General features: G+C 44.5%; 5 protein-coding genes and 1 non-coding gene across 16 annotated transcripts in view; 1 reads left to right on the top strand and 5 right to left on the bottom strand.

Annotated features, from left to right (window-relative positions):
- Coq2 (coenzyme Q2, polyprenyltransferase) overlaps positions 1-12,618 on the bottom strand; it is an 18,854-nt gene extending 6,236 nt beyond the window's left edge. The window contains 7 exon segments of the mRNA XM_038349036.1: positions 802-868; positions 870-888; positions 2,458-2,486; positions 2,489-2,545; positions 2,547-2,582; positions 7,105-7,277; positions 12,369-12,618. Of these exon segments, the coding sequence (XP_038204964.1) occupies positions 802-868; positions 870-888; positions 2,458-2,486; positions 2,489-2,545; positions 2,547-2,582; positions 7,105-7,277; positions 12,369-12,615 (628 nt within the window). The 5' untranslated portion in view covers positions 12,616-12,618.
- A 3,197-nt stretch (positions 12,619-15,815) lies between these two features.
- On the bottom strand, positions 15,816-50,316 carry Hpse (heparanase). Its single transcript, XM_038345378.1, is given in 13 exon segments — positions 15,816-15,860; positions 15,862-15,976; positions 20,741-20,884; positions 23,645-23,763; positions 25,188-25,302; positions 27,234-27,343; positions 27,799-27,892; positions 29,268-29,315; positions 30,423-30,591; positions 33,115-33,288; positions 38,789-38,914; positions 40,880-41,025; positions 50,049-50,316. Coding segments are annotated over 13 exon segments (1,620 nt in total). The 5' UTR covers positions 50,264-50,316.
- A 27,824-nt stretch (positions 50,317-78,140) lies between these two features.
- On the bottom strand, positions 78,141-117,716 carry Helq (helicase, POLQ like). 10 transcript variants are annotated; one of them, XM_038342992.2, is made up of 18 exons: positions 117,447-117,716; positions 115,212-115,920; positions 112,664-112,842; positions 111,567-111,767; positions 111,120-111,192; positions 108,801-108,898; positions 105,587-105,685; positions 104,241-104,386; positions 101,620-101,859; positions 100,482-100,623; positions 100,027-100,131; positions 97,810-98,029; positions 92,089-92,246; positions 89,407-89,505; positions 85,286-85,459; positions 83,350-83,463; positions 82,621-82,755; positions 78,141-78,630 (listed from the first exon to the last, which is right to left on the bottom strand). In XM_038342992.2, exons 1-18 carry the CDS (start codon positions 117,624-117,626, stop codon positions 78,523-78,525), a joined length of 3,180 nt encoding a protein of 1,059 aa, XP_038198920.1. In that variant the 5' UTR covers positions 117,627-117,716; the 3' UTR covers positions 78,141-78,522. The 10 variants fall into 10 exon arrangements, 8 of the variants coding, with proteins under 8 accessions (XP_038198920.1, XP_038198936.1, XP_038198947.1 ...); XM_038343000.1 differs by lacking the exon at positions 78,141-78,630 and adding an exon at positions 80,468-80,524; XM_038343008.2 differs by lacking the exons at positions 115,212-115,920; positions 117,447-117,716 and adding an exon at positions 115,008-115,185.
- On the bottom strand, positions 107,847-107,951 carry LOC119806059. Its single transcript, XR_005284100.1, has one exon. It is a non-coding gene; the product is annotated as a U6 spliceosomal RNA (small nuclear RNA).
- A 120-nt stretch (positions 117,717-117,836) lies between the features above and the next one.
- Mrps18c (mitochondrial ribosomal protein S18C) lies at positions 117,837-124,519 on the top strand. Its single transcript, XM_038343072.1, has 6 exons — positions 117,837-117,993; positions 118,704-118,759; positions 121,932-122,015; positions 122,829-122,886; positions 124,109-124,168; positions 124,251-124,519. The coding sequence occupies exons 1-6, from the start codon at positions 117,903-117,905 to the stop codon at positions 124,325-124,327; spliced, it is 426 nt and encodes a 141-aa protein (XP_038199000.1). The 5' UTR covers positions 117,837-117,902; the 3' UTR covers positions 124,328-124,519.
- A 1,693-nt stretch (positions 124,520-126,212) lies between these two features.
- Positions 126,213-142,644, bottom strand: Abraxas1 (abraxas 1, BRCA1 A complex subunit). 2 transcript variants are annotated; one of them, XM_038346513.1, is made up of 9 exons: positions 142,507-142,644; positions 141,249-141,339; positions 140,459-140,495; positions 137,224-137,290; positions 133,760-133,953; positions 131,925-132,044; positions 131,728-131,812; positions 127,913-128,024; positions 126,213-127,594 (listed from the first exon to the last, which is right to left on the bottom strand). In XM_038346513.1, exons 1-9 carry the CDS (start codon positions 142,591-142,593, stop codon positions 127,170-127,172), a joined length of 1,218 nt encoding a protein of 405 aa, XP_038202441.1. In that variant the 5' UTR covers positions 142,594-142,644; the 3' UTR covers positions 126,213-127,169. The 2 variants fall into 2 exon arrangements, with proteins under 2 accessions (XP_038202441.1, XP_038202450.1); XM_038346522.1 differs by lacking the exons at positions 137,224-137,290; positions 142,507-142,644.
- Positions 142,645-143,563: the final 919 nt, after the last annotated feature.

The following is a 143,563-nucleotide window of genomic DNA, read 5'->3' as shown; positions in this document are numbered from 1 at the left end:
GAACATTACTGTCTATCCATGAGGGGTAAACACTCCATCACAACTTTTCTACAAGTCAAGTCCTCATCCCTTCATGAAATCTCCCTGATTCTTTTCCCTTACTGGAAAATGGTTCATAGAAGTAGAATCAGCCTAGGAGTAGTTTAGAATATCCTAGAAAAGGACAGAAAAGTCTGGAAGTAGTTTCTGACCCTGCCCATCTATCTACCTACCTACCCTCTGCGTCTCCCGTTCATGCACTTTCTAGAGTGCTTGTGCTCTGTGACGCCCACGCTGAGCGGCAGGGAAAGATGCTCCTTAGTTGCTCACAGTTTACTAATGCAGAGCCAGAGAGCTGCAAACACATTCTCGCCAAAGTTTCATAGACTGGGAGCTGTCGAAGCCATCAATTTCCACCTTGGTTCGCCCACAGAAATGCATGCTACCTCACTCCCAAACTCCTTAGGACACCTTGATTAACCACCGTTTTATGGCCTAGCTAGGATTTTAAAGGCACTTAAGGAAAACAGTAATCTTGATAATTTTAACAAATAGCTAAGATTTCCCAGCCAATTAAAATAACTAACTAAATTCCTTTGAAGCATAAAGAGCTAGATCCAGGACAGGCTCTAGAAACTACAGGGAAACCCTGTCTCGAAAAACAACAAAAAACAAAAAAACAAAAAAAACAAAAAAAATTTATTCTTCAGAAAACTTGACGACAGGCCTGATAATCATAGACACGCACACACACACCCATGCACAATATAAAAACATGGCAGGGCAGTGTGAAGGGAAATCTTTCGCATGTCTCAGTCTTACCCAAGGCTAACTGAGGCCAAAACGTGATTCTCTTCATCAGTGGGTAGGTGACCACAAGAAGTAAGGAACGCCGCGCCCAAGGCTATGCTGGAAACAGAAGCACACGATTAAGGGCACATCGCTAGAAACCAGTAACCATTTTCAGGTCATTAGTACCCTGATTGCAAGGTATTTTGTCTTAAGTAATATTTTTATGAAATTCGGTCCTAGAGGTTTGCCTTTGCCTACTAGAGACAATGATTCAAAAAGCATTTTAAATGTCACAAAAGAACCAAACAAAACGACAGCTAACAACCACGGTACTTTCATGCATTAGGCACTATGGTAAGTGCTTCAGCTCTGTTCCTTCTGAGCTTCACTAGCAACAGAGGTTCCTTTTGCAGAGGAAGCTGAGCACAAAGAACTGAAGGAACAGACTTTTGGTCCATGCCTCATCTTGTGGGAGACCAGGGTTTCAAACCTTTGAGAGCATATCGGGCTTCAGCATCCTGCCAATTCAAACAATCATGTATTACAGCTTGTTCAAAAACCGTAAGATGTGCAGGAAACTGTGCGTGCATGTGTGCGCACATGTGTATGTGTGCGCACACATGAGGGATGAGGAAAGAGGGCAACTTAAGATGTGATCCTGAAGAGACATACCTTGTTTTTTGTCACAAGGCGTCTTAATGGAACCCCGGAGCTCATCATTCAGGACAGCCTAGCTGGCCACCAAGCCCCAGAGATCTGCCTGTTTCTGCCTCCCCAGTGCTGGGAACTGCACTTATATGGCAAGTACCCCACCATGTGAGCCATCTCCCTAGCTCTCCATGTGTCCAACAGAGAGTTCATCAGACCAAGGAGAGTCCCTTTCATGCATAGCATACATTACTTCTTAAGAAAGAAAATAGGCCAGGTGGTGGTGGGGCAAGCCTTTAATCCCAGCACCTGGGAGGCAGAGGCAGGATCTCTGTGAGTTCCAGCAGCCAGGATCATTTGGTGAAACCCTGTCTCAAAACAAACAACAAAAAAAGAAAGGATGGAAAGGAGAGAGATAGAGAGACAGAGAGAGAGAGAAAGAGATGAGAGAGCGATCGAGAGAGATGAGAGAGAGGAGCGCGCGCGAGAGAGCCGAGCGAGAGAGAGAGCGAGAGAGAGCACAATACTGTAGTGGGCACGCTCTCTGTCACCCTCTCTCCTTACTCAGGAGCACTCTGAGACAACATCTGATGCTGGGCCTATTTAGACTGACCCAAGAAAGGGCCCTCACCACTTTTCTTTCTGCTACTTAGTTACAGACTCTGGGAAAGACACAGTTCACTCTTTATGTTAACTGAGCCTAACCACTTCTGCTTCCGGTACTCAGCGGTTACAGGCGGCAAAGTAAAACTATACACATACCTATTGCTATCTACACACACACACTCGGGGATGGGCCTTGCGTCCCATCAGGAGCATCTAGAGCAAACACTAAAGGTGCTTCAGAACCAGCTGGTCTCCCGCACTCCTTCGCTGAAGCGTCCTGGATCTCACAGCACAGTGAGTTCTTACTCTTAACCCATGGATGGATGCTTCACAAGAATAACAGATTTGTAAGAGAGAGAATTCTACATTCCACATTCTCTGATCCAGAGGACAGGGTGTTACACATAACTCTGCAACCACATGTATCTGTACCTGTAGTAGTTCAAGCACAGGAGAACCCCCCAGTGCCAAGGTTCAGTTGTCCCCCAAGGAAGACGAAGGACTGGAAGATTGAAATGTCCTCCAGCTGCAATTGGGCGATTTGCTGTTCTCATAACCTCAACAAAGGAAAACAGACACCTTAACCTCATACACCTATTCAATTGTTCGTTAAAACACTGATTAATAGACAGGTCCCTGAGCTGGTGGGATGATTCAGGGGGCTGGGCACCCGCCTCCACGCCTCCTGACTGGAGACAGCGCCTCAGGACCCACATGACGGAAGGGGAGAGATGCCTCCTCCACTTTTACTCTGACTGCTCTAATGCAGTGCTTACTTAACCCATACAGAAAAGCACATGCTATTTTAAAACTAAAGTGAGGGCTGGAGAGATGGCTCAGCAGTAATAACACCGGTTGCCCTTCCAGAAATCCTGAGTTCAATTTCCAACAAATCACATGGGTAGCTCACAACCACCTATAATAGGATCCAATGCCCTCTTCTGGTGTACAGGAGTACACACAGACAAAGCACTCATATATAAAATACATAAGCAAATAAACCGTTGAAACACACACACACAATTACTTATTTATACTTACATACATACATACATACATTTATACATACATACTGAAAGACCCGAGGCAGGCACTAGAGCACAAATATGAACAGAGCGAAGTCAAAATTTGAAGTACTACTGAGAACTAAAATCACGTGTTTAATGTTTAATGTGGCTTTAAAGGGCAAGTGTTTGTCCACCATTCCCACCCTTCCCATCCTTAAACACAAAGTGTCTTCCTGATCTCGATGCTTAGCCACTGAGCTCAGCAAATACACAGGTCCTGCTTCCATAGGAAGGTGGGTAAAATTGACTGGAGCTCTCAGGAGAGAGGGAACCTCAGCAGGAAGCGGATAAGGCCAGCACCCTGTTCTAGGATGGTAAGCACTACATGAGACGTGAAGAAAGATGAGCTGAGTTTGCACATGGGTAGTGGTTGGTTTTTTGCCACACTCCTGAATGGGTCTGTGCTATCGGACTGACTACGCTGAAATGATAAATGGTAAAGTCGGCTGGAGGAATGTGGATAGCGCTGTTAAACACAGGGATCATGACTGCTGCTGATTCTTCTCCCCCCTGAAATGTGATTATGTCAAATTCAAACACACATAAAGATTATAAGCAAATTTTCAATGTGTTAGAAATTAAGAACTTTAGATATGGGATTAGAAAGCCTCACATTTGAGACTATGTTTTTAACCTATTGTTTGCCATACAATCACTTGGATGGTAAATTATCACCTCAGTATCAACGAGCACACAGAAGTTGTATTCCCCAACAGCAATCCACTCATCATTTAGTTCTGCAGCAAGTCACTAACTACCTCAGTGCATTAAGCAAACCCCGAGCCATAACAATGTCCTTAGTGATGGATAACACTTTAGTAAAATGGGGTAAGACTGCAATTATCCAGGACTTTACTTCACCTTTTAAAGAAAAGATGACATATTAAATCCCCAGGCAGCACTAATCTCAATCGATGGGAAACACTGCTCAACACCTGAGCTTTGTGAACGCCATTTACACAACCAGACCCCTAAAGGGAAACGGAAAAGGTGGCTGCCTTGATTATCTCTTAATGAAGCTTTTCTCTGAGATGACAGCATTAGAAATGGTTAAGAAATGGAGCTGGAGAGATGGCTCAGCGGTTAAGAGCACTGGCTGCTCTGTCCAGGTTCAGTTCCCAGCAACCCACCCACACCACAGCTCATAACTGCCTGGAACTCCAGTTCCAGGGATCTGACACCTTCACACAGACATATATGCAGACAAATACATGAATGCACATGAAATAAAAAATAGTTAAAAAAAGAATATGGAACTCCTATATATCTGTATCATTCCGTTCCATTAATGACATCCTGGGAAACAGATGGAACCAGGATTTTGATGTCAAGACACACAAAACCTACTAAGACTCCTGCTCCAAGGCCCTCCATTTTCCCCGGATGTCACTCTCTCTTTCCCTCTGTCACTCCTTGATTCCTACAACCGCACAGAGTGTGATCTGTTCATGCTTTTCCTTTCTCTTGACATAAGCACCGGAGAATCAACCCACACTGTTGACTGGATCATTTGGCTGTTGCTGCAGTTTTCCAGAGCATAAATGCATCATTGCATGGTCTACTCACACAGGAAAGAACTGGCTTGTTTCAGTTTGGAGCTATAGGTAAAGCCACTACATTCATATGCAAAATGTCATGTGAACATAAGCTTTGTTTCTGTGGAGGAATGCACAGGCCACCCCTGAATGACAGGCTGTGTGCCTACAGGAAAAACAAGCCAGATTCTCTACCCACACCGGCACAGGCCGATACGTGAGCTGCTCTAGGCCAGCCATTTAGCGCTGCCCTGGTTTTCCATTTCAGCCACTCCTGGTAGGTATCTGTAGTGATACTTTACTGCCCAGGTTGAAATTGTTATTTAAACACAAAGCTAATGATGTTAAAACAAAAATGTGTACATGATACTTGCAATCTTGGCATCTTTCTACTGGGATGGCTCTATTCAATGGATTGATCAGATTTTTATTTAGTGCTTGGCTCTGAGAATGTTTTGTATACTGGTAGCCAGGTTGGTATGTGGTTTCAAAATATTCACTAGTGCATACTTTAATCCTCTTAAAGGGCCTCCAACATATCTAAATTGACTCTGGTGAAATCCAATACAGCAATATTCCTTTTTATGAGCTATATTTTCATCATTTCTCCTTCCACACTGTGCTCAAGAGCTGGCAGACTGTGATCCATCTTAACTGTGGGATTTGTTTACCATGTTGACACAGCACCCACCCTTCCCGTAAAAAAAACGTAACTTACACAACCTACACTTACACCCTTTGGCCAAATTTCAGACATTCGGCTGCTATTTCTTCAGGTATTTTTCAGTATTTCCTTATTTGAAACCCAAGCATTTTTATGTGTCACCAATCTCCTTTATTTTTATTTCATTATTTTATGTGTATGATGTTTGCTTGTATGTATGTCTATGGATCACGTGAGATGCCTGGTGCTTACCAAGAGCCTGGAAAGGGCTTCAGATCCTCTGAAACTGGAAGTCACAGAGTTGGTGTGAGTTGTCACGTGGCACTGGGAGTTGACCCAGGTCCTCTGGAAGAACAGCCAATGCTCTTAACCACTGAGCCATCTCTCCAGCCCCTCTAATCTCATTTTAAGCTTGTTTTAGTTGGGTTATTGACATCACTTTGGTCAGGGGAAGGGACTGCAGATGCTGCCTAATTATTTCCAGGTGGAATTAGAGGCGCACACTTGCTCCTGAGAAATAGGCTTTTGTGGGTGCTTGGTTTGGTCTGTGCCCATTTGTGTCCCCAGCTTGCTGGCCTCTTCAGTTCCAAGATTGAGATATGTGAGACAAAAATAATACAGAAAACTAATTACCATGCTCTTCTGGGGTTCCTGGGCCTCTGCCACCTTTTCCTCTCCAGTTGGTTTTGTTGTTTTCTATGTGGCAGCCGGAGTTTCGGGTGTACTTAGTGGGAAGGATAAAGGACAGCACATGCGGTCCCCTTCCTGAAGCACAAATCAGACTACGTGAGTGGTTACAGGGTGGGGCTGTCGCATGCTCTCTAAGGCTGCTCAGTCACACACTGTGCCTTTTCATGTATTCTTCAATATGTACTTTCCAAGCTCAACAGTCCTTAGACTACTGGAGGGTAACTAAGAACAAAATTCTTTCGAATATTTAATCTCAAATGTTCACTTTTACAACAACACATGGTTCCTCACACACGTGCTAATTTCTAGCACTGGTTCTCATCTTCTATAAGCCTTACACTGAGCTTTAAAAAAGGAACGCTGAACTACTTAAGCACAATCTGAACTCTCATTTATAACAACATGCAGAATGAATGATCCAGGAATATCAACATTCAAATCAGGTTTTGCATTTGCTGGCCAATCAGATAGCCACAGCTGTCTGTATGGCACGAGGTGCCCATCACATGGTTTCTGGCCCACTTCCATCCCATCATGTTCTTGGGAAACACATGCACCACACAGAGGGGAGATAGAGACCAATGTCCACTACAGTGCACTTCTGTCTCACAGTAAGAAACTAACTATAGTAACTAAGAGTAAAACAGGCCACTTGTGAGAAGTGTATTTTAGTAAGTGAGCTCTTGTAATAACACTTGTTGGCGTATAATTTAAAACTCACACACTCAGGGTCTGGTATTTTCCACTTCTTAGTCTTGGTCCATGGCCGACTGTGGGTAACTGGAACTTAAGAGCAAACTGAGTACAGGGACTTTGATGGAGCCAATGCTAATGCCTGCCTTAGTCATTTAAACTAAGACCTCGGAGGAAGGGATGACTTATCTTTAGACGTGGAAAGGTTCAGGGTCAATTTCTAGCTATCTCTCCTACCTTTAGCTCCTCCATTCTAAATTGCCTGCAAAACTCCAGTACACATCTGCCCCGCTCCACTCCTCTGCTGGAGGGAAGTGAACTACCCTTTGCAACAGTGGTCAGTCATGGCAGACGTCAGTGGTATCGTGTGATGTCATCATTGTACTCTGCAGAAATGAGAAGCCTCCGTTCCTTCCCAGGGTGAAGCTACCTTTTTATCGAAGTCACGGTCCCACATGTCATTAATAGTACAGCCCGCTCCACGCATCAGAATAGCTCCAGTGCCAAAAAGTGACAGCATGTACCAGTCAGGAAAACAGCCTGGTTCAGCGGCCAAACCAATGCTCCAGGTGCACGGCAAGTACAGCAGCCAGGTTCCTAAACAAAACCAGAACCACACATAAAACAGAAACGGACACATTTAAATCAGATAATTGCTTCATTTTCTTAATCACTGTTTTGGCTTCTGCTGCTGTGACAAATACCATGACCAGTGGCAACCAGGGAAAGGGTTTATTTGGTACGGCTATCCCCCATCACAGACCATCATTAAGGGAGGCAGACTGATGCTTACTGGCTTACTCAACCCATTTCTTCTACCACCCAGGACCATCTGACCAGGGTGGCACTGTCTCTAGTGGGTTAGGCCTTCCCACTTATTAATCAAGAAAATGTCCCGGGCAACCAGAAGGACACATTTTCTCAGTTGAGGCTGTCTCTTCCCAGATGACTCTAGCTTGTGTCAAGCTGACAAAAATACCCCCCCCCCACCACACACACATACAAAACCAAATACACAGCACAATCACCACATCCCCCCAAAAAGTATAATCAAAGTAAAACATAAGACAGGCCAATGCCTGGAATTACAGCACTGGGGAGGCTGAGGCAGGAGGACCAAGAATTCAAAATAATGGTTCCTAAGCTATAGAATACCCAGAGCACAGTGTAGCAAGACCTTCCTTGGCCACAGGCCCATATTATGATTATGAGCTCACTTACTGAGAGCCTGTAGTGGTCTCCAAAGATGAGGCAGCTCTTGCAGACCAAAAAGTCAGGAGACCACCACGTGTAAGGGGGCAGATAGAGACACTAAGTATCTGAAGGCTTAAGTCTTAACTCATTCATCATCATCCGAAACAAGGAAAAAGAGCATCCACCTCACTGAGTTTTTAAAAGAGTAACAATACTAAGCCGACGGTTATGAAATCTGAACTTGGGGCTAACGTAAGCTACAAGATTCTACCTACCCGTCTACAGGCAGAATGAATCAACCAACTTATATTAAGATACATACAAACCTGGGCAGTGGTGGTGCACACATTTAATCCCACACTTGGGAAGCAGAGGCAGGCGGATCTCAGTGAGTTCAAGGCCAGATTGATCTACAAACCAAGTTCCAGACAATTAGGAATGTTAACACAGGAAACCCCTGTCTCAAAAACAAAATAAAACTAAAAGAGATGTAACATACATAGTACAGTCAGTTTTTCTCTTGTTTTTAACTCCTGAAGTAATAATATTAATATCCTCGACCCCCTGTCACATGACAGCACTGATGAAGCACAGAGGACGTTTAGGAGTGAACTCCAAGGCACAGGCAGCAGCGCTGTCGGGTCTTGCAGAACACCTACAGACACTGGCATTTAACAAGTGGCTTTAGTGGTCGGTGCTGTGTGGGAGGAGTAGGAGCTGTACACCGTAGAGGACAAAGCCTGTCACTTTGTTTAAAGATGCGGCCCTTCGCCGGGCGTGGTGGCGCACGCCTTTAATCCCGCACCTCGTGAGCAGAGGTGGGCGGATCTCTGAGTTCGAGGCCAGCCTGGTCTACAAGAGCTAGTTCAGGACAGGCTCTAGAAACTACAGGGAAACCCTGTCTCAAAAAAAAAAAAAAAAAACAAAAACCCAAAAAAAAAAAAAAAAAAAACCCCAAAAAAAAGATGCGGCCCTTCTCAGTGTGCTCCCTGCTCTCCTGTGTGTGGTTCAAGAGGTGAGCGCTCAGCTTCTGTCTAGCCACGGCTTGGTGCCATGGTTCCTTGCCATGATGGATCTATCCCTCTGGAAACCACAGCCCAAATAAACTTTTCTTCCATAAGTCGCCGGATTATGGTTGTTTATCACAGCATAGAAGGTAACTAATCCAGGGACTGAGGGCAGGATTTATCCGAATCACGCTGGTTAAGATGGAGCTCTAACCCAGCATCTGGCTGCAGCTTAGGGTCAAAAACCTCTCAGGTCCCATACTAAATCTCAGCAACACGGACGTTCTACATGCTTCAGCTCTACTGACTCCAGGAACACTTCTGTCTGACTCCTCTGTGACACCCTAACACCTTCGTTCCTATGCTATTCTGTGAAGACAGGCACCGGGTAGGTACCAAAATAGGCTACAGACAGAAATGTTTATTATGAAAGGGAAAAACATCTCTTGGAGATGAATAAAATGGTCAAATTCTGAAAGGGATGGGCAGAACAAAATGCCCGTGTATACTGGGCCTACTATGATCTCTAATTATATATATTCCTTAAGACAACAAAATCACCCATGGAGAAGGGAAAATGACACTAGCCAGCTTGGGTGGAAAGAGTGCCACCTGGTGAAACTTCTGCAATAATGCAGGCTTTGTGGGGCTCAGCAGTATTGTGCGGCCTACCTTATGGGAGGCCTGAGTTCCAATCCTGGTACTGGAAAACAACAAGGAACTTTGTTACTTGCCTTCTCAAAAAACACTGAAGCCTGATAGTGGCCTATGAAAGTAATAAAATATAATCCCACAGGGCTGGAGAGATGGCTCAGAGGTTAAGAGCACTGACTGCTCTTCTAGCGGTCCTGAGGTTCAATTCCCAGCAACCACATGGTTGCTCTTAGCCACCTATAATGAGATCTGGTGCCCTCTTCTGGCATGCAAGCATACATGGAAGGAATGCTGTATACATAATGAATAAATAAATCTTTACAAAAAAAAGAAGCCGGGCGGTGGTGGCACACACCTTTAATCCCTGCACTCGGGAGGCAGATGCAGGCGGATCTCTGAGTTCGAGGACAGCGGGTCTACAAGAGCTAGTTTCAGGACAGGCTCTAGAAACTACAGAGAAACCCTGTCTCGAAAACCCCCCCCCCAAAAAAAAAGCAGCTGGTACTGAGAGTCCGGATAGTGGGTGCTCTGTTTAAAGAAACAAAACAAAAACAACTATATATATATATATATATATATATATATATATATATATATATATATAATTCCACTACAGTAAAATAATAACTTTCTCAAAAGAAGAGAATTATAAATATTAAGCCATAAATTCTACTGCCAATTACTGCTCCTGACACATGGTAGGGGCCCCAAACCATTTGTTGAGTGAATTCTATCCTGTCTTCATCTTATTTAGCATCAAAACATGCAAGCCAGCATTTTAAGATACTTAACACATAAAACTATAAAAACAATTTTCTCTAATCCCCACTACTATTCTGAAGAAACAGTGGCTAATACTAATAAAGGCACTAATAGTGCCCTTATACGCAGGCACGAGTCAAAGTATCTATCACGGTGTAGACAGATGTTAAGAATAATTTTAAAAAGTCAACATTAACACTTCCCTTTTATACATAAATGAAAGTGTAGTGATATGAAGTAATTTAACCACACTCCCTTTGCTGAATGGAGAAGGGCCAAAGAGGTCTGGGTCTAAACTTGGCTCATGACCATTTTATAGAGTCCTGTTACATATACAGCCGCTAGAATAATGTTTAATCGTGGAAGCAGGAACAATGGCAGCTGTTGATCTGTCCTGCATGCCTGTAAGTCTATCCTGTAGCTTTGTCATAAAGAATCTAAGAACAGAATTATAAAGTGCTTGTGTAAACCTTGAGTTACATAACATGCTAACAATTGCAGGCCTACCTTCCATTTAGAGGCTTTTGTACTTTAATCTCTGATTGTTAAAATTCGGTGCCTGAATCCCAAACAGGAACAAACACATGTAAAGACTATCAAAAGCAAGGCCTTGCTGGGTGCGGTGCCACTTCAAAGACTGAGCCAAGCTCTGGGTACAAAGCTAACAAGCCCTTGTCTCAAGCAAAATAAAATAAACCCAGCATGGTGGTGCACACCCATAACCCAAGTAATTGGGAAATGGAGGCAGGACAGAATTCAAGGCTGGCCTCAGACTAAATATGGGACCCTGTCTGAAAACAAAACACCAAAAACCCACACAAGGCCACTTTGGGTGGGTCTGGATAGGAAAAGGTGCAATAAAGCAATTTACACCATTTGGATGTACTTCTAGACCGAAACACTGTATGACACCAACCATCAACCACTGCCAGAATTCAGCCTCCACCTCTTCCTGTTACCACTTTCTTCCTTTCAGCCTGTCTCCCATTGTGTGGTTTTGCAGGCAGGCTATTTTTTTTTTTCCAAGACAGGGTTTCTCGGTAGCTACAGAGTCAGTCTGGCACTTGCTCTTTAGACCAGGCTGGCCTCAACCTCAGAGATCCGCCTGCCTCTGCCTCCCGAGTGTTGTGATTAAAGGTGCACGCCATCACTGTCCAGCAGGTTAATATTCTTAATACATGGCACGTTTTTGTTTTCTCAGAGCATATAGCTCAGACTGGCCTGCGACTTGAATCAGTCGTCCTGCTTTAGCCTCTAGAAGGCTGCATTACAGGTGTGAGCCACTACATCTGGATTTCGAACATATTTCTCCAAGATCTCTTTACTCCTCTGCAGCACGGTGCTTCCTTTGGAGTGCTATTTCTTCAGTTTTTCAAGGACTGGAGACCCTTAGTACGTTTTTTCTTGTACATGACCTACACCAGAGATTTGTTTCTATACTTTCCTAGGTCATCAACTCTTTTCCGACCAAAAACAAATTCTTTGAAAGCTGATAGTTTCCCTAGCTTTCTATCACTAGGGCCGAGTAAATTCCTTTAGTACTGCTGGGCTGCGCTTTAGGAACTCCGTGCATATGGAGCTTATATTGTATCACAGCTGTCAACGGTGCTTACATTAGTAACCGATAGGCACTATGAAGAGCAGGAGAAAAAAAAGAAGGGGGTCGTAGTAGAAAGAGATGACGTTTACAGGCAATCCGGAAGCGCAACACTGTCTACGTCAAAGCCTGGCACCAACACTAGGTCCGCCTATAACGAGGAGCCTTGGTTTCTTCATTAATCTTACTAATGTGCCTTTGGGCCTTATAGGATTGGCGGCAGAACCGAAACTAATGAATGCAAGAAATGCTCCAAGTCTGCAAATCGCCAAGCGTGGGCTTCGAGAAAGCAAAGGTGCGCTAGAGTCATCTCCGAAGGGGCTTCGTGGAATTCATGTTTATTGCAATCACTGTCCGCCCCGGGGCTGAGGACAATCGGGGGTCCCTGGCTGAAGTCCTGACCACGTCCCGAAGTTGACCGGCCCACGGGTCCACCACTGGCAGCCGGGGCCCCGCCCCACCCGCCTCCTCACCGATGGGTTTTGTCCAGGCGCATGAGGCGCAGGTAGGGCTGCAGGGGGCGCGGCGCCCAGTTCACCACGGCCGCGGCCGACAGGCTGAGTGCGCGCCCGCGCGGCGCCCCCGGGACCGGTGCCCGCCAGTCCGCGCGCCCCAAGCCCCTGCCGTGCGGGCCAGGGGCCAGCGAGAGCCCGCACGGACATCGCCGCCACGCCGGCGTCACCGCCCTCAGGCCCCACGCCAGCCCCGCGCCCCGCAGGCCCAGCATAGCGCCCAGCTCGACGCCGCTTGCTGACGTCATCCAGGGCGACCCGCCGTGCGGCGAGCATGCGCAGTGGTGTCGAACAGCCGATAGCTGGCTGGGTGGGAACTCAACTGGCTTTACGGTGTGGTTGGTTGTCTGTGTCTGTGTGTGTGTGTGTGTGTGTGCGCGCGCGCGCGCCTGAGTGCGTGTCTGTTAGGTTGCCTATGTGTATGTAGAAGTGTCAGGTTGTCTGCATGTATGTAGCAGTGTGTGTGTTTGTGTTTTAGCTGCCTCCATATATGTGCATTGCGTGTATATGTGTGTATGTACGTGTCAGGATGTCTTCATGTGTGTAGCAGTGTGTGTATTAGGTTTGTATGTATGTGGAAGTGTGTCAGGTTGTCTGGCGTGTATGTGCATCACGTGTGTGTTGCATGTATGTGTCATGATTAGCACCAATGATGTATATGTGTGCTTTATCAATTCTTGTTTAATTTGCTTAATCTGGTTTCCATACACCCTTGTCTACTCCGCTTGGAGCTGCGCTAATTTCTGTTCTGTTTCTTTTTCCATTTTTTGCAATTATAACAGGTTTCTGAAAAGTTTTCTTCATTTTTTCTTTTGGAGTTCTTGATTGTCTCCATGAACTGTTTAATTTCTATGCAACATTGCTTCACTTTTTGCTTAGAACCATCTAGTTCAAGGTTTAAGCTTTTGGTTTCTTGGTCTTTTTTGTTTTTTTGTTTTGTTTTGTTTTTCGAGACAGGGTTCCTCTGTAGCTTTGGAACCTGTCCTGGAACGAGCTCTTGTAGACCAGGTTGGCCTTGAACTCACAGAGATTCGCCCACCTCTGCCTCCCGAGTGCTGGGATTAAAGGTATGCGCCACCACCCCCGGCGTAGATAAATCCCCAACACACATGTCAGATGTGTTAAAGCTCACAACCGGTAACTCCAGCTCCAGGGGAATGTGACGCTCCTGTCCTCTGAGGGCACCTGCTCCCACATAAATACAAAAATAACAAAAAAACATCTAAAAGAGTTTGAGGCCAAGTCAGGGAGAATGAATGACTTAGATGTTATTGCTGTGCCCAGATTACAGCCCCCAGAGAGGCCAGACTGTAATGAGTAAGGTTTGTATGAACTAGTTCAGAACTAAACTCATCTTCAACCCCCGTTTGCAGTGAGGTAGGGAGGAGTTAGAGCTCCTCTGTGGGCTTAGCTTTTAAAGGCGAGAATTACAAGCAGGCCTTTGAAGCTGCTTTTGCGCGAGTGCAAGGTCTTTGCTCTGTCCCACCCTGTTACGTCAGCTAGTTCTTTGTTCTTAGAGCAAGGCCATACTGTTCCTGAGTCAGGCCATCTTTATCAGCCTATACCAGGTGGCCGGGCATAATTTCTCTGGTGGGAGGGGGGGAAGGCCCACTATCTTCCTGGGAACAGCTAGTCTGGGTTTTTATTTTTAAAGCATTTTGCTAGAAAATTCCTTCTCGTCCCTTGAGAATAAAGGGCGAGGGTCTCACAGCTATAATCATACAAGTGAAAATTAGGCATTGCGTTTATTCAGTGGAAGAGGACAAGGAAAATAAGTTCAGACTTATGACTGAAGTAGGAAATTATGTCTATGCCTGATGGTTCCTTTTCTTCAGAGTCAAAACCTCAATGTTGGGAGGATGGGCTAACTAGGTAGGAGGGTAAACAGAAGATAGTGGAGGAAAAGGCTCCATCCATCCACCCATCAGAGCAGTGACGAGGATCAAACTCAGGGCCCTTTGTCTGTTCTAGGCTAACATTTTCCCAGTGGGCCACAGCTTCAATCCATCTAAACAGACTTTCAAATGTAAGAACCTGTACCCTTTAGCTTTCTTAGAAGAATAAACATGCAAATTAAGGCTATAAAATTATTTTATTTCAAATGTGAAAATATAAAACTGCTTGCATAAAATTTGAGAGTATTGACACATCCAAACTCTAAGTGTCTAGCTTAATCATGTACTCAAACTCCAGTTTGAGATAATATTCATAGCAGACACAAACATACAGAATTGTAATCCTTAAGAGGTTATAATCCTGGGGGTAAATAATTACATCTGTTACTTGATCAAAGCAGGGGACTGTAATGTCCAGTGCCGTGAATCTCACAAACCTCTCTGGCCCAGAGGTGGATTGCTTGATGACAGGCTTCGAATGGTCAGGGGCGGTGACTGGGTGACTGGGTAAATGGCCAGAGAACCTATCCCTGGCCAGTAGGACTTGAGACTTGAAGAAGGCTTTGCTGGGAGAACCCCAGGAAGATGCCCTTCAGGCCTGTAAGAAATCGCTCATCTTCTTCTGATTGCTGCCAGATCTCTGAATCTGTAGACCAGTCCAGCCATCGTGTGAGCAGGCCAAGACCAGAGCAGTGCTACAGGCTGGTGAAAGAAGCCATTCCCTAGTGATGTGCCCATTGGCACAAGTTCTTAGTGGGATTATAAATGTCCTTACTTAGAGGATTCTGTTTTGGGCCAAAGCTTCCCAAGAGAAGCAAGAACTAATGGTGTAAGAAAAAGTAAACACTAGGATGATTTGTGACATGTCGGGCGTTTCCAGACACTCTCGCAATCACCAACCGTCTCCTTTACAGTCATTTCCAGAGTTATGCCAACCCTTCCCTCTCGGTTGGCACTGGTTTTCTGTGAATTTGTAATACTGCCCCACCCAGCCATCCTTTCCTCTCACAGATGGTTTCTGCAGAACAAAACGAAGAGGCACGGGGCCAGTCCTCTTCATCTTAGCTCCTCTCAGGTGTCAGCAGGTGCAGGTCTTTTACAGCCCAGTTGAAGTTGTGGCAATGAACCTTTCCCTGACGGAGCCACATCAAGGCTCCTGACAGACAGATTTGACAGTCTCCTGACCAAATGCTACTAAAAAAACCACCAAGCTTTAAAAAAGCCATGACATAACCTTCTCTTATTTACCTCTTGGTCGTATCAGAGGCATTCCTGTACATTTTAATAACCCCCAAAGAATAGTGCAATGCAAATGCTAAGCATCATTTGGCACATGGTGCCCGTTAACTGTCATCACCTTCCAGGGTTTCAACTTAGATGAAATCACCACACTCTTCCCAACACCGACTGTGCCCCAGTCGTCCCGAGGCTTCTCGAGGTAGCAACAAGTCGGCCTTCCTCCACCCTTGTGAATAACAACCCCTGCCTCTCATCTCAGGGCTACTTCATGCCTTTTATTTTCATAAACAGCAGCCAATTTTAGCATTTCTTATGACAAAAAAACCCATACGAAAAGGCAGGCATTCCTAGTGAGCTGCCTGGGCGGAGAGGTTTCTCTGTTAAAGCTGGTAGGGTCTGGTCGTCAACCATCTTCAGGGTCTCACCGTTCAGTTGGACAGATCTACAGGAAGGAGAGACACTCTTGAGTGAGGCAGGATGCGCATCGCACTGTGGCCCCGACAAAAGTTGCAAAATAGTTTTAAACCAGGAGGACTTCAGCGGCAGCTGGCGCTGTTATTTTGTATCTCAGCAGCGAGGTCAGACCAGGTGTTTGACAAAATTCAAACTACGGTGGGAAAGTAACTGAACCAGAGAGCATCCGGCCCTTTAGAGAAACATGCACAAACGGTTGCACCTACTTTCTCTGCTTTTCAAGACAGTGTCACAATCCTATAGCTCAGGCTGGAACTTACTCTACAACCCCGGCTGGCCCTCAGACTCCCAGTGACCGTCCTACCTCCACTACACCTAGGTTCTTCATCTTTTTCTAAATGTTTTTTGTTATATATAATAATTGACAGGATTGATAAGTTGTTTTTATGTCATTCATGAATACATGTGACGTATGTATAATAGTCATCAATCTGCTTGTGCTACAACTAATCCACTATTGAAGATTTTAGATCTACACCATTTTTCATACAAATACCGTAACAAGCCAGGCCTGTGGTCCTAGCACCCAGGAAGTGGAGGCATGAGTTCATAGCCAGCTTTGACTACACAGCTTATTCAATTCAACAGGAGACCCTATCTCAAAACTCCAAAAACAACAAAATCTAGCAAAAGTAATCATTATATCATCTTACTTTTAATATCTCGGACATTCCTTCCATCTTTCTATGCATATAAACCACATCTACTTTAACTCAATGGGTGTAGTGTACATATTTTCTTCTTTAGATTTATTTCATGTAGGAGTTTGTATCTACACACCAGAAAGAGGGCATCAGATCCCATTATATCCATTGGTGTGAGCCATCATGTGCTTGCTGGGAACTGAACCCAAGACCTATGGAAGAGCAGCCAGTGCTGTTAAGCACTGAGTCCTCTCTCCACCTTGTATATATTTTCTTAAAACTTTCTTTTCATTTAATACATCCTAATGTTCGTTCACATCGGATGGTCTCCATCAACCATATTAGCTTAATGAACACACAGGATTCTATGATATAAATTCATTAGTACATTTACTTAATCCTCTACTTTTAAATACCTGTTTCCATGTGGCATATCGTGTTTTTCTTTCCTTTCTGAGAGGTTCTTTCGTTGTAGTCTCTGGCTGGGCCTGAAACTCACTGTATAGCCTAGGCTGGCCCCTCACCTGTGGGCCATCCTCCCGTTTCTGCCTCCCAAGTGCTGGATATGCATCAACAGGCCTGGCTTGTACTTTTTGTATCCTGGTTCGTGTTTTAAAGCTCTTCACCTCTTCTTTTCTAAGACTGGATCTCACTATGTAGCTCTGACTGGCCTGACACTTGCTCTGTAGACCGGGCTGCCTTTGACCTAACAGGTCCACCTGCCTCTGCCTTCCCAGTGCTGGGATTAAAAGTGTGCTCCACCACTTCCTGCCCCACCTCCCATCCTCACTGGGGTCAGAGGGTAGAAACTGGTTCCATATAACCTTGTTAGACGCTCAGCACCCAGTCCCAGAACTCAAGACATCCTAACAACATGCCTCAGATGGTGCCAGGGGCTACCACCACATCTAGACATCCTACCGAATGCCTCAGTGTGTGCCACGGGCTACCACCACATCTAGACATCCTAACGACATGCCTCAGGTGTGCCACGGGCTACCACCACATCTAGACATCCTAACGACATGCCTCAGGTGTGGCCACGGGCTACACCACATCTATTCTAAGGTGGATTCAGTCCACCGGCTTTGGTTTTGTTTTTATGTTAATATATCGCATCAAGTTTATATGAGGTAGGGCAGGAACTATGACTATCTTCAGGAAATCCCACGCAAAATAGGTCTTTAATAATATCTCCGAATGGTGGTAGGAAGAGTGTTCAGATGAAATGAAGGGCCATTTGAAAAATGCCTAAACAAAGCCGAGCAGTTGTGGCGCAGGCTTTAATGCCAGCACTGGGGAGGCAGAGGCGGGTGGCTCTCTGTGAGTTTGAGGTCAGCCTGGTCTACAGAGCGAACGCCTACCAAAGTCCTCTGATCAATTCAGTGTTTTGCTACCTCAATTTGAAGGGAAAACTTGATTACTATTAATTAATAGTGCTGTGTAAGATGGGCACACAGAGAGACTCCACCTGCTCTGGCTGTGGTGTTACTAGCCGTTGCTTTAAGGAAGGGTGTTAAGTGGATTCAGTGGGTGAGGGTAGGGTTTTATACTGAGGGAAGTACCGGTTCCATGTTTTGAAGATCGAAACAGAAGGATAAGGAAATAGAAGCTAGTTCTGTTGAACTGTAGGTGAGATAAATGTTCCAAAAAATTAGTAAACAGCATGTTTGGCAGAATTGAGGAGCCTTGGGAAATTCACCTTAGTTAAATACAAAATACTGTTTTCACTTAAAATATTTTCATTCACTGGGCGTGGTGGTGCACGCCTTTATCCCAGCACTCGGGAGGCAGAGGCAGGCAGATCTCTGTGAGTTCAGATGCCAGCCTGGATCCACATAGAGCTATGTTCCAGAACAGGCTCCAAAGCTACAGAGAAACCCTGTCTCGAAAAACAAACAAATATTTTCATTCGAGGCTGGTGCGTTGGCTCAGCAGCTAAAGCACTTGCTGCAAAGCCTGCCACCCTGAATCTGATTCTCGGGACCCACATGATGGAAGACAGAACCTCTGCATGCTGTCCTTTGATCCCTGTGCTCAGGAACGCACACACACACAATGTATTTAGAAACAATAGAAACAATTCACCTAGAAGCTCATTTCCAGGCATGTTTCTTGCTCTATTCCACTCCCCCACCCCCCAAATGACTTCAATGCTGCAGGAGAACCCATCCAGCTCTGTGTGACATTTTATCCCTCCCCCTACACACACATGCCCTTCAGACGAGTGGTTCCGTGCCATTGGCTGTCCAAGTATCTTTTCAAAGCAAATACTCTAAATGCAGAAGTACTCTGCACTTGATAAACACTAGCCACAAACCCCTTATCTATAATGGTGTATTGGCCGCAAGATTGCTAGGGCAATGATGGCACCAAGCTTGTGGGAGGAACCAACCACTAACTGATCTGACCCACTCCACAACATGGAGCCCACATGGAGACCGCTTGGGTGACCAAGAACCCGAGACTAGGTTCCTAGGGGACCTAGGGCAAAACCAAATATTACTGATCTAAACAAAGAAAAAAGTGTAGAGATAAAATGACTTCTCATGATATCCTGATACACTCATTGATCAGCGCCTTCTTCAGCCATCATCAGAGAAGCTTCCTCCGGCCTGGAACACATAGAGACCAGTAGCCAGACAGTACACAGAGAGGGAGCGACCTTGGAACAGTCAGCCTTTTGTCTCCATCAAATCACTCCCTTCAGGGCTCAGGGAACCCCACAGAAGAGCAAAGGCAAAGAGGGTGAGAGCCAGAGTGGGTGGAGACACCAGGGACAAGGCCTTCTAAATCAACATGGCAAAACTCACGGAAGCCTCCCAGAGCCTGAAACGGCACACACAGGGCCTGCACAGGTCTGCGCCAGGCCCTCTGTGCCTATACAATGGCTTCCAGTTGGGTGCTTTTACCTCCTGAGTGTATGAACAAGTGGCTCTCTGACGCTTGGGCCTTCTCAGCTTTTTCTTCTGTTGGTTTGTCTGTCCAACTCTGATGTGATCGTTTTTGGTTTATCTTATAGTTTGTTTAGTTATGTATTTTTAAAAAATATTTATTTATTATGTATACAATATTCTGTCTGTGTGTATGCCTCCAGGCCAGAAGAGGGCGCCAGACCTCATTACAGATGGTTGTGAGCCACCATGTGGTTGTTGGGAATTGAACTCAGGACCTTTGGAAGAGCAGGCAATGCTCTTAACCTCTGAGCCATCTCTCCAGCCCTAGTTATGTATTTTTAAAGATGAATGAACGAATGAACGAACGAATGAACGAACGAATGAACGAATGGAGGCCCAGCCACCAGGGTTCACCTGCTGGGAGGGAGGAAATGAGTTTTCTCCGCAAGTCCAGGAGGCGCTGACAGCACAATGGACTCCACAGCTGTTCTGTGTCCTTTTATTTGGTCACACTGTGCTGGGTTTTGTTTGTTTTCTTTTGGGGGGAATGGCTTTATTTTGTTTTCTTAGTCTTCGGGGTTTGTTGTTATATTGGGTTTTGTTTTTTTGAGAAAGAACCTAAAGTTGAGTGGGTATGGAGAGGCTCTGGGAGGGCTTGGGGGAGGGGAAGAAGAGGATCACAGATATTTAATTTAAAAAATTGTTTTAAATAATAAAAATATTTAAAAAATAATCTAAATACACCGAATGGATCTTGATATGTGAAGAATTTGGGACTACAGATTTTCAACTACTAGTTTGTGTCCTTATCTTTCTACGTTGGCCTCTTCCATGAGTTACACTTGTACAAATGAATATCCATATATAGAATATATGAAATAAAGAGTGTTAAAGTGTGAAAAGTTGCACCTTTTCCTCTCCATTAAAAAAAAAAAAACTCTCTCCCTGGGCGGTTGTGGTGCACACTTTTAATCCCTGCATTCAGGAGGCAGAGGCAGGAGGATATCTGTGAGTTCAAGGCCAGCCTGGTCTACGAGAGCTAGTTCCAGGACAGGCTCCAAAGCTACAGAGAAACCCTGTCTCGGGAAAACAAAACAAAACAAAACAAAACAAAACACCCCAAACCCTCCCTATTCTGATAAATGTAAGTAAACGTACACAAAGTTTGCAATCAACAAGAAAGTGACTCACTTGGAAAGTAACCCCTCGGGTCCAGGCTTTAGGAGGTACTTGTCCACTGGCTTGTTCAACAGTTGGTATGGCAGCTTAACGTGCTTGGTGACATTATGGAGGTTCAAGGCATACAGAGTTAAGTCTCCGTCCTGATATCTTGGGCTAAAAGCAAACAGGTTAATTTAGTTAATTATTTGCCTGACTTATACAATGGAGAACTTGAACACTGAGTGCCCATATTCACAATGGTGGTGGGATCTATTAGCATCCCTTTCTAGGAGGATGTTAGACCAATCTTGTGGCCCTGTTTTGAAAACAAGAAAAGGACTGTCATCATGTCCCCACCTCCCAAGCCGGAACACTAAGAACTTTGCTCCTTTGCCACCCTGAGCTCCAGAAGGCCATAGCCAGACCACGTACTTTTATATACAGAAAGGTTTAAATGATAACAAGATCTGTAGTGAATTCCAGTTGTAAACTGTTTAAACAGGAGCTATCCCTGGTCTTCTAGAGGACCTGGGTCCATCCCCGTAACCCGCAAGGCAGTTCACAACTGTTGTAACTCCAACGTCAGGAGATCCGATGCCCTCTGCTGCCCTCCAAGGCACCAGGTACAAACGTGGCACACAAACATATACAGGCAAACAGCCATACATATTAAATAAAAATAATTTTAAAAAAACACCGAAATGGGGCTGGGGAGATGGGTAAGCTGGTAACATGCTCTCTCCATCTCCAGAAACCCTGTAGGAAGCTGGGTAAAGTGGCTCGTGCTGGTCATTCTTGTGGCAGCGTCATGGCAAGGAGAGACATGTGACTCTCTAGAGTGTGCGGGCCGGCTAGCCTAGCAAGCCTGGCAAAGTTCCAGGCCAATGAGAGACCCTGTCTCTACCAAAAGGTAGATGGCACCTGAGGAAGGACCCTGAGGTTGTTGACTTCTTCAAGCATACACTTGTACGTACATGCACACGCGTGAATACTTAGTGCACCCCGTATGTGAACATGCGATATCACACAAAATGAAGACAATTAAACATAGGCCAAGTGTGGTGGTGTATCCCCTTACTCAGATCTGAATTCAAGGGCCAGCCTGGTTTACATAGCAAACTCCAGGCCGGTCAAGACTACCTAGTAAGATCTTATTTCAAACAAAACAAACAAACAAAAACTAAATCTGTGGACTTTTTCAGAATTTACCCACTTAAGCTGTTCCCTACTTTCATACCATGACCTTCACTGTTCAGAAAGTCTCCAGTCACCAGGAACGGAGGACGTCAGGTGGCCTTCTGGGCCAGTATTACCCGGCTGCCATGATAGATTGAAACTCAGGTAAGGAAAGCCCTGGGGTTAGGGGAACTCTTTCTACCTAAATCAGAGTACAGGACTAGGGACATCTGCATGGCCTCTGGCTCTAGAAACTGTGGTCACAACTCAAAAATATTTTTTTTAATTTGGTTTACTTTTGGGAAGGACAAATGCATGCCACTTGTGTGGAGGTCAGAGGACAACTCTTGGTTCTCATCTACCACCTCTGGTGTCCGGCTCAGTTCCTGCAGGTCCTCGACCTGCTGAGCTGTCTGCTGGCCCAGTTACAGCTTCAAAAGGAATCTCTACATTAAAGATGTTAGGTTTATTTACTTGTGTGCATGTGCACATAGGGAGGGCAGAGGACAATTTTCAGGGGTTGGTTCTTTCCTTCCACCATATGGTTCCCAGGGATGGAGATGGGGTTGTCAATCCTGACGGCGGGGCCTTTGCCGCTGAGTTGTCTCCCCAGCCCTTTCTCAACAGTTTGAGACTGTTGTTATTGTTGATTCTTTTCCCTACCTTGGTAAATAAGGAGATCAACACAGCCACAGAATTGTATATTCATACTTATTCCCGATCACAGGTACTCATACTCCCTTAAGGGATCCGCTGTTCATCTAAATGTGGTGATATTTGTGTGCCACCCCTAACGAAATTCAGGATATGTTTCCATTATAGACTCTCTAACAATTAAAATCCTTATGTAAATCTTTGCTGGCTTGCAAATGCCTTTACTCAAGCAATTGTTTTGGTTTTTTAATCTTTAATTTATTTGTGTTTTTCAAATTGGGGTTTCTCTTTGCCTTGGCTGCCTGGAACTTGCCCTGTAGACCAGGCTGGCCTCTGCCTCCCAAGTGCTGAGATTAAAGGTGTGTGTGCACCACTGCCTGGCTTGATTTTTTTATTTAAAAACCCTTTATTTATGTTTTTTTTATATATATATATATGTTTATATATACTGTGTGTTGAATGCCCTAAAACTAGAGTTACAGACAATTGTGAGTCACTGTGTGGGTTCTGGGACTTGAACCCTGGTCCTCAGCCAGTGCGCATAACTGCTGAGCCATCTTTCCAGCCCTTATTTAAGCTACTGTGTGTTCTTGTATATGTGTGCTCCTTACATGAGCACATATATACAAATGTGCTCATGTGTATGGTGGCTAGAGACGACATTAGATGTTTTCCTCAGTTGCTCTCCGGCTTTTCTTTCTATTTTTCTATTTTTTTTTTCTTGTTGGCTTGGAGCCCATGAATTCAGATAGACTGGCCAATCAGCACACCCCGGGGGCCCTTTTGTCTCTGCCCTGTGTCTCTGCCCTGTGTCATGACTACAGGCACAGATAGCCACAGCCAGCTTTTTCTATGTGGATGCTGGATACTGAACTCGGGTCCTCACGCTTCCACTTCCACACAAGCACGTCCCCGGCTGAGCCACATCTACCCAGCCCTGCTAGAAGTCTTTGCAAGTTAGATTCTGGTATCACGAAGACAAAACAGAAAGGATAAGGAGAGGTGAGGTCCATTACACGGCGAGAGGGCATCTGGGGTGTTGGGCAGGAAGTTTCCCGCTTACTAATCTAGACTTGCTTGGGGAAGGCTGTGTTTTGTACTTACTGGTAGGTGTTTGTGCAATGGAGATACACGCGAAGTTTGCTTCTGGCTGGGCCCTTCACTCGCGCCATTAGCACCTGGGGACCTACCAGTTTCTTGAACAGAAGAGATAGCCAGTAATCCTGTCATTCAGGGGAGGGATGGAAAACAGATCTCTGGTTATTTTAACAAGTCGAGGAAATAGCCATCCAACAAGAGCATGGCAACGGTCCCAGAGATATCTATGAACACAATGAATGGGATATGTTCTGATCCGAATAAATCAACTCTTATAATATTTTCAATAACAAAATTGAAATATTGGCTAAATATATTTAAATCATTCCCTTAAAAATTATTCTTAGAGTCAGGTGGTGGTGGTGCACGCCTTTAATCCCAGCACTCGGGAGGCAGAGGCAGGTGGATCTCTGTGGGTTTGAGGCCAGCCTGGTCTACAGAGTGAGTTCCAGGACAGGCTCCAAAGCTACACAAAGAAACTCTGTCTTGAAAAACCCAAACAAAGAAAACAAAACAAAAAGAATTATTCTTAGAAGGGCTGGAGAGATGGCTCAGCAGTTAAGTGCACTGGACGTTCTTCCACAGGAATTGAGTTCGGATCCCTGAACCCACATGGCGTCTCACAACTGCTTGTAACTCCAGTTTCCAGAGAAGCGATCTGAAACCACTAGGTATGAAGGTGGTGCCCACGCATAAATGCAGGCAAAACACCCATGCATATAAAATAAAAATATAAAAGCATAAATGTACCATTAAAATATCCTTAGAATAATTGATCTTCAAATGTCATTTTATATGTTTACATATTTTCCATTTATAAAAGACAGGTTCGTGTAACTCAAGCTGGCTTCAAACTCAATTTTAGGTTTAACTTGCTTTGCAAAACATCCATCCAAATGTTTAATAAAATGTATAGCATACTCTTAGTAGACGATGTTTTATTTTTATTTATTTTATTATCATTATCAATTTTTTTGCTTTTGTTTTTTCGAGGCAGGGTTTCTCTGTACAACAGCTTTGGCTGTCCTAGAACTAACTATGTAGACCAGGATGGCCTCGAACTCTCAGAGACCAGCCTGTCTCTGCCTCTCGAGTGCTGGGATTAAAGGTGTGCATCACCATCACCTGGCAAGTGGACAATATTTTAAAAGTGATTCCTGATTCTTAATTTCTTCTTTTGAGTCATGTGCATGCACACACACACTCACATGCACACATGCATGCACACACCCCCGGGATGATCTGTAAGGCCCTCTCAGCTAATTGTGCTGCCGCACATGGCTCTTTTGTTTGTTTTTTATTTCTGAGACAGGGTTTCTCTGTAGCTTTGGAGCCTGTCCTGGAGCTAACTCTTGTAGACCAGGCTGGCCTCGAACTCAGAGATCCACCTGCCTCTGCCTCCCGAGTGCTGGGATTAAAGGCGTGCGCCACCACCGCCCAACTCACACGTGGCTCTTTACTGTGGGGACTGACTATTCCCGGGAGGTTAGCACAGGGCCTAGAGCAGACCCCCATCTGTTCACAGGCACAGGAAGGTGGGGTCACTTACAGGCAAGGGCTCGAAGTTCTCGTCCACCAAGTGGTAGCTGCCTGCTCCGAAGAACACCTGCCTCATCACCACGTCTAGGCCCACCTGGGCCGACACGCCCAGTTTATCCAGCCACCTGGGACAGAGTGACACACAGTGTCTTTAGACTGGAAAGCAGCGTCATTCCACTCCAATTACACACAGATCTGCTCGTGTGTGTGGGCGGAACCAACAGGAAACTGCAAGGATAGCATTAATTACAAATAAGTCGTTCAAATGAGATGGTGAACAAGGGAGCACATGCACACCCTCCCATATGACAATATGCTCTATTGAGAATGACATTAACAAGCCAAGTGAGTTTCCTCCAGAGCGAGACGACTTCTACAGAGCAGAACGAAGCTCCCACCCCTGTAGACACTTCCTCTTCTAGTTCCCGTGTTCTTGCTTCTCTACCCCACAATGCGTGCAGACACACACACACACACACACACACAGTGGTCAAAATATGAGCCACACAGAACCACAACCAAACCGCTATGATCATCTCCCTGACACTTTCAATGAATGTCAACTCTTCATTCTTTTCTCAATCCCTTGCACCCTCATGAACATTGAAGGGTTTGTGTTTTATTCTTACTTGTGACAAGGAAGATGGTGGGAACAAAAGAATAAGAATGGAAGAGAAAAAGGCCCAGGAGGCTACAGGATGAAGAGCATGGGAACAGCGCGGCACTGAATAAGCAACCCCTGGTCTAAAGCAACCATGCCCGTGCGGCGGACAACAAGGAGTCTTGAGAGTCTGCAGTGCTGCTCTGTGCACATCGAGCATCCTCAGAGCCGAAACTCTGGGTGACATCTTCCCTCCCCTCCTCAACCTTTCTTTCCTCTTTCTTCTCCTTGCCTGCCCTGCTTCTCCCCACAGGGTTTCATTTGAACCCCTGATCCTCCTGCTGTGGGTTTCTACATGCCAGGATTATAGGCAAGCCTCCACCCTGGGAAAAGAGCGAGCTTTCCTAGAGAGGGACGCTATGTATGGTTTGGACCTTAAATGGCCTCCCAAGGCTGCTGTGTTGGAGCCGGACCTCAGTTCTGGTACTGTTGTTAGGTACCACCGCCTAGTCGGAAGAAGCAGACCCTTCCAAGGGTATCAGGCCCTCCTGGCTCCTCTTTTGTCATTTGCTTCTGATCACCCATGAGGTGAGCAGTTCCCTCCACCATGTGCTTCTGCCACAGACCCAAAGGCAACGGGACCCGGTGGCCAAAGGCTGAAACCTCTGAAACAAGTCACAGTAAACATTTTCTCCTCTTAAATCAGTAACTCGGGGGTTTTCACAGCCACAGAAAGCTAATTAACAAGGATTCTTTGACCTGTTTTTAGAGCATAACTTTCCTCCCTTCATCCTCCTGGTTGTCATTGTCCGACTGTGGGTTAAACCTTGAACTCCGAGCATTCTAGGCAAGTGCTCTATCCCTGAGCTATAGCCTTAGGCCTCATTTACTTTTTGTGTTTTGAGACCTCAGTTGTGCAGTCTGGCCTTGAACTCACTCTGTAGTCCACGCAGTCAGATCTTGAATTTGTAATCCCCCTGCCCCAGCTTCCTAGAATTACAAATGTGTGCTATCATGCCCACCCAAACTTCCTGAAACAATCCATGTGTGCAACAGTTGATTAGCAACACAATTAAAGATGTCCAACAAGGTTTAGCAAACCATTTCAGACAAAAGCATATGAGCGTTTTGCCTGCTTGTATGTCTGTACGCCGGGAGCATGCCTGGAGTTTGTGGAGGCTGGAAGAGGGCACTGGATCTCCCGGGACTGGAGTTAGAGATGGTTGTGAACCACCGTGTGGGTGCTGGGGCTCGCACTCCAGTTCCGTGGAGTGTAACCAGTGTTCTTAACCACTGAACCATCCCTCAAGCCTGGAAATTCTTTTTTGTAAGACCTGGCACAAAATTTTAAGGGGCTCTGTCCCAGAAGTTGTGTTTGGCACGGGTTTCAGTTAACATTAGAGAACGGGAGAAAGAGCCGGAATCTGAGCCCAAAGCTGGGCAGCATTCACTCACAGAAAGCCAGCAGCAAAGGTGTCGGACAGCGAGGGGTGCACCACCAGCCCAGAGGCAGAGCTCGTTTCTCCCAACCAGACCTTTTTGCCGGGTCGCATTTCCTTAGTCACCTGGGGAACAAGGAGAGTCCCACAGTCAGTGCAAACAAGTCAACCACCTCGGTGCTGAATGTGACCAGCACGCAAGCTTGTGCCTCTCCAGACTGTTAGTTACAGATGCAATTTTAGAATGCTCAGGGTCTTCGCCAGTATCTTTTATGAGCCTAGTAGGCTATAGACGGAATATAAATAAATATGGTCTGCAACAGTTCATTCAACTGAAAGGCCATTAGAAGCATTTTAATTTCTAATTACCTCAACTAAAAAGATCCAACGCTTTTTTAAAGGAGGAAACCAGGGAATAAGATGCAGTGCTTACCCTTTGAAATTAAAAAAATATATATGTATATATACATACATATATATGTGTGTGTGTGTATATATATATATATATATATATATCCACAGGCATCATTAGACTACAACCCAGAGACTGGTATTGGTGAAAAATTTAGTGAGACTATTACCTTTAGAATTTTTTGCACAGATAAAATAAACGTGTCCAGCACATCAGAGCTCAGAAAATCTTCTTTGGTGGCAATGCGTCCATTCAAGTAGTAGCTAAATAATTCAGAAAAAAATGTGCAGTTTACTTCCTGCTGTTAAGTCACCAGGTCTGACCCTTGTGCTTCTTCCTACCCTTTCTCACTTGCGCTTTACAAAGCAAGAAGTCCTCCCAGACAGGAGCTAACGTGGGGAGGGGCCGTTGTACAGCCAAGTGACTATAAGGCAGCCATCCCCCTTAAGCAGAGACAGACAAAGCTACAGGTGCCCAGTGTTTCTTATTCTGTGCCCAGCATGGTTTTACTGCTTTTGTGGCTCACGGCTTAGTTGGCCATGTGCCTCCATGTTTGTAGTAACTGCCACAGTATTTAAAAAGCATTATTCCTTTGTTCTGCTAACAACCCTTGTGCAATGATGTTCAAGTTGCTGCTCATTTATTACTTGAGCTTTTAAAAGTCAATCAGCAGCCAGGCAAAAATAACTTCTTGAAAACTGGCAGTAAGTGTGACTAGAATGGGCATGGTACTACTGCCTGCCTTCAACTCCAGCACTCGGGAGGCGGAGACTCAGGGGGCTCTGAGATTTCAAGGCCTGGATGGAAAGGTCCAGGACAGTCAGGGCTACATAGACTTTGTCTCAAAAAGAGCAAAACAAAAACAAACAAACATAAAATAAGACAGGGTTTCCCTGTGTAGCTCTGGTTATTCTGGAACTCACTGTGTAGATCAGGCTGGCCTCAAACTCAGAGATACACCTGTCACTGCCTCCTGAGGGCTGAGATTAAAGGTGAGTGTTACTCCCAAACCTCTAGAATTTTTTTTAATATTATTTGTTTATTTATTTAGAAAAAGAGTCTCACTCTGCAGCCCAGGCTATCCTGGAACTCATGATGTAGACAAGGCTGGCCACAAACTCACAGAGACCCATCAGCCTTTGTCTCCTGAAGGCCTAGATTAAAGATGTGCATCACCACACCAACTGATTTTTAGTTTTGTTTTTTTTTTGTTTTTTGGTTTTTTTTTTTTTTTTTGTTTTTCGAGACAGGGTTTCCCTGTAGTTTCTAGAGCCTGTCCTGGAACTAGCTTTTGTAGACCAGGCTGGCCTCGAACTCAGAGATCTTCCTGCCTCTGCCTCCCGAGTGCTGGGATTAAAGGCGTGCGCCACCACCGCCCGGCTGATTTTTAGTTTTTATGTGTAAACATATGCTTGCATGAGTTTATATGTACCATATGTGTGTAGTGCCCTTGGAAGCCAGAAAAGGGTATTAGATCCCGTGGAAATGGAGTTACAGGCTGTTGTGAGCTGGGAACTGAACCCATGTCCTCTGTAAGACCAGCAAGTCCAGCCCATTAGCTGCTGTCCGTCACCCCAGAGGCATGCAGAGTTTAACAGCAGTTAGTAATGGAGACATTGTATCAGTGTGGGTACTTACTGATGCCACGTCACTGAGTCGATCGCTTCCCCGCCAGCCTTCAGGAAACTGGAAAGGAAGATCCACAGTGGGGTCACTTACCCTCAAACAAGCAGATGCCAATTTCCAGAAGCGTTCCATCTCTGGGAATAACTGAGTGTGATGTGAGTCTCAGTCAGACACCCTAGTCATAGCTTTGGAATTTTCAGCCAATGTTTTCTCTTTCGGTAAACAACGTAAGTGCAAACTAATGTGGCTACAGTGGATTTTCCACCGGGAAAGGACAGGTTATCTATAAGAAAAAGTGTTCTGCTTTCTTGCCAAGAGGGCACCAAAAGCAAAGAAGCCCCTGTCCCTCTCAGAGCTGAAGTCAAGGTCACTTCCACTGAAAGCCAAGAAGCTAGTGCTGAAAGGCATCCACAGCCACAGAAGAAGAAGCTGCACACCACCCACCGTCCACGGCCCACGACCCTGCAGCTGCAGCGGCAACTCAACCTCTGCCAGAGCATCCCCGGGAGAAGGGAGCCTGACCCCTTAGGCTAGCATCCAGCTCTCCTGACCACTTCGTGGGAAAAACTGAAGTCATTGACAAACTCCAGGTCATTGTTTACCTCAAGACCAACAAGAGTGAAATCAAACCAGCTGAAAGGAATGAATCTCTAGAACCCCGATACCCCCGGCCAGGCCTGATAGAAGGCATGTTGCTTAACTGACCCCTCCAAAACGCTTTGGGTGCTGTGGACAAATTGGGATCATCTGAACTGAGCTCAGAGGGCTAATTTTTAAGGTCACATTTTTTTTCACCATTAGAAAAATAAGACGCCAAGCGGTGGTAGCTCACACTTCTAATCCCAGCACTCAGGAGGCAAAGGAAGGCCAATCTCTGTGGTTCAAGGTCAGCCTGGTATACATAGAGAGTTCCAGGACAGGCTCCAAAGCTACAGAAAGAAATCCTGTCTCAAAAAATAAAAACAGAAACAGTAGAAGGCACTTGGAGTGTGGTGGTGCACACCTTTAATCCCAGCACTCAGGAGGCAGAGGCAGGCGGATCTCTGAGTTCTAAACCTGATCTGCACAGTTCTGAGACAGCCAGGGCTACACAAAAAAAGCCCTGTCTCGAGAAAAAAAAAAAAACAGGGAGGAGGAGAAAGTAGTTGCACACCCCCCAATTCCTACCTGCTCAGCAGCTTAACCGTCTTCCCTCGAGGCTGACCAATGTCAGGACCATAGAGCTTTGCATTTTTGAAACCTGACTTTCGCAGAAGCTTACGCAACTCAATAAAATCTTCTCCCAGTTGCAGCCCATCGATGAAAACATGAGCTTTCTTCCAGAAACTGTTGGGCTCTGGAAAACAGCAATGCTCAAACTCACCTAGACATGCTTTACTAAATAGAGCGTACTCAAGCATACAGCCACAAACAGTTTTCAAACTACAAGCCCAGAATTGAAAGTCAGAAAAGGCCTGGAGAGATGGCTCAGCAGTTAAGAGCGCTGATTGCTCTCCCAGAGGACTGGGTTCAGTTCCTAGCATCCACAGGTAGCTCATCTGATACCCATAACATACATGCAGACAGAACACCATGTACATAAGAGTCAAGAAAGGTAGGACCTCCCCGCCACCCTGTTAATAAGAAAGAGAGTTTAGAAACACACATTTTAATTATGGCACAAGGAGGGAGCAAACAAATTGAAGTTACTAATAGGTGTTAAACCAATGGGCATTTGGAAACAGTTTATAGACATTTTTTAGTAGCCCAATTTATTATTTACCTACAAAGAACAAAAGAAAACGAAGAGCTAGAGACAGCTCAATTGATAAAATACCCACCTCACAAGCAGGAGGACAGAGAATGATTCCCTAGAATCCATGTAAAAAAGCCAGACATGGTGGCCCGCTTGCCAGACATGGTGGCCCCTTGTCAGACATGGTGACCCCTTGTCAGACATGTTGGCCCACTTGTAAGCCCAACACTGGAGAGGCAGAGAACGGGACAATCTCTGAGGCCTTGTCTACAAGGTGAGTTCCAGGCCAATGAGAGACCGTGTCTCTCTCACACACAAATAAGTAGAAGGCACCAAGGAAGGACATGCTAGGGTGTTCTCTGTCTTTGCAGTTCATGCATATGAGCACCTGCACACAAGCATGTACACACACACACACACACACACATATATACTTGAGGCAAAGAAGAAAACAAGAAAGGAAAAGAGTGGGTAGGTAGAAGAATTTCCCGTGCAGAGCAGGGCCTGTCTTACACAGCTGTGTTCATTAAATGCCTGCATCTTATTTCTGTACGTTATATTTAGCTTTATTGCTTGATGCACAGAAAATTCTTATATAATTTGAACAAACCTGACTGATCATTAGCATATTAGTCAGAACTTATAAATTCCTTGAGACTGGAGAGATGACTCAGCAGTTTAAGAACACTGACTACTCTTCCACATGACCTGGACCCTCCTGGTCGCTCACAACTGCCTATAATCTATCGTGGCAGCTTCTAGACAGCCTGAGCATACTCTGGGGTTTGGAGTATATTAGCTATTTTTGTTGCAATAACTGAAAAGCAACTCATGTAAGAAATAATTTCTTTGTTTTTATGGTTCCAGAGGTGAGGCACCGGCGTAGGTGGCCAGCACAGGCAGCCAAGAGGTCACATCTTAGTCATACACAGAGAGTAGGGGGAGAGAGAGAGAATGTGGGGTGATTCCTCTAGCAAGACTGCACTTCCTTTGCAAGCAGTTCTTCCAATAGGGGACCAAGTTGCACACACACCGCAGCCAATGGGGGCAGTTCTCATTCAAACCACCACACGGAGATTACCTGACAGACTAAGAAACAAAGGAAGAGAAGGAGAGAAGCAAGCCGTCACCCTCACAGTTGCACTGAGTTCCATTTGCCAAGCACAGTACATTTAAAGTCTGCAAAGCCCAGGGAGTCTGGGAGCTGGGGAGTCCGATGGCCCCAGTTGTTTTTCTTACCGCAGAACTGACATAAGGGTGTGCTCACAGAATGGCTCAGCTAGGCAAACATTTACCACACGGCCCTTGTAGAGGTGGAAGGAGAGAACCAACTCCACAGAATTGTCCTCTGAGCTATATAGGTGTGTGTGTGTGCTGTGGCCCATGACCTTCCCTGTCACACACTTAATAACAATCTAAAACTGTGAAGGGGCAGTGTTGAGGACAGGGTTTTTCTGCGTAGCCCTGGCTGGCCTTGATCTCACAGAGATCCACCTGCCTCTGCCTCCTCAGTGCTGGGATAAAAGGTGTGAGCCATCACTGCCTGGCTCAAGACACATTTTTTTTTAAAAAAAAAGAAAAAGAAAACTTAATGACCAACATAAAGGCAGGATGAGGGCTCTGGAGCACAGTGCTGACTGTGGGAAGCAAGAGGGCCTGAGTTCAAATCTTCGACATCCACACAAAATGGTTGGTGTGGGAGCCAGCCTATAATCCCACTGCTGTGGGGCAGAGCTCAGAATCCCAGGTCTCAGAGGCTGTCCAGTCTATTTAATAATCACCAAATTCTAAATTCAGTAAGAGACCCTGCCGCAGACAAGGTGAAGACCGACAGAGGACACACCTGACCCGACATCTACACAAGCGTGTGCACATGCGTGGTGCGCACATGGTACATGTGTATACACACACACACACACACACACACACACACACACAGACTGGAATTATCCATAGGTTCTGGGATTCAGAGGCTCTTTCTGCTGATGCGGTTCCTTCCATTGCTGAGCATGTGCATAAATGTGTCTAGGGAGAAGTCTGTTTACTAACATGGGAAAGAATAACAGAGAGGACAAATAACAGTGAGGGAATTCCTTTGTGAATGAAACGGTCCCAGGTACATACCGTTGCCCAGTTCCCAGGAGATGTTGTAGCCCTGGGAAGCGCAGTAGCCCAGGAGCAGCTGAGCGTTGGAGCTGTTCCACCGCAGGTCTGGAGTTCTTAGTAAAGCATTGAGACCAAAGATCAGGTCTAAGCCCGAGCACTTCGCAAAACTGTACAGCATGTCCACTGTGCTCCCTGGGAGACAAATGGTGGTGTTTAGTTGTGTTGGCACCGCGATAAAGATGACCTCCCGACTCGTTCTTCATGGGTTTTCATTCCTAATAAATGGCTGTCATTATGCATAAGCAATGACACAAGTGGATGCGCAAATCAAGAGAGAAAAGCCTTGTTGGGGTCTAGCCCAGCTGGCAGAGCAGCTGACTACCACAGAGGAGACCTGGATTCTTCTATTCAGGAATAAAACTTATTATATAGCCTAGGATGACCTTGAACTTCAATCCTTTGGCCTCCATCTCCTAAGTGTTGGGATTGTAGGTTTTTACTTGTGTTCTGAGAGTGTCAGCAATACAATTTTAAGATTTTAAACCTTTTATTTTATGTGTCTAAGCAACCACCCAACATGCCTGCATGCATGTCTGTGTACCACTACACACATGTGGAGTCTTCAGAGGCCAGAAAAGGATGTCGAGTTTTCTGAACTGGAGTTACAGGTGTTTGTGAGCTGCCATGTGGGTGCTGGGAATTGAACCTGGGTCCTTTGGAAGAGCAGCCAGTGCTCTTAACCACTGAGCCATCTATCTCTCCAGCCTCAGCAATACAGTTTAAGTGTGGTCTCTGAACTGGGTATTATAGGTGTTTTGCATATGAATTCTCCAATCGTTATTCAGCAGAAATTCCCTCAGGAACTCTTCTAGTTTTGGAAACAAACAAACACCTCTCTATCCGGTAAGTGTCAAAACTTCCTCCTTAAAAGCAGCTTTGCTCTGTCCGGCTGTGACGTCTTTGGCTCTTGCTCTGTCCGGCTGTGACGTCTTTGGCTCGAATGACCCTCATAATCACCATGGCGAAGCCTCGTGTCCAACGCCGCTGACGAAGGGTGCTGAGGGGCACAACTCTGGCGACTGTTAGGTATTAGGTGTGGCATTTGCGGTGTCACTTCTACGGAACTGTGGACAATCAGCAAGGAGTGACACACTGGGGTTTGAGACACTCTGGAGTGCGGCCACTAGCACTCCACGAGGTCTTACAGCCTCTAGCTTGGGATCACAGAGCACACACAAACCTCCACACTCGCTTTCCTATGACATCCAAATGGCACCAAACAGTTAGTGTTGCCTAACTGCACACTGGGTTTGTGGGGGCTGTTCCCCCACAGTTCTTAGTAATACACGTAGACCAAAGAGCCAGTGCAGCCCTAAGCACTTAGCAAAAGCGTAGAGCTGACTCTAGAGCCTGCTGCAAACCATAGCTCAGTTCCCGCAGTTATACCCATGGCCACCTGCCTGTTTTTTTTTTTTTTGGTTTTTTTTGTTTTTTGTTTTTCGAGACAGGGTTTCTCTGCAGCTTTAGAGCCTGTCCTGGAGCTAGCTCTTGTAGACCAGGCTGGCCTCGAACTCAGAGATCCGCCTGCCTCTGCCTCCCGAGTGCTGGGATTAAAGGCGCCTGCCACTGTTTTGTCAGCTGCTTGTGCAGTGGCCGAGTTTGGCCCTGTTGTTTCCCCCGTCCACTGCCTCTTCCCCAGGAGCTGATCCATCTCACAGAACCTCATCCTCGCTCACCCCAAGGCACAGTTCCTCAGCTGCCACAAGTTTTGTTGTCAGAGAAAATGAAACCAAGTCGCTTCTCTCACTAGTCTAACGCCATCTGCAGTTTCTTCCTCCCAAGCCTTCCCTGAGGGTCGGAAGCACCTCCTTCCGAACTGTGAGGTCCTTCCATCAATCATGAACGCCACTAACAGTACCCACAGCGGTGCTGTGATAGCAGGCATGAAGACTGCCTTAGCCTGCTTGCACATTGCCAGGAGAGCTCTGGGTGCCCTGGTGTGCAGTGAGATTTTGAAAGGAATCTCCCCACCCTCCTGATCAATAGTTCTCAATGGTGGTCCTGAATATCAGTCGAGCACATTAGAGACAGACAAGCTGTGACTGGGGTTTGTTATATCTACAGAGCCCTATAGAGCAGCACAAAGATTAAAGACAATCTTTTGAACTAGTCAATGAGCTATGGCTACCACTTAAGGTCACCAGCTGTATTGGTCCCTAATGTTAAGAAAGTCAGCCACCACTGAAGGCTTGAAGCCAGCGTTAATGTCTCTCTCCTCTTCAGCTATGGAAGTCCTAGACCGTATCTTCCAGAATAAGGCTGCTTCACCAATCACCTCATTAGAGCGTCTGGCTAATTTGCTGCTGTAACGGTACCCCTCAGCTCCCTTAAACCTCTTGTGTAGCATCCTTTCTTTATTCCCTTCACAGAACTGAGGAGCATTAGGGCTTGCTCTGCCTTAGATTTTGGATGAAGGGAGTGCTGTGGCTACTTTGATCTTCCATCCCAACCACTAACACCTCCTCGATAAAGCTGTCTGGCTTTTCTATCATCTGCATGCTCACTGGAGTAGAAGTTCAATTTTCTTAAAGAGCCTTCCTTTTGCATTCAGGGCATGGCTAATTATCTTATGCCGGAGGCTCAGGGTTCAGTCTGCCTCAGTGTTGGATAAGCCGTCCTCACGTTTAATCTGGATTTTGACTTAGAGTGAGCGATGTGTGACTCCCATCTTTTCCGTTTGAGTACTCAGAGGCCACTGTGAGCTGTGACTCAAACCCTGATATGCTTGTGTCTTAGGAAAGAGGAGGGCAAGAGAGAAGGGCCAGGAAACAGTGAGTGGGTGAACCAGCCAACATACACACATTTATCAATTAAGTTCATTGTCTTCTTTGGATGGACCTCAAAACAGTTTCAATAATAACATTAAAGATTGCTGGGTGTGGTGGCACACGCCTTTAATCTCAGCACTCGTGAGGCAGAGACAGATGATTTTCCTGAGTTTGAGGTCAGCCTAGTCAACTTAGTGAGCTTCAGGACAGACAGAGCTACATAGAGAGACACTGATTCAAAAAAACCAGACAAACAAGAAGCATCTGGTTATGACAGCTCACACTCGTCATCTCAGAATGCCCCAAGCAAGAGCATCAGACATCATTATTTAGATGAAAACATTCCATAGTCAGTGATGAATGCTTGCTTGCTTCATTTAAAGTCTCGTAGGACAATGTCACCCTACATTGAATGGCTAGAGAAAAAAAAAAAAGACAGCAAAGGCTGGTGTAGATGTGGGAGAAAGGGGACACTTAGTATTTATCCACTGCTGGTGACAGTGCACACAGGTGCAGAAACTATGGAAAGCAGTGTGCAGGCACTTAAAAAAAAAAACTAGAGATACCACATGATCCAACTCTACGGCTCTCGGGCTTATATTCAAAGAACTGTGTCCTCCTACAGATCCCCTCCTCATCCACATCCATGGAACTCTGTGTCCTCCTGTAGATCCCCTCCTCACCCACATCCATGGAACTCTGTGTCCTCCTACAGATATCCTCACCCACATCCGTGGAACTCTGTGTCCTCCTGTAGATCCCCTCCTCATCCACATCCATGGAACTCTCTGTCCTCCTACAGATCCCCTCCTCACCAACATCCATGGAACTCTGTGTCCTCCTACAGATCCCCTCCTCACCCACATCCGTGGAACTCTGTGTCCTCCTGTAGATCCCCTCCTCATCCACATCCGTGGAACTCTGTGTCCTCCTACAGATACCCATCCATGGAACTCTGTGTCCTCCTACAGATACCCATCCATGGAACTCTGTGTCCTCCTACAGATACCCTCCTCATCCACATTTATTGCTGTTCTACTACAATAGCCAGGAAATGGAAATAGCCTAGATGTCCGTCAATGATGAATATAATGAGAATGAGCTACGCTGACATAATGGAAAGTTATTCAGCGGTTAAGAATACAATTGGTAGCTAAACGGGTGGGTCTGGAAGCAATCATTACCAGCGAAGTGACCCAGACATAGGAAGACAAACGTCACATGTTTTCTCTTGTTTCTGGATTTTTGTTTTGACTTCTTCTATGAGAATACTCATAGAGAAAGAGGCCAAGGGACGGTCTTCCCAGGGCCAGGCAGGGGAGTTTGGACACAGTGGTATAAAGAGGTAAAGGGGAACAATGGAACAGAAAGGGTTAAACTGTGGTGAGAGATGGGGACAAGGTAGTGGAGGGTTACATGGGGGCGGGGTAACAAGCAATAAGGTATTTTTTAAAAGTCCTAAGACTCGGGGGGCGGTGGTGCACGACTTTAATCCTTGCACTCGGGAGGCAGAGGCAGGCAGATCTTTGTGAGTTCGAGGTCAGCCTGGTCTACAGAGTGAGTTCCAGGACAGCCAAGGAAAACTTTACAAGTTTTACCCAGAAAAACTCTGTCTCATAAAATAAAAAACAAACAAGTCATATGGGTAGGTCAAATATTTAGCTCCCACGCTTGGATCTGAACATTTACAATGCATATGTGCTTGGATTTGAAGTAGTTTAACCTTTACCAACTGCATGTCTCTTATTCAGCTGAGACTCAAAACAGTGGACTTTGGAGGATTTCAAAATTTGGACTTTCAGATTCAGGATTTTCCACCCATAGGGGTTTCCCATCCTTCTGAGAGGAGAAACAGAAGAATAAGGAAGTGTGGTGAGCTTTCGGTGTTACACTTCCACATTTTCCTTTTGCATGAAGACTATATTCATATCTTGACTCCCATGGCTGGCTTCTGAATCCCACTCTGTGGCCAGCAGACAAAGTGGAAGTCGAGGAAAAAGCCATACAAACTTTGGGTTCCAGATCTTCCACGTATTGCTTCTTCTTTTCTAGATGCTGGTTACTAAAGTCAGAGCCTTACGCACGCTCAGTGTGCTGCAGCACTGAGCTGTATGCCAGCCTCTCTCATTAACTTTCTCTGTGTGTACATGCATGTGTGTTCATGTGTGCAGTATATGTGTATGCACATGCTTATGGAGGTCAGAGGTCAAAACTGAATGTCTTTCTGTTTTTCCTGTTTTTTCAAATTACCACCACCCATCACAAATAACAAACAATAACTTTTAACAAATGACTTGCTTAATGTGTGTAGGTGTTTTGTCTGAATGCATGTCTGTGTACCATATGGGTGCCTGGTGCCCAGAGAAGATAGAAGAGGGTGTCAGAGCCCCTGGAACTGGAGTAACAGGCAGTTGTGAGTCACTCATTCATGTGGGTGCTGGCAACCAAACCCCAGTTCTCTGGAAGAGCAGTCCGTGCCGTGAAGCACTGAACCATACATTCCTGCTCTCAACCACACCAGCCCCCTCTTGAGTTTTCTAAGACAGGGTCTCCCGCTGAATATGAACGTCACTAACTGACTAGGGTAGCTGGTCAGTTAGCTCAGAGGATCCACCTGCCTCAGTACTGGGGTTGCTCACATAAAAAAAACCACCCAGTTTTTCTGTGAATGCCGGGGATCCTCATGCTTGTGCGGCAAGCATCTTACCATTGAGCCACTCCCCACCCCAAACTCCTCATTAGCTCTTGATGGTATTTAAGTACTGCACAACTTTCTATATATTGCTGTAGGGTATCACAGACCAAAGGCAGTCCCTCCAAACACGCATGCGGCTGGAACACCTGCAGGCACTTGCACTTCTTACTTGAATAGGTGCTGTTCTTGAACTGCTTGTGGTACTGTTCTTTCAGCAGAAACAGCTCGAAGAAGGGCCATTCCGTCTGGAGTCTCCTCACCACGTCGGCAGAGACAGGCTCAGACTGGCAAATATCTACAGGTGAAAGAGAGAAGAGCTCAGGACCACAATCTTCACAGTGATGAGTTGAAATCCAACCTGAATGTTTAGTCAACTATTACGTAGTTAAGAAAGGTAATTAAGTTAAGTTATTAAGTACAAAATCAGGAAAAGTTATATTATTACATGTGCCACATCTGTTGACTAACGACTTCCAAGAAAACAAGCAGCGGGCAGTTTCCCTAAGAAACATTGGGTGAGCACTAACGTGGAACACTAGACGTGATTTCAGATGGTTTACTAACTCAGAAATCCCCTTAGCATCTTGAACGTATCAGAGAGCTGGATGGAGGTCAGAATGCAGCTCCATTTTCAAATACAGCTGGCTGTGCTGACACACCTGTCATCTCGGCACGTGGGAGGTTGTGGTTGGAAGATCACGTGAATTTGAGGCCAGCTTTGATTGCACAGCAAGACTCTGCCTTAGAAACAAAACAAACTGTTGGAGAGCTGTCTTTGCAGCTAAGAGCACTTGGTGCTCTTGTGGAAGACCTGGGTTTAAATCCCAGGATCCACTTGGTGGCTCACAATTGCCTGTAACTTCGCTTCCAAGGTATCCAGCCCCATCTCTGACCTCCTCAGGCACCAGGCACGCATGTAGTGAACTATATACATGCAGGCAAAAAGCCCATACACATTAAAAAAAAAAAAAAACATCAAAACATGTAGAAAGTTGCTATACCTGGACGGTACTTGTTTTGCAGTGGTTTCTTCTCTAATGAATTGGAGCTAATGGGCCCAAACTGGTAAGTTACCAACTGTTCTCCCTGGAAGGCTGGTACCAGCTGAGCTTCCGGAACCCCGGGGTGCACACGGGAGCCCCACTCTCCTCCCAGGAAGCCTGCACTGTTTAATCACAAGACACCAGGGTGCCAGCGCTTGCTGGCAGAACCAGTTGAGACTGGCTGATGACTTCCTTTCTGGGAAGCCGCCCTGTGACCAGCTGACAGAGAGTCCCTTTTCTATCCCATTGCTCTCAAAGGGTGCCTCAGAGGAGCTTTGGGGCTCTTGGGGAGCCCTTCACCTGCCCCAGGATGAGGAAAAGTGAGGTGTGAAGATTGGGGTCCCATCTAAACTTAGACTGGAAATGCAGAAAAGTCAAATGGCCAAAAAAGAGGACCAGGGCATCTAGGACTGGTGGACAAGAGCCAGGCTGAGTAAACTCCTCGACCTTATCATTAAAGCAGGCCATGGAGGCTGCTTTCTGCTCCTTCCTAATCACTACTCTTCCAGTTTGGGATGACCGCTCTGAACACTTTCTCACTGGAGAGAGTGAGTCGAAAGGAATATGTAATATAGGAACTAACTAAACGCTACTCACTAACAAACGAAATACACACACTCTTAAGGTGGAAGACATACAATGTATCTCCCAATTGTTCAGATAATAGTTTGACAGACATCTGGGCTTCACAGCACTTCTGACGGTCACGGACAAATCTCAGGTCCCCAAGGGCAGGTGAGGTCCACACACTTACGTGTTAGAACTGTTTGAAAAACTTGTTAAAGACAGAGGCTAAGGTCGGGGCCCCAAGACCCCACTGCTCAGAATCAGCCAATGAAGTCGAGACCCATCACCCAGTAAATCAAATCGTGCTCAGGCAAAAGTTTTCTCCTGGGTTTCTTTGTTCGACCTCCCACTCTCTGTACATAATAATGTGCTTCTGTGTATCACTATGCTGTTACCTCTAAACACTCTCCAGTCTGACCCTATTTCTTCCCATGTGTTCCCTCCAACCAGCTATTTTCGGGTACAGCCACTGTTTGCCTGTTTTTAACCCCGGGTCATGCCCTGCATGCCCCAGGAAAGCGGCCCACGGCTTCCTCGCTCCCTGGGGTTCTCTGCTTGTCTAATAGCTAGGTCTGAGCACACCCTTTTCCCGAAGCAATCTCATGACCGGCACAGGCTAACTAAAATATATAATCTTTTCTAAGTTTCACCGTGATTGACTTGAGAGTGCCAGTAACTTCTTTCTTCAAAAGTTGGTTCCTTCTTGGGATCGAAAATCAGGAAGTCAGTCTTGGTACCACCAAATCTCAAGAACGCAGGAGATAAACCTCTGGCTAACGTGCGGAGCCTTGGTGAGCTGTTATGAAGACAAGCAGGAAAGTATAATAATAATTATTATGATTTCAGTTTTTTTAGACATCTTACTATGTAGCCCAGGCTTGCGTCAAACTTGGGATCCCTCTGCCCTTGTGCCAGAGTGCTAGGATTATAGGCGTGCGCCACCATTCTGACTTGTAATTATTATTTTCTGAGAAAGTCCAGCTAAATATTTTCACTTCCTTCTCTCTTGGTGGGCCTACTCCTTAACTTCTAGCTGCTCTCCGCCCCAGGGTGGTCGAGGGAGAACAGCTCAAGACATATTTATCCACAGAAATCAAAGATTTAGTGATCACCTGGGTCAGAAGAGTCAAGGGTGAGTCTGGGGACGTGCCTTGGAAGACGGCGCTGTCATCTGCTGAGATGAGGTCATAAGATGGAATGGGGGAGGAAGCAAGGGGCGGAAGACTCTGTAGAAACTGAGATGCCAACTGTGGTGGCTAATGCTTCAGTGTCAACTTGCCTGTATTTATAATCACCATGGAAACGCATCTCTAGGTATGTCTGGGAGTATATTTCCAGAAAAGTTAAACAGAGGAGGGGAAAGCTACCCTCAATGTTGGTGACACCATCCCATGGGCTGGGGTCCCAGATTGAATAAAAGGGAGAAAGTGAACATTCATTTCTCTTCTCTTTGTGAAGACGCCGCCATGTGACCAGCTGCCTCAGGCTCCTGCCAGCGAGACCTCTCTGAGGTGTTGAACAACACACTGAAACAAACCTTTCCATCCCTAAATAATTCTGTCAGGCATCTTGTCCCAGCAGTTGACAAAACTAACTAATACATAAATGGACACCGAGCCCCCAGATCCACCTGTGAATGGAACTCAAGAAACACATCCGGGCTTGGGGATGTGTCCTGGAGACTGCTCGGTACAGTCAATGACAGCCACAGTTTACCTGCAGACCTGATGCCCTCTATGAACTCCGCAGCCACTAACTACATATGGCAGGGGCCCTGTGCTCTCCTTCCCCTCCTCTCTCTATCCTGATATCACTAGAGTACCCCTAGTACCACCACTGTTACCCACATCACCCCCACTCCCAGTCTATCTGCATCCCTTTGGGACTGGCAACCATCCTGGCTACCCAAGATATCCCTAGTTCTGGTTCTGCCCCCCTCTGGTGGAATCAGACCTCAGACCCCACTGAGGAGACCTCAGTCCCAATTATAGCCTACAACCCACCCACCCACCCCACCCTCCTCACCGGTCTGGGACTGCTTGGAGTATAAACTCAAGAGTCCCAACCAGAACTTCAGATCTGGGACCAGTTAGAGTTTGAACACAGAAACCCAGAGTGGCTTCCGACTGAAAAAGCCATGTGTCATTCTGCTTGTTCACAACCTGTCAGATTTGAGTGACAGCAACCAAAGCACCAGACACCCAAGCAGCAAAGGAGACCAGACATTTATGTAAAGAAACACACAAATGTCATATCCAGACGCCTAGAGCCCAGTTCAGAAACACAAACATGAACCACCAAGACAACATGCCTCCTCCAGAAACCAGCGCCCTACGGTTATATGTGCCGAAGAAAGCAATTTAGCTGATATGCAAGACAAGCATTTCAGTACAGCAATTATGAATGTTTAAGGATCTTAAAGATATGAATAAATATTTCAATGAAAACAAAACATAATAGCCACATAGCCCGTGAACGCCAACACAAAGCCCAAAAAAGTCCACACGAAGGACTTGCTCAGAGTCACTCAGGCCTTATACCACCCCGACTTTAGCCGGGCATTGGTTCCGGTCCTTGGCATTTTTATTTTGTTTGATGATGAGGAAATCCATTTAGATTTATGTAGCTACTATCTGTAAGTAATTGAGGCTGGGCAAGTGTGGTGTCCTTTGAGAACTGGAGGGGAAAGGAGCTGTAGCACCAACTGATGGCCTGCGTCAGACACAGGTGGACCAAAGCCTGATCCCCAGAGGTATGGACTGCAGCATCATGGGTCACCCCCCATCAACCCAACCTGCCTCGTGTCCTGCGGAGGATTTCCCACTCTTTGAAATCGGCTTCCTCGTGTGGCTCACTGCTCTGCCTCTCCCAGCTGCTGCCCCTGGTACTGGTTCCCTGAGAGCAGGGACCTTGTCTGGTCTATTGGATTCTCCCCAGGACCTAGACGAGGGCCTGGCACACAGCAGTGCTTGGCCAATATTTGTTAAGTGAATGAACAAAGAAAGCTAGCCTGAGAAAGGGCAAGCGGAGGCCAGCCAATGACTAGTTTTTGAACAAGATGACATTAAAACTCATTGCTACGGCCATTGCCACATAAAGCAAGTCGTATGTCTCAGAGTTTTGCTCGTCAGGACCTTGTGTTTGTCTCCTTTGCAGCAAAGTTTCTTTTGTGTTCTTAGAAGACAATATTGATGCCGTCTGAAAAAAAAAACAGATTTAACACAGCTGCAAAACTTGCCATCAAAACAAAATTGATCAAAGGCACAGTATTTCAGTCATATGCAGGAGAAAGAAGGGGGAAACACCCATCACACGGTGCCATGGAAATAAAAGAATGTGTAAGGCAGCTGCAGCTGTTCCCTTTCCAGAGAAGGCTGTCAAGGAAAAAAGAACTAAATAAAACAGCCCGCAGGTGTCTTTATTTTACCTTTAAGGTAAAAATATATTGCTTATCTTTGACACAGAGAAAAGGAGCCTTATTAATATGCACTAAATGCTATTGTATTTCCATTTCCAGATTTAAGGGCCACCCCAGAGATTCTAAAGGAAGAATACAGGATGGACTGAGTGACAGCTGGTGTTTCAGAGAGAGCAGTGAGGCAGAAGCAGAGGTTATTATCACAGGACAGTTTGGACGACAAATCAAGAAGTTCAGCTATGGATGAGATAGAGAGAGGAGGCAGCTGCTCAGGGAGGTGCTTTTTGAAAAGCAGGAGGCTGAGAATTTACTTTTGCTACAACGTAAAGGAGCTGAGAAGGCATGGAGTTGGGGTCCATGAGCACCACGTTGGAATTTTACGTTTCACACATAGAGGTGACGTTACTGAAGCTGAAGAGAATCAAGACAAGCTCACGATGTTTACACGCTGACATGGAGTCAAGCAGCGTGAGCTAACAGCCAACCATCAGCTAAAAAGCACCCTGGTCCTCCGTGCTCGCCAGTTTCCATGGTGCGTGAGTGTGATGCCACAGAACGCGGGGTTGAGAAGAAATGTCACATTTCACGGCGCGATGCAAACTGGCCCAAGGCTGAGGATCTGTTTTCTGAGAGACTTGTGTTTGATGTCACCTAAGAAGATAGTGGGACTCGGGGCTGAGAACAGTGACAGAGTTTAATCCATATGGAGACCAGGGAACCAGGGGATGACAAGGGCTGAATGAGGGCTGGTGGGGAACCCACACTGGTGTCATAACAACCATCTCTAACACACGGCGGTTTCATCCAGCGCTTTAGGCAGCTTGGACATCACAGTGACGTGGGTATCATTATTATTCTGACTTCATAAATATGGAGCCTAAACAAAAAGGAGCTAAGCTAACTCACCGGAGGGAACAAGCCAAGAGGGATTTGAATTACCACAGTCTGCATGCGGACTCACAAACCATTGTCTGGAAGGAGTTGCAGGCACACGAACGGAGTATGAAAAAATGAACAACTCATACTCAACGTGTCTACAGGGGCAGAGGAGTCTTAAGGAAGTGTTCAGTTAGCTAGGGCGTAGGGGTAAAGGAACCTATGGGAATGACAGCAGGGTTACCAAGCTCAAGGCTCCAGGGAGCATGGTGGAATGGCTTGGGAGGCAAGGAGGCACCAATATAGGTCAGTCAGGGGATGGAACAGGGATCAGGCCTGTAGTTACTCTCAGTTCTTTGTCTCCTTTCAGTCAAAATCTCTTCTCTCAGTAATAGACAAGGGCCCTGCGGCCCTGGGCGATGTGGGTCTGGTGGTGAGAAATGTCCCACATAGGTGCACTTATTTGAACACATGGTCCCCAGACAATGGTGTTCTTTGAAGAATTTTAAGATAAGGCATAAGAGAGATGATTCAATGGTTAAGAGCACTAGCTGCCCTTCCAAAGGACCCAGGGTTTAATTCCCAGCACCCACATGGCAGCTCACAGCTCTGTAGCTCCAGTTCCAAGGGGTCTGACACACTCACACAGACATACGTGCAGGAAAAACACCAACATGCATAAAGCAAAAATAATTTTTAAAAAAACGGGGCTGGAGAGATGGCTCAGAGGTTAAGAGCACCGGTTGCTCTTTCAGAGGTCCTGAGTTCATTTCCCAGCACCCAGTTGGTGACTCACACCATCTATAATGCAATCTGGTGCCCTCTTCTGGCATGCAGGCAGAACACTGCATACATAATAAATAAATAAATAAATAAATAAATAAATAAATAAATACATCTTAAAAAGAAAGAGAGAAAGAGAGGGATTATTTTAAAAGGGAGGGCTGGGGATTTAACTCGGTGGTAGAGCACTTGCCTAGCTCTTTTGCTTTGTGTTACTTCCGGTTCTGGCCACTGGCTGCCATTCCTCCCTGCCAAGCCCAATCAAAGCTTTCCCTCCTCTGCGTGTGACTGTGGTATGTTGACACAGCAACAGAAAAGTAACCAACACACCGGCTACTAAAGCACAGACTTTATACTGGTAACAAATGCTTCTCCAAATATGGAACACAGCTGTCAATAAAGATGTGGGAATTTAATTATTAAAATTATTAATGAATGACATCTGAGTTAGGGTTCCTATGGCTGTGAAGAGACATCATGACCATGGCAACTCTTGTAAAGGAAAACATTTAATCGAGGTGGCAGCTTACAGTTCACAGGTTTAATCCATTATCATCATGGTGGGGAACATGGCGGCATGCAGGCAGACACGGTGCTGGCTACATCTTGACCAGAAGACAACAGGAAGTGGACTGTCTTACTTGGAGTAGCTTGAGCATAGGAAAGCTCCAACAAGACCTTACCTACTCCAGCAAGAACACACTTTCTAATAGTGACATTCCCTTTGGGGGCCGTTTTCTCTCAAACCACCACCAATGTTATTGAAATGGCAAAAAATAATGTTTACTGAAGAAAAAGAAGCAAATTACTATACAAAGCAAGCAAAACCTACATTTTTTTTGTTGGTGTACAGACTGGTTTTATGTCAACTTGACACAGCTAGAGTCATCGGAGAGGAAGGAGCCTCAGCTAAGGAAATGCCTCCATGAGATCCAACTGTAAGGCATTTTCTCAATTAGTGACCAATGGGGGAGGACCCAGCCCATTGTGGGTGGTGCCATCCCTAGGCTGGTGGTCCTGGGTTCTATAAGAACCCAGGGAGCAAGCCCATAAGTAGCATTCCTCCATGGTCTCTGCATCAGCTCCTACCTCCAGGATCCTGCCATTTGAGCTTCTGTTCTGACTCCCTCCAATGATGGACTATGATCTGGAAGTGTAAGCCAAATAACCCCTTTCCTCCCTGCCTTCATTAGGGCTTTTATTGCTGTGGAGAGACACCATGACCACAGCAGCTCTTATAAATGAAAACATTTAATTGGGGGCTTGCTTACAGTTTCAGAGGCTCGGTCCATTGTCATCATGACAGGGAGCATGGCAGCACACAGGCAGACATGGTGCTGGAGTAGTTGAGAGTCCTACATCTTACAGGCAACAGGAAGTTGACTGAGACAATGGGCGGTATCCTGAGCATAGGAACCCTCAAAGCCTGCCCCCAGTGACACACTTCCTCCAATAGACCAGAAGCATTCCAACAAGGCCACACCTCCTAATAGTGCCACACCTATGACATTATGGGGGCCAATTACATTGAAACTACCATGCTACCCAACTTGATTTTTGGTCACACTGTTTCGTTACAGCAACAGAAACCCTAACTAAGACAGTTGTACAGTGCTGCTTTTGCCCTGTAGAACTCACAATTTCTATCAATCCTCAGCATTATATATCGTCTCATCTCCATGAGGAAATTACAGCCGTGTATGCACATGTCTTGTTACAAACAGAGCTGCGCCCTCTAATACAATAGCCGTGCACTGCTGGACCCTTGAAGTTCTGTGGGGCTGAACTGAGACATGACGTGAACATAAATCCCAAGGTTTTAGAGGCATGAGTTCAGAAAGGGAATGTGAACTACCTCGTTACTGTTTTTATATTGGGTTGGGGTGCAGGTCAGTGGCAGAGAGGGCTGTAGTGTGCCAGACCCTGGACTCTGTCCCCAGCACTGGCAAGTGTTATCGGCCACATGCTTCTTCCTACGGATGTCTATGTTCACTTTTTGGTGTTTTGCTATTTGAGACAGGGCCTCACTGTGTAGCCCAGGCTAACCTTGAACATGTCATCCTTTTATCTCTGCTTCCTAAGTGCTAGGATTCTAGCTAACAATCATGTTTAGCTTTTTTTGCTTTTTGTAAAAAGTTAAAAATTCCATTTGTGCCTTGCATATGGGGCTGACATTATAATTCATGTTGTTTCTGGGACCGGGGTCTCTTTGGTATTCTGCACTAATCCAGGCTGAGAATATATTCTGACTAATTTCCCCAGGGAAGAGAAATTTAACAGATGTTCCTTTTCAATTCTAGAGTCTTCTAAGATTAACGTTTAAATTCTTCGTACTGTCTGTTCTCTGGTTACAAATGTGAGAGACCTGTTTCCATTTGTTTAGTACCTGTAACAGAATCACCCCAGCCGAGTTCATTTGTTCAGCCCTCCCTGGAGGCACTGCTGAGGTTTGGGCACCAAGTCTTCTATCTGTATGTTAATGGCAGTTTTTTTTCTTTAAATCAGTCTATCAATTTGTTTCTAGACAATCTTTTCCTAATATACTCTGCTGTACTTCCTTTAGAAAATAATCGCTGGCTTGTTTTCTTCTGTGAGCCTTTATTTCTGTGATCAGAGTCTGCCTCCAAATACTGCCTTTTGATGTAGGAGGGTCATCTGTCTATGTGTTACTCTCAGTGGTTAATTAATAAAGAAAACTGCTTGGCCTGATAGGTCAGAACATAGGTAGGTGGGGAAAACAGAACAGAATTGTGGGAGAAAGAAAGCAGAGTCAGGAAGACGCCTCAGGCAGTCGCCATGATTCTCCGACCCTAGACGGACACAGGTTAGGATCTTTCCCATTAAGCCACCACCTCGTGGTGCTACACAGATTACTAATTCGGGTGTAAAGCTAACCGGTTGCGAGACAAAAAGCAGGCCCGCTCAACTCATCACTACAGCCTTTATTTGCTACTGACTGACCATGGGTAAGTTATTTAATCTCCCATAACCTCAACTTCTTCATTGTTGCCTCCCAAGTGCTGGGATTAAAGGTGTTCACCATCACACTTGACCCTTAAATTTCTTTCTTTCTTTCTTTCTTTCTTTCTTTCTTTCTTTCTTTCTTTCTTGCTTGCTTGCTTGCTTGCTTGCTTGCTTGCTTGCTTGCTTGCTTTCCTCTCTCTCTCTCTCTCTCTCTCTCTCTCTCTCTCTCTCTCTCTCTCTCTCTCTCTCTCTCTCTCTCTCTCTCTCTCCAAAGTCTAATGTAGCCCAGGCTGGCTTTGCCGCTTACGTAGCTGAGGATGACCTTGAACTTCTGATCCTCCTCCCCTTGGCTCCTCAGTTCTAGGATTGGATTAAGAGTTGTGAGCTGCCAAGCCTAGTTGTATGTAGTACTGAGGATTGAACCCAGAACTTGGTGTGTACTGGGCAAGAAGAAACAATGAGCTTAACCTTCAGACACTGTAGTGAGTACTTATTATCTTGTCAAATCATCCTACCAATCCCATGAGTCACATTTGTGAAAACCAGGGTGGCTGGACTGTCAGACTCTTAACCGTGAGACTCCATGTGAAGTCAGCGGGGACACCTGCTGGGTTCAGGCTGTACAACCAGTGTCACCTTTGACAATAGTAACATAAAGGACTGGTAAGTGCAGTAAGTGTGGTGGCATTCAAGAGGCCGAGGCAGGAAGATCATGAGTCCACGGCTAGTCTGAGTTAATGGTAAGGCAATGTCTCAAAACCACAAAAGATGTGGTCACCTCTGGATCCTTCCATGGTTTAGATGACCTTGAGTATGCCTGGTGTCTTTCACCTTGGGGACAGGCTGCACTCATGGAGGAGGAGCGATAGGTGTGTTTTCTCAGGAGAAGGGAAAACCCTGCGCTGATGAGCAGCATCCAGTCTGCACCCTCATCTTGGAGAAACATAAGCTTTTTAAAAAGTTTATTAGCACATATTAATTATAGATAATAATGGCTTTCATCATGACTCATTTGAAAGTGTATAAATTGTATTTTGATTATATTCACCCCCATTGCCCTCTCTTGTCCCGTTCCACTGATCCCCAATTTTCTCAATTAGTCTCAGACTTCTCTCTCTTCCCTGTCTCCCCCCTCCTCCAATTTAGTCGAGTCTGGCCTCACACTTGCTGTGTTGCCAAAGATGGCCTGTAATTCCTGATCCTCCTACCTCCCAAGTGCTGGGTTTACAAGCACCATGCAGTCCAAGGCATCTCTTTCCTCTCCCACTTCCTGTCCCCCTCCACCCGGTTGGTCCATTCTGGCCTCAAACTTGCACGTTACTCACACACTCCATCAAACTGCGGGTACACCCAGCGCCCTTATATCTAAATGATTTAAAAACAGCAAGATGAGCGATGGATGTTCTCCATAGGGGCTTTTTCTATCTGACTTTTCTTTCGTGGCTTTTTTTTTTTTTTAAATCTAAATGTCCTAAGAGAGTTTAAAGAGCTTACTGTCCTCTACTGAGGCAAATTCAAATGCTCCAGCTGAAGTGCTGGGACTTGTGACAGCTTTGGGTTTTATCCTCCAAACCTTCTCTCAACCTGGGCTTGGCTGGTGCCCAGGCAACCAGCGCTGAGTAAATCAAACAGGAAAAAGCTTTTGGGGCTTGGCTGTACAAGAGAGGCAGGCTCGGGAGACCAAACGCAAAGTTGTTTCAGCCAAGAGAGTGGCTGGCCCTCGTGAGTGTGAGAGGCGACTGGTGGACAGGCGCGGTGGGATCAGGGGCTGCACTTACCCCAGGAAGGTGAGGAACCGCGGGTCGGTGGCCAGGTTGGCGTCAATGGTGACAGACAGGAACGAGGGACTCACGAGATGGAGCGGCTGCTCGGTGGAAAACTCCAAGTCCACCACGTCCTCGGCCTGAGCGGTCCCGGCTGGGGCGCCCTGGGCCAAGGCACCGAGCGGTCCCCAGAGCCCCCAGAGCCCCAGCAGCAGCAGCAGCCGCCACATCTCACCTGGCTGGACCGCCAGCAGCTGTGGGAGCCCCCGCCCCCGGCACCCGGTCCTGCTTTGCCCCTGGCGCCAAGGCTCGGTACTCTCCCGTGGCGCTCCATCCTCCTACTCCTCCCCTGCGTCCCTCCCCTAGCGCCCTTCTCTCCCCGCCCTCCCATCCGCGAGCTCTCCCATTTCCGTGCTGACTTCTTCCTCGGCGGCTGCAGCGGTCACGTCCTCTTTTGAAATCATCCACACCCATTCCAAGGATGCGGAGGTGGCCAAAATCCAAGCTCCTGGGAAGCCAGGGGAGGGAACGCCCCGGAGCCTCAAGGGGGTGGGACCCAGCTTCCTGGTGTCCTGCTCACACTATCTCCTCTTCTAGGTCCTTTCCACGTAGCGCCAGGACTTGCCCCCGAATTAAAAGCACTGGTTGAGGACTCAGTCAGCCCTTACCCTTACTCCCAACTGCCTTCAAACGCTTGTCACTTGAGCCTTCCTAAGACTGACTAACCTAGAGTGTCCTCTGCCTAGGATCTGCTTCTCAGGTATCCCATTGTCGCTTGGAAATCTGATCCGAGCATCCGCTAAAACATAGCTAGAAATCAACCCTCAAAATTATTCTTCCTCTCCCCCCCACCCCCAAATAGCTCTTAAAAAGAGCACTTGGGAGAGTCTAGGAGTCTTCCAGGCAGTCTAAGATGCTTCTAGGCAGCCGACGGTTAAAACACCTTGGAATTAGGAGCAAATTCCTCTTGCTGTTGCCTCAACTTTATAATGATGGCAAACGCCAAGTGCTTAAACTTGGTGTACCTGTGTGTGTGTGTGTGTGTGTGTGTGTGTGTGTTACCGTGAGAGAGGCTTTCACCGCGCTACCTCTCTTTTCCCCAGCATGTGACCAATTGCGAATTTTTCTCTTTACAGGAGGGCACATGTACAGACAGGGCAACCTGTCGAGGAGTCAGAACTCCGTGACTGCAGCCACAAGCCCAAGTCGAACGGTTGTCTGACTCTGCAGCCATGCAGTCTGCCCGAAGCTTTCCTGAACTTTTAGACAACCGAGGCCCCTGAGAAACACCCTCAGAGCACCCTGACATGTTAGACTTGACTGCATTTGCCAGCACTGTGATGTCACTCAGAACTTACCTCATCTGTGGGCTTATAAGGCTCTGGAAAGCAGAGATGGATGTTGTGGTGTACCTACGAAGTGTTCACGCAGGGTAAGGTTCCGGGCCTTTAGTGGGCAATCAATTCGTACTTATTCAGGAAGCAAATGATACCAGAGACCTTCGAATTTTCTGTCAGATTGCACCACCAAAAAAGCAATAAATAAAAATGGGTTGGTATGGAATGTATATCTGTTCATCTGTCCATCCTTAGGCAATTTAAAAATTACATCACGGTTAATGCTGTGACCTGCATTGCGTTGGTATGCTATAGCCATGGGATACAAAAGGAGAAAAATTCCTGTTAGCAGCAAGCTGTCTGGAGTGTGTAACCCCATGTAATTGGGAAGCAGAAGATGGGGCTTTTTTCCACCTCTGTCATGACACAGATACCACATCTCACCTCCCTTGTAGTGTCCTGGGCTGAAGTCACACCAGTCCCTTCGGAGAGTTTGGGTGTTTTGGAAAGGAGGTCATTGCAAGCTTTCCATGTCCTGCACTGTGACATCCTGAGATGCGGGCAAGCAGGATCTACAGACATTGGCAATCCGGGAACTGGGAAACAAACAGGAAACAGAGGACTACTGGCTTGTGGTGAGCTCTCGGCGGAGTTCAGTTCCAGCTCCAGACTCTAAGGTGATTTGTCCCATCGTAGCAGAGGAAGATATGGTCATATCTGGAGAAATTGCCACTTTAGAGACACTTTGTAACAGGACTCTTCCCGTGAGTGTAACGAGGTCAGGTCCATGCCACCTGGATTTTGATAAAGTCCATTCTAGCCCTCAGCAGGGTATGGAATCTTGGACCAGTTGTCAATTATTTGGGGTTGTTTGTTTGTTTATTTGATTGGGTTTTCGAGACAGGGTTTCTCTGTGTAGCTCTGGAACTTGCTCTGTAGACCAGGCTAGACATATGCCACCACCACCTGACAATTATTTTTGCTTTTGAGACAGAGTTGTCTTGTCGTCATTGGCCTGAAGCGCACTACGTGACAAAGTTGGTCCGGGACTCACACATTTGCCTGCCTCTGCCTCCTGAGTGCTGGGATTAAAGGTGTGCGCTGCCCGGTTAGGCTTTGTCTTAGACAAGTAGAGAACCAGCTCCACGGTGTTGAAGGAGTGCTTGCTAGGAGGGGCACATTCCACAGATAGTTGAAAGGAAAGGCGGGACTGGGAAAAGACACACTGTTGCTTTTAGTGGGTAACACATTATGGATTAAAGACAAGGAAAGTATCAGCCTCTTAGCCTAAGGTAGCCCCCAGTATCTCGTCTGGACCCAAGATTTAAACCGCTATGATGCACAGGAGCAGGAGAAAAGCATCCAAAGTCAGTCAGCATCACGTTACTCATTTTTCGGCTGCTGTGATAAACACCATGACCGAAAGCAGTTTCTAGAAAAGTGCATTTTAGTTTGCAGCTCTAGAGGGCCATTGCGGTGGGGAAGACGCTGCTGCGGGAGACCTGTGGACAGGAAGCTGCGGGAGCACAACTCAGCTGTACACAGGGAACGGAGAGAGCAGGCAGGAACGGGGTTGAAGCTGTGGCCCTTCAAAGTCCACCCCCAGAGACCACTTTCTCCAGCAAGGCTGAGCCACCCTCTCCTTTTCTCTGTGGTAAATAGGAGGTATTGCTGGGCGAAGAATTGCTAAGGAGCCATCAAAAAATTTTGTTGTTGGTTTGAGACAGGGTCTCCCTGCTTAGCCCTGCCTGTCCCGGAACTCACTCTTGTAGACCAGGCTGGCCTTGAAATCACAGAGATCCACCAGGCTCTGCCCTTTAACGCTGGGAATACAGGCATGCGCCTCCACACCCAGCCCCAAAACAGCTCTTAAAGCATTATCGTTTTGTGCTCTGTTAGTTGGAAGTATTTCAGCTATTCTGAGGGTGCACGATCCTGCCTCACTGTGGTTTTAGCTTCCATCTCTCGGTGACTAATGATAGCTCTATGTGCTTACTTACCATCTGAATGGGTGCCTTCAAAAGCATGTTTGACTATTCAATACTTTTTGCTCATTGGACAGCATTTTTTTTTTTTTTTTTTTTTTTTTTTTTTTTTTTAGATTCATTTATTAAGCATACAATGTACTGTTGGCAAGGTGGTTGTGAGCCACCACGTGGTTGCTGGGAATTGAACTCAGGACCTCTGGAAGAGCAGCCAGTGCTCTTACCCTCTGAGCCATCTCTCCAGCCCTGGACAGCATTTTAAGTGTAAAAAAATTATACATCCTTCAAGATTGAAAAAAAAAATACTAAATTCTATGAATCCAGATGAGAAAAAAAGAGACAAAGAAATGCAAAGTATATTGGCTTGGTGACTCATTCTAGGTGGGTGTCAGAGTACTGTGAGCTGACTTAAAAATTAGGTCCCAGCGAGGGGTCGCTGTACCTGCTAATAATCCGAACACTCCAGAGGCTAAGCTCAAGATTTTGTTTGTCTTGAGCTACACAATGAGCCCAGGTCACAATGAACTGGACTGGGGTTGTAGCTCAGTGAGAGCAGGCTTACCTAGTCAAAAGCCCCGTGTTCCACCCCCAACACTATAGAAGAAAAAAGTGAGGAAGAGGATGAAGAGGAGGAGGGGAAATAAAAGAAAGACCAAATTAGGCTCGGAATGTGGACTAGGGTGACCAGTGACGCAGTTGACTTTCCAGCCCCAAGGCAGCCCCTCCCATGGGAAAAGCACTGAGCTCATAGTTTACTGTTGCATCGCAATACAAATAATGCAACACCAGCTGAGGGCTGGGGACGGAGCTCAGCCGGTGGAGTATTTGCCTTTCACGCACGACTTTCTAGATTCCATCTCAGACCCTGTCATGCTCAGGTTTTTCCCCTTTTGGCTTTTTTTTTTAATTTTTTTATGATTTATTTAACTTTATTTTATGTGCATTGGTGTGAAGCTGTCAGATCCCCTGGAACTGGATTTTCAGACAGTTGTGAGCTGCCATGTGGGTGCTGGGAATTGAACCTGGGTCCTCGGCAAGAGCAGTCAGCGCTCTTAACCATTGAGCCATCTCTCCAGCCCCCCCCCCCCTTTTGGCTTTTTGAGACAGTTTCTCTGTGTAGCCCTGGCTGTTTTGGGACTCACCATGTAGACCAGGCTGGCCTCAAACTCACAGAGATCCACCTACCTCTGCCTCCCAAGCGCTGGGATTAAAGGTGTGTGCCACCACCGCCTGGCAACAGCTCATATTTTTATGCTGAAGCATTACCAGTTTGTTAGATTTTAAGATACCCAAGAACATGGGAAGGTTTTGTTTGTTTACACAGTGGTGGTGAAGAAAATCAAATATAATGAATGTATTAGTCTACCTGGAAATAGCCAAGGAGCTATACGTAGTTAATTAAAATTTTAAAATGTTGACATTGTCTGGACTTTTAAAGTACTTACAAGTACTTAACATTGGCTTTTTAAGAGCATAAGAAATAATTAGGGTTTGAATAATTTGAACGCTATTTTATCTATTATGGTAGTGTGTATGGTCTGTGTCTGAGTGTGGGCCGTGTCACGTGAGTGGAGGTCAGAGGACAACTGGGGGACTGTGTTTCCTCCAACTGAGGTCCTCAGGCCGTGTGACTAGGGCTTTACGCACTGAGGCATCTCATTGTCCCCAACACTAACTTCTAAAGAGAAAATAACATTCTCTCTGCAAACAAAGACTACCCACGAAGATACAGAAAAACACTTCTGCGCTGGGTCAGCCGTGAGGGGCGCAGGGGTGTAAGGTAGGGACGCCAGGAGGGGCGTGCTTTACACAGCTTCACACACTGTCCCCTGAGCATCAGGTTTCTCATTGTCGGGGTCTCCATCCTCAGCTCAGCCCTGACCTGAGCTAGGGATATATACATGAATTCATTTGCACACTTGCCCTTGCGGACCCCCTGGTGTCAGAGCTGATCAATGTGCCGTGGTCACCTTCCTGTGAAGTACGTTTGAAATGCCCATCAGCACCTATTCTCTCAACTCCGGCTTCAATCTTGGCCCAGGCGCTGCTTTTGCATTATTTATCTGGCTATTTATTCCATCCAGATTCCTCCCCATAATCCCCGGGTGCAAATTAGAACTTTTGAAAACAGCCTCAAGTTTTCCAGTCACTGGGGTCCTATTTAGCCTCATTTACTGGAGTAAGACTCCCTTCAATGGTGCCCTGGTGGCTCCAGAAAATGGATGCCCCCTCTCAAACTGCCTAATTGCATCCTGAGCACTACTTGGCCATTGAACAACTTCCAGAGTTCTATTTTTATTTATCTCATTATTATCTTGGTAGTTACTTGGATAACTTCTCAGAGTAACCAGATGGTATATTGGATAAGCCACCGAGCCTCGGCTGTGAGCTATTCCAGGTGCCTATATGGGGAGAGTGTCATATGTGGAGAGTGCCTGCTTTAAATGGGAAGAAATGGGAAGGTCATAATGTTCCGTGCGGGCATAGTCATCACATTGTCTTCCTATTAAAGTCACAAAATCTTGTGAGAAAAGGGAAGGTAGGGCTAGGAGAATATGCTCAATGTACAATGTATCCTTGCACGAAAAGGAAGGTTTTTACACTTACAAGTCTTTGTTCCCTGAAGCATTGTTACCTCCTCAACACAATGTCTACCTTCTCTCACACCTCCAAAAACTGCACCGCCCCCCACCCCCACTCTTACAGAACGGATTCTGGTAAGTTTGTTCTTTGAGCCCCTGTTGGATGTGCACGCCAGGGTCGTAATGAGGATTTGGGGGTCGCTGCTGAGAGCACCCCCACCCACCCCTCAGCATCCCATCTGCTGAGTCTGAGGAGCCCCTATGCAGAAACAGAAACAGACATGCTCAACGAAGCAAAGACAGAGAGACAGCGGCTCATTCTTGACAGCTTTCTGGCTGCTTGGTCCAACCCGTGAGCCTGCGTGGCTATCTGGTTGGACCTATGAGCCACCCTGCATTCACAGCGAGGCCCATGCTTTGTCCTCGGTATACTGCTTAGCTCTCACTTACAACTAAACACCTTTGACCGGGAAGTAGAGGTCTTTCAGTGGGGTGCTGGCAAGATGGAGCCATAGTTAAGAGCGCTTGCTGCTTTTGCAGAGGACCTGACTTCAGTTCTCAGCACCCATATTGAACAGTTCACAACCATCTGAAGCTCCATTTCCAGGGCATCCTACAACTTCTTCTGGCCTCTGTGGGTACCAAGCACTCATGCGGTACACACACATCCATGCAGGGAAATACATATACACAGGCAAAAACCGAAAGGAGAAACAGCTGAGCTGCCACTTGTTCAAATGCACAGCTAATCTAGGTCAATGAAGGGCTCTAGCAGCCAGAGCATAGCGACCATGCCCATGACGAATGTCGTTTTTACCCTCCTCCCCATTCCTTTTGCCTTGCTAAACCATTAGATTACATCCCTAAAGCTGGCCACCAAGGTCCATTCCCTTATTTGACCACTTCTTCCTCCTGAGATTGACTACCAAGGTCCAACAATGGAAGTATTGGAATCTAGCAATCCAAAGCCTCCTTTTGGCTACCCTAATTTAGCCGTCCAATCAAATTTAACCAACTCACCCTAACATGGTTTTCCCCTTTACCTATATAAACTGTTGTTTGCCTCTGGGTATTATAACATGAAATAGATACGAAAGACATTCCATACAACGTAAAAGTGAATAAAATAAAATAAAGCAAATAATGGAAATGATACACGAAACACTCATAGAGATGAGTGCATTGTAATTTCTCCTTGATTACTTTAGGAACTTTTATTTTTCAGTGCAGATTTATAAATCCCATCATACATGAGCTTTACAGCCTAGGCATTTGGTAAGTCTATGGCAGATGTGATACCTGGAGGCACAGAGCAGTCTCTGGCATCTAAGGAGCATGCCAACAAGTAGAGAACACCACTGCCATCTACTAAATGCTTATGTCCAAAATTCACACAATGAACCCAAGCGCTCAAAGTCTTCTGGAGGCCGAGGCTTTGGAAGGTGGGTGGGGCCATGGAGGCAGAGTCCTCAGAAATGAAAATAGTGTTCTTACAAAGTGTACCCTAGGAGGGCTCTCCTCTTGTGAAATGTAGGGTTTTGTTGTTATTGTTCTTCTCAGACACAGTCTTTTTTTTTTGGGGGGGGGGTGTTCAAGACAGGGTTTCTCTGTAGCTTTGGAGCCTGTCCTGGAACTAGCTCTTTTAGACCAGGCTGGCCTCGAACTCACAGAGAAGGAGGAGGAAGGAGGAGGAGGAATAAGAGGAGGAGGAGGAGGCCGAAACTGGCTCGTTGCCTGCTTTTATTTTGTGGCAGAAATTAAAAATTTAACATTAATTTTGATGTTTCAGCTTCATTGAATTTTGGCACAATAAGAAACACTTTTAAAAAAAACAAGCCAACAGTCCTAAATATGAGCCCGGTGGACTTCAGTAGGTCTTCATATGTGAGTGTGAGCTCACTGTCACCGCTTCCTGAAGACTGGCACAGCTCTCACAGAAAAGGGGTTAGAAATAGCTTTGGGGCTGCAAAAAGAGATCACCGCTCGACAGGTGTCTCAGCACCACCAAACTTTGCTCTTGATCAGAGGGAGCCCTGGGAAGGGGGAACAGGAAGTCACTGGTTTGTTCTCTAACACAGGCGGTGAGGGTGTCTTTTCCCCATTGGCCGGGACCGAGTACAAAGGAAATGAAACAGGGAGGGGAAAACCACTTTAATAGAGAATGTAGCAGGACCTTTGTGTAAACAAAGGTTTTACTGAGCGAGGGGGGAGGACCATGGGTAAGGAAGATAAAAATACTTAAATTACTTGTCATAAACACAGGTTTTATAATATTTGATAGAAAAGACTCATTGATAGTTAATGTTTCTTACAAAGAGATAATTTATTCTGGAGCCTAATTTAAGTGACCAAGAAACTGGGAGCTAAGTTACCCCAGGTTCCACGTTCCAGCATGGAAGCAGCTTCATGAAGTTTTTCAGTACTGGACAAAGCCGTAAATCAAGGTAGTTTAGAAATCCATCAGTGGGTGCATCTGTCGCGGAACACTCCTTTATACTGTGTGAAGATGTGACATCATGATCAGTTTAATAAAGAACTTAATGGCCCACCAGATTGAGCTCCCAAGGTCCTGATGAGGAGCAAAAGGAGGGAGATCATGAGCAAGGAAGTCAGGACAGTGAGGAGTGCGTTTACCCATTGAGACGGTGGAACAGATCTAATGGGAGACCACCAAGTCCAGTTGGAATGGGACTGATGGAACAGGGGACCAAACCGGACTCTCTGAATGTGGCTGACGGTGGAGGAGGACTGAGAAACCAAGGACAACGGCGATGGGCTTGGACTCTTCAGCATGGACGGGCTCACTGTGAGCCTTGTCAGTTTGGTTGCTCACCTTCCTGGACTTAGGGGGAGTTGGGAGGACCTTGGACTTAACATAGTGAAGGGAACCCTGATGGCTCCTTGACCTGGAGAGGGAGGGAGTTGGGGTATGGGTGGAGAGGAGGGGAGGGAAGGGGGAGGAGGAGGGGAGGAGATGGAAATTATTAATAAAAAAAAAAAAGAACTTAATGGCCATTGGCTAGGCCACACCTCCTAATCTTTTCAAATAGTGCTACTCCCTGGTGACCAAGTATTCAAATCTATGAGTCTATGGAGGGGATGCCATGCTAATTCAAGCCGCCACCCCTCGGACAGGTCTCTCTCCCCTCATTTTGGATTGGTTAACTCAGACAAAGAAGGGGGAACTAAGAGGCCTGTCTAGAACATATCTGACCAGCCTGGCCCATCCAACATGTCTCCCTGTGTTGCTTGTGTACACGTGCATGCGTGCGTAAGTTCGCAGTGCCTGTGAAGGTCAGAGCCCAACCTAGGCTGTCAGTCCTCAGGATCCGTCCACCTTTGGTTTCTCACCAAGGCAGCCGCTCCCTCTTAGCGTAGCCGCTCTGCCACACACAGAAAGGTGTGACATTGCTGCTCTCACGAGCTTCTGGCAACTGCCGCAATCTAAACCACAGATGCCACACTGGCCGTGCTCCCACATGCAGGACCAATAATAGGAGCACAATCGAGTGCATTGTAAAAATGCATGTGTGAGAAGCAAACACAGGAAGACTGCACGCTGGTGTCAGCATGAATTATTTCTGGATGGGGAGATTTTTAATGTTCTCTGTGTTCTAATTTTTTAATGGGTGATTTTTTTCTTATCATAGGCATAATATTATTAAGTAAATGACAGAAATCATTAAAGGAATAAGATGGGCAACATCTAACACCTTCTGGGTCACCCCCATTTGCTGTATCCATTGTCTCCTCTGATACCTTTGGTCTGTATTTGCCACCACTCTGCAAGCGCTGCTGGGCACTCAGCATTCCTGTTCTCTGGCTGAGCGTAAGCAAAAAGAAAGGTAGTCCTCCCTTGGGGATTCTGGGTCTCTGCAAGGGGTCAGCGCTTGCCTCCTCATCTGGAACTCATTTTTCTTGGCTTGTTTGACAGATGAGTAGTTAATCATCACTTCATATAGTTATGGGAATTATTTTATTAAACAAAGCTGCTGCTAACAAAAGATAAAGAACTTTTTTTTTTCTTTTTTAGGAAAACCGATTGTGTTAGTTAGCTTTCCATTCCTGTAGCAAATACTTGGGACAATCAACTTACAAAAGTAACAGGACATGCGTGCGTCAGTGCCAGCTACCAAGCCTCGTGTCTCCCACATGCTAGGAACATACTGTTTCGCTGATGTCATCAATTTGAAAGCTTGTCCCTTCCTTTCCTATTCATTGAGATATAGGTGGCCTTGTGTTGTAGTCTAGGCTGACTTCTCCTGAGGATCTGGTGTGTCTGGCCAGAGTTTGTTTTGAGTCATAGTTTTGGAGAATTTAGGCCCTGAATGACTGATTGCCCCATTCCTTTGGGTCCTGTAGTACACTATCCTGTCATGGCAGGAACACCTGGTACAGTAAAATCTCTCGTCTCAAGGCTACAAAGTCAAAGAGAATGAGGGAAGGACTAGAGTTCTACAACTTCTTTTAAGGACATAACTCCAGTGACCCAAACACTCCCACTTCCTGATGGCTCCATTACCCCCTACTAGTGCCATGCCAGAGATTAAGACTTTAACATGTGGGCCTTTGGGGAACATTTAAGATCCTAACTATGCAGTCAGTAGAAAAATGTAAGGGAGAAGCAGAAGTATCTTTCTCTCAACTGTCACAATGTTCATGGCTGGCACTCCAATGACAAAAAACAGATTAAAAAGAGAAAAGCATGGCAGGTTTTTTTTGAGCACAGTTATTCTCACAGACAAAAGGGGGACTCCTCTTGTACAGTTTTATTTCTGAGGAGATTGTAAGTTTTTATGATGCCACTTCACCATCATAAAAACAATCCCAAAGAAAGCAGAAGTGAGGTCAAAGAGCTCCAATTCCACGGGCATGGTACCTGCACCCACATGCACATGCCCCACCCACCACATACAACATATAACTAAAACTAAAAATAAGTCTTAAAAAAATAAAAGGAGTTCAGCTGGGGTTGTATCTTAATTGACGGGATGCTTGCCGAGCAGTCACAAGGCCCTGGGTTTGAAACCAGGCATAGTGCAAAAAACAAAACCAGCCGGGCGGTAGTGACACAGGCCTTTAGTTCCAGCACTCGGGAAGCAAAGACAGGCAGATCTCTGAGTTCTGAATTCAAGACCAGCCTGGTCTACAGAGGAAGTGCCAGGACAACCAGGGCTGCACAGAGAAACCCTGTCTTGGAAAACAAATGAAGAAAAACAAAACACATCCCAAACCAAAAAACAAAAAAAAAAAAACAAACCCAAAAAACGACAAAAAACCCCCCCAAAAACAAAAAACTTCGTCTAAATCAAATCAATAAAAACCTTTAAAAAAAAGTGTCATCACCGGGCAATGGTGATGCAGGCCTTCAGTCCTAGCCCTTGGGAGGCAGAGGCAGGTGGATCTCTGTGAGTTCAAGGCCAGCCTGGTCTACCAAGCAAATTCCAGGGCAACCAGAACTGTTAAACAGAGAAACCCTGTGACACTTGCCCTTAATCCCTGCACTCAGGAGGCAGAGGCAGGTGAACCTGGGCTACAGGGTGAGTTGTAGGTCAGCCAGGGCTATTTAGCAAGATCCTGTTTCAACAAAAAAAATAATAAAATAAAAAAATCAAAGACCAGAAAACAAAGGAAAGTTAGGCTTCCGTAACAAAATTTGAGTCCTCGACTGCTTAATGAAGCAGGAATTTTCCTTAAGCCCCCAGGGAATGGAGACCCTCATCCAGATGCCTGACCTTGGGAAAGGACTCTGGGGAGCAGACACTACACTGTAGTTTGTTTTCCAATTACACTGTACCATGCTGATTTCTCTATATTTAATAACTGACCTCTTGCCTTTCACGGCCTCCAGCTCTGGATCTGGATTGTAGGTTTTTCATCCTTGGGGTCAGGGGTGTCTAGGAAATCTCTAACTTTCCTGTTCGTTATGTAATTAGGAGGGCACACTGGAATTCCTGGTTCCACGGGGGTGGGAATGTCTTTTCTAAAGAATTAGATCATTTAGAGAGTTTACCATTGTACGCATTTTCATCCTTTACAAAGATATAAACAATCCCACACAAAATTTCCCGAATGGAAAGGCATTAATAATGAGAATCGTTAAAAATGGAAGCAAAAGGGGGCTGGAGAAGTGTGGTCTGCAGTGCTGAAATGCTGGCCGTGGTCAAATGGCCATGGTCGCCGTGAGGTCCTCACCAATGCTCCGTATGCAGTCGTCATAAGAGGGTGCTGGATTCCCTGGACCTAGAGTCATTGGCAGTTGTGAGCTGCTATGTGGGTGCTGGGAATTGAACCTGGGTCCTCCAAAAGAGCAGCTGGTGCTCTCAACTGCCGAGCCATCTCTGTAGCCCCAGGTCGGGGTTTCTGAGAGTGACTGAGTCCTTCACAGCTCAATCATGCATGACCCAGGGACCTAAGGTGCTGGACACCCGTGGTCATCACAGATCCATCTGGGATAGTGGTTCCAAGTTTATTATCTCAGGACAATGAAAGTTAATGACATAGACTCACAGGAGTTTGCAAAGCGGAAACAGGCAATATTAAGAATTGTCATAGGACAGTGAGAGATTGCAGAAAAAGTGAGGAGGGATTTCCAAGAGAGAAAAAAAGCCATCAGATTTCCTATGTCCAGGGGTTTTAAAAGTCATTTAAATTACATTCTCTCTATTTCTGTGTGTGTGTGTGTGTATTTTGTATGTGCAGGTACACAAAGGCCAAGACATTGGTGAGGAAGTGTTAATCCCACAGGGCAAGAATAAGGGGAAACAGGAGAGCCTGGGACACAGTGTGCGGTGTGTATCATCTGTCTTCTGCCTGCCCATACTGTCCCCAGAAAGGGAATCTACAGAGGTTTCTCTTGACTCAAGGAGATCTGAAGTGGCTTCATTTCTTAAGTTTCTGCTTTCGGCTAGATAGGAGAAACTCATAGAAGACATCTTCCAGCATCTGCTGCATTTCATGTGTCTTCCAATTAAAATATCTTTTTATCAACTCTGGGATTCAAGGGGTGAGGTCCCTATCGGCTAACCCTGACCCTGAATACCATTTGGAGAGGAGAGCCTGGAGACTGCAAATGTTCAGACACCAGACCCTGCGCTTCAGGGAAGCTGGAAGCTGGGGACAGATATGAGAGCTAATAGCCCATTTAGTTCTCTTCTAAATATGTATTTATGTGTGTCTGTGTGTGGTATGTACAGGAGTGAGGGTGTCTTTAGAGGCAGAGACATTGCCAGCATTAGCATTTAATTTTGATTTAGTAAGGCTGCACAGGCTGGGCCACCTCAACACAGCCTGTTTCCTATCAAAGCTCAACCCCTCTTGAGGTTATTCTAAACTGTACTTGCTCGGGCCCAAGCCATGAGCAGAGGAAGGTTTTCAAAGTCACCCCAGTTTCTGAACGCTTCTGCAGAATTCTTGAAAGTGGAACCAAAGAGCTATGCCAGCCCCTAGAATAATTTCTAAATACAACTTCCCTGAGGTTTTATATATAGAGAGAAGAGCAAACCCTAAGTTAGCTATCTGGGCTATGACAGAGAGAAAATGATAAAACATCTATCTTAGGATGTCATTTTAAACAGTGGTCTAGGCAGAACATCTGGCGCTCTATCGGAAGATGGCGAAGACTCTCGTGACAAACTTTGGACAGACCCTTTCCCAGTCTGTCTCAGCTTGGGTCTAAAAGTGACACATGATTTTACACACCCCCGTCCCCACTCACAGAAAGACTTAGCACGGTTTCTATCAGCTCAAGGCTACACATCTAAGATGAACCCAGATCCTCTTTTTTTTTCTTTTAATCTTATTTCCTTCTTTGGTTAAGTTTGCTTTGTTTATTTATGGTTTATATACGAGTGCTCTGCATATATACATGCCAGAAGAGGGCACCAGATCTCATAACAGATGGTTGTGAGCCACCATGTGGTTGCCGAGAATTGAACTCAGGACCTCTGGAAGAGCAGTCAGTGCTCTTAACTGCTGAGCCACCTCTCCAAGCCCCCAGCTCTTCTTAAAATGTCTGCATGACAAAAATCTCTGCAATTCTATTCCAGTTAAACCCGGTAGGAGATGAGCCTTAGAATGGCTCCTTTAGAAAAGCCTGCAGTTGTACATCCCTTTTCTTCCACTGTGAGATGCTGATATCTGTCTCTCTCTCTCTCTCTCTCTCTCTCTCTCTCTCTCTCTCTCTCTCTCTCTCTCTCTCTCTCTCTCTCTCTCTCTCTCTCTCACACACACACACACATGTATGTACTCTCTCACACATGCACATGCAAACACACAGGCTCACGTTGTTGTTTTTAGGACCTCAGAGACTAGAAATGCCAGCACGCAGCTCCTGCTCTCAGCTTTCAGTATGTGGCTCCAGTCATCTCCTGTCCACAGGGCCTGACGGGGCTGCTTCTCCCCCAGGGAAGTACCAGTTAACACACTGTTAACTGTGCCCAAGCCTCCACTTGTGCCTTACCTGACTCCCTCAGGTCCCCTCACACATGGAGGCTGAGTTGAGTCCCCTGCTTTTTTTTATCCCTTGCAATGGGGTTAGCACAGAACCCGCTCTTTGGTTCACATACAGTGCTTTTCACCAGCTTTACCTGACAAAGGGGTTCATCTAGAGAGACCACAGCACTAAGAAGGCCGAGGTTATGAACTTAATCTCCATATGGTCCTGCCTGTATTGTGCTCATATGTGCAGCCTCTCAGCTGTTTCGCAAATGACTTTCATCGATCACAGGGGACACCAGATGAAAGGACAGAGATGGCTCAGCACAAACCACGTACCTTTTGGGTTTCTCATGACTGTTTAAGAATCCAGTGTACAGATGGTGCGGCTCATTGCCCCTTTTGTGTACCTCAGCTGGGAGAGCACGTAGGCTCTCTCCCCTGCAGACACCTTTCTTGTGATTTGTCACAAATGCTCGACGTTCTCCTGCTTTTTCAGCATCTCTTTTGTGGTCCAGCTCTTCCACAGATCCTTTCCGGTCACTCTGCCTATCGCTGCACTCAGTCTGGTTCACAAAGAACTTATCTTCCACACCCTGGCTTACTTTGTTCACACCACAGCTTGTGGTTCATGGACTTGTGCTTGACTACATTTCAAGGAAATGAGGACAAGATAGCCCCCCTCTTTTGTTTGATGCTGTGGCCAGTATTAGGCTAACTGTACTGTGACTATCATATTCAGTAAGATGTACTTAAATGTTTTCATTGAGTTCCAAGTGACCTTGACAAATTTCAGCAAAATTATGTTGAATCCCTTCATCAATTCAAGGGCAGACTCTAGACCTTTATTATAATCTTCAAAATTCTTACCAGTTTAAACACTCAAATTAGTATGTGATTGTACTTTTTATAGGGATGTCTACTGCCTGTGAATTTTTCCCCAGTTTATGTAATCATAAGAGTAATACATCTAACCACAAAACCTCAGTTAATAAGGTTATAATAGCTCCTGTGACTGCTGCTTCTCCTTCCTTCCTTTCTTCCTTTTTTCCTTCCTCTTTCCTCCTCCTCTTATTCTTCTTCTTCCTCCTCCTCCTCTTTCTCCTCCTCCTTCTTCTCCTCCTTCTCCTCCTCTTCCTCCTCCTTCTCCTCCTCCTTCTTCTTCTCCTCCTCCTCCTCCTCCTCCTCCTCCTCTTCCTCCTCCTTCTTCTCCTTCTTTTGTGACAGGGTTTCTCTGTAGCTTTGGAGACCATCCTGGAACTCACTCTGTAGACAAGACTGGCCTCAAACTCACAGATATTCACCTGTCTCTGACTTCCAAGTACTGGGATTAAAGGCAAGCAGCACTACCATCTGGCTCTTTCCTTTTCTCAAGGGTCTCACAATGTCGCCTTAGCTGACCTGGGACTTGCTAATGTAAACCAAGCTGGCCTCAAATTCACAGAAATCCTCTTGCCTCTGTCACCCAAATTCTGGTATTAATAGCACCACACCTGACATTATTTTTATTTTTAAATTTTATGTGTGTGAGTGTTTTGCCTGCATGTATGTCTGTGTAGCCTATGTATGCCTGGAGCCCATGTAGGACGTAAGAGGACATTGGATCCGCTGAAACTGAAGCTACTAATAGTTGTGAGCTGCCATGTGGGTGCTGAGATTTGAACCCAGTTCTCAGGAAAAACAGTCAGTGCTCTTAGCCACTGAGTCATCTTTCAGGACAACAGTGGGTTCATTACACATAAGTTTCTGTTAGCTTACTTTTCATAGCTTTATGAATTTCTATAATAATGTACTTTCTGCCTATTTTAAAGAAGGGTAAATATCTTTGAGGAGATGTCCTGTACCAGATGGCTTTTAAAACCCCAGGGAAACCAGCCACTCAGAGGCCTGAAGAGTTCCCTGCTTCAGGAGAGCAGCACCATAACAAAAGCTGCTGAGAATGTGGTGGGGTGAGGTGTGCCCACTCCAAGCTGGTAGTCAAATTGGCAGTGCCATCCATGGGGTATTGGCTTTGGAGGCATGAAAGATTCAAGGATGAAGGGGTTGTAGATCCATGGTTTCAGAAAGCTTCTGAGACCAGGCAACATGTAACAGGGATGAAATCCCTGCAAGGCTGTGAGAGGCCATTGTGTGAAGCTGGGTTGGGGTGAGAATACCAAGACACTAGAGATATCAGAGCTATAAGAGAGCTAAATATAGCCAAGGAGAGCTACATTTAGTCAAGGAGAGCTACATATAGCCAAGGAGAGCTACATATAGCCAAGGAGAGCTACATATAATCAAGGAGAGCTACATATAATCAAGGAGAGCTGCATACAGCCAAGGAGAGCTACATATAGGGAGTGGAGCCAGCCCAGGAAAGAAGCTGTGTATATAGCAAGCAATATATAAATAACTAAAAAAGACTGAACATCAAGAAAACAACCCAATTAAAAGTGGGGACTAAGCATGAATTTCTCCAACGCTGAAACACAAGGGCTGAGAAACACTAAAGAAACACTCCTCCATGGTTGGTGGGGCTGTAACTGCAGTGTGACAATTCCTTAGGGATCTAGTGTAAAAGGAGACTGTGCTTTCATTTCCTGGCTGCCCAGACTCGAATAATTGCACAGAAACTCTATTAATTACAACACTGTTTGGCCAAAGGCTCAGGCATATTTCTTGCTAGTTCTTACATCTTAAATTAACCCATTTCTATTATTTTATATTTTACCATGAGGCTTGTGGTTTGTTACCTCACATCTTGCTTCTTGGGCGGCTACATGGCATCTGCCTGACTCTGCCTTCTTTCTCCCTGCATTCAGTCTAGCTATATTCTGCCATGCCATAGGCCAAAACAGCTTCTTCATTAACCAATGGTAATAAAACATATTCACAGCATACAAAGGAGAATCCCATATCAACCTAGGGATAGATCTACCTCAAGATCCCTCTGTGCCACTCTTGGACATACACCCAAAGGCCCCCGAACCTTACCACAGAGGTGCTTACTCAGCCATGTTCATTGTTGCTCTATTCATAATTGCCAGGGACTGGAAACTGTCTAGATTCCCATTAACTGATTAATGGATAATAAAGTGTGATACATTTCATTGTGACAATGTGACAATTCATACAACAGCATATTATTCAGCTATAGAAAAATGAAATTATGGGGGATGGAGATAGTCTTCCGGAGGAACTGAGTTCAATTCCCAGCACCCACATTAGGCAGCTTACAACTGCCTGTAACTCTAATTCTAGGGACATCCAACACACTGACCACCGTGAGCACCTGCATGCACATGCAAGTACACACATGCACGTAAGTAATGACAAAAAATACATCTTCAAAAATGAAATTATAAATTCATAGGTAAATGGATGGAATTAGAAAAAAAATTATCCTGCTTGAGGTAACCCAGACCCAATAGACAAATATTGTATGTTTTCTCTTATGCATAGATGTTCAATTTTAAGGTTTATGTGTACCATAATCTGAATAACCACAGAGTTTAGGTACCTAGTAAGGGATGGGGGTGAAGGAGATGATCTCCCAAGGGGAGGAAATAGAATTCTTCGTTATGGAGAGACAAAGGGGGGAACTACAATAGATTAAATAGGGAGGGGCAGAAGAGAAAGGGAAAGGAGGAATATGGGAGGGCATTTGAAAAATCACGTGGAAACCTACTACTGTAGAAGCTTCCTAAAATATGTTATTTGTGAAAGGAATATAAATGGAGTCACCATTTATAGGGAGAAAAATGCTCCAACTAAATATCATAAGACATCAAGTAAAATCTCCAGTGCCAGGAATGGGTCACATCTTGTTGAGACATTTGCCAGAAGGATCCTGTCAAACCTTCTAACCATTACAGGCTATTGCCAGAGCTATTGATTGCTCTGTACAACCTAGTAAAGTCCTGTTGCTGAGCTGGTGCCTAACTAGAAGATTCACCCCTCCTGACTAGCATTCATGAACTTTGCATGGGTCTTGGTGATAAAGGCAATCATCAGTATCACCCAGATACCAACCCTGCGACCTACAGTAGCAACCTGCCTGCAAGATGTACCAGTGCAATAGTGGCAGAATTGTTATAGGAGTAACCAACTACTTTTTGATTGGATCTAAGGTCTACTCCAAGAGATGGAATCCATATTTGGTACTGCAAAAGTAGCCAAGAAATAGACTAGAAAGGCCATGGGCCTAGTGAAAACCTTTATGCTAAAGGATCATAGCAATAAAATGACTCTTAATGACATACTGCTTAATGACATACTGCTATACCCATAGATCAGTGCCTCGCTCAACCCACATCAGAAAAGCTCCTTCTTGTAGTAGATGGGAACTAACACAGAAACCCACACTTGGACAATACAGAGAGAGAGACAGAGAATTTGGAGCACTCTGTCCTAATGGGATGTTTTCATCAAACTCCTCCCCCAAAGGCTCAGGGATATATGCTGAAGAGGAAGCAGAAAGACTTTAAGAACAAGAAGTGATAATAACTCCCAGGAGACAGTGTATTGGCCAGTTTTATGGTGTGGGAAGTCCTTCTGTACATATGTTGCTTTAGATATAGTCATCTGAGAGAAAGGAACCTCTATTGAGAAAATGTCTCTATAAGGATGAGCTAGAGGCAGCCTCCGTGGTATATTCTTACTTAGAGATTACCACCCATTGGAAGTGGTACCATCCTGGGCTGGTTGTCTATAAGAAAGCAGGATGAGAAAGCTATGAGGAGCAAGTCAGTAAGCAGCACTCCTCCATGGCCTCTGCATCAGCTCCTTCCTGCCTCTAGGTTCCTGCTTTGGGCTTCCCTTGGTGGACTGTGTCTTAGGATACATAAGCCAAATAAACCCTTTCTTCCCCCAGTTGTTTTTGGTCATGATGTTTCATCACAGCAACAGGAACCCTAACTAAGACAGTATTTTCTAGACACGGCAGGACTGACACACATATAAACTCACAGAGGGCATGGCAGCACACACAGAACATGTATAATCTTAGCACTGAGAGGGGGGAAGTGGAAATGGGATAACAACCCTACAGGAAGCTATTTGCGATTGACACCTGAAGGCAAAAGGAAAATCAGTTTTCTCCCATTGAGTGTCACTGTGTATAATCAACCACATTCTAAAGCAGGCTCCATGTCCAGAAGTAGTTGGCCAAAATTGGGTGGGTGGGGAAGTGGGAAGGAACTGGGGGAGGGGAAGAAGAAAAAAAACCCCATAAGGTAAAAATGGAAAAGAGAATAATTTGACTAAACTTGCTCCAACCTTGGCATCTTCTAATATTCTACCTTACTGAGAGTAGAGACAGCTTCAGATAAAAGCAAATATCAGAACTGATTCTAGAATGGGCATATGTCTGCTTTATCTTAGATGCATCAAGAGTTTGATCTTTTTTCCTTTTGCTTTGTTTTGAGGCATGTTTTCACCAGGATGTCATCACCCTGACTATCCTGGAACTCACTAGGTAGCCCTGGATGGCCTTGAACTAGAAAAGACTGGGATATGAGCTTGCAGCTGCTGCCTTAACTGTGGCTTTACCCCACCATCTTGGACTCTTTCCCTTCAAACCATAAGCCCAATTAAACACTTCCCTTTATAAGTTGCCTTAGTCATGGTGTTTTCTTGTAGTGGAACGGCGGGCTGTAGCCCGCCACCCGGCTAGCTTTGCCCAAAATAATTACACGGAAACTGTATTCTTTTAAACACTGCCTGGCCCATTATCTGTAGCCTCTTATTGGCTAATTCTCACATCTTTCTTTAACCCATATTTAGTAATCTGGGTAGCACCACGAGGTGTGGCTTACCGGGAGAGATCTTAACCTGCGTCCATCTCGGAGAGGAGCAGCATGGAGACTCACTATGGCGAGTGCCTGAAGCATCTCCCCAACTCCTGCTACCCAGCATTCTGTTCTGTCTACTCCGCCTACCTAATTTTCTGTTCTCTTAAAGGGCCAAGGCAGTTTTCTTTATTAATTAACCAATGAAAGAAACATAGACAGATAACTCTCCTCCATCATTTCCCCTTTTTCTGTTTAAACAAAAAAGAAAGGCTTCAACTTTAACATAGCAAAATTACATATAACAAAACAGTTATCAAGCAAGTATTACAGTTACAATATTTAAATCTATTTTATCTTTTATCATAACTAAGGAAATCTATAACTATCTATTTATTCTTCAACTCCATCAAAGACTCCAGAAGGATATAATATTACCTAAGTAAACAAGTCATTTGTAACTTTCAAACTCTAGAAATGATAGAGACAACTCGCTGCCTAGACAGTCACCCAAAGTTCCTCTGTACCGTTGGGGCATCCATCTTCAGCCTTCAGGCCCATAGTGTCCAGCAGACTTTTTCATGAAGCAGGAAATTCCAAAGACAGTTCAGTCACTTTCTACTGTGTCCTGCAGAACGTCTCGCAGACTCTTTCATGAATCAGGAACCCCGAAAGACCATCTCACCTTTAGGCAAGTTCAGCAGTCCTCTCTCTGCAGGTTCTTTGTGTCCAGTTTATGGAACAGTCCAGCCAAGAGCAGTTTCTTGCCCAAATGGCTAACAAACTCCATAAGTAGCCTCTTCGATGCCCATCTTCCTCTCGAAGTAGATTGGTGCTGCCAGGAGCAGACGTGTCTCATTGTCATGAAAAACCCTAAGTTATTAAAACATTAAATGCCATATTCTGCAGTCTTTGAAAGATATGAAGAATGCCTATCTGAAATATATCTATGCACATCTAGAAAATGACTAACATGACTACAAGCTTGACTATTAATCGATGATTATCCATTAACAACCTATATTTCCTAATAATACATTACATTCTTTAAAATGAACTACAATCACAATAGCTTAATCAAAATCAGAAATACATATACATATAACAAATTGACCTTAAAATCCATACCAATGCAAATTATTCATATCTATATCATATCCCCCTTTAAATGTAAAAGAACATTTATAAACAATATTTGGGAATGTGGGCGCAGTTATTTCTCTCCAAACTGCTTCCTGCTGAGTGGGGGCGTTGTTATTTAGGTCTTTCATGGTATAACCTGTCTGCTAGGTTCCTCTCAGTTGGCAGTTGAGTGAAGTAATTTTTTGAAGATGTTCACAGCAACCTTTCAGGAGGGCGTGGTTTATCATACCATATTGGGATAGAAGCAATCCACAGAGTCTCGTCCTCTGTGAAAACAAAAGAAGAAACTCTTTTCCAAAGCATCATGTTCTTAGATCCAAATCCTGAAGTCATACCGTTAAGATGTCCATTCTGGTCTAGCCTGGCAGCCCATATAATGAAATGTCTCTCTGTACTTAGCTCCTTTACAGTCAAAAAAATCAAAGAAAACACAACAAAATACATAATCCAGACTCTCTGTGAATTTTCCATTTTTACGTGGCTTATATTTACTCTATCAATTAATTTATTCTGTCTCTTTAAACACTTTACCCTTTTTTTAAAGTCATTAACTTTATTTTCTATATTTTATTTTTTTTCTCTTTTAAGCCTACGTGAGCCATTTAAAGGCCTTCTATGTCTGAATCTTTCCTATTGTGAATCTGTAATTTTTTAATATCCAGGAGCACTTCTTAAAAGGTTAACCACTTCTTAAAAACTTAAGTTGCACCAGGTAGAGGTAATACGGTACTGCCTGTTTACAGCCAAGTCTAAACCTTAACTGCGCTGTTATTATGGTAATTATGATAGATCCTGCCTGAGGTCAGCACAGTTTAGCATGGCGGAGCAGAGCCAGAGCTGCTATTGCCTCAGTCATTTGGTGTCCCTGAGCTGCACACAGTTACAGGTACACAGCAGTCCACATTGGAGCTGCACTCAGCAGTTTAATTTTGATACTGAGCGTGCAGCACAGAAACTCTTTTAATCCAAGTTACAGCCAAATCTGATGCGCAGAGCACCGGGCAGTCTGAAAACATCTCTCTCTCTATGGCGGCAGGAATCCACCATGCTCTCCCGCTCGCCTAAGCCTGATTCCGCCATCTGCTCAGGTGCAGGCAGGGAGCAGGGAGCCATTGGCATGGTCTCAGAGTACTTTTTTTCCCCGATCCCAAGCGGGCACACAAACATCCAGTCCATAAAAGCCACTGAAATGGTTTATAGCCAGAATTTGCACTGGCAGCACAGCACCAGGAAGCCGCGTTTTAAAATGACTCAGCTTTTTCTCTGCCGCTATTGCCGAAACAGAAAATCTCTCTACGGCACGTCCAGGCAAACAGCAGAAAGCTGTGTTAAACTCTCTCTCCTTTATTTAAAGCCCTCTCAGGTTAAAAACCTGAGTGGATTTAGTCACCACGTTGGAGCGCCAATCTGTAGTGGAACGGCGGGCTGTAGCCCGCCACCCGGCTAGCTTTGCCCAAAATAATTACACGGAAACTGTATTCTTTTAAACACTGCCTGGCCCATTATCTGTAGCCTCTTATTGGCTAATTCTCACATCTTTCTTTAACCCATATTTAGTAATCTGGGTAGCACCACGAGGTGTGGCTTACCGGGAGAGATCTTAACCTGCGTCCATCTCGGAGAGGAGCAGCATGGAGACTCACTATGGCGAGTGCCTGAAGCATCTCCCCAACTCCTGCTACCCAGAATTCTGTTCTGTCTACTCCGCCTACCTAATTTTCTGTTCTCTTAAAGGGCCAAGGCAGTTTTCTTTATTAATTAACCAATGAAAGAAACATAGACAGATAACTCTCCTCCATCATTTTCTCACAGCAATAGGAAAGTGATTAAGACACCGCCCTATGGGCCCACTTCTTCCAAACATTTGCAGGGCAGTGTTTTAACCATTCAGTCTGAAAATAGGCATGGGAGGCACACTGGGAATGGCCCCAGTCTTTTGAAACCAAAAACCCACCTTCAGTGACACACTTCCTCCAAGACCACACCTCCTAATCCTTCCCAAACAGTTCCACCAACTGGGGACCAAGTATTCAAACAAGAGCAGATAAGGACCATTCTCATTCAAACTAGCCCAGAGGCAAATGCCATCAAGAACAGAATTATTACTGGGCACTGGGGCTCTCGTCTCTAATCTATACTTAGGAGGTAGAAGCAGGAAGATCAGGAATTGAAGAGCAGACTTGGCTACATGGTGAGTTAAAGACCAGCCTGAGCTCTGTGAGATTCTGTCTCAAAGCAACCAACGAAAGTACTGAGCAACAAATAAAATAATTGTTAGCGTGACTGAATGTGGGTCCTGGCTATTGCCCCATTAAAGGGGGTTGTAGACTCACTTCTGAAAGCTGTCACCTGACCTCTACACATATGCTGTGGCATGTACATCTGCACATGCACAATGTGCCCCTCCTCCCAGCTCTTAAGAAACCTATTAAAGAAAACAAAAACAACAACAAAAACAAAAGGAGCTGGGCAAGGTGGCACATTCCTCTAATCTCAGCACTTGGGAGATGAAGGCAGGTGGAACTTGTGGAGTGTGGTCTACACAGCAAGTTCTATGCCAGCCAGAGTGACATAGTAAGACTGGGTCAAAAAACAAAATAAAGAAAAAAGGTGTTTTGGGAAAGCCATTCTTTTTTATCCATTTGAGACAGAATAAAAAATAAAGCTCAGCTATGGGAAGTAAGGAACCACCCAGATGGTGTCATGCAGTGTTTAGTATAGTGATAGCACATGGCCAGCCCTCAACACACGGAGGCCTGTGGTCTCGTTACTCGTGGAATGTAATGAGAGAAAATACACATTTGTCAATATGGTTACATGTTACTGGAAGCTGTCAGAGAAAACCAAGCATAGCTGTCCCGCGTCCTTGGTGTTCCTCTGTCATGATGGGACAAACATCAGAGAGTACAGATGCTGAAGTGATGGCTCTTAAAAGTGTTAGCACAGAGTCCTCCCGCCAGCACGTCCTGAGAAATGCCACTGTGGGGACGGAGTGTGCCACACTTGAAAACTCTTGGACTTGACCACAAGTCGGGTGTGGCACAGAACACAAGCTTTGCTGTGGCTGTGTAAACTTACAGTGCAAGGCAAAAGAACCTTGGTCATTAGAAAGAGCTCAGTCAAAGAGAGAGAGAGAGAGAAAGAAAGGAAAGGGAAGGGAAGGAAAAGAAGGAAAGGAAAGAGAAGAAAAGAAAGAGCTCTGTGGTTAGGTCGCCAGTTTGGCTGACACCGAGGGAGAACATGAAAAAAGCTGAGCTGCTGCCCAAACCTGGTGACCTGAGTTTAGTCCCCAGGACCCTAGAAAAGGTGGAAGGAGGAGACCCCCAGAGCTGTCCTGTGACCTCCACACACATGTACTGTGGTGTGACCCCCCCACCCCCACAGTACTAATAAAAACTACAAACGCAACAGAAAAGAAAATCCGGGAGTCTGGAGAGAGGGCTCAGCAGTTAAAAACACTTGTTCTTACAGAGGACCCGGCACCCACTTTGTGGGTCACCAACATCCATAACTCCGGTTCCAGGGCACACAAAGACCTTCTTCTGACGTCTGCAGGCATCAGGCACACATATGGCATAATTGCATACATGCAGTGTGCTTGTTTGAAAGAAAACAGCCCCCAAAGGAAGTGGCACTATTAGGAGGTGTAGCCTTGTTGGAGGAAGTGTGTCACTGTGGGGTGGGCTTTGAGGTCTCTGTTACTGAAGCTTCCCTCTATGTAACAATCAGCTGGCCGGGCGGTGGTGGCGCACGCCTTTAATCCCAGCACTCGGGAGGCAGAGGCAGGCGGATCTCTGTGAGTTCGAGGCCAGCCTGGTCTACAAGAGCTAGTTCCAGGACAGGCTCTAAAAAAGCTGCAGAGAAACCCTGTCTCGAAAAACCAAAAACCAAAAAAAAAAAAAAAAAAAAAAAAACAATCAGCTGACTTCCTGTTGCCTGAGAGATGTAGCATTCTCAGCTCCAGCACCATATCTGCCTGTATGCCACCATGCTCCCTGTCATGACGATAGACTGAACCTCTGAAACTGTAAGCCACCCCAATAAAACGCTTTCTTTCTAGGAGTTGCTGTGGCCATGCTGATTCTTCATAGAAATAGAAACCCTAAGACATGCAGACAAAACACTCAAACACAGAAAAATAATATAGAAAAAAGAAAAGAAAACCTGATAGCATTTTTAGAATTGTTGGCATTCTAAGCTTTTGATCCTGGTATGAATGAGAAGTATATTCCTCGTTGCTTTGGAACAGGGGGTGACACCATAAGTCTCCATATCTAAATTGCTATCTGAAAACTTGGCTTAAGTGGGTTAGCTTACTTTTCTGAACACTGAGGCAGTCTTTGTTCTAACATGATGGACTGACATCCAATTTCTCCCACCATGAAGGGTCACCCGTTTAATCATTTACCCTACCTATCACCCACATCCCTGTCTTCTGAAAACCCCAACTCAAACCTTGGCAAGCAGGTAGGGTGGAGTGGGATAGGGCTATGCACTGGACCGCTAAGAACACTCCCAGGGATTTTTTTTTACTTGAGTAGGCACTGGGGACCACCATGCTTTGATCCTGAAGCTACAAATGACGCCAGTCTAAGAGCAGCCTGACAAAGGAGAGGTGGCCAGCACTGATGGAGAAGCATCTCTGCTTCTAGCTGCCCTTAGGCCGATCTGTGGCTGCCAACAGTCCCAGGATCTGGTTAGTGAAGAGACCACTCTGGCCAGCTTGAGCAGGGCAAGCATGGCTCTGACAGGCTTTCCTTGCCCTTTTCCCCCATCCCCTCTGCCTTGCTAAAGCTGCTAGATTACATTTTTAAAGCTATCCACTAAGATCTATTCCCTTCTTTAGCTACTTTCTCCTCCTGAGGCTGACTACCACAATCAAAAACCTGCTTTCGGCTCACCTAATTAACCTGTCCAATCAAAATTAAACACTTCATCCTAACATGGGGTTTTCCTTTGCACCTTTATAAACTGCCCTTTGCCTATGGGCCACGTCGGTTTCCTCTCTATCCAGTCCTTTGTCCCTCTGAGACAAATATCCCTTCCCCATCTCCCTCATTCCCTTCCCCTTCTCCCTCCTCTATCCCTGTCTCTGTCTCCGATTCCCTGCTCTCGGTCCTTTTGGGGCAAATAAATCTCCTCTGTGCTGAGAACGTGGTCTTGAGGTGTCTTGTGCCGGTCCTTTGAACAGTATTCTATAATAAGAGTGTGGGCATCATTGTATACTACACAGATCTGGATTTCTGTTTAGCAATTAGCAGTCAATGGCCTTGGAGGGGGCTTTAACCCTTGATCACCCATGCCATGGTTACAACAGCAGCATCTGCGTTACCATTCTGGTGTGTTGTTGGTTACTTTGCATGAGCAGCAGTTACTGGCACACAGTAAGTACTCTGTCAGTAAGTACAATACTGCCCTCTACTATGCTAGGACACAGAACATGGCTGTGAACCCCTCTGAAAACATTCCAATGCAAGTCGCTCAGGTGATCAGAGCTGACTCAAACCATCCCCGCTGGCAGCATTTTCCTTACCCTGAGCTTAGCTGCTAAAACCATTTCTAACCTTTATTTTTATTTTATGTGTGTGGGCATTTTGCCTGCAGATATGCCATGTATATTCAGTGCCCATGGAGACCAGATGGGGGTATCAGATCCCCTGGGGTCAGAGTTACGGATGGTTGTGAGCTGCCATGTGGGTGCTGGGAACCAAAGCCCAGTCCTCTGCAGAGACAGCCAGTGCTCTTAGGCATGGAGTCCCTCTGCAGCCCCAGGTTAGTTATTTTTCATTACAATTCTGATAAAGGGAAGTTATATTTAAAGTCATTCTTGGAAAGAAATCATTTCTGGTTAATCTTGGTGTATGGCTTTTTAAAAAAGTTATTTGCAAGGTTTTTTATTTTAAATAATAAAGTTTATAAAAATTAGAAAATAGGCCCTTTAAATTGTTAATCCTGTTCTTTCCCACAGACATTCTTCTGTGAGCTGTGGTGGATGCTGTGTGGTGCACACACATGATCAGTAAGAGGGTCATATGCTCTTAAAGCAGCAGCAAAAAAGAAAAAACAAAAGCCTGTAATACTCAAGAGTAGAGAGAACATCCTGTGGATGAGCGTGGACTACTTTCATAGAGAATGAATTTGAAAGCTTCCAGCTGGCACTAGAAGTATACTACTATTTTCATATAGTGGAAATAACACGCACCAGTTAGGACACACGGGGGGGGGGGGGGTGACGGGGCAAGCTCTGGTGACTGTGGTCCAATGTGACGAGAGAGAAGAGAGAGAGGGCTGGGCACACAACTCGCCATCAGAGTGTGTTGACTGAGTTCTCTGTCCCAAAGAAATCACACAGAGGTCTACATTAACTATAAACTAATTGGCCCATTAGCTCAGGCTTCTTATTAATTCTTATAACTTATACTAGCCCATTATTCTTGTCTATGTTAGCCACGTGGCTCAGTACCTTATTTAGTGAGGCAGTCACATCTTACTTCTGTGGCTGGGTCACGACTGCAGACTAGGATTCTTCCCAGAATTCTCCTGTTCCCAGAACTGACCTGCCTATACTTCCTGTCTGGTTGTCCTGCCTATACTTCCTGCCTGGTTACTGGCCAATCAGCGCTTATTTAAAATATAACTGACAGAATACAGACCATTGTCCCACACCAAGAGCATGTGGTTAGCCAGCACAAAACACTGGGGAAAAGGTAGAAAAACTGAAAGATATGACCAGAAAGCTAGGCTGGGGTATGTAGAGGAAGACACAGTGCACAGAAGTGGAAGAAAATAGGTTATTAGTGGGCTGTTCCAGCAGTTACTGGTGATGGCAGAATCAGTCATTCAGAGGCAGCTCTTAAGAGTTCATCCAGTCTTTAATGTATAAATTTATATATTTCATTTATAGAGAATCTTCAATAATAAGACACACATATATAATAAATAACTCAAATTTGAAAACATATGTCAGACAGCGTCATGGTTTTTTGTTTTGTTTTGAGACAGGTACTCCTGCAGCTCAGGCTGGTCTCCAGCTCTACATGTAGTTGAAGGTGACTTTTAATGTCCAGTCTCCTGCCTCTATCTTCCAAGAGCTGGAATTACAGGTGTTCATCACCGTGCCAAGTTATAACCCCTTTGGCTTTTTCTTCTTTCTTGATGGTGGCTGAGGGTTTAGCTCAGGGCCTTGGGCATGTGAGGCAACCGCCCTACCACAGAGCTGTATCCCCAGCACGGCTTCATACCTTCTTGGTGTCAGAAGCCCCCAGCCCAGGGAGGTCGGCAGGCAATCTCAGCAGCTCTTCAGCTTCTTCCTGCAAAGTCTCTGCCTTCTCGTGCAGCAGCATCTGCAGTAAAAACCCAGTCCTGAGGCCAAATGTACTTGGCTAGAGAGTTGCTAACATTTCATGTCTGCTAAAAACCTGAGCTTGACACATCAGTATCTAATGTTAGAGCTAAAATGGTGGGACTGAAAACAGCCACTTAAGAACAAGCGATTTTAGTAAATGAAGCTGAGGAATTCTGTTAAAAACCATTTTAGCTGATGAGTGTTCAGTGTACCAAAAAGAACGGAGCTTTTCTACACTCAGAGATTTGCTTCACAGAAGACCTGGGCACTTAAAACTTAATTTATAATCTATAAAATTTCAGAGAATTTTTGCAAAAATTTAATTGCCTCTTGAAACTGCTATCCTTTCATATATGTTCAATTAGCTCTGGAAACTGTTATCTTACATATATATTTTACTCTTATAACTTAGTGTGCTTTTAGAAGCCCATCAATATTACAGAAAAGATTTTTTCCTAAAGCTTCTAAAGTAAACAAAGTCTGATCTATCTTCCCTTCATCTCTTCCCTCCCTCCTGTCATTTTTCCCTCATGTATTTTTTTTATTAATTACTTAGTTATTTAATGTGTATGGGTATTTTTGTTAGCATGCATTGCATGTGCATACACCATGTCCCTGGAGGCCAGAAGAATGGGGTGGATCCCCTGGAACTGCAATTACAGATGGTTGTGGTGGCCACGTGGGTGCTAGAAGTATGAACCCAAGTCCTCTGGAAGAGCAGTTAGTGCTCTTAACCACTGAGCTACCTCTATACCCCCCCCCCCATCACCTTATACTTTTTGAGCTAGGATTTTACAATATAGTCTAGGTTGACCTCATATTTGTGATCTTCCTGCTTCAGGGCTCGGAACATGCATGCTGGCATGTCTGGGAATAGGATAATTTAAAGACATTGTGCAGGGAAGAGAGTATCCCAAGCACAGTGCAGAGGACTTGTGCTGGTTTGCCTTAGCGCCCACACACAGGAGGCAGAGGCAGGGGGATCACTCCTTTAGTTCCCACACACAGTGAGAAGAGGCAGGGGGATTGCTCCTTTGGTTCCCACACACAGTGAGCAGAGGCAGGGGATCGCTCAGTTTCAAATCCAGCCAAAATCACTGAATCAAACAACAAAACAAAATGGCATTTAGAATATTTCAATAAAAATTTGATGAACGATGACTTTTTCTATTTTCTAAACACGAGAAATAAAATGCTGGGATTAGTTGCAGGTGGGTTTTGCCTAGAGAGCAGGGAAATTTATTTGTAATACTGCTTATAATATAATACTGCTTATAATAAAAAGCTTAGCAAAAACTTCATAAAGGGAAAACCCCTAAGAAACAAAGTGGAAATAAAAAAGAAAACAGTGCTCTCTAATTAGACAAGGCAGAGCATTGCACGAGGGAAATCAAAATATAAGCCAGGCTTTCCAGTATCCGAGGTAATGGTAACCATATAAACGTCCTATTGTATACTCCAAAAGCTACACAGATCGCCGGGTGGGGGTGGCACACACCTTTAATCCCAGCACTCTGGAGACAGGCAGGCAGGTCTCTGTGAGTTCAAGGCCAACCTGGTTCACAAAGTGAGTTCCAGGACAGCTAGGACTACACGGAGACCCCATCTCAGAAAAAAAAAAAAAAAAAAAAAACCACAACACAACAAAACAAAAATAATACAACAACAAAAAAGAAAGAAAGAAAGGAAGGAAGGAAGGAAGGAAGGAAGAAAGAAAGAAAGAAAGAAAGAAAGAAAGAAAGAAAGAAAGAAAGAAAGGGAAAACTACAGACCATAAACTGGGAGCGGTGGTGCACGCCTTTAATCCTGGCACTCAGAGGATCTCCATCATTTTGAGGCCAGCCTGGTCAATATAGAGAATTCCCGGCCAGCCAGGGCTACACAGTGAGACTCTGTCTTAAAAACAACAACAAAGAACAAAACAAAACCCTACATAGATCAGCAACAATGATACAAAATCCACAGTATCACGGGATACAGAATGTTGCCAACCTCACACCCTGTCTGAGGAAGTAGAATGAGCTGGCTGGAAGGTGGGAGAGCTGGACTGAGTACTGGGGTGAGATCTGGCCGGGGCCTGAGAACTCAGTGTGCTGAAGGCCAAGAGTACAGCCCCTGCAGACACCACTGTCTTCCTGGGATACGGTCAGCCCCACAGTCCTGGCTCAGTAAGCCACTGTTATTTCTTTGGGTCATGTTTATTTCTTCCTGCAAACACTTGGTGCACAGGTACCATCAACTGATTGTGTGCTAGGCAATATGAAGGAGATGACTGCAGGCTGTCCTGCAGGCTGCATCTGTAAACACCGAAACTACCTCTCTCACACCACTGCAAATATCTCTTGAGGAAATACTCACATGTGAGCACCATTCAAAAACTTGAGAAAGAGATGTATTTTTAAAACAGTTCTCTTTCATATAATGACAATAACTATCTTAGTTAGGGCTTCTATTGCTGACGAAACACCATGACCAAAAAGCAAGTTGGGGAGGAAAGGGCTTGTGGTACTTTGAAAGAAAATGTCCCATAAAGGGAGTGGCACCATAGAAGGTGTGGCCTTGTTGGAGGAGGTGTGTCACTGTGTGGGTGGGCTTTGAGGTCTCCTTGGCCCAAGCTATGCTCAGTGCAACACACAGCTGCTTCTGCTGCCTTCAGATCAAGATGTAGAACTCTCAGTTCCTTTTCCAGAACCATGCCTGTCTGCATGCTGCCATGCCAATAACAGACTAAACCTCAGAACTGTAAGCTAGCTGAATGTTTTCCTTCTAAGAGTTGCTGCGGTCATGGTGTCTCGGCAGCAGGAACACTAACTAAGCCAAAGCTTATTCAATCTACACTCACATCACTGTTCATCATTGAAGGAAGTCAGGACAGGAACTCAAACAGGGCAGGAATCTGGAAGCAGGAGCCAGGGTGCTGATAACTGGCTTGCTTTCCCTGGCTTTTTCAGCAAGCTTTTCTATAGAATCTGGGACCAACAGCCCAGGGATAAGACCATCCACAATAGACTGGGCTCTCCTCCCAAAAATTACTAATTAAGAAAATGTGTTCAGCTGGATCTTATGGAGTCATTTTCTCAATCGAGGTTCCCTCCTTTCAGATAACTCTAGTTTGTGTGTCAAGCTGACATAAGACCAAGCAGCACAATAATGCAATGATGAAGTTGTAAAAAGCCAAGCAATTTATATAATTGTGACCAAGAAGGACATAACCCCAAATGGCTGTGTGATGGCTTCACCCACACAAACAGAAGTACAATGGCAGTCTTGAAAAGGGAACTGAAGACTGTGAATGGCTTAAAGAACTTAATATGGGAAAGAGAACGTCTTGCTTCAAAGGAAGGGCTGGCCTGGCTCTGAGGGGCAGACCGCCAGACGCAATGGGAGAAACGTGAAGAGAGGCAAATTAACATCTTGTGGTGACTTCGGTAATGATAAAAGCACCAAAACCAACGAGAACCGATTCTCGCCAGAGAAGGAGTCTGCAAGCTGAGAGGCTGGATGCTGGGCCCCTGAGGAGACACTTCTGTGAGGAGGCTGTGCGGGGAAGCTGCACGGCTGCCTGGTCCCCCAGTGTGAATTTTTAGGTTGTCTCTCTCCTCTTCTCAGCACTCCTGTGTCAGCAACAGGTACAGTATCTGTACCTACAAATTCTGAGTACGTGGTTTTTTTTTTAATTTAGATTTGATGTATCTGGATGTTTGCTGCATTTATGTATATCTGTGCATCGTGTGTGCACAGTGCTCTTAGAGATCAGAAGGCATCAGATCCCCTAGAACTAGAGCTACTGAGTGTAAGTTACCCTGTGGGTAGTGGGAATTGAGCCTGCAGTCCTCTGGAAGAGCAGCAAGTGCTCTTAACCACTGAGCCATCTCTCCAGCCCTGAGTATGTTTTTGTAACTGTTAACTATTCTATGAAATCAATGCTTTGCTCTGATATAGAAAGCGTAAGGACGGATGCTGTGACATATTCTCACAGCTTGCTCACCTTTGCTGAGGAAACAATCTGCTTGGCCTGGCGCCTGGACAGATGCTCAATTGTCCTCACTAGCACGTCTGGATTGGCATTGGCTAAGTGCATTATACTCTTGTAACCTGCACCGTATAACTGCTTTGCTCGACCCTAAGGTATTAAAAAAATTAATACTATGAGTATTTGTGACTATTAAAAAATCTACGTTCAACAGACAACAGACGAAGATACTAATGTGACTGTGAAGAGACGACACAGCAGAGCACTGCAGAATTTTAAGGATGTGTCTGGGACTCTGATTTGACTCGGGAGTTTTCCACACAGTGGAAGTCATCAGGTGTGCTAAAAGTCTGCTCTCCGTGGCTGAGTGCATCTAAGCTGCCGCGGCCATTCCTCACTGATAAGAAACCCAGCTTCTTCAACCTTCCCCATGAAGACCAGCAGCGCTCCGGGAATCCCCAGGCTTTGCACATCAGACTGGGACAGCTGCGCATTCAGTCTCATGGACCGAGCAGCCTCTCCACTGAGGAGACCCCTGCCGCGGGACTACCCAGCGATGTCAGCCGATGTAACAAGTCCCCTTTGTTGATATATATTGAGTCTATCAGTTCTGTTCCTCTATAGATCCCAGAGCAACAAGGCTCTTTCTATTCCCCATTCTGCAGCAGCACTTCGCAAAATGGTAAAACCTAACCTTCCCGTCAGTAAAAACAACCTGAGCTGGGGAACCAGAGCAAGGCTGACCTCTAAGACCCCGGTAACTTCCATGAGCGGGATTAGCTCCGCCTTCACGCAGTACGTCAGTTTCTTGGTAAGTTCTACCAACAGTGCTCTGTAAACCCAAAACTCCTCCAGCTCCTGAGAAAAGAAAGATACATCAAATGTTAAGCTAAGCAAGTTACCTCTAAGTTTTTTCTGAAGTTTGGGTGTAGCGAGGGAGAGGACGATCCCAAGCACAATGACAAGGAGGCACGGTGGGCACCCTGGCAGCTTGATGAACTAGCTCTTGGGGGCGGAAAAAGATTGAAAATAAAAAACCAAGTTATTTCTAATCAAAATCACAGGAAATGGATGTACAGCTTTGTTTGTCAAGTGACTACAGTTTTTACCATGGGAATTATCCCAGAGACAGAGTATTAAATAAGGAAAGATTCGAATGCAGCATAATATTCAATGAAACATTGTCTAAGCTAATAAAAACAAGAAATACGAATCGTGAGCATTAAATATGGCTTGGAGGCATTCGTATCAATTGATCTTCTCCAGATGTACACTCGAGGGCAGGGAGCCGGCTCTGAGGGAGGTGCCTGCTGCATAAGCGTGAGGGACCCAGCACCCACGTAAAAGTCAAGTGTGGCAGCAGAAGTCTGTGACCCCAGCACCAGATGTCTGTGTGGGTGTGCAGCCACAATGGGGAGCTCCAGGTTCAGTGAGAGACCCATTTTTTTGTATTTTTCTATTACCCATTCTGTGTAATTTTTCTGCTAGTAGAAGTAACCTGAGCTGGGGAACCAGGACAAGAAGGAAGAAGAAGCAATTGAGAAAGACACCTCTGATGTTGACCTCTGACCTCCACATGCAATTGTGGCAAGTGCATACACGTGCACCCAAACAGGTATGCATGCACAGGCACACACATAGTGTGCACCCCCCACCACACGTTCAGTTTAGTATACTGCAAACTCATACACTAAATATGTTTAAATGTTAATTTTAAAAGGCCCTTTTCTAGGCTGTGGGTATCACCATAAGAACATGTAATATCACCCTGATGTCACTGAGCAAGCAGCTGCTGTACAGCAGAGCTAACGGATGCCGACAGAACTGCCAGCCAACAGTGCCGAGCTGCCTGGGGTGGGCCTTCCTGTCGCTAAGTTTCCACGATTATCTGTGGTTAAAAGCTGCCTTCACTAATACAGCCGCCATGCTACCTCACGCCACTGATGCCTTCCTCAAGGGAACAGAGTCACTTATTAAAGGATACTAATCACCATACATTATTCTACTTACGCATAGACTAGAGGTGTAAGCTAGGAAAGAAAGGAAGCTAAAATTAAAACAGCTTGTATGATATGTCAATTAAAGATTATTTCAGTACCTAAGTCTGGTAAGACTTGCCGTGCTATTTAAGGAAATGCTACAGTTTTCTAGTTTCAAACTCATCTACTTCAAATGCATATATAAATAAAGCTTATTTATATACATATATTAAGTATATGTATATGTAAACCCCTATACTTGATGTGGATTCCTAGCCTGCCTGCCAGGCACTAGGACTGGCATATAACTGTGGCTGCCCAGAAAACACGGTACTGAGTAATCCCACGGCAGCTAATGGTCATGGCTCACTTAACCCGCTCATGACTCATGGGTCACCACGTGGAAGCCGTGGTTGTGACGGACAGCTTGGAACTATTAGCAGTGGTCCTGGAACAGGCCAGCTCTGCACCGTCTACTGACTTAAGTGTTCTAGTAGACTCGGTAATTTCTGCATTATCCCATAAGCTCATGCGCAGTAATCTTGTAAACAGGCTGACACAAAGAAATGCTTTCAATAATCTGCATGCTTTGAAATAACACAGTAACTCAGCAAGAGAAGAGACTGACACCTGCTTTATGAGCTTAATAACAGCGGAAATGAAAGGACCAGAAGTGCATGTCACACGTGTAAGTGAATTACCTCACAGAAATGTAACACGCTGGATGAGAAAGAGGCAGCTCCCGTGAGCAGGCTTTGTATGTGTCCTCGGGGCATATTAAATTTCTCAGACACACTCCAAACGTTGGTCTCTTTCAGCAAGGAATAAAGGACAAAAGACAGATAGAGCCTGTTGACAATGTTCTTGTCCACCTTCTAGAAAGACACAATCAAATAAACTCAGTTGGTAGATGGGCAAAAGGCAAAGGGAATGAAACTAACAGGTCACCAGTGCAGGGAGGGGAGTGGACTGAAATGCGCATCTGAAATGCGCATGCTCTAGCCCTGGACCCATGACTGTGGCAGTCGGGAAGAGGACCTTTGCAGATGTTGTTAGCTCGGGACGTGTAAAGGAAGCCATCCAGGATTCACCTCGGGCCCTGAACTCACTGACTGGAATCCTTATAAAATGAGGAAAGGACAGAGACACAGAAGCCAATGAAGAGCGAGGCTCGGGTCAGATATGTACCCGTGAGCCTAGCAGCTGCTTACCCAAGCCTCGCGGCTGGGAGAGAGCAGGTAAGGATTCTTGCAGTCTACCCAGGAAGTCAGCGTTGCTCATACCTTGATTTCAAATCTGGGTTCCTGAACTGCGAGGAACCGAGCCACGGGCCTCACATACGCAAAGGCAGGGCTCTATCACCGAGGCCAGCTGCTTTCTGCTTTTTAACTCGCCCAATGGCGTTAGAAAATGAACACGAAGGGGGAAGCAGGAGTGTGGGAGGCACAGGGGTCCCTGTGCTCACAGAAAAGCACTAGGGGGACCAGGAATGTTCCAGACAACCTGCTCTGTGTAAACTGTTTGACACACAGAAGGCTAGGAGCAGATGGGAGATGTTACACGTACTTTACAAGGAGCTTGATGTTGTCATGTTGTGCATGCAGGGTTGAGTTATGTATCACGAGGAACATTTTCACCAAATTGAGCTGTACTTAATTAAATATGACCCAAATAAACCACTCGGGGTCAGACTCTCAAAGTTTGAAGCAGTACTGGCTGAGGAGCCATGTGGAGCCAAACTCCCTGCCTCCCAGGGAGCAGTACTCTGCTGGAAGGGGGGCGACCTCCACACTGACTGCTGTTTGCGTGTGGATGGGAGTAGACAAACACGCTGGCTAAACGTTGAGCCTGTCTAAACTATCGACTGCAAAGAGATAGGCTATGGCTTCCACGTGGCCGTGAGGTGACATCAGTTTCCCAAAGCAGAAACAGAGACAGAAAACGACTTCTTTCTGAGATTCTACTTTTGCCAGTGATGTTAGAGATCTGATTTTTTGTGCAATTTCATCACTAGTATCAAGTTAACTTGCCAGGGGGGGTGGTGCACTCCTTGAATCCCAGCACTTGGGAGGCAGAGACGGGCAGATTTCTGTTAGTTTGAGGTCAGCTTGGTCTACAGAGTGAGTTCCAGGACAGGCTCCAAAGCTACAGAGAAACCCTGTCTTGAAAACTTAAACAATTTCACAGATGGACTTGGAAGATAAAAAAAAAAATAGTTCTAAAATACGTTATTTGGGCATGATGGTGTGCCTATATATAATCCTAGCACTTGGAGCCCAAGGTAGGAGGGTTAAGACCTGTCTAAAAAGAAAAACATAAATTAGATATAGAAACGAAGGTTGAGATAAATGCTACTGATCAGTGGATTTTGAGTTACAGATTCAGCATGTATATAATGGGCCATCCTTTTAAAAGCATTAAACTGAAAAAGTATATTCAATACTAGGTAGGCAAAGATAGCACTTTAATTTGTCATTTTTAATGTGCTTTTACCATTAACAATAAATTGAATAAATGGAGGCTTTGCTTAGAATGTAATTCCAAAGCCAGGAAAAACGACAGAATTATTAAATGGCTGGACAGATGCTCTAATGACAATTTCAAGCGTTTGCAAGAAATGTCAACGATAAGGGGTGGGGCCGCTGAGATGGCTCAGTGCACAAAGCACTTGTTGTACAAGCCTGACCGCATGAGCCCGAGCACTGGGGCCTCAGAAAGGGGAAAGGAACCAACTCCACACTCCTGGACCTCCACATGAGTGCTGCGGGGTGAATGTGCGTGCGTGCGTCTCACATACACACACACACACACACACACACACACACACACACACACGCACGCACGCACGCACGCACGCGCACGTACACTTGCACACGCACACACACGTTAAGAGACAACAAAGTTTTAAAGGAGTAGGTATGGGATGGAGCTTTGGCTTTTTCTTTCTTTTCAGATTGTATTTATTGTGTGTGTGACTGTGTATGACTGTGTGCACGTGTCCCTTGGTGCACACGAGGAAGCCAGAGGACAGCTCTTGGGAGTGGTTCTCCCCCACCTTGTGGAAGCTCTGCAGCTCTTATTGTTTCTGGCACTCTGTGTAGTCTAGGCTAAGGCTTTTCAGGGGACCCCGAGGACGGAAATCAGGCTATGAGGCCAGTGTAGCAAGAGTATTTTCCATTTTCCACTGAGCTGTTTTGCCTGCCCAACTTTCTTAATATGGAGAAATAAATTATGTTCTAAGTAAATACTTTTTTCTTGGTTTTTGAGACCAGGTTTCTCTGTAGCCTTTGGCTGTCCTGCAACTTGCTCTGTAGATAAGGTTGGCTTCGAACTCACTCACAGAGATCCACCTGCCTCTGTTCCCTACTGCTGGTATTAAAGGCGTGCACCACCCCTCACCCATAAATACTATTTTCTTTAGAATTTGAAATAGTGATATGTCTGAACTATTAAGTAAATAGATTATTAAATATTTAACTATCACACAACAAACATTGACTATATATGAAAATGTAACACAATTAAATTCTAGATTCAAATTTTCAAAGATAGCTTATTCTAAGGAGATTTTTTTTTTCTTTTTCTTTTTTTTTTTTTTGGTTTTTCGAGACAGGGTTTCTCTGCAGCTTTTATTTTTAGAGCCTGTCCTGGAGCTAGCTCTTGTAGACCAGGCTGGCCTCGAACTCACAGAGATCCGCCTGCCTCTGCCTCCCGAGTGCTGGGATTAAAGGCGTGCGCCACCAACGCCCGGCTCTAAGGAGATTTTGTATGTGGTATTATTTCGTAGTTCGTCTCAAATTAGTATGATTTTGATTTTACTTTACATTTTAGAGGTTAATATAAAAGGTCTTTTTTAAATGTAAGATTTTTTAAAATTTATTTAACTTTATTTTATGTGTATTGTGTGAAGGTATCAGATCCCTTAGAATTGGAGTTAGAGACAGTTATGAGCTGCCATGTGGGTGCTGTGAATTGAACCCAGGTCCCAGCCAGTACTCTAACCACTCTCCAGCCCCAATATAAAAGTTTTTAAAGGAATATTTGTATTCATCATTTCAAAAATCTAGCCATAGACAATTCCAAAGTAAAAGACCAAATCTGAACATTGTAAAGTCTATCTGTCTTTCTTGTTTTTGTTTTGTTTTGTTTGTTTGTTTTAAAACAGGGTTTCTCTATGTAGTCATGGCTGCCTTGCAACTCATTCTGTAGTCCAGGCTGGCCTTGAATGCACAGAAATCTGCCTGCCTATCTACAGGGAGCATTGGGAGCTTTTTGAGACCAATAAAATAACAACAACAACAACAACAACAAAATTCAGATTCCTCCTGTGAAGAATTTGTAACATCAAGTAGGACAGCTCATATAAAGTTTCTGGAAAGTAACTTTATATTGGTGTCTTTAGGGGCTGGAAGCTAAGTGGCAGAATACTCATCTAGTCTGTGCAAGTATCTAGGTTTCAACAGCAACACACACACACACACACATAAGCGACATATATAAATCTGTATGCATAATATATATTATAAAACATTCATTTCAAATTGAACTTATATACACAGTTATATGATACTGTGAAAATATTTTATAATATAAGCCAAACAAATTAATAATTTTTGTTCTTATTTAAAGGTGGGGTCTCACTGTGTAGCTCTAGCTTGCCTGGAATGCACTGTGTAGACCAGGCTGGCCTCGAATTCACAGAGATCTATCTACCTCTACCTCCTGTGTGCTAGGGAACAAAAGGATCAGGTCAGTAAAGGGGGTGATGCACTAATTTTGTTGAGTGATTTAGCCCATTATTAGGAGACAAGAGACGCCGCACCTTTCTGATGGCTTGTCCTGATGCCTTCTTCCCGATGAAGCTTTCTGAGACTCCAAGGAGAGCAGCTACATTTTGCTCTGCTGGACTGAGCTGACTAAACTACACAGAAAAGGAATAAACACACACAAAAAATTGTAGCTTTACAAGTCTGTCACCTGAGCCAAATCCAGTATTAATTTTGAAGTCACATTTTCATAATTGTAATGGACAAGAAAAAATGACACTTATTTACAAATATTACAAACTTTAAAAATGTAAGATCAGAAGACAACATACTTTATAGAATTATCGTCATAAGCAGAACAATATTTCATCAACACCAGACTATACATGATGGTGGTTCCATAGAATTACACAGCCTAGGGATGTCACCGCTGTCTTGGTGTGTAAGCATGCTCTAATGACCACCTTACTTCATTCCTCAGAATGCATCTCTATCCTTGGTGCTGGAGATGGCAAAGCATCGCTCCCCTCCACATGTGGATGCAGGAAGCAATTCCCTCCAGGCAACCCAGTCGCAGCTAAATGAGCATGTTACTTGAGGCCCAAGGAGAAAACACTCATGTGCCCCAAGGACTGCTTCTATGGTGTCTGCATACATATTTGTCAATGTTACAGATGATTCTGGTTATAGCAATTCTACTAGTGCACTTGTTCTTCATGTTCTCTTTTTCCTTCCACACCAGTGGCTTCTGACAATATGGATGTGCTCTATGATAATATGAATTTTCCTGATCTGATGGAGCGGGCAGGCATTGAAGCTGTAAAGCAGGTTATGGGGGAAAATCTGGCTGATAAAAGAATTGGGGAAATTTGGGAAAAATGCAAAAATTGTTTTTCTTTTTTGCCTGATTATAAAACTTGGCAAAAGAATTATACTGAAACAGAAAAAAAAAACTTGGCTATGATGAATAAAGTTTCTGAAGAACCTAGGGCTTTAGGGCTGACTGCCTATGGCCTTATAAATCAAAATTGGAATTGTGAGGAACAACAATGGGAAGGTACGACAATGGAGTGAAACCCACTGAACTGTGCTTCTGTAACTGCAGGTAGCTAGCCTCTGAGGTGAGAGCCTCAGAAGTTGTTGGCTGATTAACTCAGCTAAGAATTAAGAATATAGTGGCTGGCAGGGGGCTTGGGAACTGGGGAAATTTCATAATGAATGATGATGTTCTGATTTCAAAGAATCTTTGTACTTCTTGTGAATTACCTTGCCCAGGTAATGATTAACCTGTGGCAAGAAGAATCATTCTCCTTGTATAAAATTCACAATAAAAGACTGAGGTTTGAAGCTGGGGTAGAAGAACCTGCCCTGCAGCTGTCAGCCTGTCAGCTTGCATGAGAAGCCTGGGTTCCTGTATGAATTTCGCCTTCCAAACATACCAGGTTCAAGACCTGCTTCTCTGCTGAGGCTGGCCCCCGGCAACTCGGTAGCAAATGACTGTGCATGAAGACATGGCCACAGTGCTTTCGAGAGACAGTGATTATGTTTAATATTAGAGTGGGCTACAAGAGGAAGAACAGGTACAGAGGCTTTGAAAAACCTGCATCATACAGTACTACTTCAAAACTTCATGAGATGTCATACAGTACCATTTCAAAACTCATGTAATGTCATATAGTACTGCTTCAAAACTCATGTAATGTCATATAGTACTGCTTCAAAACTCATGTAATTTCATATAGTACCACTTCAAAACTCATGTAATGTCATCTAGTACTGCTTCAAAACTCATGTAATGTTATATAGTACTGCTTCATAACTCACATAATGCCATACAGTACGACTTCAAAACTCATGAAATGTCATACAGTACTGCTTCAAAACTCATGTAATGTCATCTAGTACTGCTTCAAAACTCATGTAATGTCATCTAGTACTGCTTCAAAACTCACATAATGCCATACAGTACGACTTCAAAACCTCATATAATGACTAAAGATGATACTATAGAAGTTAACTTCCCGAGAGTAAAACGCTGAGGGCAGGGCTTGGGGCTGTAGTTTCATGGTAGAACACACACTTATTATACACGAGGCTTTGGGTTCAGTCTTTAAATGGGAGTAGAGGGAAGTCACCATATTTGCCTACTATAATCCTGTGTGTTCATTCAGCTAGTCTGTGCACAGAAAAAATTCATAACGCCTTACCTTACCAATTGATTTTATTACACATAGGGCTAGTTCTCCTGTGTTACTGGCTATAAAATAAATACTCTTTGTGAAGCTGGGAGAGGGTTCAGTTAGTACATTTCTTGATGCACAAGTGTGAGGGCCCGAGTTCAACCTCCAGAACCCCTGTAAAAAGCTAGGCGTAGCAGCTCCTGAGCTCATCTACCAGTCAGCCTAGACTAAGTGGGGAGCTCCAGGTCCTAGTGAGGGATCTGTCCAAAAAACCAAGGTGGATGGCTCCTGAAGAATGCACAAACATCTACACCTCCTGAACACACACATACACACAAATAAATATTTAAAAGAACCCAAAAGACATATGGTGTGTGAGTGCACGAATATCGTAAGAATCACAATTTTGCATAATTGATATGTAATAGTCTAAATGAAGAGAGGAAGAAGCCCTGAAAGATGAAAGGTCCAATCCCAATGCTTCAATAGAGGAGAGGCAGTAGCTAAGCACTTGACAAAAGTCCAAAGTGGCCTGAGCTGAAAAGTCCCGTTTCTTACCTGTCTGAAGTACACCATCCAGTCAGGCTCAGACTGAGCAGCAAGGTCGTAGGGGGTTGTTAGGTAGACCAGATGGAGAAGACTTTCCAGTACAAGTCCTTCAAGACCTTTCTTCAGGTCTCTATACAGAATGTCACAATAGGCCAAATCAATGGCCCCTAAAAAAATACAAACACATTCAGGAATGACTGAATCTACTCTTAGCCACGTGTGTTGTGCCTGTTTGTCCCAGTACTCAGATGGCAGACTTGGATGGTGGGGCCAGGGGAAGACCAACCACAGCTAACCAGCAGTCTGAGGCCAGACTGCCTCTCATGAGACCCAGTATCAAGTCAGTTTAGATTAGTTTGAATTTCAAAAAATATATTCAATTGCAATATCTATGATATTGGTCTATTTGTGACTGTAGTATGTAATGAAATAAAAACAAACACTTTGAAAGATTAAAAATAACAAATACAAAGACTTGTTATTCTTGTTGGCTGAGGATCTCAGCCAAGGTCTCTTCTACGACTGCACTAGAGTTCAGGTCCTAACTTAAATCTTGCGTAGCAGTTAACTATGGGAAGTAACTTCAAATTCTCTTATTTGTAATGATTTTGGAGGTTATTTTAATACTGTATCAATTTTTAGACAATTCTGATATAACAACTCAATTTTTGGTAATCTAGCTAAAACCCAATTTCAATGTGGACCCAAAGTAAATTGAGATGACCACTCTATAAACCATGCGGTTGTTTAGAAAGATCATAACAATACATTATATATTTTAGAGATCAGACCTTTGTCAGTTGCAGGGTTGGTGAAGATCTTTTCCCAGTCAGTAGGCTGCCTTTGTGTCTTAGTGACAATGTCCTTTGCTTTACAGAAGCTGCTCAACTTCAGGAGGTCCCATTTATTCAATGTTGCCCTTAATGTCTGTGCAGCTGGGGTTATGCGCAGGAAACGGTTCCCTGTGCCCATTTGTTGTAGAGTACTTCCCACTTTCTCCTCTATCAAGCTCAATGTGTTCAGATTAATATTGAGGTCTTTAATCCATTTGGACTTGAGTTTTGTGCATGGTGATAGATATGGATCTACTTTCATTCTTCTACAGGTTGACATCCAGTTATGCCAGCACCATTTGTTGAAGATGCCCTCTTTCTTCCATTGTATACAAATGTTTATAAATAAAAGGTGATTAAATACTTTATGTTCCTTCTACAGATGACTACAGTATAAAAGGAACGTGAGCCTGGGCTCTTAATACAGGCCCACATATAATCCCAGCTACCTGGAGGCTGAGAAAGGAGGACATCAAATTCAAGGGCTGCCTGGGTTACAGCTGACCAGCTAGCTTGGTCAACTTAGTGAAACCCAGTTTCATAAACAAAAGAGGGAGCTGGGGGTGTAGCTCAGAGGCAGTGCGCCTGTCTAACACGTGTGACGCCTTCAGAGGCAGTGCGCCTGTCTAACACGTGTGACGCCTTCAGAGGTAGTGCGCCTGTCTAACACGTGTGATGCCTTCAGAGGCAGTGCGCCTGTATAACGTGTGACACCTTCAGAGGCAGTGTGCCTGTCTAACATGTGTGATGCCTGTCTTGGTGTGGGAGATCTTTCTGTATATGTGTTGCTTTTATTGGTTAATGAATAAAGAAAAACTGCCTTGACCTGTTGATAGGGCAGAACAGAACTAGGCAGGGAAAACTACACTGAATGCTGGGAGAAAGAAGGCGGAGTCAAGGAGACGCCATGGAGCCATTGCTGGGAACAGACGTGCCAGAACCTTGCAGGTAAGCCACAGCCATGTGGTGATACACAGATAATAGAAATGGGTTAAATTAAGATGTAAGAATTAGCCAAAAGGAAGCTAGAGCTAATTGCCCAAGCAGTGATTTAATTAATAGTTTCTGTGTAGTTAGAGTCTGAGCAGCTGGAAACAAACAAGCAGCCTCCCTACAACAGACTGGCACTCCAACGTGTGCTAGCTAAATCCACATAAAACCTGAGAGGGCTTGAAAAGGAATTCTAGACACTAAAAAAAACAAAGTTTAGCCCCCCCCCCCCCCCCCCCCCCCATGGGCTCTGCTTGCTGGCAGCATGCTGCAGCTCCTTTAAGAGAGGTCTTCCTGATTAGGCGGTAGTAGCCAAAGGAAAAAAAAAAGCGCTGTTTCAAAATGGCAGCACAAACCACTCTGGGTCTTTCAGGAGGCCGAGCACTTGAATGGCATTTGTGGACCCGGTGCTTGTGTGCCCACTCAGGGTCAGAAGGAAAGTAGCTGAGACCATGCCCATGGCTCAGCGCTCCCTGCCTGAGCAGGCACTACTAGGTGTGCAAAAGAAGGAGAATATGACAGGTTCCTGCTGCCACACACAGATTCTTCTAGGCCATGCAGTACACTGCATGGCAGATTTAGCTATTACTCAGATGAAAAGGGTTTATATGCTGCATGCTCCTTCTCAGAGTTAAAGTGGTGAGCACAGCTCCTACCTGGCAGTCCCAGAGCTGGCGGTAATGGTACCTCTGCCATATTGAAAAGCATATAGAGGCAGAGCCAGCACCCAGGGCCACTGTGACCAAGCTGCTTACCATTTTAAAAGCTCTCTAGGACAGAAAAGGATTACAGATACACAATAGTACAGATTCAGACATAAGAACTCTAAATGAGTCACAGTGTTAGATAAATGTACGTAGGCTTGGGAGAGAGAAAAAAGAGTAAAGAGGCAGCAAATGTAATATAAAAGAGTACAGACAAGCATAAAGGAGCAAAGATAATAAATAAATATTAAACCCTTATAAAAAGTAATAAGAAAAATAATTCATGTAAAATGGAATATACACAGAGAGTCTGGATTATGTATACTATTGTGTTTTCTTTGAATTTTTTGACTGTGAAGGAGCTAAGTACAGAGAGATATTTCATTGCATGGGCTGCTAAGCTAAACCAGCATAGATATTTTAAAGATATCATGACTTCAGCATTTGGGTTTAAGGATTTGTTGCTTTGGAAAAGAAGTTCTTCTTTTGTTTGTACAGAGGACGAAAACCTGTGGAATCCTTCCAGATTAATGTGGTTTGATAGACCAACCCCTGCCAAAGGTCACTGTAAACACCCCCAAAAATTACTTCACCCAACAAAAAGCAGGAAACAGTTTGGAGAGAACTACGCCCAAATTTCCTAAATGATTGGTTATAAATGTTTGTTTACATTTAAAGGGGGATATGCTATAGAGATGGATACTTTGCACTGGCATGGATCTTGGTCTATTGATACAAATTTAAGGTCAATTTTGTTATATGTATATTTCTGCTCTTGATTAAAGTATTGTGTTTGTGCAGCTCATTTAAAAATGTAACATATAATTAAGAAATACAAATTAATCAATAGTCATCTATAATAGTCAAGCTTGTAGTCATGTTAGATTTCCTAGATATATAGAGATATATTTCAGTTAGATAGGCATTCTTCAAATCTCTCATATGGCATTTAAAATGTTTTGATAACTTAGACTTTTCATGACAATGAGACACATCTGCTCCTGGCAGCACCAATAACTTCAAGAGGAAGATGGCCACCAAAGAGGCTCCTTAAGGAGTTTGCTAGCCACTTGGGCAAGAAACTGCTCTTGCCTGGACTGCCTGATGCTATGCTGTATGAACTGGACAGGCAGGACCTACAGAGAAATGACTGCTGAACTTGCCTAAAGGTGAGACGGTCCTTTGGGGTTTCTGCTTCATGAAATTGTCTGCCAGACACTCTGCAGGACACAGAAAAAAACAACTGATAGACTTTGCCATTACAAGGCAGAACAGATCTTCAAACTTCCTGCTTTGTGGAAAAGTCTGCCAGATATCAAGGGCCTGTAGGCTGAAGATGGATGCCCCAATGATACAGAATTTTGGTTGACTGTCCAGGCAGCGAGATGTCTCTGTCAATTCTAGAGTTTTGGAAGTTGCTTACAATGCACTTCTTGTTTACTTAGGTAATATTATGTCCTTCCAGAGTCTTTGATGGAGTTGAAGAATATATAATTATAGTTATAGTTTTCTCTAGTTATGACAAAAGATAAAGTAGATGTAAATATTGTAACTAACTTTTGCTTGGTACCCATTTTGTTATATATAATTTTACTATGTTAAAGTTAAAACCTTCCTTTTTATTTAAACAGAAAAGGGGAAATAGTGTGGGAGGTCCTTCTGTCTATGTGTTGCTTTTATTGGCTAATGAATAAAGAAGCTGCTTTCAGCCAATGGCTTAGCAGAGTATAGCCAGGCTGGAAGATGAGAGAGAGAGAAAGAGGGGGGGGGGGCAGAGTCAAGGAGATGCCATGTAGCTGCTGCCAGGAACAGATAAGCTGGAACCTTGCCAGTAAGTCACAGCCACGTGACTTAATATACAGATTAATAGAAATGGGTTAAATTAAAATGTAAGAGCTAGCCAGTAAGAAGCTAGAGCTAATAGGCCAAGCAGTGACTTAATTAATACAGTTTCGGTGTGGTTATTTTGGGGCTGAGTAGCTGGGAATGAACAAGAGGCCTCTTACAAGACTGTCTAACATCTGTGATCCCTGTCTAGCATGTGTGCTGCCTTGGCTTCACTGTATTTCATAAGCACAATTCCATTAAAAAGCAAACAATGTACGTATATATACATGTATCTATGTAGAAAAATACAGTCAGGCGCCACCTGCCAGGGATATCCTGCCCTTGCCTCGCATAAACATCCAAGAGATGGCTAACACCACCATTAAGTGTTGTGATCTTTTTGGACCACTGCGATGTATGTGGTCAGTGTAGGCTGACGTGTTATGTGGTGGGTGAATGTGTTTGGAAGAGTAAATGTTGAATTGGGAACAGTGGGAGTTCCTGAGGAGTGGAAATGGGACAGGAGTATGGGACTTCTGATAACACAATCCTGACTTCTTAGGATAGCTTCCGTGTGTGTGTGTGTGTGTGTGTGTGTATGTGTGTGTGTGTACACATATGTGCCAGGGGATGAAGGAAGGTTCTTCAGTCATGCCCCACCTTACTGTATAAGACAGACTCTCTCACTGAGTCAAGAGCTCACTGGTTGGCTGGGCCAGTTTCCTAGGAAGCTCCAAGGACCTGCCTGCCTCTGCCTCCCTACCACTGAGATCGCAGCCCCATGCCGCCATGCCTGGATGTTTATGTGGGAATCTGAACTCAGTTCAGGTTTTATGCTTGCACAGCGAAGACGTTACTGACTGAGTCATCTCACTAACCTCAGATTTTTTTTTAAACAGCAGGCATGCATTATTTTTCAATAAGTAAATTACAATATACTCATTAAGAAATAAATTCTTTGTTCAGATATAATCTATAAATTATGCAAAGAGCAAGTTCCAGAACAACAGGAATTAGTTATTTAAAAGCAAAAACTTAAACCTGTTTACAGCATATACTGAACACTGAAGTAAAACACAGAAAGGCGCTACTGCGGCAGGTTTAGTATAACACAGAAAGGCGCTACTGCGGCAGGTTTAGTATAACACAGAAAGGCGCTACTGCGGCAGGTTTAGGCAGTGTGCTGCCGCGGGAGGAGACATGGCCTGCTCTACACACTTGCAGTTCCTTACGAGTCAAAGTGTTTCCTCAGCTTCTGAAAGCTGAAATAGTTTGTAAGATTAACGTTTCTGATATAAAATCACAAATTCAATTTAAAGAAAGAAAAAACATAATTTCTATTGTTTCCAATGAATTCCTAGATTAGGTAAACTTACCCTTAAAAGAAGCGTGGCCCAGTTTTGTGATGTGGAAGCAGCACTGGGCCTCCTCCAGGGCCCCGCAGCTGTCTCTTCGGAGAAGGCCTTTCTCTGTCAGGTAGCTAAGTGACTCAACCGTTATTTCCCAGAGACTCTTTTCTTTCAATAAAATCTTTTGCTGAACACCGAAAAATGTACCGTTCATAAACTGATATAAGTCACCAAGACTTGTTGCAATCTGAAAGAGTTCAAGACATCATTGGAAATTTTCATTAGTTCAAGGAACGAGATTAAAGCTACTGGAAGAAAAAATTAGCACAAAATCTACATCATTCAAAATTAACAAGGAAAACAACAAAGGGAAAATATGTCATAACATTCATACTTGGTACACACATTTCTCATCATAAATCTTTTGAAAAAATAATTGTTATTATTTTCTACTACTACTACTATTATTATTATTATTACTATTATATGTTTTGCTTTGTTTTGAGACAGGTTTTCTCTGTGTAGCCTTGGCTGTCCTGGAACTCACTATGTAGACAGGCTGGTCTTGAACTCAAGAGATCTGCCTGCCTCTGCATCCTGAGTGCTGGGATTAAAGGTGTGCACCAACACACCTGGCTCCTATTTCAGTATTTTTAGTTGCTGCCTGTGTGTGGTGAGGTCTGTGTGCAAGGGTACAGGTGCCTGTGGAGGCAGAGGTGGTGGATCCCCTGGAGCTGGAGTTACCAGTGCTTACAAATCACCCAATGCGCTGGGAACTGGACATGGGTCCTCTGCAAGAACAGTACATCTTGTTGAACAGCTCCTCAACAAGATGGCTCATAACCTCGGCGCCGTCCTCCAGCCCCCAAATGCTGCTGTTCTTATATTACCTCTGAAGCTATGCTCTGTTTGCCCTCCCCAGCCAGTTCCCCCGATTCCACTCAGACCCCCTTGGGATCCTCTCTTCAGCCACTTCTACTACTCAAGGAAGCATCCTTCAGCTCCAAACACTGCATTCCTTGCCCTGCCCTTGGGCTCCTTGTCTCTCCACTCCTGTTTGTCATTCACAACTTTTACCAGTGACCCTAACTAATACCCTTCACTTGGTATTCAGTCGTGAAACTCACTCTGAATTAGAATATACTTTAATTAGTCACTTTCACCAAAATCAGCATGTTATAGTAAGATATGATCAATCAATAGCTCTCTCTTACAATTCTGATGGTATCTCAATGGGAATATTTAAGTAGTCATCTTATATTAAACCGATATAAGGGATAATAAAAATGTTATGGGCATTCATTTTTGTATTGCTTTTCTCCTTCCTTTTATTAACAATGACTGGTAATATCCGATCAAGCTCTAGTGCACTCGGAAGATATCCTAGAACTGTGTCCAGTTTGTGATCAGCAAAGGGCTTAAGCTCTGGTGTTTTGAATAAGATGCTCCCCATAGCCTCAGGTGTTTGAATACTTGGTTTGTAGCTGGTAGTCCTGCTTGGGTGGGGCCTCGCTGGAGGAAGTATATCACTGGGGGTGGGCTATGATGGTTTAAATGCCACACCCATTCCCATTCGATCCCTTTGTCTTCTGCTTGCTATTTGAGATATGAGCTCGCAGCTTCCAGCTCCATGGACATGTCTGTCACCTGCTGTATCCTGTCCCTACCATTATGGACCCTAACCATCTACAGTATTTTTTTTAAACTGATTCATTTATTTTTATTTTAATTGCATTGGTGTTTGCCTACATATATTTCTGAGTGAGGGTGTTGGGTCCCCTGGAAATTGAGTTATAGATAATTGTGAGTCAACATGTGGGTTCTGGGAACTGAACCCAGGTCCTCTGGGAGAACAGCCAGATCTTATTCACTGAGCCACCTATCCAGTCCCAGATTGAGATTTTGTTTTTGTTTTGGGTTTTTTTTTGGTTTTTGTTTTTTGTTTTTGAGACAGGGTTTCCCTGTGTAACAGTCCTAGCTATCCTGGAACTAGCTCTTGTAGACTAGGCTGGTCTCGAACTCACAGAGATCTGCCTGCCTCTGCCTCCCAAGTGCTGAGATTAAAGGCATGCGCCACCACCGCCTGGCTAGATTTTTTTTTTTTTTTTATGGCATAGATTGTTCCTGTTCATATTACATTAGAAGCTAACATTTTTTTTTATATTTTATAATTTGCCTGAACTTTGAAAAACTTCTGTTATCTCAGGTAATAGCTGTCATATTTAAGAAGACCTTTAAAAATACCTTCAAACTAATTAAAGACAGAAACAAACTCTGGATTCCCCTGGTGAGCTCCTCAACAAGATGGCTGTAGCAGTTTTCCAGGGGTCCGTTTATCAGCTCCAGGACCTGTAAAGGTAAAGCAGGTGTATGTTTGTGCTGTTACTAAAGCTGAGCAGTGTTCCACACACAGGCCACACACTTCGCACAGGTCCCGGGAAGCCCCAGACTGCTCCAAAGCCAAATCAAAACCGTATACAAGAAACAAAAAAAGAGTAAATAGGAAAATATTTTTCATTGTCTGAAATGAAAATATTTGGAGCACTCTACGTCTTAATCACACAGGAGGATATATCATTTAAGGAAACTGTAATTAGTTTTTAAGAGATGGTTTCATGTAGGTTTCACGTAGCCAATGACCAAGAAAGGAAAGGGAGAAAGACAGGGCAACAGCAGAAGTTGGTCAGGTGGGACGTCACCTGCTGCTTGTCTTTTTCTTGCAGTAGAAGAATGCTCTCGCCGACTGTGTCTATCCCAGCACGGCCGGCCCTGCCAATCATCTGCTTATACTGATTCCTCCTTAAGAATTCTCTCGCCACGTAGGGGGCTCTTAAGATGACTCTATGGATGGCACAAAATTAAAGGAATCCTCTATGTCAATGACACAATTTCTTTTTATCTATCTGTAATTAAATGTAATGACATGTCAGCTTTGAACAAAACTGCATTTAAGCAGATCTTTGGTGTCCTAGGTTTTCGAGTATATCTCCTGCAATTCTTACAAAATATTTAACAACATCCTTATTTGCTTTTCTAATGAAAGAATCAGTTGAAGTTCAGTGAGTGGCTTGTCTTAAGCCACAGGTTAGTACAGACCACAGCCATCATTTGCACTTGGTCTCTGGAGTGAGGTCTACAGCAGTCTACGTCTCTGGAGTGAGGTCCACAGCAGTCTACGTCTCTGGAGTGAGGTCCACAGCAGTCTACGTCTCTGGAGTGAGGTCCACAGCAGTCTACAGCAGTGCTCGCCATAGTTTCTGGATTTTATACCCAGAACTGAAAGATTTGGCACAGGCCACTGCCACACGCTACCAATTTATGAATTGATATTATCTTTAGCTGTAAGGCATTACAGATTTCAACTGGATTCAGTCTACAAAAACAGCAATTCCAATCCTGCTTAGGTATAAACAAGTCTATAGTCAGCTTTCTTCTTCAAAGGGAACTGAAGAATCTATCACTGCTTATATACCATCAACCTCTTTATTTATAAGTCTCAACAGGCTTTATCAGCCCCTCCCCTGCAGACTCAAGAGAGGGCCTCATTCAGTCAGGCAGGGTTCTGACCCCTAGACTGCTTTTCCAAATCAAGTCACGCCTCTATTTCCAGCACTAGGAAGGAAGCTGAGGCAGAAGGATTCCCTTCAGTTGGAGGCCTGGGCTATAGAGACCCTACCTCACAAGATCAAGACACAAACAGAAAACACAAGAAAGATAGAGGGCACAAAAGGGAGGGAATCTAACACCAGGACATTCGCTTTTTCATTAAAGTGCTGAAGGGAACAAAGCAAGCGGAGGAACCGTTCGGTGAATTCCCCACCGTTAGTGACACCCTACCTGCGAGCTGGCAAATTGACCCCTGCTGCCAGGGTGGATGTGCAGGTGAGAAGGCAGAGCACGCCTGTGGAGTAGGCCTCTTCCAGAAGCTTCCGTTCGTCACTGGTTAGACCACTGTGGTGATAGGCCACTCCGAAAGGGACGGTGCGCTTCAAGACAGGGCACATTTTACCGTTGCCCATGTCCCTCAAGTTTTTGATCACTGCGGATTTCTCTTTCTCTCTGTGGTTTAGAAAGTCCCTAGAAAAAGAATCCGTTAGATGTAAGGGCCTGGGACTAGAGAGGGCCCAGCAGTTAAGAACACTGATTGCTCTTCCAGAGGACCCAGGCTCAGTTCCCAGCACCCGCACTGCAGCTCACAGCCACCTGCAACTCTAGTTCCAGGGGATCTGACACCTTTTTGTGACCTCTGAAGGCATCAGGTATGTGCACAATGCACGTGTGTGTGTGCGCGCGCGTGTGCACATGTGTACATACAAAGCACCCATAATCATAAAATAAATAAATCTTTAAAAGGGAGATCGATGAGTCCTTGTATTACAGTTAGGAAGTGCTCAGCACTTTCTTCTAATACACCATGCTAGCATCCCTTCCAGCTATGAACTCCTTCCATCAGTGCAGGACAGGAGCGGTCTTTCCTGTGTGCATCCCTTCCAGCTATGAACTCCTTCCATCAGTGCAGGACAGGAGCGGTCTTTCCTGTGTGCAGGGTGGAGACGCTGTGTCCACGGGAGGCCAGGGCTGAAGTCGGTGCTCTCGCCATTTTCACCTTTGTTTTCAACACAGACGCTCACTGAACCTGGAACTCATGGACTCTATCCAGCAAGACTAGCTGGTCGGGGCTTGAGGACGCCTCCTGCGTGTGCTCCAGAGAGCCTCCTGCGCGTGCTCCAGAGAGCGTCCTGGGCGTGCCCCAGGGAGCCTCCTGCGCGTGCCCCAGGGAGCCTCCTGCGCATGCTCCAGGGAGGCCCCCTATGTCCCCCCCCCCCCCCCCCCCCCCCCCGTACTGGATTGCTGGTGTGTGCCACTATGCCTGGTGCTCAAAAGGGTGCTAGGAATCCAAACTTGGGTTCTGTGAGCCATCTCCCCCAGCCCTGTAAAAGGTTCTTTTAATTTTAATTCTTACTTTGCTAACCATTAAGAACACTCTCTGAGTCTTTCTTTGGATCACAGAACCCAATGGAAACCTGATTAAAACTAAGGGAAAGTCAATTAACTATCCAAAAACAACACCTTAGAGACAAGTTCAGAAGCTTCGTGCGCTTCCTGGATTTTGGTCCTACACTTCCCATGAATTCGTGGAATGGATGCTGGTGTTAGGTCCCTGTTCTAGACACTAGAATTATTTCCTCTACAATATATGTCTTTATGGGAGATGGTTTATCTTAAAGCATAAATTTAGCTCTGAAAATGGAAACATACCATATGACAAGACAATGTCTAAACACTAATACTTCAGAAACTTCAACAACAAAATTTTTAGTGTGTGTGTGCTTGCGTGTGCACGCCTGCGCATGAGTGTGCTTGCGTGTGCACGCCTGCGCATGAGTGCAGGTGGGCATGGGGGACATAGGTGCTGAATCCTCTGGGAGCTGGAGTTACAGGCAGCTGTGAGTCTCCTGAGATGGCTGTTGGAATAGAACTCGGGTCCTCTGGGAGAACAGGAAGTGCTCTTAACCAGACATCATCTCTCCAGCCCAATGCCCTGAGCTTGTTTGTTTGTTACATGTTTGTCTGTCTGTCATCATGTAGCCCTGGCTGTCCTGGAACTCACTATGTAGACTAAGATGGACTCAGACTCACACAGGTCCTCCTGCCTCTGCCTTCTGAGTGCTCGGATTAAAGGCATGAGCTATCATGCCTGACCTTTTTCCCTTTAATCAAAACCATCACTGTAGAGGCAGACTATCAATCACTGAAATTCAACTTCTTGACTCTACCCTAAGCATTTTAGCATTGTACTACCCAGTAATGTTAACCCCTTAATTTAGACAGTCCATGCCAGTTGGATTGAGAGAGACCATAGAGAATGAGCAGAAGAAAAATTCATGTCAGTAGTCATGACATAGCCTCAGGCCAGGGCCAAACGGGTATAGAAACTACACAGCAAACGTGTGCAGGAAACAGAACTATCAGCACCTACAGCTGCCTTACACTTTCTTTGTGGATACAGCAGAGCTCATATTAAAAGAGCTCAGATTCCCAAACTAATACATTTCTAAAATTCATAGGAAATTATTTCTAGTGCCCACACAAGTTAAGAAAACAAGGACAGTAGTTATTAAAGAGAAGGTTCAGATGTAAACATGACCTGGCCTCGGAGCAATGGCAGTGGTTAGCCTGCCCACACTGTGCTCTAAGATGTGGCTGAACCCTAGGTCACTGCTCAGTCAAAGCTTCAAATCTAAGTCTCTGGGGGGCAGGGGGCATCACTCTTCTGTAACTGTAGAATATTCTACTTTAATGTGAATTTCAGTCAAACTTTCTTTAAGGTCAGTTCCTTCAGAATCTAATAAAACAATACATGCTCTGTGAAGAGAATCATGATCAGCACAAACAGTGCATTATTTAGTCTGTGACTTATGACAAACAGAGAAGAGATTTTGTTTAAATTAACGTACTTGCTTAGAAATTTGCACAGCATTTCTGCTACATTCTCACAGTTCTTCTTGCTAGGGCAGAAAACCAGGCAGGAGTACTTGGGGATAACTTCTGTCACCAACGCCACCAAGTGATCGGGATCCATCTTTTTCAGGGCATCAGAATACTTCAAAACAGGGAACCACACAGATCGCAGTCACAAAAGCACATCCGTTTTCCTGTGTGACTTTTAAACTTCTCTGTCTCATTATTAAAACAAGAAATGAAAGCTCTATAAAACATCAAGTGTTCAATTTTCTTCTTAAGTAATTAGTTAGGGACCTGGTTTGGGGGGCACATTTAGTCTAAAAGGAGGGTTAAACAATTAAGAATGAAGGAAGTGAAAACAGTTCATGTTATTAATAATTCTGTTATGTGCCCACCTCCACCCGAGCAGAACAAACGCCCAGATGCCGCCAACTGTCACAGAGCTGCACGAGGGACTTCCTTTGCTATTATGAATTGGATTCCATAGGACTTTCAGAAGTAAAAATATTGCAGTGAATTATGATAATTTGTAACATCATGCAGGAACATAAAGGCCAAGAAATAAAAGGTTGGTCATTTAAAATCTCCTTAGACCCTTTGACTTTACTGAAGACCGAGGTAAGGGTTTAGAATGTATTTCACAAAATTCTAAAGCTGTGATAAGACACGACCCTTTGAAATACTCCTCATGCCAGCTGTAAGCCCTTAGCATGAAACATGAATGCTTCTATACACCACTGTGTTAGTTAGACTATAAATTATCCTTTTGTTGTTGCTGGATGGATGACTTATCTACCGGATATGCCTCCAAATTTTCATGGTTCAGTAGCCAAGAAACATCTTACCGGTTCATTAGTCAGATGCAAACAATCTAACAAGTAAGTACTTCCTCAAAAATTCAGCAGTCACTTGAATAAAAAGTATTCTAGTTCTTAACTAACACAAGAGCTCACTAACAGGATGTGTGCACAGTGTATTGCCTTTCAAACTGGTGTAGGATTGCACACAGTCCTGTTCTATGAGCTTTCACACAGTATGGCATACAGCAACTATAAAATACCCAACTTCACAAACATAAGCCAAAGGAAGAAACCCAGTATGATCTAGCTAAAACCGGATTAGGTGGGGCTCAGTGGGAGTGTGTGCCTCACACGTACAGGAGAGGCCCTGCCTTGATCCCCAGAACTGCAAACAAGCAAAGAGGAAACTAGCTGCATTCAATCAGTAGCTGTTATCCATGACAAATCAAGTACCAGACACCTTCCCCCCAGACACAGACCAGCTAGACCCCGTGAACCGAGGCACAAAGGAGAAAGGAGGGGCGCCTGGACCAGCACACCTTGTAGTTAAGGAGGCGGGAGAAGGTCATGCCGCTCTCAGCTCCGCTGTCCACCTCGTAGATTGCGTCATTCACTTTCAGGTATTCTTTCAGCTCAACCTTGAATTAAAAGGAAACACACAAGTAATATAAAATTTGTAGTTTGGAATTTAATAAAATATTTTAACAAAGGACACTACACAAAGGCCACAGCTTTACGAGAATAGCGAAGACATACTTCAACTTAAAAGTTCTGACTTTCTCCTTTCCCTTTGCCTGTTTTCCTTTACATAAAAACAGGAATTAAGATCCCTGAAAAATTACTTTTGAAATAAATAGTGTATACTACCTAGTAGTGAATACATAAAAAGTAACTATCCAAAGGAAACCAACCAGATCCTCTGTATTTGCTGCAAGAAGTAGGAATGTGGGGCTGGATAGATGGCTCAGGGGTCTTGCTTGCTGCTCTCTGTGAGGACCTGAGTTTAGTTCTCAGCACCCACAACAGCATAACTGACTGTAACTCCTGCTCCAGGGGTCTGAGGCCCTTTTCTGCTCTGCAGGCACCCACAAACACACGGCAGACATTTACTCAGACATATACACATACATAAAAATTAAGTAAATACTTAAAAACAAAAGTAGGAATAAGTCATAGTGCTGGCATTTTCTCTTTTTCTGTGTTGTTTCTTAAGATCTACGACTTTCCGTGTCAGCATCAGTTCCAATTTGGAACGCCGCTGAAGGACTGAGGACAGAAACCGTTTCGGTAGGAAGACGTGCTGTGAGTGTGTGTACACGTGTGTGCATGCTAGTGCATGTGTGAGTGCACTAGCACACAGATGCACATGCACATGCATGTTCAAGTAAGTGCTCACACATGTGGGCGCCTCATGAGATGAGAGGCAGAGCTCAGGTGCTGCCCATCTTATCTGAGACAAGGTCTCTCCCTTCCCTGAAGCTCACCAAGGAGGCCAGGCTGGCCGGCCGGCCATGGAACCCCAGCGATGCCCCTGGATAAGATATGTGAGCGTGCCTGGCTTTTCTGTGTGGGTTCTGGGGTCCCCAAGCTGGCAAGGCAGACACTTTATCACCTAGCTGTCTCCCCAGCCTCGGTTTACTGGTTCTTAAGAGTGCATTCTTAACTGGTTTTTTAAAAAGTGGGTTTTAAATTTGACATCTAAGGTCAGAAAATATTTCCCAGAAATTTCTATATTTGGTACAAATACAAAAACAACAAATTTCAAAATAATATTCAGTGACCCTCAAAAATGTCTTTCTAAAAACCTAGACACAGGACATCCACACTAGTATTGCAGAGACACCGTGTGGATGATACACACTATCTTCAAGTAATTATGAATTAGACTTCTTACTTTAGTCAAGCATTTTGGGAATGTTGATATTAGGTTTAAATTTAAATCCAGGTAGGCCATGCAGGGCAGCATTGTCTGTAATACAGTACTTGGGAGATGGAGGAAGGAGGATCAAGAGTGCAAGGTCATCCTTTGCTAGATTACAAGTTCAAGGTCAGTCTAGGTTATATTTTGTTTCAAAACCAAGAAATAAAAAAAAGTTTTTAATTAAATTATTTCAATTCTTAACTTACTTTAAAAAGTGTCTAAAGTTTGGGCATTTGAAAATATTTTCAGAGATTTTTTTCCTTTACGGGCTCTTGGCCAGGTCAGCTCTGAGCTCAGTATGTAGCTCTGTCTCCTCTAAAACTCAAGATGCTCCTGCCTCAGCCTCCTGAGTGCTGGGATTACATGTCTATACCATCAAATCTGACTAAGGTAGTTTCTTTCTTTAAATTAAAAAAAATTTAGAATCCATACAAAGGTACTCTATTTACATCATTGCCACCCTTCTCTCCCTGTTTTTTTTCAAATTCATGACCTCTTTTCTTTTTTCAATTATTGCTGTTCACACACACAGTACTGAGTTCATTCAGTGTTGCTCATATGCATAAGTATTTAAGGCTGAGCACTTGGACTGGGTCCCATCAGGGTGCTCATCCTCTCATTTTATTTCATTTATGTGTGGGGGTCGTTTGTCACCATGTTAGTTGTGCGCCACACATGTGCAGTGTCTTTGGAGGCCAGAAGGTGGCGCTGGGTTCCACGGAACTGGAGCTGTCAAGTGGGTACTGAAATTGAACCCAGGTCCTTGGAAGAGCATCCAGTGCTCTTAACTGCTAGGTCATCTCTCCAGCCCTGAGTCTCCCTTTCAGCAGCCATTACTGGCAGTGGTTCTTAATCTAGGGGTGGGGCCTTGTGAGACTAAAATTGTGGAACATTTACCCAATTTTCATGTCATCCTTGCATGGGGGCCACGCTAATCACCTGTACTGTTCTGATTTTAATACATGTGTTGCTGAAGGGGGAACTAAGGTAAATTTCTTAATGTTGACAGTAGGTACAAACACATCTCATGAAACCTTACCCAGTCAGAAAGATGACTTCAGATACTAAGATGTGAAACATAAAATGAGCTCTGGGAAAACTCTCAATAAATGTTCATTGAGGGCCCATTGTCCGTTGTCTGGTCCTTGTCCCGGGTGCTCTAACTGCATCAGTGATTCAAGCCAAGATCCCTAGCAGCATAGCTGACATTCTCTATACGTAAACTATTAGCACACAGCTCTGGCGAGCGGGATTGTGCGCTTTTTCTTTTCTTTTCTTTTTTTTTTTTGTTTGTTTGAGACAGGGTTTTGGTGTAGGAGGTTCTTCTGTCTATGGGTTGCTTTCATTGATTGAATAAAGAAACTGCCTTGGCCTTTCGATAGGGCAGGAACTTAGGTAGGCGGGGAAGACAGAACTGGATGCTGGGAAGAAGGGCCGACAGGCAGATGCCCAAGACGGGAGCTGGTTAGACTCATGCCAGTAAGCCACAGTCAAGTGGCAATACACATTAATGGAGATGGGTTAAACTAACATATAAGAGTTAGCCAATAAGAGGCTAGAGATAATGGGCCAGGCAGTGATTTAATTAATACCATTTCTATGTGATTATTTCTGGGGTTAAGCTAGCCTGGCAGTTGGGATGAAAAGGAGGCCCTCCCTCCATCAACAGGGTTTCTCTGTGAAGACCTAGCTCACAGAGATCTGACTGCTTCTGCCTCCTGAGTGCTGGCATTACAGGTGTGCGTCACCACTCCACCCCCACCCCAGCCTGCCGCCCTTATTTCTAAGGGGAATACAGATTAACCAATACCGTGCAAACCTTGGGTACATACTGGTCTGAACTGACTGGTGTAATACTCGGCTTTAAGGAACTCCTGCAGGTCTTGGACATTGTTTAATGTTGCACTCATTCCAATAATCTGAGTTGTCTCTAAAAAATCAAAATATTAAGAGTAATGTGTCATTTATGTCCTAAAGTAATTTTAGCCCACTTCACTGCCATTCTGCCTGAGTGTCTGGAAACAGAGAGCAGGGAGATGAGGGGATGTTGTTGGAGGCTGCTTGTTCATTCCCGGCAAGCTCAGACCCGAAACAATCATACAGAAATCTGTATTAATTAAATGTTTGGCCAATCACTTAAGCATATTGCTAGCTAGCTCTTACATCTAGAATTAACTCATTTCCATTATTTTGTATTTTACCATGAGGTTCGTGGCCTACTGGCAAGGTTCCAGCTAACAGCTCTGTCTTTCCCCTCTGGTGTCTCCTGACTCTGCCCACTCTCTCTCTACATCTCTTCCAGCCTGGCTGTGCTCTGCTAAGCCACTGGCTGAGAGCAGCTTCTTATTCATTAACCAATAGAAGCAGCACAGATACAGAAGGACTTCCCACACCAAGGGTACAACCTGAGTGTCCTTTAACCAAAACATTTGGACCAAATGTTTCAGATTTGGGACTTTTGTCAGATTCTGGAATATTTGCATATATATAAGGAAGAATCTTGACGTGACCTAGGTCCAACCGCACGGTTTATTTGCTTCGTATGCACCTTACACCCAAGGTGACTTTTCATGCTGCTTTTAGTGCACCTGCATTTTGACTCTGCCCCATCAAATGAGGGCAATAAAAACTTCCACTTGTAGTGTTATAACAGCAGTCAAAAAGTTTTAGACCATTCTGGGTTTCTGATCTTCAGACTGCCAAATGGTATATTGTCACAGTAAATAATCTGAGGCTCAAGGAACGAGACCTTTTAGGCAGTGCGAACAGACACTTTGTAAGACTTGTAAACCAGACAGTGGGTACAGCACACTGTGATGCACATTTGACAGCTGTAGAGGACACAGGGCTCAATGAGTTCCAAACGCCTTTTAAAACAACATCAGAGTTTGAACATGTACTGCTGGCTGACCTAGAACTCACTCTGTAGCCCAGGATGGCTTCAAACTCACGACAATCCTCCTGCCTCAGCCTCCCAAGTGCTAGGACTATCAGTGTAAACTACTGTGCTCAGCTAGTCTCAAACTTTTGTGTCATATGAAAAGTCTCTTACGTTGTCAACATAAAAAAAAAATTCTAAAAACCAGGCCTGGTGGTGCTGACCATAATCCCAGCCCCTGAGAGATAGAAATAGGAGGACCAAATGGTCAGGGCCAGCCTGAGCTACAGGAGACCAAGTCTAAAAAATAAAAACAGAAGGAAACAAATTAGAGTGCCAGGAAGCCCATAAAGCTAAATGACTTTCTAGACTCGGCTATTGATCTAAAAACTAAAGCTAAGCCTTCTTAGCATGCTTCTTCATTGATTCTTCCTTATACCATGAAATGATCATCCAGGGTACTGTCCAAAGAGGACAAGATAGGCGAGAAGCTGAATAAGCAAGCAGAGGAATGATCAAGAAAGGCTGCGCTATGCTGGGCGGTGATGGTACGTAACTTTTTTTTGTTTGTTTGTTTTTCGTTTTTTCGAGACAGGGTTTCTCTGTAGCTTTGGAGTCTGCCCTGGAACTAGCTCTTGTAGACCAAGCTGGCCTGGAACTCACAGAGATGCACCTGCCTCTGCCTCCCGAGTGCTGGGATTAAAGGCGTGCACCAGGTCAGCCTGGTCTACGTAGTGGCTTTCAACTCTATTTTTCCAGGTGTGGTGGTGCACACCCTAGTATCAGCACTCAGAAGGCAAAGGCGGGCTGTGACTGGGAGGCCACCTGGTCTACACAGCAGGTTCCAGGCCAGCTGGAGCTATACAGTGAGACCCTGTCTTACCAACAAACAGACAAGGTGGGAAGCTGGCAGCCATGGTGCTGAGGGCAATGGTGGTAGCAAATCCTATCCAGGGCTCTGTGAAGCCACAGTGGAGGTTCCACACGTTCTCAGGGGAGAAACCCTCACAGCCATCCCCCAGGCAGGCGCCATCACAGTCTCCATTTTACAGCCAGCAGCGCGGAGGCTGCTGCTGTGGCTGAATCCAGAGCAGGCAGCTGGGAAACAGGTCCTCTTCCAGCACCTTCGCAAGCCTCACCCAGCTGCTCTCACAACAGAGACGCATAAGCTGACGAGCGAAGGCATGAGCCTCCAGTGCCTTGCTCTGGGTTATAGAATCGAGCGATAGAATTCAGTCATTTACACATACAACCTATCTAAGTCAATACTTACTGCTAGTGTAGAGCACTTTCGCTAGGGTCATCTCCAGTATGGCGCCACGGCTCCCTTCACCGATCATGTGCAACTATGACATTTAAAGGGGGTGGGGAGGAAAGAAGTCAATGTTCACATACTGTTCATAGAAAGCATGGCTACTTTGCGCAGAATGAATAAGTATTGGATATTACAACTAATACATGCTTAGAGCTTTAGGTTATTCAAATGTGGAGCGGCATCCTGACACATTTGAGATTTGATAAGTACCACTATAAAATATCTCTGCAGGCTCACACAGTTCAAGATACATTTGCCTGAGACCAGATTTAAAAGTGTCCAACAGGGCACGTGTTCTCTTGTGTTCTCTGTATATTAATTATATACAGAGAATATATGAGAAGATCCAAACTGCAGCTGGGATAACGAGTGCAGGATGTCAGTATAATAAATATGTCAACCAACCTCATCGACGACGACCAGACCCAGAGAGCTGATCCGTCCGGCTTCAATCAAGGCATTCACCAGACTATGCCCTTTCTCGATAGTGGCGATATACAGAGATTTCTTTTCCCTTCTTTTAGTCGGAGGAAATTTTCCTTTGCTTCCAGCATATTCTTCAACAAAGAAACCAAGTTCTACACCAAAACTCGATAAACTGGCAATCTAGAATAGTAGTTAAATAAACAAAAACACAAATCAGAGATGGAGTTGAAAGAACTCAAGAGGAACTCCCTTGATGTAAAGTCGTCCCCTTGGTGGGCCCAGTCTAGAAACACCTATGTAGGAACTGCTGCAGAATGAGACGGTGTTCTTTACAAAATAAACACATAACAACTTTTTATTTAGTTTATGTGTATGGGCATTTGGTTTACATGTAAATCTGTGCTCCATGTGCATGCAGTGCCAGAAGCCAAAAAGGGTGATGGATTCCCTACTAGAGTTACAGAAGGTTCTGAGCCACCATGTGGGTGCTCAGAATCAAACCCTGGACCTCTGGAAGAGTAGTCAGGGCTTTTAACAATCTTTCCAGCCTTAGTATTTACAACTTTTAAAGTATATAATGCAAAAATAATTTCACTTGTCTCCTTTTATATTAAAAAAACCCATCAGACTGACTCATTTATTCTGATAAGGTAATGAGTTAGTTTCTACTTGAAAAAGCAGGCTAAATATTGATGGGGAATTTAAGATACAATTCAAACCACCAACTTAGCAAAAAAAACTATATACAATTAATAATTGAAAATAATTAAGTACTGTGTTACTCCTGTACATCCTGAAAAATTATTTAAGAATTAATAATAGGGCTGGAGAGATGGCTCAGAGGTTAAGAGCCCTGACTGCTCTTCCAGAGGTCCTGAGTTCAATTCCCAGTAACCACATGGTGGCTCACAACCATCTGTAATGAGATCTGGTGCCCTCTTTTGGCCTGCAGGCAGGATACTGTATACATAAATAAATCTTAAAAAAAAAGAATTAATAATAGTTAATACATTTATGCTAGTTTTTAGGTTTTAAAATGTCATATTAGAAAATAACAATTGTTTAAACACACACACCTTTTCTTGGACAATTGCCACATATGGAAGAATCATTAAAACATCTTTCTGTCGGCAGAGCAGTTCTTGTAGCATTAAAATCTCAGCCACAAGGGTTTTTCCACCACTTGTTGGCAAGGAATATATTAAATTTTTTCTTTTTTGCACAGAACTTAATGTTAGACAAGTATGTTGCCAGTCTGTAAAATTCAAAGAAAAATAGTAGAGATTATTGTCCCCCTCAATACTCTCAAGAATTTTTCTGAGACAAAACTGTGTCAGTCTTCATAAGGATAAATACAGTTCTCACAGAGGGCAGAAGGCCAATCCCGAACGAGCTCAGCAGGTCTGAGTTCAGCCCGTCACTCTTATTCCAGTAGAGCAGACATCTGCCTGGAGAGCGGGGCCAACATGGATAGAGAAGGGCAGTCTCAGACCTGTGTTCTACAAGAGCATGCAGGCTTCCCTCCCTCACTCACTCAAGAACTCCTTAGGCAGAAAAAGAGGGGGAAGAAAAGAAAATCCACGAGATCTTGCCCAAACCAGAAAAGCCTGTAATTATCCCTTCTGCACTTGATCTTTGAGTGGTCCAAACGTCATGTTAAATAGGACTCCTTGAATCATAAAAGGCTTCAGTTACTGACTGGTGCACCCAGGGTCTCTCCACCCTCACCTGAATAGGAAATAACTGGTGAAAGCCAACGTGTGAGACATTACATGACTACATTACTTTCCAGTCTAGAGGGTGAGGATGCAGTTCAGTTGGCAGTCCTCACCAAGCACGTATGGAGGCCTGGGTTTGATCCCCAGCACCCCATGATAAGGGTCTGGTGGCTCATGCCTGTGATCCTAGCACTTGAGCAGTGGAGACAGAAAGATCAGAAGTTCAAGTTTATCCTCAACTACACAGCGAGCCTGCGTTCCAGGAGGTGCTGGATAATAATAATGGAAATAAGAAATTTGACAACGTGCATCAACAATCTGCAAAATGTATACTAGTACTTTTTGTGAGTGCATGTTTAGCCTACTCACACACACACATGCACGCGCAAGTGTGTGTGTACCACTTATATATACCCTGGTGCTGGGACCCCTGGAAGAGCGGTCAGTGAGTGTTCTTTACTACTGAACCATATTTTTATCACTAGAGGCAAATAAAGTAGTAGACACATAAAAAGAAACTCAACTGTAATCTACAGGATCGGCAAAACAAACAGAAAGAACAACAACAACAAAAAATCCCACAGTCATAAAACCCAGAGACTACAGAGAGAAGCCCCCGCCACGGGGCAGTCTGTGGGAAAGGCCATGTGGTGACGGTATAGACCAGAAAACTGCATGCTGCCTTCAGCAGCATTTTGTCCAGGATTCTCCGCCAGCACAGTGAAGGAGGGTGCAGACTGTACACGCAGGAGAGCTACCGCATCGCTGCCTCACAGGTACTGTGGGGTAGGTGGGTAAGTTAAATGAATTTTTACACATGTAATTCACAGCTTAAAAATGGAAATCTAGAGCCAGTGAGAAAGTCATTGTTGCCAAGCCTGACAGCCTGAGTTTGATCCCAAGGACCTACACAGCCAAAGGAGAGAACCAAATCCCACGAGTTGCCCTCTGACCTCCAGATGCATGCTAGGGCACACATATCTACATACATACACATCCAAGCATATAGAAAAAAACAAATGGTAAAAAGTTAAAAACTATTTACATACTTAATATACAGTTTAAGAAAACTCATTCCAAATTTAATTTAAAGGGACTGAATATACTGTTTTAAGAATTACAGCCCGGCGGTGGTGGCACATACCTTTAATCCCAGCACTCGGGAGGCAGAGGCAGGTGGATCTCTGTGAGTTCAAGCCTGGTCTACAAAGCGAGTTCCAGGACAGCCAGGGCTGTTACATAGAAACCTTGTCACAAACAAACAAACAAACAAACAAACAAAAAGCAGAGAAGAGAGAAGCTGAGAGTGGTAGTGTACATTTAATCCCTGGTTTGGGAGGCAAGGGCAGGCAGACTGCAGTGAATTCCAGGTCGGCCTCAGTCAAAATCGACTTCCAAGACAGTCAGGGCTACACAGTGAGGCCTCACCTCAAAATAAGACATTAAAACAGTCCATTTAAGATCCTGAGCAGTCAAAGGAATCTAAACCACTAAATTCTGCTAGAGAATTCAGATGCAGCCAATACCAATGAAACAATAAAAGAACGAATCAGAAAAAAGCGAGAAGCAGAGTGGGAAGAATGAAAACTCAGCAGCGTGGTCACAGCAGAACGCGAGGCTGCTCTGGAATCAGGTCTGGGCTTGGACTCCTTTGTTTCTGCAACTCAAGTGAAGGCACAGAAGTGAGGGGATCTAAGACTACCTAGGCAAGAGGCACAGCAGGACGCCTGGCTTGAGGACGGTGAGGAAGGAAGGAAGTCCGTGACAGCAGGCTTAACGCAAGTGACATTCTGGCCATTCCAGATGAGAAACAGAACCAAGGAATCACCTGCTTCTGCTGGTTTGAATAAATGTTATAATATGATTTGAATTATAAATTCGGTTTTCATTTTATAAAAAGCATTACCATATAGTTTTTTGATTCCTTTCAACTGAGCATAAAGGTCTCTCACTTTGCTGGGTAGAGAATAAAAAGGACCAAGATCATCTGACGGTGACTCCATTGCTTTCCTAGCAACACTGATCTCCTCAGAAAGGAGGGTCTCTTTGAGGTGTTTACTCCTGGAAAACACCGGTGTTTGGGCTGTGGCATTCCCAGCCATGGCACTTTTCAGGTGGTCTGCAATACTCCTCCTCCTGCTCGTCTCCGAAGAAGCTCTGGCTTCAGAGAGGTCATCCTTTGGCTGTGGTAGCTCTTGATGGCTACAGACTGGCTCCTCATTCGGTGATTTATGTGAGTTCCCATCTCTTTCCTTAGCAGACTGATCACCCAAATCATTTGATGAGTTCTGTAAATGTTCAAAGTATAAAACCTGAGAAGAAGGCACATCAAACAAAAGATCACTGTCAGGTTCAGGCCCAGCAGGGCCATCTGCAGCACTCTGGTTCTTTATGTGTTGGTTAGTTTCAGGGTCACTAGAGCTGCTCACAGCCAAGACAGGGAGTTTGTTTTCCATGCTTTCTGAACAAAGACCTTTGGTGGCCGAGTCTGAGGCAAGCTCCCCGTGTTCAGGCAGTTGTGTATATTTCTGTTCCAGGTCCTCAGCTTGAGCTAAAAAGGAATTTTCTGTAAAGCTGTCGTAGTCACTAAACATGTCCTCTTCACTGTCGTTCTCCTGAAAGGGAAACAAAAATACATAAGGAGTTCCATCTTCATAAAGAATAGAAAGTGTTCCAGCAAATTGTTATCAAATATATCACTATATGCAAATTATCCTCAGAATGCATTATCACCAGATAAAAGAAACAAACGAGTCCAGAGACTTGAACTGACTTGCTTAAGAGTATTGCAGGATGGCAGGACAGGATCTCACATAATAGAGGTACAAAGCCTTGAACCTCCCGCCTCTGCCTCCTGAGTGTATCACCATACCTGGATTTATGCGGTGCTGGGACTCAAACCCAGGGCTTTGTCCACGCTAGGTAAGCGTTCTACCAACTCAGCTACGCCCCCAGTTCAGCCCAAGGGGTGATATTATAATTTTAAATTATTTAGGTACCGAAGTGTGGGCCTAAGGCCTGCCCCTTGCTCCAACTGCTGAGCCCAAACTCCCAGTCTTTGGAATTTAAACATTTTTTATTTTATTTTATACGCTTTGCCTCCTTGTATGTCTGTATAAGTGCTGGGTTCCCAGGAACTGGAGTTATAGATAGTTGTGAACTGTCATGTGGGTACTGGGAATTGAACCCGGGTACTCTGGAAGAGCAGCCAGTGCTCTTACACTGAGCCATCTCTCCAGTCCCAGGGATTTTAATTCCTAAACCCGTGTTAAAGCATTGAGGAATGCTTTAACACTAAAGTAGAGGTTGGCCTGTCACAAAATCATGGTTGCACCACTAGACACTACAAGCAAATTCTTTTCTGAACTTGGAATTGTGACGAGAGTGCAGTCTCATGTGGGGTGGCTTGTTGAACAGAAAAGATAAAAACTGGGAGGTAATAATTATTTATTAGAGTTAGAACTTTGGCTTCTCAACGTCCCAGGGCCCGGTTACTGTTATAAATTCTAGATAATATGGCTAGTTTAATAAAGTAACCAGTATGTCAGAGGTCACCAATAAAAAGTTTTATTGGTAAAGTAGATATGAGTCATTTTGAAGGCTAGACTTCTGTCTGTCAGGGCAGTTAAACTGCTCCGTGAATACTTTTTATGACAGGGATAGTGTATTTGTGTGTGTGTACGACAGGGATGGGCTGTGTGTGTTTGTATGACAAGGATGGTGTGTGTGTGTGTGTGTGTGTTTGTGTGTGCGTATGACAGGGATGGGTGTGTGTTTGTATGACAAAGATGGTGTGTATGTGTGTGTGTATGAAAGGGATGGTGTGTGTGCGTGTGTGTTTGTATGATACGGATGGGGTGTGTGTTTGTATGACAAAGATGCTGAGTGCGTGTGTGTGTGTATGTGTGTGTACGTCTCACATCCACTTAGAAGGTTTAAGGCAGTGTCTCCCCAAGTGTAAACAAGGATGACGATGAGAAGCGCACAGGAAGACTGCTTATCTAACCGGTCAATAGTGTGCGCATGGGAGGTTTCGACCCCCCCTCTCCCGCAGCTGTGCTCGGTGCAGAGGACGCGGGTCGGTCCTGCAGCCCTCGGTGATGACCGGACCGGGCTCTGCGGGGAATCAGCGGGGCTGTACCTGGGCGGGCTCCGGGCTCCCGGTTTTGCGCCGCCGCCTCCCGGCCGCCCCTTCGACCTCCGGGTCCTCGGAGGGCTGGGACTCGGCCGGGGCCGGGGCGACGCAGAGGCTCTCTATGCTGCCGCGGTTCCTTTTGCGAACAGACACCCGCCGGCGGATGCGGGGACCGCCGTCCTCCATGGCTAAGGCGGAGAGCCAGGCCGCCCCGGGTGCAGACTCAAGCTGAAGCCACCGCTCGGATGCTCTCCATTTCCCCGCCGCACTGTCTGTTATCACGTGACATCCGGCCCGCCAAGGGCGGGAACAGAAAGATGCCCTGTAGTCGCGCTGAAATCCCGGGCGCTCCCGCACCCGGAACCTTTGCGTAGAAGCCCGGGGGCCCACGGGGGAAGACTAGCGGGAAAGGACCTGTCGGGCAGATTAGGGAAAGGAAAGGAAGGGGAAGGGCGAAGAATCATGACGGCTCTGGTTGCAGTGTGCAGTGTTGTAGGGAGGAAAAGCTTGACCACGGCTGCAGTCCGTCTCGCGGATCGCGGAGCTCAAGCGGGTAAAGTCTGCAGCAGAGCCTTGCAGCCGCAGTCGGCTTCTGGTTGTCGATGGCGTCTTTGCTCTTAGCGACATGACTTTTCTACACGACTAGCTTTAAAAGGGGTGGGAAGCTCGAGTCGCCTGAGACTGGTTTCTCAGAGCTGAGCAGTCCTTTGAGGTGTAGTCAACTCGTTACGTTCAATTTTTGTTTCTGTTCTTCTCTATCAGTGACTTGAATCGTTTTCTTGTATTCCCTTTGGGGTGGCAGTGCCTTTCTGTTGCTCCTGGACATACTTGCATTGCAAGCTGGTAACTGTAGAAAGGGGGAAGGTTTTATAGGAGAGGAAATATGTATGCCCTTTAGTTCAAAGCCTTGGGAATCATTTTAAGTCCTCTTGTGCTCCATATCTAACAGGATGTTAACCAATCACTGAGAAAAAAAATATGAAACCTTTATTTTATATTATACGGGTGTTTTGTTTGTTTGAGACAGTATCTCACATTATGTAGCTTTGGCTGTCCTGGAACTCACTATGTAGACCAGGCTGGCCTTGAACTCACAGAGATTCACCTGCCTTTGCCTATCAAGTGCTGTGATTAAAGGTGTGCGCCACATGCCCGGCACAATATCGTGCCTTTTGATTTTGTAGCCCATTTAAAAACATAAGTCTTTGTTAGATATTAAGTGAATGAAAATAATTGGGTCATTGCATTTCTGTTTAATTACAGTGTTGTGGAGAAGAAGTTGTGCACAGTATAAACAGGTAGCCAGCAATGAGGACCTGGTAAGATTTCTTTTTATTTTTTTAAAGAAAATATTTATTGTTTTTATTAATTTGTGGGGTGTGAGCTGTGGAAGCCAGAGAGGGCATTAGATTCCCTGGAGCTAGAATTAGAGGTGGTTGTGAGCCACTGGATGTGGGTGCTGGGATCCTAAGCCCTGTCCTCAGTAAGAACAGTAAGTGTGTTTAACCACAGACACCCATCCAGCCCCAGATTTTTTTCCCCCTTATATTACTAAGCCATTTCCAAATTTGGCCTAGTTTTTTATATTTTAGCTATTTGGAATTCAATTATAGGACAAAACAAAATAATGTTTACTTTCAGTTTGGAAAATCTAACTTACTGACTATGGTCATTTGGGTTTTGAAAGGAATCCTAAATTTTGGGGGGCTTCTGTAATACCATAATTTTCTTTGTAGATGTTAAAAGATATGATTTGAGAATTTCTAAAGATAGCTTGGGTAGATAGAATAATTGTAGACAATAGAATTATGGGACGGCACTATTTTTATCTAATTTATCAGTTTTGAAAGGCTACTTTGATAAAAGATAGAGCTAAAGTTGTTTTGTTTTGTTTTCTTCAAGACAGGTTTTCTTTGTGTATCCCTGGCTGTCCTGGAACTAACTTTGTAGACCAGGCTGGTCTTGAACTCATAGAGACCCACCTACCTCTGCCTCACACCAAATTAGTTTAGGACATTTAATCAGCTTCTTCTAAACTGTTGGTGTATTTTTATGGGTTTAAAGTATGAACATGGATGTGGGCGCCCAATAACACCATACAAGTACTTAGCTAGAGCTGAAGAGGAATATGGCTTATATCTCAACTGATTATAAATTGGATTAAGAAAACTCAAGGCAAGCTAGACATGGTACACACATATTGTACTAGCACTTAGTGGAAGGATCTTTCGAGTTCAAGGTCACCCTGGGTTATAGCAACAACAAAAACGATCACATTTTGGGTAAGATCAAATGTTAAAAAAGAAAAACAGCAAGAAAACAAAAAAAAAATGTTAAGGAACTGTAAACACCAAGGACTGTGTGTCTGCCTTAGTCATCTAATTCATACATCATACTTTACAAGAATAAAGGAAATTTACTCTTGTTTTTAGGTCAGAAATCCCACTGTGACTAATGCAAAGTATGTATCTTTTCCACAGAAAACACACACAGTCATACTCATTTGTCACAGTTAAGGAAGGTTATAGATTTCAGAGACATTTCTGAATTAAGACCCTGTGCCAGGGTGTTGTCATGCAAACTGTAATTTCAGCATTTGGAAGGCTGATACGGAAGGGTGGGGAGTGTGAGGCTACCACATGCTGCACAGCAAGTTGTAGGACAGCTGAGGCTACAAAGTGAGACCCTATTTCAAGAAACAAAACCACAACAGCAAAAGACCATGGAACAGGAACAGAAAAGGCACTGTGACGAGGAAGGAAGAGTGTGGAAGGACAGGGACAAAAGAGGATTGCGGGACACTCATGTTGTGTTAGTCCTATTTTAAAAGCAGGGAAAGATTCTTGGGAATGAAGAAGGGACCAGCAAGCAGGAGAGGCAGCTTGAGTGAGACCTGTAGGAGGTAAATAAGAACAAAGTATAAATCACACACACGCACACACATATATACAGAAATGCAATCTCACACACACGCATATATACAGAAATGTAATCACAAGTACACACGCATATATACAGAAATGTAATCACACACACGCATATATACAGAAATGCAATCACACACACGCATATATACAGAAATGTAATCACAAGTACACACGCATATATACAGAAATGTAATCACACACACGCACACGCATATATACAGAAATGTAATCACAAGTACACACGCATATATACAGAAATGTAATCACACACACGCATATATACAGAAATGCAATCACAAGTACACACGCATATATACAGAAATGCAATCACAAGTACACACGCTTATATACAGAAATGTAATCACAAGTACACACGCATATATACAGAAATGTAATCACAAGTACACACACATATATACAGAAATGCAATTACAAGTACACATGCATATATACAGAAATGTAATCACACACACGCACGCATATATACAGAAATATCACAAGCATACACGCATATATACAGAAATGTAATCACAAGCACACACACACATATATACAGAAATGTAATCACAAGCACACACGCATATATACAGAAATGCAATATCACATGATGAATTCTGTTTTTTTATATGCTAACCAAACATTTTTTAAAAAGTTTTACTGGTGGCAAGTATTCTTATGGTAAGAGGGAGGTACTGTATCAGGAACAGCAAGGACACAAACGCTAAACAGGCCCACACGGACTTTTATGGCAGCCTATTAAGGCAAGGTTAACGAGCGTTTAGTTGCAGGATACCATGGAGCATTACCTTTTATAAAATGAAGTAGTGAAAAAGCACCAGACGGAAAATTTGGGGATGGATAAAGTTAGCAGCTCTTGTAACCTAGGAATTGTATGTTGTCTGTTGTACTGTGCCTTTCCCGAAAGTTAAACAGTTCATTTCAAGAGCAAGGATTCCTCCAGAGGACCCACACTCAGTTGCCCCACACATTGAACAGCTAACAGCTGTCTGTAACCCCAGCTCTAGGGGATCCAGTGCTCTTTTCAGGACTCTGGGCACTGCATGTGCACACACACATTTTTAATAAATCTGAGGAGCTGGCGAGATGGCTCAGAGGATAAGAGCACTGCCTGCTCTTCCAGAGGTCCTGAGTTCAATTCCCAGTAACCACATGGTGGCTCACAGCCATCTGTAATGAGATCTGGTGCCCTCTTCTGGCCTGCAGGGACACATGAAAGTAGAATGCTGTATACATAATTAATAAATAAACCTTTTAAAAAAAAGAATTGTCTTGAAATAAAAATTTTTAATTGAATTAACTTTAAATAAACTAAGATACTTTGGTCATCTGTGCTCCAAACATAGAATTTGCACACAGAATCTCTTTATCAGTGTGCTGATCTTAGAAGTCCTCTTCTGTAGAAATGATTCTTCATTGCGGTAATCCCTCTCTAGCCAGGTTGACCCAAAATAAAGTACCTGTGTAAAAAGATTCTGAGTGTAGCTGTAACTTTAACTTTTCTGTCTTAACACATTTTCATCATGAGACTATTCTTTTATCCTAGCCAATCCCGATGGAAAACCCCTATAAGGAGCCCCTTAAGAGGTGTATCTTGTGCGAGAAACGTGTGGATTATAAGAATGTACAGGTGAGGGTTGGTTGGCCTCTGTGGTACTTGACTAGGATTCTTTTCTGTTCATTTGCTCAGAGGATCTTGTCACTGTTATCAGGCTTTCTGTAGGACGGATTGAGCAGCCTCATGACATCAGATCTGGTTTTAATGTCCCATGTTATCTCTGTTCAGCTCAGAGCCCCTCACTCCCCTCAGTCATATGATTTGGCTAAGTCCCCTGTGCTCTGTTGTGCACAGTGGCTCACTGCACTGTGGTAGAGGGCTTTGGGGAGAGCTGACCTGTGAAGCTGACCTTTGCAGTTCACTATCATATTATATTGCTTTAAATATTGTTTCTCCTTACGCTTTCAGCAAATTAGAAGTAACAAATTTGGGGGAAGTGAATGAAATGAGAGTTAAGTATTTTCACAGTAGTGTAAATGATAGCTGCCTTAGGAGGAGGAAATGCAAGAAATTATAAGAACTATAATGCAGCAGATGTCTGGGGCGGGGGAGAGCCAAGGCCAGTGCCTTGTAGCTAGAAAGTGTTACTAAACTGTTCAAGGAGAAGTGCCCTAGTCTGTGTATCCCGAAGAGCTCTTGATCGCCTGTTGTGACGGGCCAAGTGTCCAGTCCTGGCTGTGAGCAGCAGTGTTAGGGCTGTGGGAGTCGGTCGCCGTGGCACCTAACAGAGAGGCTGACTCGTGTGCCTTGGTCTTGTCAAGTTTTGATACACTAGACGTTAGCTTTTTAAAAGATGCCTTGTTGCTACAAGGTATTTTAGTTCATGTTATCAGGGTTGAATAACAAATACACTAACATTTTCCCCTTTCAAATGTAACCCCACAGCTTTTGTCTCAGTTTATCTCTCCATTTACCGGATGCATTTACGGACGGCACATAACAGGTACTTTCTTAATCTTAGAGATGTAAGTGTAGATAAGAATCACACTGGTCGCTTCTGTTATCTTAGGAGACTGGCAAGTTTTCAGTCATGCTGAGTCAGTGTTAGGCCAGCTTCACAGGGACTGGAGTGGGATCCTTAGGGAAGGATTTACTTTCAGTGCAAGCAGCAATTGCCTCCTTTACTCCCAGTTAACTTCAGGATAACAACATACAGAAATTTGGGCTTAGGCGAGAACTGTATCTTTGTCTAGACAGGTGGTCCAGCAGTTAGGAATGCATACACTTTTTGCAGAGGACTGGAGTTAGATTCCCAGCACCCACATCAGGTGTCTTATAACATCTGTGACTCCAGCTCCAGGGAATGCAGCATGTCTTGCTTCTGTAAGCACCTGAACTCATGTGCACATATCTCACCACCATTAAAGATAGTAAAACTAGCTGGGTGGTGGTGGCGCACGCCTTTAATCCCAACACTTGGGAGGCAGAGGCAGGTGGATCTCTGTGAGTTTGAGGCCAGCCTAGTCTACAAGAGCTAGCTCCACGCCTTTAATCCCAGCACTCGGGAGGCAGAGGCAGGCGGATCTCTGTGAGTTCGAGACCAGCCTGGTCTACAAGAGCTAGTTCCAGGACAGGCTCCAAAGCCACAGAGAAACCCTGTCTCGAAAAACCAAAAAAAAAAAAAAAAAAAGAGCTAGCTCCAGGACAGGCTCCAAAGCTACAGAGAAACCCTGTCTCGAAAAACCAAAAAGAAAAAAAAAAGATAGTAAAATTGAATGTCTTTTAAAATTATCATTCCTAGACTAAACAGCTTCAGCAGCTGATGGCGCTATCCAGACTGTCATTTGCTATTTATTTGTTTACAGAGGGCCACATGGTTGTCACTGAGTTACAGTAATAGAACTGAGTGTATGACAGACCAAATGATTCACAAAAGATTTTTTTACTTTCTTTCTTTTTTTTTTTTTTTTGGTTTTTCGAGACAGGGTTTCCCTGTAGTTTCTAGAGCCTGTCCTGGAGCTAGCTCTTGTAGACCAGGCTGGCCTCGAACTCAGAGATCCGCCTGCCTCTGCCTCCCGAGTGCTGGGATTAAAGGCGTGCACCACCACCGCCCGGCTTTACTTTCTTAACAGAAAAAAACTTACCAGTATTCATCTTAGAAAACTGTTGTAAATGTAGTACGAGCATTTTCTGATGTGTAAGAAAGCGCCTGTTCTATTTCACAGGTCTTTGTGGGAAGAAACAGAAAGAAATAACGAAAGCCATTAAGAGAGCTCAAAAAATGGGTAAGTCCGCCTGCACAAATGAACAGAACTAGTTAAGACTTCACTCACTGACTTTGTGAAGAACTTTAATATCTCTTTACAGGGTTTATGCCAGTTACATTCAAGGATCCGGCATATCTCAAAGACCCTAAAGTGTGTAACATCAGATACCGGGAATAAATTGTGTGAAGTTACTGCCAATAAGCCTGGAAGTGAACGTCAGCACTGACGGAGCTGCTTTGAGTAAAAGTGTCTTTCAGGGGATTAGGAGGGATGTACCCTTCCACACCATGAGTGTGCTCTGGACACACTGCTTGAGATGGTAATGTTACCTTGTACAGTTTGATAAAAGTGGTACCTCATTGTGTCGCACCTTCTTTGTGTAGTACCTTTGATTGTGGAAGGGGTGGGCTTCTATTAGAATTCCACCCGAGCCCAGATTCCGTATTCACAAATGGGATGATTTTAGGGGATTGGTTATAGAAAGGTAGTGTTTATGAATCCCACGTAACTGGCTGTAGAATTCAACTTGCTTTGGAGCCATTCTGTGGTTTTATGTGCACAGGAGTGTATGGAGGCTAGAAGTTGATATCAGGTTTTTTCTCAATGTAACACCACCTTTTTTTTTGTAAAACAATTATTCACTGATTGGTGTGTGCCTGCCATGAGGGCACATGTGGAGGCCAGAGGTCATTGTCCAGGCATTAGTTCTGTCCTTCCAGCCATGAGTTCTGTTGACAGAACCCAGGTCTCCGGGCTTAGCACAAGTATTTCAACCCACCAAGCCATTGTGCTGACCCATTTACCTCATGGTCTGAGACCAGGTCTCACTGGAATTCACTTAGACTGACCAGCTGATTCCCAAACCCCAGGGAGCCTCTTCCCTCCACATTCTCAGGGCTGGGACTCCACGTGCACACCACTGTGCCAGGCTTAACCAAAACCATGCTCTTGGCTCTTCAGTCACTCATCTCCTTTGACCACACATGCACATGCCCTTCCTTTATTTTAATGGAGTTGTTGGGGTTCCAAACAAGTCCTCATGCTTATTGGCACTTTGCTGACCTATCTCCTAGAGTCGTTTGCTAACTAGTCAATATTAATTGCGCTTGACTGTCAAGAGTTCTCATTGCAGAGGTGCACACAGGGAATGATAGTAGGCTAGTCCCTGCGAGACAAATTATTCCTGGACCACTGTTCTGTGACGGGCGATGGCACGCAGTCTGCTTTCAGTCGTGCGGTGAGAGATCTGTTGACAACTGTGCTGTGCACAACTCCTGTGCTGTGCACTACAGCTTACTACATCACCAGAAACATACCCCAGCAGTTGTACAAATCATCCCCTGGGTAATGGGTGGCTTCAGAACAACCCCATATAATTAATGCTATCAACACCCAAGTCAAAGTGCTGCTGCTACATAGAATTATGTCTTAAGTAGTTTCTCCAGGCAGCAACAAGTGGAAAACAAGGGTAAAGTGTGTTCAGTGTTGACGTGCACTGAGTAGAACGTGAAGGTAACGTGTGTGCACTTCACCGAACAGGTGAAAAGATGGAACACATCTGCAAGGACAGTTTTGTTTGCCCCTTCTGAGATGGAGGCAGAGTTACCAGTTCCTGGGCTCAAGCAGTCATCTGGCCTGAGGTGGGAACTGCATGAAGATGCAGAGTTATTTCAATCTTTCTGTGTTTCTCTGTGTACCCTGGCTGTCCTGAAACTCACACTGTAGACCAGGCTGACTGTGAACTCAGAGGTCAGCCTGCCTCTGACAGCGCTGGGATTAAAGGTGTAAACTGTCACCACCACCCAGCAGGGCAGATTTATTTTATGTTTATTTCTGTGTGTGTGTGTGAGAGAGAGAGATACACACAGACAGAGAGAGACAGAGAACACATTCCTGGAAGCCGGAAGGGCATTGGATCCCCTGGAGCTGGAGTTACAGGTGGTTGTGAACTGCCTAATGTAGGTGCTGAGAACCAAATTCCAGTCCTGAAGTGCTTCAAGTACTCTTAATTGCTGGGCTCTCTCTTCAGTAAGAATCTTAACGAAGTAGATAAAAAACAAGATTTAAAAACTTTGGAATTTTATTAAATTTATTTGTGGGGGTTTCATGATTATACCACAGTGAAGGAATGTGTGGAAATCAGAAGAACTTGTGGAAGATGGCTCGTTCCTTCTGCTGAGGGAGTCCCAAGAATCCAACTCAGGTTGTCAGTCTTCACTGCAGATGTCTGTGCCAGCTGAGCCAGCTCCCAGGCCTGATTTTGCAAACTTCTATGCTCTTTTCTGCGTTGTGAAACAAGGCTAGTTTCTCTTTTCCAATATGAAGAATGTTGTAGTTTAAAAGAATGCATCTTTAAGTCTCCCTTGATAACTCAGGGAAGCTGAAAGGTTGTGGCTCTGAAATAAAAGCATTTTGGCTGGGTGTGGTGGCATGCATTCTTAATCCCAACACCTGGGAGGCAGAGGCAGGCAGATATTTGTGAGTTTGAGGACAGCCAGAACTACATAGAGACCTTGTCTCAACAAACAAACCAAAAATCCATCTGGACTACAGCTCAGTGGTAGAGAAGCTGCCTACTGTTCACATGGCCCTGCATCGATTCCTGCACCACAAAGGTTTCTAAAAAGTACTTTAGATGTGGATGGACAGAGGCCAGGCCACTAGAAAGGGGTCAGGAGATGGGAGAAAAAGAATCTGCAGAGGCGAGGAAGGCAACAGAACATGAGATACAAAGAGGAAGGGAGAATTCCTGCAGGGAAGGCACAGTGAGAAGAGGCTGGGAAGCGAGGAGGTTGCAGCTGAGTGGAACATATACACATTCACAGAGCATTTGCAATGTATGAAATATAAATAGGAATTTCTAAAATACTTTATAAAACATATTATAAACGGTTGAGTAGTAAAAATACCATATTCCCCTACAGTGCAGTAAAACATGAACTTCTCATGTGTTACTCCAGTAGCAGACAGTAAAATAGTGTCTGAACCTCAGTCAAGTAAAAATATCATCTAGCAAGAATCAGAACGTGGGAGAGCGAGGGTATTCACTGTCCTCCTCCGTGCTCCCCATCTCTGTGTCTATATCTGGGCTGCTTGAGGACGTTTTGTTATGGTGACTGCTTTGGGAATCTGTCACAGGTCTGCTTTCTGTCTCCTGCAGCCGTGGTTTTTTCCCAGGCCACTGGTCTTGCGTGTCTACATCTTTCCGCTTAGTTAGCTGGGCTTCGGGCAGCGGACTAGCGTCAGGGCTGTGAATATACTCCACCATTAAGGTCAGCTTAGCCACATCAAGATGGTGCTTCATGCTGCATCCACTTTGAGAAATATGTCTATTTTTCAAAGAAATAACACAAGAATGAAGAACCTCAGACTCTGGAAAAAAGGTTCGTAAAGCTTGACAAAGAAGAATGTTCTCCTGGGGGTTGTTTTGGACATTCTTCTCTCCTAAATAAGAAAGAGCTTAACATTAGTTTTACAAACTTTTATGATTAGCTGTAAAGTAAAAACTATTCCAAAAGACATATTATTCAGAATAAGAATGACATAACACTAGATTCCTGTTCACGTGCCACTCTAAGAAAAGAAAAGCAGTCTTGTACTTTTTTATCCGATACAACACACCCACTACAGTAGCGTGTTCACCGTTTGGGAAGATTATGAGCACAGTGTCATCGTGACTCGTATCCCAGTCCATTGGGTCATTGGTCAGGACCATGGCTCGTGCAAACGTGAAGCTAGCGTCTGCAGCGTTCATTCGCTTACCTGCTGCTTTAATCCGGGCTCGCTGCTCCTTTCTAACTTCTTTTAATCGGTTTACATCCGTCATTAGTCTCTCTACTTCTCGTTCACTTTGTTCAACTTTGTGGCATATACTCTGCACAGTAAAATAGTGCACAGTGAAAACATTCCAGGTGTTATACTAATGAGGCTTTGCAATATAACATTCTCAGACTGTAGAATACCATTAACCTTTTGTGTAAGCCACCTCCATAACAAGCATTTGAAGATAACAACATGCACCGTGGATGTGTTAGCTTTCCATTCATTTGTGGACCAGCTATTTCCTTGATAAAATTCATTTTGAAATTAAAAAAAAATATGTATTGGGCTGAGGATAGAGCTCATTACCTAGAATGTGTGTAGCCCGGGGTTCAAGTCCCAACATGTTCCCCACCCCGACAGCTGAGATACATAACTGATTTACATTTATGACGTGGAAGTAGGATTAGCAGTTAAAGGTTATCCTTATTTATAGGGAGTTCAAGGCCAACCTGGGCAACACAAGAACCTGTGTCATAATACCAAAAACCAAAAACCAATGATAAAGTAAAATAAAAAGTGGCAGCTATGTTTTAAGGAAATTATGGAAGATTATAATTCCTGTAAGAGAAGCTACATTTGAGAGCAAACTGACATTATGTGTCTCAGTTTTAAAAGAATTAGTAATTTTATTTCGGAACTAGACCTAACAAAAGTTTATACAGGATAATGTTTCTTACTGTTAAATATTGTTAATTTCAAAATATAGGTCATAATTTAAGTATAGCCAATTGTAGTGGGTACTTTTCATAGTATTTGTCCAGAACTATTCAAATAATGAAGACACAGAATCATTATAAATGTCCGCTGAAAGATAACTGGGTAAAGACATACAGTAGAGAGAAAAGCTAAGAATGATCGACTTGGAAAATGTAGAGCAGATGCTAAGTATTCCCACCACAAAAGTTCCTTTCCTAGATATAACCTTCTATAACACGCACACGCACACACACACGCTTCACTCAGCGTTTCCCCTTTCTTACAGACAGGGTCTCATGTAGCCCAGGCCAGCCTCAAACTTACTGTGTTGCTGAGGATGACATTGAACTCCTGATCCTCTGGCTTCCACCTCCACAGTGCTAGAGTGGCAGGTGTGCATTGCACGTGGCTTTACGTGACAGTTTTACCTGTCGATTTAGAATTTAAAAACATACTGCATTAAAATAAAAATAAAAGATTATGTGGCAAAGTGAAAATGTTTAATGATACATTTTAAAAAAAATCACAATACAAATTCTGTTGTCATCACTGTCAAGTATGTCAAAGCATTTGTGTGTTAGGGGAAAAACTTGAAAAATGGCAAAATAAAAATAATCACTTGAAAATGGTGACATTCTTGGCTGGGCATGATAGCAAATGCCTTTAACCCAAGCACTTAGGATGCAGAAGCAGGAGACTTCTAGTCCAGCCTGATCCATTAGTTCCAGGCTAGCCATGACTACAGTGAGACCCTGACAACAGACAAACACACAAAGCCATCGGCTTCCTCCTGCAGCAGAAGGGAACAAATAAGAGACCCAGTCAGACATTATGCATATGAGAAACCTTGGAGCACCCAGCCGCTAATGAGAAGTCTATCAAGAGCCTGTGGAGGAGGCAGTAAAAGAATGTCAGAGTCAGAGGGATGGAGGACACCAAGAACACAAGTCCTCTGAATCAGTGGGATCAAAGCTCGCGTGAACTCAGAGGCAGCATACAGAGGGCCCGCCCGGGTGTGCCAGCTCCTCTGCATAAATATTACGGCTTCCACTTTGGTGTTTTTATGGGATTCCTCAGTATGAGAATGAGTGGGTCTCTGTTTCTTGTTCCTTCTCTTGGGCCCATTTCCTTCTGTTTGTTTTGTTCAACTCTGATGTGTTATTGTTTTACTATATTTTATTATTATCCTTTAGAAGCCTGTTTGTTGTGTGTGCGGCGCGTACACACACACACACACACACACACACACACACACACACACGGTCCTCCCAATTGATCTAGAACTTCAAGGTTGGCCTTGAACTCTGCTAACTGCCTGCATCTGCCTCCCAAATGCTGACGCTGAGGATGCGTGACACCAAGACTTGCCTGTTTGCTTTCTAGTGACACAAAAAGGGAGTAGATTTGGATGGAAAGGGAGATAGGGAGGTACTGGGATGAGTAAGATGAGGGGAAACTATAAACAGGATATGACAGAAATTTTTATTTTTAATAATGGGGAAATGGTGACATTCTCAGTATTATTTTCAAAGTTTCTGTGTTATTTATTCATTAAATGAATTAGTATATAGGGGGTCAGAGAGATGACTCAGCAATTAAGAATGCCTGAGTTAGGTTTCCAACACCCACATGGCAGCTCATAACTGTAACTCTAGATACAGGGGAACAAATGCTCTCTGCGGGTCTCCAAGGGCACTGGACACACACACTGTACACAAAGGCATGAAGGAAAAAAATGAATCACATCAAAATAAATAAATCTTTAAAAATTAATATAGCCAGGCAGTGGTGGCGCACATCTTTAATCCCAGCACTCAGGAGGCAGAGACGGGGATCTCTGAGTTCGAGGCAGCCTGGTCTACAGAGCTAGTTCCAGGACAGCCAGGGCTGTTAGACAGAGAAACCTTGTCTCAAAAAAACAATATATATATGTCAATATTATACAAAGTGTTTTAACCTTTTTTCCCCCCTTACTATGTTCTACTAACAAGTATGGCTACCATAAAAATAGACTTTAGATATCCAACTGAGAAAAACTGACCGATGCTCCAATTTTGGACTTGTGATTTTGCAATTAGAGAAAGCCTTGTATGTTCCAGGCTGGCCTCAGACTTAGTATGCAGCCAAGGATGACCCTGAAGATCTTCCTGACTTTACCTCCCCAGTTCTGCAATTACAGCTGTACACCATCGTAGTGCTGGGGATCAAACTCGGAGCTCTGTGGATTCTAGGCAAGTGGTCTGCCAGCTGAGCTACATCCTGAGCCCCACAGTGCTTTTTTAAGCCGTACTCCCTAAGGACTGTTCTAGCAGTGACTGAGCATGGTGAGGACATTAGTACATGCCTTTGAACAGTATGTAATACTTCTGGGTCACTTTGTTCAATTAAGGATTTAACTTTTTTCTTCCTTTAAGAAGGGCAGGCACAGTGATGCCCTTCCTGTAATCCTCATGCTAATGTAAAGCAGGATCCCGGGTCAGGGCTATGCTCAGGTAAGCTCTCATAGAACGGTACAACTGAGGCTCCTTCTGACTCTGGGGTCAGATTCTGCTGTAGTCCTCAATCCCCTCCGATTTTTACATTGGTCCAATGACTCTCTTGCACTTGGGATCCATCTTATGACTGTACAGTGACCTGCACTGATGCTGTAAGACTATAATGCTGTAGTGATGGTTGTGCTTCTAAATCTGCTTCCTCTTCATCTTCAAGAAGACTATGGGGGCTGAGCCTCATGGCACACGCCTTTAATCCCAGCATTGGGGGGGCAGAGACAGGAGAAGCTCTGTAAGTTCAAGGACAGCTTGGCCTACTACATAGCAAGTCACAGGACAGCCAGGGCTCCATAGTGAGATCATTTTTGAAAAAAAAAAAAAGAAGAAAAGAAATAGCTACAGCCACGAATAATGAGAGGAAACTTAAGCTTGCATCCCATCCCCAGAGTCTCAATTACGGAAGTCAAAGGAACACAACATATACTCAAAAAATGTTAACTTTTCTAGGAAACAATTCATGCATTCTGCTGACGTGAATGGACTCTGAAGTGGTCCCGAAGCAGTTACCTTTAATTCTTCTTGTATTGCAGCGCACATTTCATTTATCTTATGCACCTCCTTTAGCGATCCATCTTCATTAAAAAACTGAGAACTGTGAAAGCAAAGATGATTTCCTTGGCTAAGTGTATAGAACTGTAGAAGGAAAGGGGAATCCTCCAGTTCCACAGGGTTCCCTTAGTGTCTACTGTCTGGATGAGACTCACCTGTGTGCTCTCACGGCTCTGCTAAAGCCAGGGGATATACAGGAAGCGGATTCTGTTTTATAACCCAGTTGATCGGACATTCCCAGGTTGGCAACCACCAAAGGCACTCTATGAAAAAACCTGAGGGAAAAGTTTAAAACAGGGTAAGACAACACCTGCCATCAGAGCAGGCCGCTGTCCTAACGGTGTCAGAAAAAACAGCCCCATCATTATTTAGCAAGATAGAATTTTCCCAGATGAACTAGGTTGAAGCAAATAGATTTTTGTTTTTTAATATTAGGTATATGGGTGTTTTGCCCACATGTATATCCATGTGCCACTAGTGTCCTCGGAGGCAAGAAAAGTGTCCATCTCCCTGAAACTGGAGCTCAGGCGGTTGGGTGTGAGCTGCCACGTGGGTGCTGGGAACTGAACTGGCGTCCTCGGAAGAGCAGGCGGCGCTCGTAACTGCTGAGCCCTCTCCAGCTCCAGCTCCTGTCACTCTGAGGTCTACAGAGGGAGCTCTGGGACAATCCGGGCTGCACAGAGAAACACGGCATCAAAAGCTGCATGGACACAGTTTAGCGGCTGTCTCACCTGGTCGTGAGCATGAAAATAAGGCTGAGACCGGTGAGCTGAAAGGCCGTGGCAGGCAACACAGGTGACGCCTGAGCTTTTGGTTGCCGTCATTTATTATGACTGTATGTATGTTTATCATGTTTGTGTGTTCAGAGGACAGTGTCAGAAGTTGGTTCTTTTCCTCTAATGAAGGTTCTGGGATAGAACCCAGGTCTTCAGGCTTGTGGGACAAACATTTTTACCAGCTGGGTCATTTCACTGGTCTTTTTTCTTTTCTTTTTTTGACTCATGGTTTTAAGTAGTTCAGCTTCCTTTCAAACTCAACGTAGCTGAGCATAACCTTGAACTCGTAATCCTGCTCTCACTGGAACTCAGGGATGATGGAGATTCACCATCATGCCTGCCTGAGACCTTCAAGGACGGAGAAAGAAAGGAAAAGAAATTTTGTTGGAGATGAAGCTCGGTGGTAGAGCCACTCTTGTCTGGCGTCAATCTCGCACTGTGTCTCTGTGTCTCCTCAGCTCACCAAAGAGGCAGAGCAGGTTAACCTCCCTAGTCCAAGGTCTGAGATGTGAGATAGGATCTTATTATGTAACCTAAACTGACTCAGACTTCAATCCTCCTGCTTCACTTATTGGGACTATAAGTTTGCACCACCTCAGACAGTAAAATGTGTCTGGAAATGCTAAGATTGTAGGTTCAAAGCTAGACAGGCTCATCTACCCATTCCTTTTCTCTCTCTTTTTTTTTTTTTTTTTGGTTTTCTTTTTGGTGTTTCAAGACAGGGTTTCTCTGTGGCTTTGGAGCCTGTCCTGGAACTAGGTCTTGTAGACCAGGCTGGTCTTGAACTCACAGAGATCCGCCTGCCTCTGCCTCCTGAGTGTTGGGATTAAAGGTGTGCACCACCACCGCCCGGTTTAACTTAATTCTTATATTCCCAGAGAATGTAGTTTATAATACCCAAGCGGACTGCTTGGACTCACTGTGGCAGAACAGCAAGAAGCGCTGTCTCTGAAGAAGCTGTACAGTCCACACTTCCATACGTACATACGACAGCGACACCCCCAGTTCCAGCACACAGGAGTCCAGCCATCGCTGCACTGGGCTTCCCCTTCCTTGCCCAGCCTTTGTTTTCTCATCTACTACTAATAGTGAGACTTCCTGTGCTGTTACTGTGATGCCTTATGCAACACTGTATGAGAACACTTAGAGCCACAAAACACTTCAAAAAAAATTAAAAATTTAGCTTAAAATAGTCAGGACCAACCAATGCTTACCCCTTTTGAGGTTTATATAAGGCGTGCTCCAGGCAGTGGGTGGAGCAGCTTTCTGTTGTTATACTTGGTGTTAACAGCAGAAAAACAAGGTCTGGACTTGAAAGATGCGTCTGTAAGTTTCTGTGCACCAGCTGCTCTCTAAACGTCATTACCTGATCCGAGTGACGACGGAATTTATACCAGCCCACCACAGTCTGGGGAGAATACAGGAAAATTAATGTTGGTTACAATAACCACATGTCTTCCTACAGCTTAGCAATGAAACCATGGTCTTAAGCAGTAGCTGCAGTTGTATGCAGTGGCTCCGGCACACACGGGACTGGGACCGCAGGACTGTCGTTAGCCTGGGCACACAACAAAACTAAATAAAAACACTGCCACAGCCTTTTCGTTTTTTGGAGGCAGGGTTTCTCTGTAGCCCTGGTTGTCCTAGAACTCGCTCTGTAAACCAGGCCTGCCTAAACTGTGATTAAAGGTATCACCAATAAGCCTGACAAAACCTACAGGACTTAAAATGGCTTTTCCAACTGTTGGTAAAGTTTGGGTTATACATAAAATAAGAATATACTTAGTTATAAACTTTACTTTTGTAAGCAAACTGACATAGTACTTTATACTTAGCAAGAAGAAAAAAAAGACCCTACACATTTAATGCAGGAAAGACAAAACAAACAAGAACCTCCTTGCCAGGGAGTGGTGGCACACATCTTTGATCCCAGTACAGCCAGGGCTACACAGAGAAACCCTGTCTTAAAAACCAAAAGAACAACAATAACAACAACAACAACAAAAAAAAAAAAAAAAAAAACCCAAACACCAAGACCACCCCCCAAAAATCTTGACTTAACTGTTTTTTTTGTAGACTGGGTCTTGTGTACTCCAGGCTGGCCCCAAGCTCCATATGTAGCCAGGGATACCCTGAACCCTGATCCTCCTGCTTCTTTCTCTGGGATTATATGTATGTGCTATGTGCTTGAACCCAGGTCTTTACATAAGAACTTTACTAATGGAGCTACACCCTCAGTTCCTACTCTAAGTAAACAACACAGTAAAACATTTGCTATCTTGTAGTCACACTGTCTTCTGTTAGAGTGATGCTCAGTGGCTAAGAGCACTGGCTCTTCTTCCAGAGGACTGGGGTTCAATTCCCAGCACCCACATGGCATCATACAACTGCCTATAATTATACCTCCAGGGGATCCTGTACCCTCACACAGACATAATGCAGGCAAAACACCAATGCACATAAAATAAAAATAAATCATTTTTAGAAAAGAATTCACCAATGTCACTGTTTCACATAACAGGAATCAATGCCTGTGATCACATTCATGTCCTATGCACACACTTGGTTTGTAAATGTTAGGCTGTTTAAAATTAAGGGGTCTGGAGAGATGACTGGGTGGTTAAGAACACTGACTGCCCTTCCAGAGGACCTGGGTTCAATTCCAGCACCCACATTGCAGCTCATAAATGTATATAAATCCAGTCCCTAGGTGATCTGACACCTTTACAACATTACACATAAAATAAGTTTTAAAAATAAATAAATAGGGGCTGGAGAGATGGCTCTGAGGTTAAGAGCATTGAGTGTTCTTCCAAATGGACCTGGGTTCAATTCCCAGCACCCACATGGCAGCCACAACTGTCTGCAACTCCAGTTTCACGAGACCCGACACCCTCACACAAACATACAGGCAAGCGAAAAACTATGTTCAGAAAATAAAAATAAAAAATAAAAATAAACAAAATTATTTTAAGATCATTTGAAAGGATCTTGTAATCTGTAGCATGCAAAAATCATGATTAACAGTAATAACTTTTAAACTAGAAAATAATTCTCATTACCTTAAAGTAATTATAATAAAAAAAACACTATATATTTATTTGTACATTAAGATTAAGACATTAGAAATGGCTCCTGTAACTATAATTCAGCATTTGGAAGGCTGAGGAGGATAACAAGTTCAAAGACATAGTGGGCTACATAGTGGGGCTATGTCTCAAAAACAAAACACATTCTTTTGAAAGGAAAATGTTCCTATAGGTACACTCCCTAAATAATCAAATTAAGAATGTATAAACTGTGCTGTGTACGCATAAGTGGCCATGGGAATGTGGTGGTCAGAGGACAGCTTGTGAGGGTCAGTTCTCTCCCTCCTTCTATCATGAGTCAAAGGGATTGAACTCAGTCAGCCAGGTTAATAACAGGTGTCTTTTATTGTAGCAACAAATATAATTTTTTAAAGTCCAACCATTTCCTTTTAAAACATTTTTACACTTATGTATTTGTGTGTGCGTGCGTGCACATATGTCTGTACATAAGTGTTCTACCCATGGGGAGACGAGAGGACAGCACATTGTTCTCTCCCCCCAACCATCTATGGTTTCCACGGACTGATCTCAGATTGTCAGGCCTTGTGCTTTAGAGCTAGGGAATTGAACCCAGGATTGAGGCAGGCAATCAGCAGAGCTACATCCACAACCTGTGTCAGGATCTCCCTGGTTCCCTAGGTAGGTCTCAAACTTGAAATCCTCCCATTTGGATTTCCACATACTTAGCATAACATGTATACACCCAATATCTAAAAGAAACGTCTATTATTAAATCTACTTCCATTCTAAAATCAGGGATGTGTGCCAACATCCCCAGTAACCAAAACTTTTCATGAAATCTACTTTTATACTCACAAACATAAAATTTTAAAGACAAAAATGCATATCTTGGAAAAAGTTGGGGGGCATTCTGACTGTTCAATAACTTTTATCTGAATATCAAGTACATGGAGGATTTAAATGTGATTGCTGTATAGGTAACTGTCTCTGCATTTATATAATAACCGCAAAGCCAGGCTCTATGACCTACACCTGAAGTCCCAGTCCCTTACTAAAGCAGTTTGAGACCAGAAGACAAAACAAAGAGTGTAGCTATGTGAAAATTAAAAAAAAAAATTATTATGTTCTAGAATATAATATAATAATATATATAATCAGACTGGAAAAAGCTGTGGTTAAACAATGTACCACAAGAGTCAGTGTAAATCCAAGTAGTCAAGGAAATAGTAAGATGGATACTTTTTTCCATTTTATTTTATATGCATGAGTGTTCTGCCAGCTTGTATGTCTGTGTGCCGTGTGCATGCGTGTGTTCACACAGGGCGTCAGAAGAGATCATATCTCCTGGGACGAGATTTACATCGAGTTAAGATTCCATGTGGGTGCTGAGAACTGAATCCAAGTCCTTCGGAAGAGCAGCCAGTGCTCGTAACCACTGAGCCACCTCTCCAGCCCCAAGATGGATACTTTCAATGACTAGTTTTGCTTTCAGAGAAACAATGCCGGACTTTCTGGGAAGAGTAAGTCTCCTACATGCTCTAATGAACACCACGAAGACTTCTGTAAAAGTACTATGTTTTTAGGAGTGTAAAATAGTGCAAACAGTGCCAATAAAGAAAAGGTAATACCTTTTTGACATTTGAAAGAATTTTCTTCAGTGCGTGTTCGTTTACTTCACCTGAAGAATTATAAAAGCTATAAAAATCAAAATGAAAGAGATTTCAGTACGCTAGACATCTGAGCCGCTCTACTAGCACTTTAAGTTTTAGCTATCCAACCCACACTGTATAACCAAAATAGTAGAGAAAATTAAAAATTATATTGTAGAAACATTAGCTCCATAAGCAAAAACAACATAAAATAGAAAAACTTCTAGGTATGAGTTTGTCTATCATATTTTTAAACTAAACAGAACAGTAAACTATACATTAAAAACAAGTATCAAAAGCTAATTCACAGTTTACTTCTTAATAACTGATAACCCCTAATAGAATATATAATGAGTAACAAAGAATAGTACAAAAAGGATAACTTATTCGTCGCTAATTCCAAAAAAAGTGTGTTTGGGGTATCTGGGAGACTGAGGAGGGGAGGGTAAATTTGGTTTAGTCCAGTGGTTTTGTAGTTGGACTTCCAAGATATAGAAAAAAAAATTCTAAACAATCTAAACATTTCCTTCTATCTTTGCTTTCTCTTCCTGCAAGGGAGACTCCAAGTCATAGTTCCTTCCCTGTGGGTGCAGTTTATGTGTGTGCACACATGGAATCAGGTGCACGAGCACATAAAAGCCAGAGGCTGATGCTGTTTTCCTTGGTCACTCTCCCTGATTTCTTGACAAGGTCTCTCTCTTAGTGAACCCAGAGCTCATAGATTCGGCTAGTTGGTGGCCAGTGACCTCTAGGGATCTTCCTGTCAGCCCTCCCTGCCCTACTCCCTGACACTAGAGTTTCATGCATGGAGTGTTTACACGGTTGCTGGGGATCCAAAGCCAGGTCTTCGTTTAGCAATGGAGCCATCTCCTCAATCCTAGTCCTTTTTATCATTAAGATGAACAATATTTCTTTTTATAATGCTGAAATACTAATCAAAATCCTATAGAATTTTATAGGTTTCTTAAAAAAAAACAACTGGAAATCCTCAAGTATACATTGGAAATATTTACATAAAACTGAAAAACTATATTCTACTTGGCAACATTTTTAAGCTTGGGTTGGTGGTACAGTCCTATAAATCCAACCACGCAGCAGGTTAAGGCAGGAGGATCTCCAGTTCTGCCTAAGCAACAAGAGCAACTCTAAGGCCAGAATCTTAGTAGGACAATGCCTCAAAGAAATAAACACAACTGTGATTACAGGTTAACCTAGCAGGAGTAAAGCCCTTGGTCCAATCTCCAGTACCACAAAGAAATAACAACAAAAACTAACCTCCATTAAAAATGTTTTAATAGGCTGAGGGGTAGCTGGGTCACTGAAGGACATCTGCTATGACATGTGTGACTTGGATAAAGACTGAAATCATGGCAGGTCCAGAAACTGATGCCCAGTTCCTGGGTTCAATCCCCAGAGAGGAGGACAGGGAGGAAGAAAAGGAGAGGAGATAAAGAAGGAAGAAAAAGATTTTTAATGCTGTCCAACATGGTCCACTTCTAAGCGTCTCAAACCTGGTGCCTGAGGCAGTAAAGCCTCAGGGTATATAAGCATAGGCTAACAGTAAAGACGTGTGAGAACACTGATTTTATGTCAAATCCCTAGAAAGTATATATGGAAACATAAGTCAGGTGTGGTGGCACGTACATGCCTAAATCCAACACTTGGAAGGCAGGGAGAGAAAATCTGGAGGTTTAGGCTAGCCTGGGCTACATACTGAGACCCTGTGTTGCCTCCCAACTCCCCAAAAGGATATACAGTAAAGAATTCATACTTAAGTGCCAAATTTTTAAGATAGGTTTTATTGACCTATTTTCAAGGACCTTCTAGATCGCTTAGAGGAGCACAAAATCAGTGTATTCCGTTGAAAAGCCAGAGCGGGGATGCAGTTGGTGCCGAGCTAGTACAGTTCATCCGTACGCGGCCAGTCAAGACAGTCCAGTCTTTCCACCACGCCTGTTTCCATTATACACTCTTCCTCAGTGCCCCTACAACCCTTAGAAATAAACGTTTTAAGAAGAGGGCTGTATAAAAACAACTCACAGGGTGATATTTGATAACCTTTGTAGTAAATTATAAAGCTGGCTATTAATGCTTATCTAACTTGGACTTCAAAAGATGTCACCAGAAGACTTTGTTTTAAATATATTCACCAATATGACGTATAAGGGGGAAGCACCAACACGACAGGTTGTTAGAAAGCCTGGAGCCTACGGCTGGGGCTTAGCAGAAACTCGCACCCCAACACCACACACACAAGCCATTAAAAGGAAATGCCATGTCTTCTAGCTTTGTCCTACTGTTAAGTCAGTGGTTCCCGACTTTCCTGATGCCACCCTTTAATACAGTTCTTCATGTTGTGGTGACCCCAACCACAAAATTATTTTGTTGCTATTTCATAACTGAATTTTACTACTATTATGAATCATTATGTAAATATCTGTGTTTTTTCCAATGGTTTTAGGTGACCCCTGTGAAAGGGTCATTCAACCCCCAAAGGGGTTGTAACGCACAGGTTGAGAACCACTACATGAAGTAGCTCTGTGTTTTCCACTAATTGTGAACTTTGGCCTATTGTGGTTTTAACTGAAGATGAACGGTACAGTAACCTCATGAATGAGATATATCCAGATAGCTCTACTCATGTCCTCTTTACCTTCAACTTAAGAGCCGGCAAGATCCAGACATTATTGGATCAGGTAGTAACAAAAGGAGAAACAATTAACAATTGGAATCAAAAGATGGAAAAGCGGGGCAGTGGTGGTGCACGCCTTTAATCCCAGCAGTTGGGAGGCAGGCAGGTGAGTCTCTGAGAGTTTGATGTTAGCCTGGTCTGCAGAGTGAGTTCCAGGAAAGCTGGGGCTACAAAGAAACCCTGTCTTGAAAAACAAAAACAACAACAACAACAAAAATGAAAAACAATCTATTATTGACATCTAAGAACATGTCAGTTGTGAATTTATAATATGAAATGAGAGGACCGGGTGTGAGAAGAAAATACAATCCTCAAACTAAACTGGCTTTTCAGCGGCAGGGAAAGCAGCTGAAGGCAATAAAAGTACTGAATTATAGGCGGGCGCACTAGTGCACCTTGAACAGATGACAAGCCTCCCTCCGTGTGAGACTGAGACACTGCTAGCTGTTCAAACTATTTAACACGAGAAGAATAATTTCCAGAATGGGTGACTCGCTTGTTCTTACTGATGCTGTTACTCACCTAAAGAGCCGGTAGCATGGAATGTATTTCTGAATGTCTAGAAGGAAAGGATTTAGGTTAGGAGCGCAGTAATCGTTTGCCCACGTGAGAGGAATCATGTGACTCCCCAGAGAGACAGGGCTAAAAATCCTACCTGGAACTACATGTTATATTCACTAGCCAAAGACAAACATGTTGGACCCAAGTGTTGATCCTCCTCCTCCACCTTCTAAGTGTGGGGTTACAAGTGTGTACCACTATACCCACTCATATTTTTTTTGCAGTGCTTTAAAAAATATTTAGGGTATATATTTTAACAGTTTAAACACACACACACACACACACACACACACACAGGCTGGAGAGATGGCTCAGTGGTTAAGAGCACTGCCTGCTCCTCCAACAATCCTGAGTTCAATTCCCAGCAACCCCATGGTGGCTCACAACCATCTGTAATGAGATCTGGTGCCTTCTTCTGGCCTGCAGGCGTACATGCAGATAGAATACAGAGAATACTGTATACATAATAAATAAATAATAATAGTAAAAAAACAATGCACACACACACACACAGCACATAAGCAAGATGGCTCAGCAGGGAAAGGCACTTGCTGAAAAGTTTGACCAACTCAGTTCAATCCCTGAACCCACATGATGGAAGGAGAGAAACAACCCCCATACCCCCCCCCAGTTGCACATGACACATGTATCCCCCATAACAATTAAAATGTTACAAAAAAGAGCAGTGCCATTTATGCTGTTTACATTGAGCATATAAACTACCCAAATCATACAGAACTAAGTGACTCACCAATTGTATACACAACTTTAACACTATCCATTTGTGAATCAGTAATGCTATTCTTGGCTTCACCTTTCACTTCACCGAGAAGAAAACCTTCCTGTAAGAATAAAAATAAGAAGCCGTATATGAAACACACTGGAGAGGATTACTGTTCTCTTTCCGAATCATCTTTTCTCAGCATTTTACAGTGTATTCATGTGTGGGTAACTGGGAAAGGCTGTGCGGAGAAGAAAGCCCTGACTTTTAAACAGATGGGTCATAATTTGGGAAGGCAGAGCTAGAAGCACTTAGCAGTCCAAAGCAGAAGAACTGAGAGCCTAAGGGCCCAGCAGAGCGGTTCGTCGCAGCCTTCACTGTACAGCCCTTACGACTAGCACTGTGCGGAAGGCAGCTGTAGACACTGGAGCCCTTTACACTTTGGAATGAAGGCACAGACAGCAAGCACTTCACACACCCTACTCGACACTGCTCAGTACTCTCTCTGGCCTGTTTTAGTACAGTCCCCAACGCTCCTTTAGATAGTTTAGTTTCTTTCAATATGCTACTAAGAATTTATTACAAGATGCTACTTCCCGACCCCAAAGTTTTAAAGTGAGTGTTTTTGTTTTGTATTTTGAGACAGGGTTTCTCTGTGTAGCCCTAGCTGTCCTGGAACTTGCTCTGTAGACCAGGCTGGCCTTAAACACAGAGACCCACCTGCCTCTGCTTCTCGAGTGCTGGGAATAAAGGCACGTGCCACCACCGCCCGGTTTACAGTGAGATTTTTTTTAGATCTCCTAAATTTTAAAAACAGGCTTCTAATTTTTTTTTCCACTTTGACTCAGTGGCTTCGAAAGTAAGCAAAAGTTTAACGATGCATTTACACATGTGACCCAGGACAAATGTGCATTTGTAACGGAAAGCGGCACAGAAAGTAGCTGGGCTGTCCACTCTCAGGACGGGTTGGGGCAGCCACCCTCAGCCTCAGAACCCGGACCGGCCAGCCCCCTGCGGCTGGCAGCCGTGGCCGTCCTCCCGATCCTAGCCGCGCACCGCCGGCGGGGCACGGCGCGGGGATCCCTCGCAAAGCAGCGGGTAGTGAGGGCGGAAAGAGGCAGGATCTCCCGCGCCGAGCCTGAGGCCGCCGGGAACTGCACCCCCAAACACGACCAGGTCGGAAGGGCCCGGATGAGAGCCGGGGAGGGCGCCCCGGTCCGCGAGCCCACGCGGCCAGCAGGAGCTGCGGGCAGGGGAGGCGGGGACGACAGCCGCGCGCCCGGCTCACCGTGTCCGAGTCGGTGTTGAGATGCTGGAAGGTGAGCGCGCCGAGCACAAAACCAGACAGCACCCCCAGCGTGCTCTCGCCCTCCATTCCGCCGGCTCAGGCGCTGCCGCCACTACCGCGGCGCGTGACGGGAGGCCCGAGGGCGGGACCTGAGGGGCGGGGCCTGGGGTGGGGGTGGCGCCTGCGCACGGGGAGCGCATGTTTTTGAGGGAGTGCGAGTGCCCTCTAGCCCAGGGAGGACGACTCTTGGATCAACTTGGCTGAGATACCTGCATGCAGGCATGCCTATTTATGGGTAGTTTAAGGCAATTAATGGTTGTAAGAATAAGAATTGCTTGGCAATATTTTAATATCACAGATATGTCCCATCTTGGTTTTCTAACTGTATTATATTACACTGTCCTTCACCTATTGAAACTTAAGAAGACCAATAATCAGCTGAGGGGGGATCTTTTTTAGGTTACTCCAGGGTGTTGTATTCTTCTGTCTATGCGTGTGTGTTTGGTTCTTTCGTTTGTTTGCTTGCAATTAAAAAGTTAAGAACTGAGTCTAGTTTAAAGACCACATAGGTTTTTTTGTTTTTTGTTTTTTTTTTTAACATTATGAGAGTTTAATGCTAAGCATAATCCCACTGGTGGGTCATTTGATAGAAGTGAAGTGTGTGGGAAGATGCGGGGTTGACACATATTTCACATGTGCGCACACACACCATGATGAAAAGCGGTGGATTTCAAAGCATTGAAAGCTGACGAAAGAACAGACTGCTGAGCTGAGTTAGTATCGCGTGTCTGGGTTTCGCTGTGCAGTAGCCAGGATTGGCTGGTCCGCGGAAAGGAGGAAGATGGCACAGCTCCGCTCTTTCCCCGTAGGGAATTTCAGGATAACAATGTGGAGAGGAGGAAGGGGTTATTAAAAGCCATTTTATGTATGGATTTTAAGCGTAGGGGTTAACAGAGACGCTCAGGGAAAGAATAAGATGAGTGTGGGCTTTTTAAGGGAGAGTTACACCCATGTCACATATGTATATAATAGATATAAAAGTAAAATATAAATTCTT

The sequence above is a fragment of the Arvicola amphibius genome, chromosome 1 (genome assembly GCF_903992535.2).
Source record: "Arvicola amphibius chromosome 1, mArvAmp1.2, whole genome shotgun sequence".
Taxonomy (NCBI): domain Eukaryota; kingdom Metazoa; phylum Chordata; class Mammalia; order Rodentia; family Cricetidae; genus Arvicola; species Arvicola amphibius.
The sequence above is the reverse complement of the archived record's forward strand: the minus strand, read 5'-3'. Positions and strand labels throughout refer to the sequence as shown.

Excerpts from the sequence above, each read along its gene's own strand:
- Helq (XM_038342992.2), bottom strand. The coding sequence starts at position 117,626 with ATGGAGGACGGCGGTCCCCGCATCCGCCGGCGGGTGTCTGTTCGCAAA. Across the intron at positions 112,843-115,211 it reads AGGAATCAAAAAACTATATG|ACTGGCAACATACTTGTCTA; the intron begins GTAATGCTTTTT and ends TGAATTTTACAG. Across the intron at positions 89,506-92,088 it reads GGATGGTGTACTTCAGACAG|TTTAGTCAGCTCAGTCCAGC; the intron begins GTAAGAAACGGG and ends TTTTCTGTGTAG.
- Mrps18c (XM_038343072.1), top strand. The coding sequence starts at position 117,903 with ATGACGGCTCTGGTTGCAGTGTGCAGTGTTGTAGGGAGGAAAAGCTTG. Across the intron at positions 122,887-124,108 it reads TTACGGACGGCACATAACAG|GTCTTTGTGGGAAGAAACAG; the intron begins GTACTTTCTTAA and ends TCTATTTCACAG. Across the intron at positions 124,169-124,250 it reads TAAGAGAGCTCAAAAAATGG|GGTTTATGCCAGTTACATTC; the intron begins GTAAGTCCGCCT and ends ATCTCTTTACAG.
- Abraxas1 (XM_038346513.1), bottom strand. The coding sequence starts at position 142,593 with ATGGAGGGCGAGAGCACGCTGGGGGTGCTGTCTGGTTTTGTGCTCGGC. Across the intron at positions 133,954-137,223 it reads TTCTTTCAAATGTCAAAAAG|ACTGTGGTGGGCTGGTATAA; the intron begins GTATTACCTTTT and ends TATTCTCCCCAG. Across the intron at positions 127,595-127,912 it reads AGCCCGGATTAAAGCAGCAG|GAGAGAAGAATGTCCAAAAC; the intron begins GTAAGCGAATGA and ends TTTCTTATTTAG.